Source organism: Oncorhynchus gorbuscha, linkage group LG20 (genome assembly GCF_021184085.1).
Source record: "Oncorhynchus gorbuscha isolate QuinsamMale2020 ecotype Even-year linkage group LG20, OgorEven_v1.0, whole genome shotgun sequence".
Classification (NCBI taxonomy): Eukaryota; Metazoa; Chordata; class Actinopteri; order Salmoniformes; family Salmonidae; genus Oncorhynchus; species Oncorhynchus gorbuscha.
This window is the reverse complement of record NC_060192.1, coordinates 19070198-19212140: the sequence shown is the minus strand read 5'-3', so window position 1 is coordinate 19212140 and position 141943 is coordinate 19070198. Positions and strand designations below refer to the sequence as shown.

At 43.9% G+C, this 141943-nt stretch overlaps 2 protein-coding genes and 1 pseudogene across 2 annotated transcripts; 1 reads left to right on the top strand and 2 right to left on the bottom strand.

Annotated features, from left to right (window-relative positions):
* Positions 1-32032: 32032 nt before the first annotated feature.
* Positions 32033-42078, bottom strand: LOC124007308 (annotated as a pseudogene).
* A 574-nt stretch (positions 42079-42652) lies between these two features.
* Positions 42653-57312, top strand: LOC124007307 (protein FAM78A-like). The gene is made up of 2 exons (XM_046317774.1): positions 42653-44597; positions 51784-57312. Exons 1-2 carry the CDS (start codon positions 44275-44277, stop codon positions 52307-52309), a joined length of 849 nt encoding a protein of 282 aa, XP_046173730.1. The 5' UTR covers positions 42653-44274; the 3' UTR covers positions 52310-57312.
* Positions 57313-76708: 19396 nt separating this feature from the next.
* Positions 76709-136861, bottom strand: LOC124006739 (nuclear pore complex protein Nup214-like). Its single transcript, XM_046316858.1, is given in 38 exon segments — positions 76709-77516; positions 79354-79387; positions 82132-82286; positions 85385-85556; positions 87081-87248; positions 89694-89874; positions 90147-90214; positions 96271-97048; positions 97050-97810; positions 98374-98423; positions 98554-98656; positions 98922-98994; positions 99588-99666; positions 119065-119173; positions 119904-120071; positions 120320-120616; positions 120707-120790; positions 120879-120961; positions 124422-124613; positions 124740-124846; positions 125069-125227; positions 125454-125603; positions 127472-127555; positions 127636-127718; positions 129762-129901; positions 130010-130195; positions 130198-130486; positions 130642-130800; positions 131844-131970; positions 132518-132584; positions 132769-132875; positions 133032-133135; positions 133274-133337; positions 133459-133529; positions 133649-133847; positions 134191-134345; positions 134499-134694; positions 136683-136861. Coding segments are annotated over 38 exon segments (6090 nt in total). The 5' UTR covers positions 136725-136861; the 3' UTR covers positions 76709-77470.
* Positions 136862-141943: the final 5082 nt, after the last annotated feature.

The following is a 141943-nucleotide window of genomic DNA, read 5'->3' as shown; positions in this document are numbered from 1 at the left end:
GCTTTTTGTGTCTCATAGTGTAGGAGCTTAGAATGTCCAATAGAGAGCGCACTTATCAAGACATTTGAAAAACTAGACAAGCATTTAAATGCCAAACCTTGTTTTGACTCACAGGCTTTGGCATTTGCCCACATGCACTCATCAATATTTTGTCATTAATGTATGAAGAAGGTGTTATTTCCTTTCCCTGCTCTGAGGGGTGAATTGATGTATTGGTCTCTAAGCAGAGATGAAGAGTTGAAGACAGAAACCCTTTTAGCACTGGGAGGGAATACTGGGGAGATGGAGAAAATACAGTTTTAGTCCCATAATATCAAAACCTATTCCATCATTAAAGTCACGTAAAAAATAACCAGAATTGTGTAATTTTAGACATTGACACTTTACCAATTATTGTTCCTGTTCAAATGAATACTGGACTCTGTATTAGGATTGGTGAAATCCACAGGTGTTTTACGTCCTGCTTGAATATGGCAGAAATGCTCTGAAAAAAAATGATTTCAGAATATGGTCAAGACAGAGGAAAACAGCTACTTCCTCTCTCAGTTACGGTAGGCAAGAAAGCCTATTGCACTGCTGCGTAAACATGTCTGATGATGAGTCAGAGGGGTGTTCAACTCCTTTCACTTCCCTTTTAGATGCAGTAAGTATGCCTACAGATATCAGGCTATAAGCGATGTCAATAAAGAAAGAGTCTTATTTTGGTGCAACAATGTGATGTAACTACACATTTCTAGATGTAACTCTGTCCATAAACTACCTTTTATTAAATAAATGAGTAATTAAATTAAATTAATGAAACATTCATTTTCAACTCATGAAATACTGACACAGTTATTGGGTTAGTCAATACTTTCATTATTGATGTAGGTTTTTATTGTAAACCGAACTGAAAGTACTTCTGGCTTATGCTTGTGTGTGTGTGTGTTTTGATGCAGTTAGTTTTGGGGTATAGGATATTAATAAAGTGCTGAGTCAGGGCTGGCCCACAGACTGACCAAAGGATACCTGACCACTATTGTTATCAGGGAGTGGGAGTAGACAGCTGCCTGGATACTAGTAGGAGACAAGGAAGGATAGGACAATGACAACACTGTGGAAGAGACTTGAAGTTACACACGAGAGCTGTTATGCAGGTGAGTGAGGACCCAAAAGCGATATAACGGAAACAGAGTCTTTTAATGTCCAAACAGGGAAAACATAATTCCTCAATCATTACAGGGGAAGTCCAAACAGGGAAAACACAAATCCTCTAGTTTAACAGGAGAGTCCCCCTTCTAGTTGTTGAGGAGAGTTGCAGGGCTAGCGGCAACAGACTGCAGGTCCCTTCGGGTAGGCGCGGGCCGTAGAGGATAGAGACACCTGCTCACACGTAGTATCTGATGACGAGGCAGAATACAACTGGACTGAACAAAAGCAAAGCAAACAGCAAACAGGAATCCGACAAGGACAGAAGCAGAAACAGAGAGAGAAATAGCGACTTAATCAGAGGGCAAAATAGGGGACAGGTGTGAAAGAGTAAACGAGGTCGTTGGGAGAATGAGGAACAGCTGGGAGCAGGAACGGAATGATAGAGAGAGAGAGAGAGAGAAAGAAACCTAATAAGACCAGCAGGGGGAAACGAAGAGAAGAGAAAGCACAGGGACAAGACATGACAATACAATACATGACAAGAGCCAAAGTTTTCCAGGTTAATCTGGCCCACTTGGTACCATATATTTCCAAGATAATGTATATTGTAGAGATTGATATCATTGTCCTTGGTTGGTCTGTCAGACACTGCCCCTCATTTTATGGCAGGCAGCAATCTAGTGGGGTGGGTTATCTTCATATAAAGTACTCTCTCTCTCCAGCTGTCAGAATTATCCGCCTCACTAACGTTACTGCCAGACAGCAACAGAACCCCCTGAAGGACACTCATATATCACTCATATATATATATATATATATATATCTACTGCCCTCCTCAGCCAGCTGCTTTTCACTGGGCCGTTTGAAGTGGATCTGTAGGAAATGCTTTGCATGTTATCAGTGGTGTAATTGCGTTGGCTCATTGTTGAATGATTACAGTTCTTCTCAATTGCTAAAACACAATTTCTGAAACCTTGCTCCATTTCCTGAAAACATTAAACACAAAACCTCATCTTCAAGCACTATTTACATAACCTCTGACTCCTCTCGCAAAAAGAAACATTCGTCTCAAAACAGTTTTACCTGTGTTCAAAATCAAACACTGCTGTCAAATCATAAACAAAGTGATCAAAATGATATACACTCCCAAGCAGTCAGTAAACAATACACCAAAAAATAGAAAACACATTGTTTTTAATCTAAAAAAATATTCATATTTTTCCGTCAATGTCTTTTGATGAACGAAAACATATTCTATCATAGTAGCTCAAAATTGATCAGAAATTACTACTCTGCTTTGCTCTTTGCAATTTAGTTTTTTGTTCTTCCTCCTCCTTGTACCCCCATTTTTACAGTACTGTACCCTGCATCTCACAAACTTGTCATTTACATTACATTTAAGTCATTTAGCAGACGCTCTTATCCAGAGCGACGCGACTTACAAATTGGTGCATTCACCTTATGACATCCAGTGGGACAGTCACTTAACAATAGTGCATCTAAAACTTAGGGGGGTGGGGTGAGAGGGATTACTTAACCTATCCTAGGTATTCCTTAAAGAGGTGGGGTTTCAGGTGTCTCCGGAAGGTGGTGATTGACTCCGCTGTCCTGGCGTCGTGAGGGAGTTTGTTCCACCATTGGGGGGCCAGGGCAGCGAACAGTTTTGACTGGGCTGAGCGGGAGCTGTACTTCCTCAGTGGTAGGGAGGCGAGCAGGCCAGAGGTGGATGAACGCAGTGCCCTTGTTTGGGTGTAGGGCCTGATCAGAGCCTGGAGGTACTGAGGTGCCGTTCCCCTCAAGCTCCGTAGGCAAGCACCATGGTCTTGTAGCGGATGCGAGCTTCAACTGGAAGCCAGTGGAGAGAACGGAGGAGCGGGGTGACGTGAGAGAACTTGGGAAGGTTGAACACCAGACGGGCTGCGGCGTTCTGGATGAGTTGAAGGGTTTAATGGCACAGGCAGGGAGCCCAGCCAACAGCGAGTTGCAGTAATCCAGACGGGAGATGACAAGTGCCTGGATTAGGACCTGCGCCGCTTCCTGTGTGAGGCAGGGTCGTACTCTGCGGATGTTGTAGAGCATGAACCTACAGGAACGGGCCACCGCCTTGATGTTAGTTGAGAACGACAGGGTGTTGTCCAGGATCACGCCAAGGTTCTTGGCGCTCTGGGAGGAGGACACAATGGAGTTGTCGACCGTGATGGCGAGATCATGGAACGGGCAGTCCTTCCCGGGAGGAAGAGCAGCTCCGTCTTGCCGAGGTTCAGCTTGAGGTGGTGATCCGTCATCCACACTGATATGTCTGCCAGACATGCAGAGATGCGATTCGCCACCTGGTCATCAGAAGGGGGAAAGGAGAAGATTAATTGTGTGTCGTCTGCATAGCAATGATAAGAGAGACCATGTGAGGTTATGACAGAGCCAAGTGACTTGGTGTATAGCGAGAATAGGAGAGGGCCAAGAACAGAGCCCTGGGGGACACCAGTGGTGAGAGCGCGTGGTGAGGAGACAGATTCTCGCCACGCCACCTGGTAGGAGCGACCTGTCAGGTAGGACGCAATCCAAGCGTGGGCCGCGCCGGGAGATGCCCAACTCGGAGAGGGTGGAGAGGAGGATCTGATGGTTCACAGTATCGAAGGCAGCCGATAGATCTAGAAGGATGAGAGCAGAGGAGAGAGAGTTAGCTTTAGCAGTGCGGAGCGCCTCCGTGATACAGAGGAGAGCAGTCTCAGTTGAATGACTAGTCTTGAAACCTGACTGATTTGGATCAAGAAGGTCATTCAGAGAGAGATAGCGGGAGAGCTGGCCAAGGACGGCACGTTCAAGAGTTTTGGAGAGAAAAGAAAGAAGGGATACTGGTCTGTAATTGTTGACATCGGAGGGATCGAGTGTAGGTTTTTTCAGAAGGGGTGCAACTCTCGCTCTCTTGAAGACGGAAGGGACGTAGCCAACGGTCAGGGATGAGATTAGGGATTGTCCTTTGTCTCTGTGATACTGTAATTCTTGTTCGTTGTTGATTTGAACCTGCAACCAGTCAAAATCTATTGAGCAGTCAGTACTGTTAATAAATGGAAAGCACAATGTTCAGGGCCATACAATTTGTCCATTGTACAGTATACAGCCTACAATGCACATATATCATAAATATCAAGTATACAATACTAAAAGGGACAAAAAGCAAAGGAGTAAACATGTGATCAATGTGCTTCTTCTTGTCTTTGGGCTGGGTCAGGCCAGAGCACTTTGTCGAAATCACAAGCAATATTGTCCCTCCTGAGGCAACGGGGGAAGAAGCGTCTTGTGTGCCGTATCCAGCCCTGACATGATTCCTCACCTATATCACCAAGGCTAAATCCATGGCTTGCAGAAGATTTACTCTGGTGTAGGGTTGTCTATCATACACTTTCCATCTCCAAGAGGAGAAAAACTCCTCAATCGGATTCAGGAAAGGCGAGTATGGAGGGAGGTACAAGTTCATAAACTGCCCATTGATGTTAAACCATTCCCTTACCTGAGCAGCTTGGTGGAAACTGACATTATCCCACACTATCACATAGGTGGGAATGGGATTCTCATTTAGCTCTTGACCCTGCTGCTCTTGAGCCTGCTGCTCAAATAAAATATCTTTTGGATTGGCAATAAATCTTAGAAGGTGCTGGGTGTTATATGCTCTGAGTGTAACATGGTGATGTAGAACACCATGGTTGCTGATAGCAGCACAGATTGTGATATTGCCACCTCGTTGACCAGGGACTTCAACAATGGCCCGCTGTCCAATCATGTTTCGGCCTCTCCTTCTCCTCTTTGTTAGATTGAAGCCTGCTTCATCGACAAATATGAACTCATGGGGTCTGTCCAAGGATTCCAAGTCAAATATTGTCTGTGTAGAAATACAATGTACTGTATGTAGGATTTTGTAAGTCGTACAGAGACTGTGCTATACTGTAGAGTACAATTAGGCTTCTGATTCACATACATTGTATGTACTGAAGAGTAATGTCATTCACATAGTATGTGTTAGTACTGTAGACCATCTGGATTACAGTAAATGTTTCTAAATGTACACTTACTTGCACATACTGAGCTTGCAGTTCTTTCACCCTTGGTGAGTTGCGCTCAGAAGGTACTCTGTATACTTGTTTCATTCGCATCCTGTTACGATGGAGGACACAGCCAATTGTGGAAATGCTCACACTGTCGATTCCCTGGAAGTGTGTGTTGTCTTGTATCACTCGTTCCTGGATTTCTCTGAGTCGTATTGCATTATCTTGAAGGACCATGCCAACTATAATGGCCTCTTGCTCCCAAGTGAATATAGCTGTCCTTCCACCTGCATGTGGCAGCCTTGCAATTCTACAAAAAGTAGTTGTGCAGTTACAAAACATATTCATGCAGTACAATACATACAGTGATTAACTTTACAAATGTCTATTGAAACTGCTGCCTATAGTGTAGTACAGAAAATTTGCAATTACAAAAATACAGTAGTATACTGTACCTGTTCTCTTCTCTGAATGTCCTTACGATGGTGGACACAGAACATTGGCTCAAATTGGGTTGCACTCTAAGTCTTGCTTCCCTCATTGTCAGTCCATGGACAAGAACGTGGTCTATAACTGTTGCTCGAATTTCATCAGATATTTCCACTCATTGTCTTCCTCTTCGTCCTCCTCTTCCTCTTTATTGCCCTCCTCCTCCTCGTCGCCCACCTCGCATATGCACTCGTCCTCGTTTGCTCTCTGAACTGGCTTATATTGGTTGTGTTTTTTCAGAACACGCGCCCAGGCATTGGTAACAAAAACAAATCATCTCTCAAATTATCTCCTTGTGATAGCGTTAGACAACTGTAACATAGGTATGTGAACATGAGCAATGTGAGAGAAAAAGATAACGAAATATAGCCGTGGGCAGCAATGAATGGGGTTCACAGGATGTCAGAAAGGATGCAAAATCAGTTGGATAACAAAGCAAGCGCTCTATCATTTAGGAATGATCTGCAATCAGTGAATGCATTACCATGTTTATCTCTCAATACCACAAGGATGACGCAAGTTAAGTTGAGTCTAGTTCTGTAGGCAGTGGTGATTTTAGCATGTAAATCTTGGTGGGGCAAAAAAAAAACTTTGGATGTGCAGGCCAGTAAAGCCACGACACAACACAACACTAAATAATACATTAATTGCACTATAACAGTGACAAATGAAGCTGTCCCAACAGCAGACTCCCAACATTTTACCACTGCTACACTTGGCTTTCAGCGGAGCCTTGTCTAGCAGCAAAACAGATCATTCAGCCTCATTTATTGCCTTTTTTGAAAAAACATGGATTTCATGTAATGGAAATACACAAAATAGTTCAATTTGGTGAAGTGAAATTTAAAAAATAACTTGTTTAAAAAAATTACAAAAAATAAAAAAAACTGAAAAGAGGTGGGTACATATGTATTCATCCCTTTGCTATGAAGCCCCTAAATAAGATCTGGTGCAACCAATTACCTTCATAAGTCACATAATTAGTAAAATAAAGTCCACCTGTGTGCTATCTAAGTGTCACATCATCTGTCACATTACAGTATATATACACCTGTTATGAAAGGCCCCAGAGTCTGCAACACCAATAAGCAAGGGGCACCATCAAGCAAGCAGCACTATGAAGACCAAGGAGCAATGTTGTGGAGAAGTTCAGGGTTGGGTTATAAAAACAATATCAGAAACTTTGAACATCCCACAAAGCAACATTTAAGCCATTATAAAAATATGGAAAGAATATGGCACCACAACAAATCTGCCAAAAGAGGGCTGCCCACCAAAACTCACGGAGCAGGCAAGGAGGGCATTAATCAGAGAGGCAACAAAGAGACCAAAGATAACTCTGAAGGAGCTGCAAAGATCCACAGCGGAGATTGGAGTATCTGTCCCTAGGACCACTTTAAGCCGTACACTCCACAGAGCTGGGCTTTAGAGTAGAGTTGCCAGAAAAAAAAGCCATTGTTTAAAGAAAAAAATAAGCAAACATGTTTGGTGTTCGCCAAAAAGCATGTGGGAGACTCCCCAACATATGGAAGAAGTTACTCTGGTCAGATGAGACTAAAATTGAGATTTTTGACCATCAAGGAAAATGCTATGTCTGGCACAAACCCAACACCTCTCATCACCCCAAGAACACCATCCAGCATCAGGCTGTGGGGATGTTTTTCATAGGCAGGGACTGGAAAACTGGTCAGAATTGAAGGAATGATGGATGCCGTTAAATACAGGGAAATTCTTGAGGGAAACCTGTTTCACTCTTCCAGAGATTTGAGACTGGGATGGAGATTCACCTTCCAGCAGGACAATGGCCCTAAGCATACTGCTAAAGCAACACTCAAGTGGTTTAAGGGGAAGCATTTAAATGTCTTGGAATGGCCAAGTCAAAGCCCAGACCTCAATCCAATTGAGAATCTGTGGTATGACTTAAAGATTGCTGTACACCAGCGGAACCCATCCAACTTGAAGGAGCTGGAGCAGTTTTGCCTTGAAGAATGGGTACAAATCCCAGTGGCTAGATGTGCCAAGCTTATAGAGACATACCCTAAGAGACTTGCAGCTGTAATTACTGCAAAAGGTGGCTCTACAAAGTATTGACTTTGGGGAGGTGAATAGTTATGCAAGCTCAAGTTTTCTTTTTTTTTGTATTATTTCTTGTTTTGTTTTACAAGGGAAAAAACATTTTGCATCTTCAAAGTGGTAGGCATGTTGTGTAAATAAAATGATACAAACCCCTTAAAAAAATCTATTTTAATTCCAGGTTGTAAGGCAACAAAATAGGAAAAATGCCAAAGGGGGTGAATATTTCCACAAGGCACTGTATGGCTGACTTGCTTGAACAAATGTGGTTTCTACTGACAATTGAGATTCCATAGTACAAACTATGGCATAAGGGGATGACAAGCGGATAAGAGGCAATCCGTAATTTCGATTAGGACATTAATGAGCGAGTGACGAACATAGTCAATAGAACTATTTGTTCAGCACCTTTGAAATGTACAGCGACAGAATTCAGAACATGGGCCGTTCATACAGTGTACTCCCTGTACACCAAGTCAGAACCATAGGATACATATAGGGAGCATATCAACAGTCAATGAAGGCGCTCACAATATTTGATTATTACATTTCTCTAAAACAGCTTATAGGCTACATGTGCACCACAAAGTTAGAACAGTAGGCGAAATTAAGAGGTGAAAATAGACCAAATTATTGGTGTGAGGCACATGAACGCCTTTTGGGTCTTTGCGTGTCAAAAAAGATACACGTCATATAACACTATTTGACGTGCTAAATAAGCTTTTAATTTGACATGTCAAATAACACAATTCTATTATAGAATCTTGTGTATGCTGAATTTACACATGAAAGCCAAGCGCCACCACTATCAAAGTTGTACAAAAGAAGTTGGCAAACAAGCAAACACCGGCCACGAACAATGTGTTTAACAATACCATGTTGGTGATAAAAAGACCAAATTATTAGGGTGAGGCACCCTAATTATATGGGCTAATAATAGCTTACTACACAACATACACTTATTATGACTTTCTTAGCTACAGTATACATAACTCCCTTGCATATTACATCATTTATGCAGCAGCATACAAAACATTTTTGGATTCACCTTGTGAAGGTGGTCCTTTGTGGGCAAATTTTGTCATCAAACTTTATCATCAAAGTCTGGCATTCTCTGGAATTATGTTGGGAACTCTGGAAAGAAAGCGCGCAGCCACTCCCTTGAATAGCAGGCTAACGTTAGTGGTTGCTTTGCAATGCTTGCAGTTAGCCACTGATTCCTTCCAAACGACTCATTGTTGAATTTGCGATTTCTAACTTGTTGTGTAATCTTTATGCCCAATGACCAATGAGCACCGATAAGTTTTCTCTATAATTTATCTTCATTATTTCTCTTCATATGACACGGATTAAAAATAATTTGCCAGTAGATTGTCGACTTGATTCATGATGATGACTGCTAGCTAAGACTTTGAAAGTAAGATGTTGACATCAGTCCAATCAAAGCTACTATACATATAACGTGATTTGACGTCATTTTATCTGTGGCCAAGGACCTTGAGCCTTCTTGGAAGGGCACTTGTAATATAACTCTATGGCAGGACCCAAAGGGCTGAGATTTTGCATGTCTACCCTTACTATGGACTTAAACCTGGCAATGACATGGTGTCCCTATGAGTGACAGAACACAATCACAGCGCAATGCTCCTATTTTATGCTGGCTCACCCCGCCACCACAGAAAACACTAAGCTAGGCTGAAACACCTGCATTTTGGAGCTGCCTTACTCAAGAAAACAAAAAAGAGACCATGTGTATATGTGGCTTTATTAACTCAATGATATATATTTTTTTAACATGTTTTGCAAATTGATATGTGACACGTATTAATACCAAAATAATATGCAAAACCGTCAAGCCCCTCCCAATTAAAAATATATATAACTATATATATTTATTTTTCTTGTTGCTAAAAATGTGGACCATGGTAGTTTGTTGGTGATGTGGACACCAAGGAACTTAACTCTCAACCCACTCCACTACAGCCCCGTCGATGTGAATGGGAGAGGGATCGGCCCTCCTTTTCCTGTCGTCCACGATGAGCTCGTTTGTCTTGCTCACGTTGACGGAGAGGTTGTTGTCCTGGCGCTACACTGCCAGGTCTTTGACCTCCTCACTATAGTCTGTCTCATCGTTGTCGGTGATCAGGCCTACCACTGTTGTGTCGTCAGCAAACTTAATGATGGTGTTGGAGTCGTGCTTGGTCACGCAGGCGTAGGTGAACAAGGAGTACAGGAGGAGACTAAGCACGCACCCCTGAGGGGCCCCAGATATGTTGTTGCCTACCCTTACCACGTGGGGGTGGCCCGTCAGGAAGTCCAGGGTCCAGTTGCGGAGGGAGGTGTTTAGTCCCAGTTTCATTAGCTTAGTGATGAGCTTTGTGGGCAATATGATGTTGAACGCTGAGCTGTAGTCAATGAACAGCATTCTCAGATAGGTGTTCCCTTTGTAGTCCATAATAGTTTGCAAGCCCTGCCACATCCGATGAGCATCAGAGCCGGTGTAGTAGGATTCAATCTTAGGCCTGTATTGATGTTTTTATTGTTTAATGGATTATCAGACGTCATTGCTTTAGTATCCTATGGTACCACTGGTGCCAATTACATCTATAGTGCCACCAACTGTTCTGGTGCAGCCATCTAAGGTTGCAGTGACTTTATATTCCCACAGATTCTAAGGATATACATAAATTTGACATGCAAAATTTCATGGCCCCGTCAGGTCCATCGGTTCAGTTCTTATAACCCTGATGTGATATGGGGACATCTAGTGGTGTAACGTGGCCGGTTTCGAATGCAGCAATGAATCATTCTCAAATTCATTAGAGACTAATTAATTAAGTCTATATACAAAATCTGGAGTCAATCTATTTTATGGTTCATAAGTCAGATGACATGTGGCCACCCATGACTCCAGTGCCATCATCAAGTTTCCTGATGACATGACGGTGGTAGGCCTGATCACCAGGGAGGAGGTCAGAGACCTTCCATTTTATAAATGAGGCCTCAGAGTACCATATACAGTTGAAGTCAGAAGTTTAAATACACCTTAGCCAAATACATTTAAACTCAGTTTTTCACAATCCTAGTAAACATTCCCTGTCTTAGATCAGTTAGGATCACCACTTTTTATTTTAAGCATGTGAAATGTCAGAATAATAGTAGAGAGAATGATTCAGTTCAGCTTTAATTTCCTTCATCACATTCCCAGTGGGTCAGAAGTTTACATACACTCAATTAGTATTTGGTAGTATTGCCTTTCAATTGTTTAACTTGGATCAAACGTTTCGAGTAGCCTTCCACAAGCTTCCCACAATAGGTTGGGTGCATTTTGGCCCATTCCCACTGACAGAGCAGGTGTAACTGAGTCAGGTTTCTAGGCCTCCTTGCTCGCAGACGCTTTATCAGTTCTGGTCACAAATTTTATATGGGATTGAGGTCAGGGCTTTGTGATGGCCACTCCAATACCTTGACTTTTTTGTCCATAAGCCATTTTGCCACAACTTTGGAAGTATGCTTGGGGTCATTGTCCATTTGGAAGACCCATTTGCGACCAAGCTTTAACTTCCTGACTGATGTCTTGAGATGGTGCTTCAATATATCCACATAATTTTCCTTCCTCATGATGCGTCTTTTTTTGTGAAGTGCACCAGTCCGTCCTGCAGCAAAGCACCGCCACAACATGATGCTGCCACCCCTGTGCTTCACGGTTGGGATGGTGTTCTTCAGCTTGCAAGGCTTCCCCTTTTCCTCCAAACATAACGATGGTCATTATGGCCAAACAGTTCTATTTTGGTTTCATCAGATCAGAGGATATTTCTCCAAAAAGTACGATCTTTGTCTCCATGTGCAGTTGCAAACCCTAGTCTGGCTTTTCTATCGCGGTTTTGGAGCAGTGGCTTCTTCCTTGCTGAGCGGCCTTTCAGGTTATGTCGATATATATTTTTGTGCCTGTTTCCTCCAGCATCTTCACAGGGTCCATGACTGTGGTTCTGGGATTTATTTGCACTTTTCGAACCAAACTACGTTCATCTCTAGGAGACGCATCTACTTCCTGAGCGGTATGATGGCTGCGTGGTCCCATGGTGTTTATGAATGCGTACTACTGTTTGCACAGATGAACGTGGTACCTTCAGGCGTTTGGAAATTGCTCCCAAGGATGAACCAGACTTGTGGAGGTCTACAATATTTTTTCCTGAAGTCTTGGCTTATTTCTTTTGATTTTCCCATGATGTCAAGCAAAGAGGCACTGAGTTTGAAGGTATGCCTTGAAATACATCCACAGGTACACCTCCAATTGACTCAAATGATGTCAATTAGCCTATCAGAAGCTTCTAAAGCCATGACATAATTTTCTGGAATTTTCCATGCTGTTTGAAGGCACAGTCATCTTAGTGTATGTAAACTTCTGACCCACTGGAATTGTGATACAGTGAATTATAAGTGAAATAATCTGTCTGTAAACAATTGTTGGGAAAAATTACTTGTGTCATGCACAAAGTAGATGTCCTAACCGACTTGCCAAAACTATAGTTTGTTAACAAGAAACTTGTGGAGTGGATGAAACATTTATTTTAATGACTCCAACCTAAGTGTATGTAAACTTCCGACTTCAACTGTACCAATATTCCAAAACATGTATCCAGTTTACAACAAGGCACTAAAGTAATACTGCCAAAACAGTGAGTCATGTATTGTCATGTCTTGTCCCTGTGCTTTCTCTTCTCTTCGTTTCCCCCTGCTGGTCGTATTAGGTTTCTTTCTCTCTCTCTATCTCTCTCTCTCTATCGTTCCGTTCCTGCTCCCAGCTGTTCCTCATTCTCCTAACGACCTCGTTTACTCTCTCACACCTGTCCCCTCTTTTGCCCTCTGATTAGGTCTCTATTTCTCTCTCTGTTTCTGCTTCTGTCCTTGTCGGATTCTTGTTTGCTTTGCCCTTGTTCCGTCCTGTTGTAATCTGCCTCTTCATCAGATACTGCGTGTGAGCAGGTGTCTCTATCCTCTACGGCCCGCGCCTACCCGAAGGGACCTGCAGTCTGTTGCCGCTAGCCCTGCAATTCTCCTCTACTACTAGAAGGGGGACTCTCCTGTAAAGATAGAGGATTTATGTTTTCCCTGTTTGGACATCTCCTGTAAAGATTGAGGATTTATGTTTTCCCTGTTTGGACATTAAAAGACTCTGTTTCTGTTATATCGCTTTTGGGTCCTCACTCACCTGCATAACAGAAGAATCCGACCAAGAATGGACCCAGCGACTTTGGATCCTCGCTATTCAGCCGTCGAGATCCAGGGAGCGATGCTAGGCAGACACGAGCAGGAATTGTCTGCTGCTCGACATGCCGTTGAGACCCTGGCCGCCCAAGTCTCCGACCTCTCAAAACATATTCACAATCTCCGTCTCGATCCACCAGCTACTTCCAGGGCTTCCGAGTCTCCGGAGCCCAGAATTAATAACCCACCGTGTTACTCTGGGCAGCCCACTGAATGCCGCTCGTTCCTCACCCAGTGTGATATTGTGTTCTCTCTCCAGCCCAACACATACTCCAGGGGTAGAGCTCGTATCGCCTACGTCATATCTCTCCTTACTGGACGGGCTCGTGAGTGGGGCACGGCAATCTGGGAGGAAGGGCTGAGTGTACTAACGAGTATCAGAACTTTAAAGAGGAGATGATACAGGTTTTTGATCGTTCAGTTTTTGGGAAAGAAGCTTCCAGGGCCCTGTCTTCCCTATGTCAAGGTAATCGATCCATAACGGATTACTCTATAGAGTTTCGCACTCTTGCTGCCTCCAGTGACTGGAACGAGCCGGCGTTGCTCGCTCGTTTTCTGGAGGGTCTCCACGAGGAGGTAAAGGATGAGATTCTCTCCCGGGAGGTTCCTTCCAGCGTGGATTCTTTGATTGAACTCGCTATTCGCATAGAACGACGGGTAGATCTTCGTCACCGAGCTTGTGGAAGAGAGCTCGCGTTATCCGTTTCCCCCCTCTCCGCATCACTACCATCTTCCTCCACTGGCTCAGGTGTTGAGCCCATGCAGCTGGGGGGTATTCGCATCTCGACTAAGGAGAGGGAACGGAGAATCACCAACCGCCTCTGTCTCTATTGCGGTTCCGCTGGTCATTTTGTCATTTCATGTCCAGGAAAAGCCAGAGCTCATCAGTAAGCGGAGGGCTACTGGTGAGCTCTACTACTCAGGTCTCTCCGTCAAGATCCTGTACTACCTTGTCGGTCCATCTACGCTGGACCGGTTTGGCAGCTTCCTGCAGTGCCTTGATAGACTCTGGGGCGGAGGGCTGTTTTATGGACGAAGCCTGGGCTCGGGAACATGACATTCCTCTCAGACAGTTAGGGGAGCCCACGGCCATGTTCGCCTTGGATGGTAGTCCTCTCCACAGGATTCAGTGTGAAGCGCTACCTTTAACCCTCACTGTCTCTGGAAATCATAGCAAAACCATTTATTTTTTGATTTTTCGTTCACCTTTTACACCTGTTGTTTTGGGTCATCCCTGGCTAGTGTGTCATAATCCTTCTATTAATTGGTCTAGTAATTCTATCCTCTCCTGGAACGTTTCTTGTCATGTGAAATGTTTAATGTCTGCTATCCCTCCTGTTTCTTCTGCCCCCTCTTCACAGGAGGAGCCTGGTGATTTGACAGGGGTGCCGGAGGAATATCATGATCTGCGCACGGTCTTCAGTCGGTCCAGGGCCAACTCCCTTCCTCCTCACCGGTCGTATGATTGTAGTATTGATCTCCTTCCGGGTACCACTCCCCCCCAGGGTAGACTATACTCTCTGTCGGCTCCCGAACGTAAGGCTCTCAAAGATTATTTGTCTGTTGCTCTCGACGCCGGTACCGTAGTTCCTTCTTCATCTCCCGCCAGAGCGGGGGGGTTTTTTGTTAAGAAAAAGGACGGTACCCTGCGCCCCTGCGTGGATTATCGAGGGCTGAATGACATAACGGTTAAGAATCGTTATCCGCTTCCCCTTATGTCTTCAGCCTTCGAGATCCTGCAGGGAGCCAGGTTTTTTACTAAGTTGGACCTTCGTAACGCTTACCATCTCGTGCGCATCAGGGAGGGGGACGAGTGGAAAACGGCGTTTAACACTCCGTTAGGGCACTTTGAATACCGGGTTCTGCCGTTCGGTCTCGCTAACGCTCCAGCTGTCTTTCAGGCATTAGTGAATGATGTACTGAGAGACATGCTGAACATCTTTGTTTTCGTTTACCTTGACGATATCCTGATTTTTTTTCACCGTCACTCCAGATTCATGTTCAGCACGTTCGACGTGTTCTCCAGCGCCTTTTAGAGAATTGTCTTTATGTGAAGGCTGAGAAGTGCGCTTTTCATGTCTCCTCCGTCACATTTCTCGGTTCTGTTATTTCCGCTGAAGGCATTCAGATGGATCCCGCTAAGGTCCATGCTGTCAGCGATTGGCCCGTCCCTAAGTCACGTGTCGAGCTACAGAGTTTTCTCGGTTTCGCGAATTTCTATCGTCGTTTCATTCGTAATTTCGGTCAGGTGGCAGATCCTCTCACAGCCCTTACTTCTGTCAAGACGTGCTTTAAGTGGTCCGTTTCCGCCCAGGGAGCTTTTGATCTCGTCAAGAAGCGTTTTACATCCGCTCCTATCCTTGTTACACCTGACGTCTCTAGACAGTTCATTGTCGAGGTTGACGCATCAGAGGTGGGCGTGGGAGCCATTCTGTCCCAGCGCTCCCATTCTGACGATAAGGTTCATCCTTGCGCATATTTTTCTCATCGCCTGTCGCCGTCGGAACGTAACTATGATGTGGGAAACCGCGAACTGCTCGCCATCCGCTTAGCCCTAGGCGAATGGCGACAGTGGTTGGAGGGGGCGACCGTTCCTTTTGTCGTTTGGACTGACCATAAGAACCTTGAGTACATCCATTCTGCCAAACGACTCAATGCGCGTCAGGCTCGTTGGGCGCTGTTTTTCGCTCGTTTCGAGTTCGTTATTTCTTATCGTCCGGGCTCTAAGAACACCAAGCCTGATGCTTTATCCCGTCTCTTCAGTTCTTCAATAGCCTCCACCGACCCCGAGGGGATTCTCCCTGAGGGGCGTGTTGTCGGGTTGACTGTCTGGGGAATTGAGAGGCAGGTAAAGCAAGCACTCACTCACACTCTGTCGCCGCGCGCTTGTCCTAGGAACCTTCTTTTCGTTCCCGTTTCTACTCGTCTGGCCGTTCTTCAGTGGGCTCACTCTGCCAAGTTAGCCGGCCACCCCGGCGTTCGGGGTACGCTTGCTTCTATTCGCCAGCGTTTTTGGTGGCCCACTCAGGAGCGTCCGGTAACTCCGGTAAGTACAGTAAGTCCGGTAACTCTCCTCCTGCCGGCCGTCTCAGACCGCTTTCCATTCCCTCTCGACCGTGGTCTCACATCGCCTTAGACTTTATTACTGGTCTGCCTTCGTCAGCGGGGAAGACTGTTATTCTAACGGTTGTCGATAGGTTCTCTAAGGCGGCTCATTTTATTCCCCTTGCTAAGCTTCCTTCTGCTAAAGAGACGGCACAAATCATCATTGAGAATGTGTTCAGAATTCATGGCCTTCCGTCAGACGCCGTTTCGGACAGGGGTCCGCAATTCACGTCTCAATTTTGGAGGGAGTTTTGTCGTTTGATTGGGGCTTCCGTCAGTCTCTCTTCCGGTTTTCATCCCCAGTCTAATGGTCAAGCAGAACGGGCCAATCAGACTATTGGTCGCATCTTACGCAGTCTTTCCTTTCGAAATCCTGCGTCTTGGGCAGAACAGCTTCCCTGGGCAGAATACGCTCACAACTCGCTTCCTTCGTCTGCGACCGGGCTATCTCCTTTTCAGAGTAGCCTCGGGTACCAGCCTCCTCTGTTCTCGTCCCAGCTCGCCGAGTCCAGCGTCCCCTCCGCTCAGGCTTTTGTCCAACGTTGTGAGCGCACCTGGAAGAGGGTCAGGTCTGCACTTTGCCGTTATAGGGCGCAGACTGTGAGAGCCGCTAATAAGCGTAGGACTAAGAGTCCTAGGTATTGTCGCGGTCAGAGAGTATGGCTCTCCACTCGTAACCTTCCCCTTATGACAGCTTCTCACAAATTGACCCCGCGGTTCATTGGTCCGTTACGTATTTCTCAGGTTGTTAATCCTGTCGCAGTGCGACTTCTTCTTCCGCGACATCTTCGTCGCGTCCACCCGGTCTTCCATGTCTCCTGTGTCAAGCCTTTTCTTTGCGCCCCCGTTCGTCTCCCCCCATCCTTGTCGAGGGCGCACCTATCTACAGGGTCCGGAAGATTATGGACATGCGTCCTCGGGGTCGTGGTCATCAGTACCTAGTGGATTGGGAGGAGTACGGTCCTGAGGAAAGGAGTTGGGTTCCATCTCAGGACGTGCTGGACCGTTCGCTGATCGATGATTTCCTCCGTTGCCGCCAGGTTTCCTCCTCGAGTGCGCTAGGAGGCGTTCGGTGAGTGGGGGGGTACTGTCATGTATTGTCATGTCTTGTCCCTGTGCTTTCTCTTCTCTTCGTTTCCCCCTGCTGGTCGTATTAGGTTTCTTTCTCTCTCTCTATCTCTCTCTCTCTCTATCGTTCCGTTCCTGCTCCCAGCTGTTCCTCATTCTCCTAACGACCTCGTTTACTCTCTCACACCTGTCCCATCTTGTGGTCCTTCTGTAGCTCAGTTGGTAGAGCATGGCGCTTGTAACGCCAGGGTAGTGGGTTCGATTCCCGGGATCACCCATACGTAGAATGTATACACACATGACTGTAAGTCGCTTTGGATAAAAGCGTCTGCTAAATGGCATATATTATATTATATATTTTGCCCTCTGATTAGGTCTCTATTTCTCTCTCTGTTTCTGCTTCTGTCCTTGTCGGATTCTTGTTTGCTTTGCCCTTGTTCCGTCCTGTTGTAATCTGCCTCTTCATCAGATACTGCGTGTGAGCAGGTGTCTCTATCCTCTACGGCCCGCACCTACCCGAAGGGACCTGCAGTCTGTTGCCGCTAGCCCTGCAATTCTCCTCTACTACTAGAAGGGGGACTCTCCTGTAAAGATAGAGGATTTATGTTTTCCCTGTTTGGACATCTCCTGTAAAGATTGAGGATTTATGTTTTCCCTGTTTGGACATTAAAAGACTCTGTTTCTGTTATATCGCTTTTGGGTCCTCACTCACCTGCATAACACAGTGTTGTAATACTGTAATATAAAATACAAAGGGGCAAATGTAATACAACACATTATTGAGAACCACTCTCCATATTTTCAAGCATACTGGTGGCTGCATTATGTTATGGGTATGTTTGAAATCGTTAAGGACTGGGGAGTTTTTCAGGATAAAAAATAAATGGAATGGAGCTAAGCACAGGCAAAATTGTAGAGGAAAAGCTGGTTCAGTCTACTTTCCACCAGATACTGGAGATTAATTAAACCTTCAACCTTTGGACAATAAGCTAAAACACAAAGCCAAATCTACAACCAATTTGACAGAGTTTGAAAATTGTAAAAAATAGTAACGGGTAAATATTGTACAATCCAGGTGTGCAAAGCTCTTAGAGATTTACCCAGAATGACTCACCGCTGTTATCACCGTGAATACTTATGTGAATGAGATATTTCTGTATTTCATTTTCAATTAGTTTGTAAACATTTCTAAAAACATGTTTTCACGTTGTCATTATGGGATATTGTGTGTAGATGGGTGAAAACAAAAGTTTAATTCATTTTAAATTCAGGCTGTAAAATGTGTGGAATAAGTCAAGGGGTATGATTACTTTCTGAAGGCACTGTAGGTAGGGATAAAGTGACTAAGCAACCGATAATAAACAGTAGCAGCAGCGTGATGAGTCAAAAGAGTTACTGACCTGTTTCACCCTCTAGTCTAGAAGCACTGTGATTATTATTTGACCCTGCTGGTCATCTATGAATGTTTGAACATCTTGAAGAACAATCTGGCCTTAAATGGCCATCCCTCAGAGCCTGGTTCCTCTCTAGGTTTCATCCTAGGTTCCCGCCTTTATAGGGAGTTTTTCCTAGCCACTGTACTTCTACATCTGTATTACTTGCTTTTTGAGGTTTTAGGCTGGTTTTAGGCTGGGTTTTACATCTGCTGATGTAAAAAGGGCTTTATAAATACATGTGATTAATTAGTGTAAAAAGGGTCAATGCAGATAGTCCAGGTAGCTATTGGTTAACCATCTATATGGTCCAAATCAGGATGATCCACACTTCTTTGAAAACATTTCTATCAATTTATTAACTTACAGGCAACAAATGATCTAATAAGTATGGTAGGAGACTATAACACAGCGTTAAGTGCCTCAATGTGTCATGTTTTGTCATTTATTATCTTGTCTTGTCCCTGTGCTTCCCATTCTATTCGTTTCCCTCTGCTGGTCTTATTAGGTTCTTTCCCTTTTTCTATCCCTCTCTCTCCCCCTCCCTCTCTCACTCTCTCGCTCTCTCTTCTCTCTATCGTTCCGTTCCTGCTCCCAGCTGTTCCTATTCCCCTAATCAATCATTTAGTCTTCCCACACCTGTTCCCGATCCTTTCCCCTGATTAGAGTCCCTATTTCTTCCTTTGTGTTCCGTTCCTGTCCTGTCGGTTCCTTGTCTAGAATTCACCGTGCTGTGTTTGTGTATCGCCATGTCGTGTCGTGTTTTCCTCAGATTCTGCGTGGTGAGCAGGTGTCTGAGTCTGTCTGGTTCAAGTGCCTTCCCGAGGCAACCTGCTGTTCACCTGCTGTTCAAGATCGAGTCTCCAGTTTGTCCTCGTCATTTCGAGTGAAAGTTGTGTTTTTTGTTTGTATTTACTTTACTGGATTAAAGACTCTGTTTTCGCCAAGTCGCTTTTGGGTCCTCTTTCACCTGCATGACAGAAGGAACCGACCAAGGAATGGACCCAGCGACTTCAGACGCTCGTTACACTGCCGTCGAGATCCAAGGAGCCATGCTCGGCAGACACGAGCAGGAATTGTCTGCTGCTCGCCATGCCGTGGAGAACCTGGCCGCTCAGGTTTCCGACCTCTCTGGACAGTTCCAGAGTCTACGTCTCGTGCCACCTGTTACTTCCTGGCCTGCCGAGCCTCCAGAACCTAGGGTTAATAACCCACCTTGCTACTCCGGGCAGCCCACTGAGTGCCGCTCCTTTCTCACGCAGTGTGAGATTGTGTTCTCTCTCCAACCCAACACATACTCTAGAGAGAGAGCTCGGGTTGCTTACGTCATTTCACTCCTTACTGGCCGGGCTCGAGAATGGGGCACAGCTATCTGGGAGGCAAGGGCTGATTGCTCTAACAAGTTCCAGAACTTTAAAGAGGAGATGATTCGGGTTTTTGACCGTTCAGTTTTTGGTAGGGAGGCTTCTAGGGCCCTGGCTTCCTTATGCCAAGGTGAACGGTCCATAACGGATTATTCTATTGAGTTTCGCACTCTTGCTGCCTCTAGTGAGTGGAACGAGCCGGCGCTGCTCGCTCGTTTTCTGGAGGGACTCCACGCAGTGGTTAAGGATGAGATTCTCTCCCGGGAGGTTCCTTCAGATGTGGACTCTTTGATTGCTCTCGCCATCCGCATAGAACGACGGGTAGATCTTCGTCACCGGGCTCGTGGAAGAGAGCTCGCATCAACGGTGTTTCCCTGCTCCGCATCGCAACCATCTCCCTCCTCTGGCTCAGAGTCTGAGCCCATGCAGCTGGGAGGGATTCGCATCTCGACTAAGGAGAGGGAACGGAGGATCACCAACCGCCTGTGCCTCTATTGCGGAGTTGCTGGACATTTTGTTAATTCATGTCCAGTAAAAGCCAGAGCTCATCTGTAAGCGGAGGGCTACAGGTGAGCGCAACTACTCAAGTCTCTCCATCAAGATCCTGTACTACTTTGTCGGTCCATCTACGCTGGACCGGTTCGGGTGCTACATGTAGTGCCTTGATAGACTCTGGGGCTGAGGGTTGTTTCATGGACGAAGCATGGGTTCGGAAACATGACATTCCTTTCAGAGAGTTAGAGAAGCCTACGCCCATGTTCGCCTTAGATGGTAGTCATCTTCCCAGTATCAGATTTGAGACACTACCTTTAACCCTCACAGTATCTGGTAACCACAGTGAGACTATTTCTTTTTTGATTTTTCGTTCACCGTTTACACCTGTTGTTTTGGGTCATCCCTGGCTAGTATGTCATAATCCTTCTATTAATTGGTCTAGTAATTCTATCCTATCCTGGAACGTTTCTTGTCATGTGAAGTGTTTAATGTCTGCCATCCCTCCCGTTTCTTCTGTCCCTACTTCTCAGGAGGAACCTGGCGATTTGACAGGAGTGCCGGAGGAATATCATGATCTGCGCACGGTCTTCAGTCGGTCCCGAGCCAACTCCCTTCCTCCTCACCGGTCGTATGATTGTAGTATTGATCTCCTTCCGGGGACCACTCCTCCTCGGGGTAGACTATACTCTCTGTCGGCTCCCGAACGTAAGGCTCTCGAGGATTATTTGTCTGTGTCTCTTGACGCCGGTACCATAGTGCCTTCTTCCTCTCCGGCCGGGGCGGGGTTCTTTTTGTTAAGAAGAAGGACGGTACTCTGCGCCCTGCGTGGATTATCGAGGGCTGAATGACATAACGGTTAAGAATCGTTATCCGCTTCCCCTTATGTCATCAGCCTTCGAGATTCTGCAGGGAGCCAGGTGCTTTACTAAGTTGGACCTTCGTAACGCTTACCATCTCGTGCGCATCAGAGAGGGGGACGAGTGGAAAACGGCGTTTAACACTCCGTTAGGGCATTTTGAGTACCGGGTTCTGCCGTTTGGTCTTGCCAATGCGCCAGCTGTTTTTCAGGCATTAGTTAATGATGTTCTGAGAGACATGCTGAACATCTTTGTTTTTGTCTATCTTGACGATATCCTGATTTTTTCTCCGTCACTCGAGATTCATGTTCAGCACGTTCGACGTGTTCTACAGCGCCTTTTAGAGAATTGTCTCTACGTAAAGTCTGAGAAGTGCTCTTTTCATGTCTCCTCCGTTACTTTTCTCGGTTCCGTTATTTCCGCTGAAGGCATTCAGATGGATTCCGCTAAGGTCCAAGCTGTCAGTGATTGGCCCGTTCCAAGGTCACGTGTCGAGTTGCAGCGCTTTTTAGGTTTCGCTAATTTCTATCGGCGTTTCATTCGTAATTTCGGTCAAGTTGCTGCCCCTCTCACAGCTCTTACTTCTGTCAAGACGTGTTTTAAGTGGTCCGGTTCCGCCCAGGGAGCTTTTGATCTTCTAAAAGAACGTTTTACGTCCGCTCCTATCCTCGTTACTCCTGACGTCACTAGACAATTCATTGTCGAGGTTGACGCTTCAGAGGTAGGCGTGGGAGCCATTCTATCCCAGCGCTTCCAGTCTGACGATAAGGTTCATCCTTGCGCTTATTTTTCTCATCGCCTGTCGCCATCTGAGCGCAACTATGATGTGGGTAACCGTGAACTGCTCGCCATCCGCTTAGCCCTAGGCGAATGGCGACAGTGGTTGGAGGGGGCGACCGTTCCTTTTGTCGTTTGGACAGACCATAAGAACCTTGAGTACATCCGTTCTGCCAAACGACTTAATGCCCGTCAAGCTCGTTGGGCGTTGTTTTTCGCTCATTTCGAGTTTGTGATTTCTTACCGTCCGGGTAGCAAGAACACCAAGCCTGATGCCTTATCCCGTCTGTTTAGTTCTTCTGTGGCTTCTACTGATCCCGAGGGATTCTTCCTTATGGGCGTGTTGTCGGGTTAACAGTCTGGGGAATTGAAAGACAGGTTAAGCAAGCACTCACGCACACTGCGTCGCCGCGCGCTTGTCCTAGTAACCTCCTTTTCGTTCCTGTTTCCACTCGTCTGGCTGTTCTTCAGTGGGCTCACTCTGCCAAGTTAGCTGGTCATCCCGGTGTTCGAGGCACTCTTGCGTCTATTCGCCAGCGCTTTTGGTGGCCGACTCAGGAGCGTGACACGCGCCGTTTCGTGGCTGCTTGTTCGGACTGCGCGCAGACTAAGTCGGGTAACTCTCCTCCTGCCGGTCGTCTCAGACCGCTCCCCATTCCTTCTCGACCATGGTCTCACATCGCCCTAGACTTCATTACCGGTCTGCCTTTGTCTGCGGGGAAGACTGTGATTCTTACGGTTGTCGATAGGTTCTCTAAGGCGGCACATTTCATTCCCCTCGCTAAACTTCCTTCCGCTAAGGAGACGGCACAAATCATTATCGAGAATGTATTCAGAATTCATGGCCTCCCGTTAGACGCCGTTTCAGACAGAGGCCCGCAATTCACGTCACAGTTTTGGAGGGAGTTCTGTCGTTTGATTGGTGCGTCCGTCAGTCTCTCTTCCGGGTTTCATCCCCAGTCTAACGGTCAAGCAGAGAGGGCCAATCAGACGATTGGTCGCATACTACGCAGCCTTTCTTTCAGAAACCCTGCGTCTTGGGCAGAACAGCTCCCCTGGGCAGAATACGCTCACAATTCGCTTCCTTCGTCTGCTACCGGGTTATCTCCGTTTCAGAGTAGTCTGGGTTACCAGCCTCCTCTGTTCTCATCCCAGCTTGCCGAGTCCAGCGTTCCCTCCGCTCAAGCGTTTGTCCAACGTTGTGAGCGCACCTGGAGGAGGGTGAGGTCTGCACTTTGCCGTTACAGGGCACAGACTGTGAGAGCCGCCAATAAACGCAGGATTAAGAGTCCAAGGTATTGTTGTGGCCAGAGAGTGTGGCTTTCCACTCGCAACCTTCCTCTTACGACAGCTTCTCGTAAGTTGACTCCGCGGTTCATTGGTCCGTTCCGTGTCTCCCAGGTCGTCAATCCTGTCGCTGTGCGACTGCTTCTTCCGCGACATCTTCGTCGCGTCCATCCTGTCTTCCATGTCTCCTGTGTTAAGCCCTTTCTTCGCACCCCCGTTCGTCTTCCCCCCCCCCCCGTCCTTGTCGAGAGCGCACCTATTTACAAGGTACATAAGATCATGGACATGCGTTCTCGGGACGGGGTCACCAATACTTAGTGGATTGGGAGGGTTACGGTCCTGAGGAGAGGAGTTGGGTTCCGTCTCGGGACGTGCTGGACCGTTCACTCATTGATGATTTCCTCCGTTGCCGCCAGGATTCCTCCTCGAGTGCGCCAGGAGGCGCTCGGTGAGTGGGGGGTACTGTCATGTTTTGTCATTTATTATCTTGTCTTGTCCCTGTGCTTCCCATTCTATTCGTTTCCCTCTGCTGGTCTTATTAGGTTCTTTCCCTTTTTCTATCCCTCTCTCTCCCCCTCCCTCTCTCACTCTCTCGCTCTCTCTTCTCTCTATCGTTCCGTTCCTGCTCCCAGCTGTTCCTATTCCCCTAATCAATCATTTAGTCTTCCCACACCTGTTCCCGATCCTTTCCCCTGATTAGAGTCCCTATTTCTTCCTTTGTGTTCCGTTCCTGTCCTGTCGGTTCCTTGTCTAGAATTCACCGTGCTGTGTTTGTGTATCGCCCTGTCGTGTCGTGTTTTCCTCAGATGCTGCGTGGTGAGCAGGTGTCTGAGTCTGTCTGGTTCAAGTGCCTTCCCGAGGCAACCTGCTGTTCACCTGCTGTTCAAGATCGAGTCTCCAGTTTGTCCTCGTCATTTCGAGTGAAAGTTGTGTTTTTTGTTTGTATTTACTTTACTGGATTAAAGACTCTGTTTTCGCCAAGTCGCTTTTGGGTCCTCTTTCACCTGCATGACACAATGAACCATTAAGGTAATCACTCTACAAACTATCATCACTGTGCCCTTAAGGAAATCACTCTACAAACTATCATCACCGTGCCCTCAAGGAAATCACAAATATTATGGACACATTAGAAATAGTGGATATTTGGAGACTAAAAAAAACCCAGACCTAGTGAGACATACATGGAGGAGACTTAATCAAGCTAGTCATCTTGACTACTTTCTTGTCTCGTTCTCTCTTGCATCAAAAGTCAAACAAGTTTTAATAGGAGACAGAATGAGATCGGATCGTCATCTAATTGGCATTTACATAACTCTTATAGATTTTCCAGTTGGACGGAGATATTGGAAATTTAATCAAAGTTTACTGGAGGACAACTTATTTTTTACTAAGACAAAATCATTTATAACTGACTTTTTCAAGTATAAGATTGGTTCAGCAAATCCCCTTATTGTTTGGGATACCTTTAAATGTACCTTCAGGGGTCATTCAATTCAATATTCATCAATCATAAAAAAAGCAGTTTCTGGCTAAAGAAATAAGACTAACAAGGGAAATCCATGAACTAACAGTACAGGTAGATAGCAATAAAAACTACAGAGATAGGGTCTCGAATGTTTGAGGGACAGCTATTGGGGAACTGTGGGGGGATCTTGGAGGGTTGGGCTTCACAAGAATGTGATCATGAAAAAGGAAACTATGACATATATTTTATATCACTATCATGCACACGCACCCTCGCACATAAGGATGGCTCTGTTGCGGAAAGACTGATACATGTTTGATAGTGTCTTGATGCTGTATTGTTTGTCCTTCATGTTCTAATATTTTAATGTTACCCCTTCCTTGTGTTTTTTTGTAATAAATAATAATAATAAATAAATAAACCCGGTGACTGATCTGGTAACTTCCTGTCTTATCTGCTTTAAGCTATGGTGATCCTCTGCCTCTAGAAAATGATTACAGTGCAGCATTAGAGACCACTATTTCTCTAAGAGTTGTGTTCATTACATAGTTTTTATTATGTGAGTCATGAGTCAAGAGATGACTGGAAACATTACATATAGCCTGCAGTCTGGGGATGGCACATGTTGAATGAAAGTGTCCTACCAAATAAGGATTGGAACAGTCCCCCATCTGAACTGTTCAGATTGGTCATCATCAGGGATACCTTCTAGGGGTTGGTGGCTATCAATGATCCCGGTCAACACGTCCACCAGCTCATCTGTCTCCAGTCTTACTGGGGTCCTGCACCAGTCTTGAAAGGCTCCCTACGAGCAACAGCGTTTGTCTTCTTTAAGTTGATTTTTGTTTTTCCACAGGACCTTAGAAAGACTAGACAATATAGAAATTATATCCGAGATTATGCATGATATCGTTTGTGTTACAGTTTTGTCACACAAATACATTTAGGCCCCACTGTGTTGTGCGAGACAATAAAAGTGCCATTTCAAACTGACCTTTTGTTTCCTTTTAATTCATTACAAATGATAGTCCGGGCATCCTTTTTTTGTTTTCTGTTGATGAGTCATGCTGTTCTAGATAATTGGTTGGTTTGACACAATTTACATCAAGATGGTTTTTTCAAAGTCACTGAAATTCTTTGAACGTTTCGTTTTGACCTCCGTCCATTGTTTGGTTTAGGTGACTTGTTCCAATTCCACACAATGTTTATGTATTAGTGTCCCATCGCTGTTCTTTTAAGAATCCTCAGGTCAGCACCAAGTACTTAACTGGTTAGTCCTTACTTCATTTAAGTAGAATTAGCCTCTTAAATTCAACTCTGTCTGGGAAACCCCCGGGAGACGTATCTGTCACACAGGCAGGCAAATACAAGCTATGTAGTGCAATGCTGTTTGCAATCCATCATGGATGCATGTATGAATAATATTGAATGTAAATAGGTGTAATAATATGTGACCTTTGGACAAGACAAAAGCAGAGGATGGAGGAATTATGATATGTACAGTGCCTTCAGAAAATATTCACATCCCCCTACAGTCAATTAAAAATCAATTCAACAAAAAAAATTCTCACCTATCTACACACAATGTCCCATAATGACAAAGTGACATTTTAGCAAATTTATTGAAAATTTAATACAGAAATATCTCATTACATAAGTCAACACATGTTAGAATCACATTTGGCAGCTATTACAACTGTGAGTCTTTCTGGGTAAGTCTCTACGAACTTGGCACATCTGGATTATAAAATATTTGCACATTATTCTTAAACAAATTATTCAAGCTCTAGCTGGTTGTTGATCATTGCGAGACAGTCATTTTCAAGTCTTGCCTTAGATTTTTAAGCCGATTTAGGATTTAAGTCCTAACTGTAACTTGGCCACTCAGGAACATTCAATGTCGTCTTGCTATGCAACTCCAGTGTATATTTGGCCTTGTGTTTTAGGTTATTGTCCTAATGAAAGGTGAATTTGTCTCCCAGTGTCTGTTGGAAAGCAGATTGAACCAGGTTTCCCTCTAGGATTTTTTATTTTTATCCTAAAAAACTCCATAGTCCTTGCCGATGCCAAGCATTGTCATGTTTTGTCTTATTTTGTCTTGTCATTTTGCTTTTCCCTCTGTTCGTTTTCCCCCTGCTGGTCTTTTTAGGTTCGTTCCCCTCTTTCTCTCTTCCTCCCTCTCTCTCTTCTCTCTATCGCTCCGTTCCTGCTCCCAGCTGTTCCTATTCCCCTAATCAATCATTTAGTCTTCCCACACCTGTTCCCTATCTTTCCCCCTGATTAGAGTCCCTATTTCTCCCCTTGTTTTCCGTTTCTGCCCTGTCGGATCCTTGTCTATTGTTCACCGTGCTGTGTCTGTGTATCGCCCTGTCGTGTCGTGTTTCCCTCAGATGCTGCGTGGTGAGCAGGTGTCTGAGTCTGCTACGTTCAAGTGCCTTCCCGAGGCAACCTGCAGTTCAAGATCGAGTCTCCAGTCTGTTCTCGTCATTACGAGTGGAAATTGTGCTTTATGATTGTATTTTTACTTTACTGGATTAAAGACTCTGTTTTCGCCAAGTCGCTTTTGGGTCCTCATTCACCTGCATAACAGAAGGATCCGACCAAGAATGGACCCAGCGACTATGGATTCTCTCTACTCTACTCTCGAGTTCCAGGGAGCGATGCTCGGCAGACACGAGCAGGAATTGTCTGCTGCTCGGCATGCCGTTGAGACCCTGGCCGCTCAGGTCTCCGACCTCTCAGGACAGTATCAGAGTCTTCGTCTCGTGTCACCAGCTACTTCCGGTTCTTCCGAGCCTCCGGAACCTAGGGTTAATAACCCACCATGTTATTCTGGGCAGCCCACTGAGTGCCGCTCCTTTCTCACCCAGTGTGATATAGTGTTCTCTCTCCAACCCAACACATACTCAAGAGAGAGAGCTCGGATTGCCTACGTCATATCACTCCTTACTGGTCGGGCTCGGCAGTGGGGCACAGCTATCTGGGAGGCAAGCGCTGAGTGTACTAACAATTATCTGAACTTTAAAGAGGAGATGATAAGGGTTTTTGATCGCTCAGTTTTTGGGAAAGAAGCTTCCTGGTCCCTGTCTTCCCTATGTCAAGGTAATCGATCCATAACGGATTACTCTATAGAGTTTCGCACTCTTGCTGCCTCCAGTAACTGGAACGAGCAGGCGTTGCTCGCTCGTTTTCTGGAGGGACTCCACGCTAAGGTTAAGGATGAGATTCTCTCTCGGGAGGTTCCATCCAGCGTGGATTCTTTGATTGAACTCGCTATTCGCATTGAACGACGGGTAGATCTTCGTCACCGAGCTCATAGAAGAGAGCTCGCGTTAACTGTGTCTCCCCTCTCTCCGACACTACCGTCTTTCCCCACTGACTCAGGTGTTGAGCCCATGCAGCTGGGGGTATTCACATCTTGACTAAGGAGAGGGAACGGAGAATCACCAACCGCCTCTGTCTCTATTGCGGTTCCGCTGGTCATTTTGTCATTTCATGTCCAGTTAAAGGCCAGAGCTCATCAGTAAGCGGAGGGCGACTGATAAGCGCTACTAGACGGTCCTCTCCGTCAAGTACATGTACTACCTTACCGGTCCATCTACGCTGGACCGGATCGGCAGCTTCCTGCAGTGCATTAATAGACTCTGGGGCAGAGGGCTGTTTTATGGACGAAGCCTGGGCGCGGGAACATGACATTCCTCTCAGACAGTTAGGGAGCCCACGGTCATGTTTGCCTTGGATGGTAGTCCTCTCCCCAGTATATTATATGAAACACTACCTTTAACCCTCACTGTATCTGGTAACCATAGTGAGACCATTTCTTTTTTGATTTTTTGTTCACCTTTTACACCTGTTGTTTTGGGTCATCCCTGGCTAGTGTGTCATAATCCTTCTTTTGATTGGTCTAGTAATTCTATCCTTTCCTGGAACGTTTCTTGTCATGTGACGTGTTTAATGTCTGCTATTTCTCCTGTTTGTTCTGTCCCCTCTTCTCAGGAGGAACCTGGTGATTTGACAGGAGTGCCGGAGGAATATCATGGTCTGCGCACGGTCTTCAGTCGGTCCAGAACCAACTCCCTTCCTCCTCACCGGTCGTATGATTGTTGTTCTGATCTCTTCAAGAAGCGTTTTGCATCCGCTTCTATCCTTGTTGCACCTGACGTCACTAAACAGTTTATTGTTGAGGTTGACGCGTCGGGGGTGGGCGTGGGAGCCATTCTGTCCCAGCGCTCCGATACTGACGATGGGGTCCACCCTTGTGCGTTTTTTCTCATCGCCTGTCACCGTCGGAACGTAACTATGATGTGGCTAACCGCGAACTGCTCGCCATCCGTTTAGCCCTAGGCAAATGGCGACAGTGGTTGGAGGGGGCGACCGTTCCTTTTGTCGTTTGGACTGACCAAAAGAACCTTGAGTACATCCGTTATGCCAAACGACTGAATGCGCGTCATGCTCGTTGGGCGTTTTTCGCTCGTTTCGAGTTCGTTATTTCTTATTGCCCGGGTACTAAGAACACCAAGCCTCATGCTTTATCCCGTCTCTTTAGTTCTTCTGTGGCTTCTACCGATCCCGAGGGGATCCTTCCTGTTGGGCGTGTTGTCGGGTTGACTGTCTGGGGAATTGAGAGACAGGTTAAGCAAGCACTCACGCACACTGCGTCGCCACGCGCTTGTCCTAGTAACCTTCTTTTCGTTCCTGTTTCTACTCGTCTGGCTGTTCTTCAGTGGGCTCACTCTGCCAAGTTAGCTGGCCATCCCGGCGTTCGGGGTACGCTTGCTTCTATTCGCCAGCGGTTTTGGTGGCCTACTCAGGAGCGTGACACACGCCGTTTCGTGGCTGCGTGTTCAGACTGCGCGCAGAAGAAGTCTGGTAATTTTTTTCTGCTTCTGCTCCTGGTCTTGCTGGGTCTCAGTCTGTTCCCTGCCATCGCATCTCTCCTGTTCTTGTTCCTGCCCTTGCTGTGTCTCAGTCTGTCCCTAGTTGTTACTCTCCTGGCCTGTTTGGTCCTGTTTGCTCTAAAGCTTTCAGTTCTCTACCCGTGTCTCATTTTTTTTTTTTTTTTTTTTAGAGTAGTACCCTAGTTTCCCTTTTTATCGTTTTTCGTTACGGTCCTGAGGAGAGGAGTTGGGTTCTTTCTCGGGACGTGCTGGACCGTTTGATCTATGATTTCCTCCGTTGCCGCCAGTGTTCCTCCTCGAGAGCGCCAGGAGGCGCTCGGTGAGTGGGGGGGTACTGTCATGTTTTGTCTTATTTTGTCTTGTCATTTTGCTTTTCCCTCTGTTCGTTTTCCCCCTGCTGGTCTTTTTAGGTTCGTTCCCCTCTTTCTCTCTTCCTCCCTCTCTCTCTTCTCTCTATCGCTCCGTTCCTGCTCCCAGCTGTTCCTATTCCCCTAATCAATCATTTAGTCTTCCCACACCTGTTCCCTATCTTTCCCCCTGATTAGAGTCCCTATTTCTCCCCTTGTTTTCCGTTTCTGCCCTGTCGGATCCTTGTCTATTGTTCACCGTGCTGTGTCTGTGTATCGCCCTGTCGTGTCGTGTTTCCCTCAGATGCTGCGTGGTGAGCAGGTGTCTGAGTCTGCTACGTTCAAGTGCCTTCCCGAGGCAACCTGCAGTTCAAGATCGAGTCTCCAGTCTGTTCTCGTCATTACGAGTGGAAATTGTGCTTTATGATTGTATTTTTACTTTACTGGATTAAAGACTCTGTTTTCGCCAAGTCGCTTTTGGGTCCTCATTCACCTGCATAACAAGCATACGCATAATATGATGCAGCCACCACCATGCTTGAAAATATGAAAAGTGGAATTCAGTAATGTGTTGTGTTGGATTTACCACAAACATAACACTTTGTATTTAGGGTACAACGTTAATTTCTTTGCAACATTTTTAGCAGTTTTACTTTAGTGCCTTATTGCAAACAGGATGCATGTTTTGGAATATTTTTTACTCTGTACATGCTTACTTCTTTTGACTCTGTCATTCAGGTTAGTATTGTGGAGTAAAAACAATGTTGTTGATCCATCCTCAGTCTTTTCCTATTACGGCCATTAAACTCTGTAATTCCTCAATAACTCAATTTCCTTCCTCTCCGGCAACTGAGTGAAGAAGGACCATGTATCTTTGTAGTGACTGGGTGTATTGATACACCATCCAAAGTGTAATGAATAACTTCACCGTGCCCAAAGGGATATTCAATATTTGCTTTTTATTTTTGACCCATCTACCAATAGTTGACCTTCTTTGAGAGGTATTAGAAAACCTCCTTGGCCTTTGTGGTCAAATCGGTGTTTACAATTCACTTCTTGACTGAGGGACCTTACATATCATTGTCTGTGTGGCTTAGAGAGATGAACACTATTATTGCACACAAAGTGAGTCCATGCAATTTATTATGTGTCTTGTTAAGCACATTTGTACTTATTTAGTGTGCCATAACAAAGGGGTTGAATACTTACTGACTCATGACATTTCAGCTTTTAATTTTGTATAAAAAAATAAAATGGAAAACATGATTCCACTTTGACATTATGGGGTATTGTGTGTATGCCAGTGAAATACGAATGTTATCAATTTGATGCAGGCTGTAACACAACAAAATGTGGGAAAACTCAAGCGGTGTGAATACTTTCTGAAGGCACCGTAAATGCCTTTTTCCCATCTGCTGAGACAGATTATCCCTCCTTTGTTCCCGTCCTTCTTCCCCGTAAAAGGGGAGACACATGCAACTTTGTGTGTGTGTGTGTGTGTGTGGTCAGCTGTGATACATGTATTTCAATAGGTTTGCCCTGAATAAATAAGGAAGCTGTTGTTTCAGCTTCATTACTGATGAGTAACTGCGGACAGTGAGGCATATTGATGGAGTGGAGTTATGTAAATCAATGGTTTTCAGGTGGTGGCTACCAATACCTTTTGTGGTCAATGAGTCCAAATACAGCCATTACTTGGGTTTAGCACATTGACATGTTCTTAAAAGCATCCACCACAATCAAAAAATGAATGTCACACGCACACACACACGCACAAACACACACACACGCACGCACGCACGCACGCACGCACGCACGCACGCACGCACACACACACACACACACACACACACACACACACACACACACACACACACACACACACACACACACACAGCAATATACCATAAGTCATGGCAAATGGTATATTTATGGGCATGAATAAACAACGCAGGAAAGACATACCACTTTTTCAGAAGTCCACATCTTATAAAGACTATCCAGCCATCTTCTTAATTTAGCAAATTAGGTTGGATAAATTCAAACACTGCATGAAAATATGACTTTCTTGTCATCCTTGTACAAAACAAAACATGCTGACTTGCACTAATGCAATATTAGATACACGCACGCACACACACACACACACACACACACACACACACACACACACACACACACACACACACACACACACACACACACACACACACACACACACACACACACACACACACACACACTCAATCTAAAAGCAAAAAGGCTACATCTTAAATAGTTTGGTTGCCAAGTCCATGGATGTCATAAGGTGAATGCACCAATTTGTAAGTCGCTCTGGATAAGAGCGTCTGCTAAATGACTTAAATGTAAATGTATAATATCACAACAACAAAAAACAACCAAAAGCCATAGCAGAAGTGAAATACATGAAATACATGAAGGCATACAGTAGGTAAAAAGCCTTTGATATTGGGTATAGTTCATGTTTTGTACATGACAGTGAACATTCCAGACTTTACCCAGCAAAGGTTTCCTCAGTGACTTTTACCCTCCCAAAGACATTACGTTTGACTCACAAAGGTACACACATAAGAAATCTTGCATGGAGGCATACAAACACACACACAGACATATTGTCATGCCCTGACCTTAGAGATCTTTTAATTCTCTATTTGGTTAGGTCAGGGTGTGACTAGGGTGGGCAATCTATGTTGTCTATTTCTTTGTTGGCCGGGTATGGTTCCCAATCAGAGGCAGCTGTCTATCGTTGTCTCTGATTGGGGATCATACTTAGGCAGACTTTTTTCCACCTTAGTTTGTGGGATCTTGTTTTTGTACTGTTGCTTTCCAGCCCTACAGAATTGTGCATTTAGTTTAGTATTTGTTGTTTTTTCAGTGTCATCAATAAAATAAATAGGTACGCCTACCACGCTGCACCTTGGTTTACTCCTTCCAACGACGAGCGTAACACATATGCACACACACAATCACCCATATACATACACATATATGTCACAGTATCAATGGTAACCCCAAGCCTGAGGTACTGTAGTTGACTTCACACAGACGTTTTTCAGTTACTCAGTGAGGCATGAAATCAGCACCATAAACTAACTGTGTCTATCTGCTTGATTAATGCTTAGATTGCAGCAGAGAAGGAAAACAATGTGGAATATACAATATACAGATCTATGATGAAACAGCTTGCCTTAAACTAATCAAAACTATCTTTTGAAACGTATTTGGATAGGATAAATATTTAACCTTGTAGCAAAATCCCTGATCTTCAAGACAAAAATCATGTTTTTGTTTAACACATACAGCACAATTCAAATACAGCAAAATCTATTCACATTTGGAGTCCAGTCCACCTGTTTCTCAAAAATATGTAGTTTAAACAAATGATAGTTTCCGGCAGAAAAATACAAACATAAACATAATTGAAAGGAAATCAAGATAAAGCCTATACGGAGGTCTAATGCAGCCTTTGACAGTAGGCCTTGATCAGGGAAAACTCAGATCACATCAGGAAGAACTCCTGGCCCTGTGTTCAGTAGAAGGAGCTCCAGCTGAGGGTCCCTATAGAGATGAGGGTTTGACAGGTGCTGGACGACAGCCATACTGTCTCCACCAGGCTGAAGTGCAGAAGGCCCAGGGCGAAGCCGCACGCCATGTCGGTCAGGTGGTGTCTACCCAACAGCACCCGGGACATGCCCACCAGGAAGGCCCAGAGCACCAGCAGGATGCGAAGAGGGACGGCCAGGACCAGGTGGGGAAGCAAGAACTTGGACACCATGGCGGCACGGCTGGCGTGGGCCGCTGGGAAGGAGTACACATCCATGACACAGTAGTCCAGGAATCCCGGACTCATCTCCCAGGGTCCTTTGCGTTTGATCAGCTTCTGGACTCCGGCCACTGTCATGATGTCAAGCAGGAGGGCTGAGGAGAGAAGATGTTGCATGAAACAGCCAAACTAAATAAATTAAGGTCAGTAAACCACAACACACAATATCTCCAGTCACAAACCCATGGAGACCAATTGGCTTATAGTTCATGTAATTGTTTCTATATCTGTTAAAGGGCAAAGCATCAGTAATGAAGCAATGAGGCAGGCCAGGCGGTACCCTAGCAATGACACAGTGGCTGGTAGCCCTTTCCTACAGTCAAATGACCTTGTGGCCTCATGGTGGAATGTTATTAATATTTTTCATAACTTCATAATTAATCAACTTTTTTTTTTTTTATCTGCAGAAAATCTGGTGTTTCTATGTCAAACAGTTTTGTTATATTTCAGTCTTCTGTGATGTACACTACCGGTCAAAAGTACTCATTCAAGAGTTTCTTTATTTTTACTATTTTCTAGTGAAGATGTCAAAACTATGAAATAACATATATGGAATAATGTAGTTGAGATTCTTCAAATAGCCACCCTTTGCCTTGATGACGGCTTTGCACACTCTTGGCATTCTCTACCAGCTTCATGGGGTAGCCAATTGGAATGCATTTCAATTAACAGGTGTGGCTTCTTAAAAGTTATTTGTGGAATTAATTTTTTGAGCCAATCGGTTTGAGCCAATCGGCTGTGTTGTGACAAGTTAGGGGCGTATACAGAAGATAATATAGACTTGGTCTTTTACCAAATATGGCTAAGGCAAGAACCGCTCAAATAAGCAAAAAGAAACGACAGTACATAATTACTTTAAGACATGAAGATCAGTCAATATGGAACATTTCAAGAATTTTGAAAGTTTGTTCAAGTGCGGTCGCAAAAACCATTAAGCGTTTTGATGAAACTGGCTCTCATGAGGACAGCCTCAGGAAAGGAAGCCCCAGAGTTACTTCTGCTGCAGAGGATAAGTTCATTAGAGTTACCAGCCTCAGAAATAGCAGCCCAAATAAATGCTTCACAAAGTTCAAGTAACAGACACATCTCAACATCAACTGTTCAGAAGAGACTGCGTGAATCAGGCCTTCATGGTAGAATTGCAAAGAACTGCAAAGAAACCACTACTAAAGGACACCAATAATAAGAAGATAATTGCTTGGGCCAAGAAACACGAGCAATGGACATTAGACTGGTGGAAATTTGTTCTTTGGTCTGGAGTCCAAATTTGAGTTTTTTGGTTCCAACCGCCGTGTCTTTGTGAGAAGCAGTGTGGGTGAACGAATGATCTCCGCATATGTATTTCTCACCGTAAAGCGCAAAGGAAGAGGTGTGATGGTGTGGGGGTGCTTTGCTGGTGACACTGTCTGTGATTTATTTAGAATTCAAGGCACACGTAACCAGCATGGCTACCACAGCATTCTGCAGTAATATGCCATCCCATCTGTTTTGTGCTTAGTGGGACTATCATTTGTTTTTCAACAGGACAATGACCAAACACACCTCCAGGCTATTTGACCAAGAAGGAGAGAGATGGAGTGCTGCATCAGATGATCTGGCCTCCACAATCCTCCGACCTCAACCAAATTGAGATGGTTTGGGATGAGTCGGACCGTAGAGTGAAGGAAAAGTAGCCAACAAGTGCTTAGCATACGTGGGAACTCCTTCAAGACTGTTTGAAAAGCACTCCAAGTGAAGCTGGTTGAGAGAATGCCAAGAGTGTGCAATGCTGTCATCAAGGCAAAGGGTGGATATTTGAAAAATCTCAAATATAAAATATATTTTGATTTTTTTGTCCATATGTGCTATTTAATAGTTTTGATGTCTTCACTATTATTCTACAATGTAGAAAATGTTCTAAATAAAGAAAAATCATTGAATGAATAGTTTTTCTAAAAGGTTTGACCGGTAGTGTATATAAACTCAAAATTGAATGCATTCCAACTCTATATCTGACATGTACAGGTGTCTTCTTCTTTGAAAGGCCATAACCATGTGTGTGAAGTGTATGTTTGTTTCAAAGTAGATTTGTTTCAGACTACCAAGAAACACTCTGTGTGACCCCTGATTTAGCCCACTTTAGTAAAAGGTTAAGAAGAGCCAAGAGTTTGTGGAAAAGGTGCGCATCGCTACATCCCCTCTCTCTTCCCTGTGTGTGATCAGAATGTATTAGCCTCTGTACTACGGCATCCCAATCGGCCACATTATCAGGCTAGCAGCCCAGTTACTCTCTAAATAGGTCTGGATGCTAGCACAAAACTGAGAGCACCTAGCTTATAGTTCAGCTTTGGCTTACTGTATGTGCACTTCGCTATCTGTGTAGTAATTTGATATGAGGCGACTGTCGCTGAGAGGTTTTGCAAGTGAAATACTGAGATGGAAACGTTTTCCACCTGAAACCTTTGTAATAAGAATGGAAAAGACTTGAATAATACAGATGTACAGTATAATAGACTTACTTATGATTGGGTGTGATAGATCGTTATTAATTATTTGGATATGACTAACCTAGAGTACTTGATCCCGTCCTAAAGTGTCTCCTTTTAGTAGCATCCAAACCTCTATGTGCGGCCCAAAATATCCCCACCATTCAGTTTGATTACCCAGCTTCCACCCCACCCTGTGGAACCTGTCAGGACTCAGGATTCAGACATTGATGACACCGTCTCCTTCCTGTACACCCACACACACACAACACCCTAGTTCTATTGTGAAGTAGACTTCTAGCAAATTAGAATTCACAGTGTTCAGAGACCATTAAGATTTGGGAGTTGGTGGAATGAAGGAGGTTGGAAGCATGGAATGAGAGAGGGAGAGATGTTGGAAATGAAGGAAGGAAAGATAGGAAGAAAGAAAGGAGTTAAGGATGAAAAAGGATGGAAGGATGAAAAAGGAAAGTTAGAGGAAATCGAAAGAAGGCAGAGAGAGGGGGTGGAATGGACAGCATGGAAGTGAGTATGAGGTACCTTTGGGTCAATCTGGGACAGTGGGGACACAGTGCTGAGCTGCCAATGAAAGTCAATGGTGCTCTGCCCCCTGATATAGCCCACCTCAGCACTACTGAAGGTGAGGGAGGAGGAGAGCCAAGCCACGGATTTCACCAGCCTAGAGTCAATGTTATCTATGATGCACTTCCAAGCTAAAAATATGTACACTACCGTTCAAAAGTTTGGGGTCACTTAGAAATGCCCTTGTTTTTGAAAGAAAAACAAGTGTTTTGTCCATTAAAATAACATAAAATTGATCAGAAATACAGTGTAGACATTGTTAATGTTGTAAATGACTATTGTAGCTAGAAATGGCTGATTTTTAATGGAATATCGACATAGGCGCACAGAGACCCATTATCAGCAACCATCCCTCCTGTGTTCCAATGGCACGTTGTGTTAGCTAATCCAAGTTTATCATTTTAAAAGGCTAATTGATCATTAGAAAACTCCTTTGCAATTATGTTAGCACAGCTGAAAACTGTTGTCCTGATTAAAGAAGCAATGCAACTGGCCTTCTTTAGACTAGTTGAGTATCTGAAGCATCAGCATTTGAGTTTGATTACAAGCTCAAAACGGCAAGAAACAAAGAACTTTCATCTCAAACTTGTGAGTCTATTCTTGTTCTGAGAAATGAAGGCTATTCCATGTGATAAATTGCCAAGAAACTGAAGACCTCGTACAACGCTGTGTACTACTCCCTTCACAGAACAATGCAAACTGGCTCTAACCAGAATAGAAAAGAGGAGTGGGAGACCCCGGTGCACACCTGAGCAAGAGGACAAGTACATTAGAGTGCCTAGTTTGAGAAACAGATGCCTTACAAGTCCTCAACTGGCAGCTTCATTAAATAGTACCCACAAAACACCAGTCTCAACGTCAAAAGTGAAGAGGCAACTCCAGGATGCTGGTCCTTCTAGGCAGAGTTGCAAAGAAAAAGCCATCTCAGACTGGGCAATAAGATGGGAAAAATAACACAGACACTGGACAGAGGAAGATTGGAAAAAAGTGTTATGGACAGACAAATCTAAGTTTGAGGTGTTCGGATCACAAAGAAGAACATTCGTGAGACGAGGAAAAAATGAAGATGCTGGAGGAGTGCTCGACGCCATCTGTCAAGCATGGTGGGGGTAATGTGGGGAGTTGAACAGTGTAAAAGGGATCTTGAAGAAGGAAGGCTATCACTCCCTGTGAGGTGAATTTATCAAACCTATCATGGTGAAAAAGGTGTTTTGTTGTTAGGAGCGCTCCTCAAACAATAGCATGCCATTTTTTCGCAGTAATAGCTACTGTAAATTGGACAGTGCAGTTAAATTAACAAGAATTTAAGCTTTCTGCCAATGTAAGACACTTATACAGTGGGGCAAAAAAGTATTTAGTCAGCCACCAATTGTGCAAGTTCTCCCACTTAAAAATATGAGAGAGAGGCCTGTAATTTTCATCAAAATGAAAAAAAAATCTGGAAAATCACATTGTAGGATTTTTAATGAATTTATTTGCAAATTATGGTGGAAAATAAGTATTTGGTCATTAACAAAAGTTTATCTCAATACTTTGTTATATAACCTTTGTTGGCAATGACAGAGGTCAAATGTTTTCTGTAAGTCTTCACAAGGTTTTCACACACTGTTGCTGGTATTTTGGCCCATTCCTCCATGCAGATCTCCTCTACAGCAGTGATGTTTTGGGGCTGTTGCTGGGCAACACGGACTTTCAACTCCCTTCAAAAAATTTCTATGGGGTTGAGATCTGGAGACTGGCTAGGCCACTCCAGGACCTTGAAATGTTTCTTACAAAGCCACTCCTTCGTTGCCCGGGTGGTGTGTTTGGGATCATTGTCATGCTGAAAGACCCGGCCACATTTAATCTTCAATGCCCTTGCTGATGGAAGGTTTTCACTCAAAATCTCACGATACATGGCCCCATTCATTCTTTCCTTTACACGGATCAGTCGTCCTGGTCCCTTTGCAGAAAAACAGCCCCAAAGCATGATGTTTCCACCCCCATGCTGCACAGTAGGTATGGTGTTCTTTGGATGCAAGTCAGCATTCTTTGTCCTCCAAACACGACGAGTTGAGTTTTTACCAAAAAGTTATATTTTGGTTTCATCTGACCATATGACATTCTCCCAATCTTCTTCTGGATCATCCAAATGCTCTCTAGCAAACTTCAGACGGGCCTGAACATGTACTGGCTTAAGCAGGGGGACACGTCTGGCACTGCAGGATTTGAGTCCCTGGCGGCGTAGTGTGTTACTGATGGTAGGCTTTTTTACTTTGGTCCCAGCTCTCTGCAGGTCATTCTCTAGGTCCCCCCGTGTGGTTCTGGGATTTTTGCTCACCGTTCTTGTGATCATTTTGACCCCACAGGGTGAGATCTTACGTGGAGCCCCAGATCGAGGGAGATTATCAGTGGTCTTGTATGTCTTCCATTTCCTAATAATTGCTCCCACCGTTGATTTATTCAAACCAAGCTGCTTACCTATTACAGATTCAGTCTTCCCAGCCTGGTGCAGGTCTACAATTTTGTTTCTGGTGTCCTTTGGTCTTGGCCATAGTGGAGATTGAAGTGTGACTGTTTGAGGTTGTGGACAGGTGTCTTTTATACTGATAACAAGTTCAAACAGGTGCTATTAATACAGGTAATGAGTGGAGGACAGAGGAGCTTCTTAAAGAAGAAGTTACAGGTCTGTGAGAGCCAGAAATCTTGCGTGTTTGTAGGTGACCAAATACTTATTTTCCACCATAATTTGCAAATAAATTCATTAAAAATCCTACAATGTGATTTTCTGTTTTTTTTTCCTCATTTTGTCTGTCATAGTTGAAGTGTACCTATGATGAAAATTACAGGCCTCTCATCTTTTTAAGTGGGAGAACTTGCACAATTGGTGGCTGACTAAATACTTTTTTGCCCCACTGTATGTACCGACATTTGTTGTTTCTCTAAAGTCTGTGATCTTGACAAAACGCGCTGCATGATTTACAACTGTCCCATTAACACACCAACACCAATCCATCATTTTCTGGAATTTTCCAAGCTGTTGAGAGGCACAGTCAATTTAGTGTATGTAAACTTCTGACTAACTGGAATTGTGATAGGGTGAATTATAAGTGAAATAATCTGTCTGTAAACAATTGTTGGAGAAATGACTTGTGACATGCACAAAGTAGATGTCCTAACTGACTTGCCAAAACTATAGTTTGTTAACAAGACATTTGTGGAGTGATCGAAAAACGAGTTTTAATGACTCCAACCTAAGTTTACTGTGTGTAAACTTCCCACTTCAACTGTAGGTTGATTCCATTAGCGCTAGTTATAGAAATCTGTTACATTCACATTACTATATCTAATGTAGGGAAAACACCTATTAAGGAAGTAAGGATAATCAAGTATATTTACTTAAATAAGGTACTTTGGAACATTATTATACTGTAGATGTTGTACCATCTGCCATAGTGGGGATAAGAAGTGCTATGCTTGACACTGATGATAATGACTTCACTGAGTCTTTTGATGTAGGCCCCTGGCTTGGTAAAATGTCTACTTATAGTTCTTTAGTCCAAAGTAAACTTGTGATATGTGGAGCCTAGCACCTGTTCTCCAGGCCTGCTTCTGTGCTGGGTGAAGGAGAGAGGGACCATGAAGGGATTTCCTAATTACCTGCTTCTGATCCTCTACCATGGGATGCTTTCAATTCTGGTGGACAATGACATATTTTAGTGAGAAGCATTAACAAGTTAACATTTCATGGCACAAATATTAGCCTATTGACATGGGTTATAGAGGCCTAATACAGGCCCTGGGATAAGGAAGTAGAGATGTGATCATATCAGTAGACTGCCTAGCCTATACCTATTAAAAATACATGCATTGATAGACACACTATAGCATAATAACAAAGCCATTAAATAAGAGCTGAATTATACATGTACAATTAAATAACTTGATTATTACACTTTGTTTTGGGTAGAGTGAGGAGTGCATTTACCAAGTAATAGATTGACCAAGACCTCTTGTTCCGCCAGCTTATTACTCCTTGTCAAACACACGATAGTGCCAATGGTCCACGTGATGCCGTGCCCCGTGAACGCAAGTAGGGTGACCATGGAACGAACCGTGCCCCAAGACGACGATGTATAGGCGCAGACCCCCAGGCGCTTGGACAGACAAATGTCAATGGCGAGGAGGGAGCTCATCGCTATCCCCTTGAAGGAAGGGTTCAGCTGGATTACAGTCCTCCTCTGGCAGTTTCGTGGGCTCTTTCCGATCCTTGTTGGCATTGTCAGTAGGTTCCTGCGGGTCGCACGGCAGGTTTACTTGGTGTTTGGGTTGACCAGGTCGCCTTGAGTTTCCCTGGCTCTCCGAGTTGCCGCCCCAAAGGGGCTGGTTCGGGGACATGAACTCGGGTCTGCTCAGGACGTTGTTCCGATCCCGCGTCCTGCACCTAGAACTCGGAATTGCGGGCATGTCGGGTTGGTCCCACTTCGCCTCCTTGATGAAAAAAAGTTACTGTACTAGGTTTCAGAAGGTCAATTTCTCGTTTTAACCACGAAGCCTAAATATCCAAAGCTAAGCCCTGTCGCCCTCTCCTTCCCCCAATGCGTCCCTACCAAATATATTTAGGCCGGTTGGAATACGCGCTGCCCATGCTGCTGTGTTAAGCCTACAACCGGATCCATGCAGGCACAAAGAGGCTTGACTGGCATCTGCCTGGACCAATCAAACGAGATACAATCTACAGTGAAACATTATCAGCTTTTAACATGTCATAAACTAAAATATACGACCATCAGCAACTAACATGGAATGGCATAATGTTTTGTTTTGATCCTGAACGGTAGAAACTAAATACACTGGTTTTACTTTGTCTGTTATGCTCAACGACAAAGACACGTTTTTGTTATCGTCTTACCAGGCCAATGTATAAGAATGGGCTATCGTTCAGATCCCTCTCGTTTGGAACACGATTGGAATTTGGAGAACGCGTCAATGAATTCTTAGTTAGACAGATTGACTTTAATAGTATCGGGGCTACAGTCTATCAAGGAACAAGCATCCATAGTCAGCTCGGCGAGTCATTCAGTATTTACAAAAGATGAGAGCTCTATTTTTCGATCGTCAGTCGTTTTCCGTGGACATGACGTAGCCTACGCACAATCCCAATTCCACCGCGCTCTTCTACGGACGCGCTCTTCCAGATGGGAGTTCTCCAAGGTGCTTAAATGGACAGCGACAGAGACGCTCTCAGCACGAACCAAAATAGAAGAAAGGAAAATAACAAACATTCAATTATGAAAACTTACTTTATCCTATAGAAAATAAAAGGGGTTTTCTCAGGATTATTCAAAGTAGGCCTACATTTAAATGTTTTATTTTGTTATTGAATATTCACCAATTTATATTTTTTAATTGGTCATTCATCCAAATTGATGTGAGCTATAGCCTATAGCCTATAACATCGCTCAAAAAATATTCAATTACATTCGGGCTATTCACTTCACTTTGACTGATAGAAGTAGGCCTATTATAGCCTGAATTATATGTCATTTAATAAATATAGCAAAAAAGCCCATCACTACATTTCCCAGAATGCTTGCAATGGCGAGGGGAAGTGTCGTCTGAAAGGTAGGCTACTTAAAAGGAGCTGCAGCTCAAGCCGCTGAAATAGACCGATACGGGAGGGTGAACCTGCTGTGGCCGCAATGGGACAAGCGCAGAGAAATTACAGTCTGTTCTGGAATTGGGACTAAATTATACCCAAAAGGACAGGGATCGAGGAGGGAGCCTGGTTGGGTTATCGGACATTCCATGATTAGAATTCAAATAGGTTTTTATTAGTTGATCTACAAGAAGATCGGGATCCAAACGGAGAGGGGAAAGTTGACCTGGTTGCCTTTGAATGTTGCGCGGTGTTCATTATAATAACCGACGATGAAATAACTGTACATTGAAATGTTACCACTACTGGACCTTGCAATTGATCGTAACAATAAAAGAGAAGGGAACCAACTGGGAAGATAACGGAATTACCACTCAAACCACGTGCGCACGCATATAGGGCAGTCCAATAAACTGTCTTGAGGGGACAAGTCAAAAAGACGGTCTTGCCTTACATTGTTCAAAAGTGTGGTGAACCTCTATTTTTTTTAAATAGAATATATTGGGTATATGCTACAACAGGCGTTTTGCAATGATACTACGTCCAATTGTTTCATTTTAAGCTAACCGTTTCACTTGCCCTATTGCCTTTTGCATTCCATGTCCAAAATGTTCGTCGACTTCGGGTACGGACAGCAATATTTATTCTTATCCCTCATATAATCCCTGTGCATAGAGTTGTTATAGGATTGCACGCCGGCTGTGTGTCTGTTGTAAGTGAAGACCTTCAGCAACTTATTCTAGATGGGTTATTTATTATGTACATGCACCTCATGAGGTGTGCACCTCATTTAGTCGTAACGTATTTTTGATGTGACATTGTTATAATTGTCGTAACACTGGGGTCAGTGAAAGGGGGCTTATTACTGTGGCATTAAGTGTTAATCGTTTATTGTTACATAATTAAGACGTTGCTCAATGCAAGCCGTTGCTGGCTGCAGACCTCTTATCCACACAAAAACATTTTTGGGGGACTAAAAACCTTTCACCAGTGACCGAACTGGTGGTTTATGGACAACAGAATGCGTATCCGAGGGAAATTTGATTTTACGCACACTCAGGAGGATAATGAAAGTGGAAATGAATAGGCTCACAGATGAGAGGCGCTGAGCTCCGCCAATATGACGTCGAAATGTTACGTTAGCAGTTTTTGTAAATTATGCGTCACAATTAGCTATTTCGTCTGCTTTATTAGATCACAAAGTAGGCCTAAATGTGAATATTTTCTGGTGTACATCTCCGATGGTCGCAAGTTGCCAGTGATCGCGGGCGACCTCAAGCTTCTTGTGGGGGTGAAACAGATCATACAGCACAGACATCTGAATAGGCACTTCTATTGATGGAGGAAGCTTCAAGACACGGAAAAGAAAGTTGCATCGGCCCTTTTTTTGGTGATGTGAGCGGATCGCTAACGAAAAGCAGCAGTTCTATTATTGTGTAAAACTACATTTTTCCTCATAGTGTTGGAATACAGAACTGGTTGCAAAATGCATGGCTTTTATGAACATGTCAGCAAAGTGATAGTCTAGTCATTCTCAACGGAGAACAGTGGAGTGGCCATTTGCCAGTGCCACCCTTTTTCGTTTTTTTTTGTATTTTTTAACTATTGAAAATATGGATACAATTGTGAATTAGTTGCTGTTTCCATGCGTCTTTCTCCTCCAGATCTCAGGACGTTGTTGTGGACTGTGTTGCTATTTAATGCAATGGGCTGTATCCAGAGTATCAGGTGTAAGCCCAAGTGTTTCCGTGAAAGTATCATCGTTCTCGAGGTGAACTCCTCCATCGACTCCAATCCAACCAGCATCGACGAGTCATCCAACGTGGTTCTGCGCTATCGAACACCGCACTTCCGAGCCTCTGCTCGAGTATTAGTGCCGCAGGTGGCCGGTAAAGAGACGTGGACTGTTGGCTGGATTCAAGCATGCAACCACATGGAGTTCTACAACAAATATGGAACCAAAGGGATGTGAGTATCAACCTAATCTCAACTCGCATTTACAAGGGAACGTAAACAATCATGTGAAATGCAGGTCTAGGTCTACTTCAAGCTCACCAACGGTGCAGGTGATGGGACTAGGCTACTTAGGGCTACAGTTTGACCAGGTGCAGAGGCAATCACATTTGAGTAGACTAAAACCGAATATAAATAACCCTGAATTAAAATTCCAGACCATACCTGCCATCCGTAATCTACTTCATTTTTCATATTCACCTCTCAATGGCGCTGGGGCTTTGACACCTCCAAGATAGTTTTGGAGATTGGAGGGCTAACTTCAGAACGTCAACAGTCTACTGTACCTCGATGCTGGAACACACTTGCGTCATGATGATTTCAGGAGAAAAGTTCGAGAAAAGTTAGTGGAAATTAGGAAAGGCAGAAAAGCCAAGGCACATTTTTATTCATATTGCAAATCCATGCTTTTGTGAAATCAAATCAATTATTAGATTGAAAAAATCAAACCATCAAGACTTTACAAAAATCCACTTTTATATCCCATGTCCATGGGGATAAACCTTATGTCCCTATATCATTCAAAACCTCAAACGTTAATAGGTAACTTTAGCCTTTTTGATAGATATGTAATACATACACGAGTGTACAAAACATTAAGAACATCTTTTTTAATATTGAGTTGGTGTTGGAATATTTGCTTGCTTCCATTTAGCCACAAGAGCAGTTGTGAGGTCGAGCACTGACGTTGGGCAATTAGGCCTGGTTCGCAGTCCCAATTCATACCAAAGGTGTTTGATGAGGTTGAGGTCAGGGCTCTTTGCAGGCCAGTCAAGCTCTTCCACACTGATCTCGGCAAACCATTTCTGTATGGACCTCGCTTTGTGCACAGGGGCATTATCATGCTGAAACAGGAAATGGCCTTCTATAAACTGTTGCCACAAAATTGGAAAGAATCGTCTAGAATGTCATTGTATGCTGTAGCGTTAAGATTTCCCTTCACTGGAACTAAGGGGCCTAATGCGAATCAACAGCCCCAGACCATTATTCCTCCTCCATCAAACTCTACTGTTGGCACTATGCATTCGGGCAGGTACTAATCTCCTGGCATCCGCCAAACCCAGAATCATCTGTTTGCATATATAGTGTATCAATTCACTGTCTCTGGTGCATAGAGAGGTGATAGTGTCCTTGAAGATGCAGTACACTTTAGCACTGTTGGATTCTATAGCGCGGTGGTGGGCAAGGACTGAGTCCACCATTTTCTCTAAAACCAAGGCTTTCATAAACACTCTGTTAAATTAATCCATTCAAGCTGGGTTTCATTGTTAGGTAGGCTACTGGAGTCAACAGAAGCTGTATGGTATGAGAAATCACATTATTTTCCAAATATTACGAAATGAGTTAAAGTGAGCTCAGGCAGTTCGCTCAAATTGACTTCCCCCTGTCTATTGATAGATGTCTGTGACTTACACACATTCAGTTCGTCCCACATCCTGTGGCAGGGGACCATAAGTTGACGTATAGTGCCTTCAGAAAGTATTTATACCTATTGACTTATTTCACATTTTGTTGTGTTACAGGCTGAATTCAAAATGGATTCTTCTTTTTATTCCTCGCACTTCTACACACAATACCCCGTAATGACAAAGTGAAAATATGTTTTTGGACATTTTTTCAAATGTTTGGGATATTAAATACAGAAATATCTAATTTACATAAGTATTCACACCCCTGAGTAAGTACATACCTTTGGCAGCGATTACAGCTGTCGAATCAATGTTTGAAATTCACTGCGCGACTGAGGGACCTTACAGACAAGTGTATGAGTGGGTAACAGAGATGAGGCAGTCATTCAAAAATCATGCTAAACACTATTATTGCACACAGAGTGAGGCCATGCAACTTATGTGACTTGTTAAGCAAATGTTTACTCCTGAACTTATTTAGGCTTGTCCTATAACAAAGGGGTTGAATACTTAATGACTCAATACATTTCAGGTGTTCATTTTTTGTTCATTTGTAAACATTTCTAAAAACATAATTCCACTATGACATTATGGGGTATTGTGTGTAGGCCAGTTACACACAACATCTCAGTTTAATCCATTTTATATTTAGGCTGTAACACAACAGAATGTGGAAAAAGTCAAGGGGTGTCAGAGTCCTTTAAGAACAGTGGGTTTGGAGTCAGGCGCAGAGGGTTCGAATAAATGTACATTTTATTACCAGGAAGAAACGGTCACGCCAAAAACACAAGGCGCATCAACTGGCGCATACACAGGACCCAAAATGTCCGGAAAAATAAAATACAATCCAACATCCACAAACTCACAGAATAACAATCCCGCACAAACCTAGGCGGGCCTAACAGGCTTAAATCGACAAAATCAAGAAACACAATAAGGAACAGGTGCAACTAATAAGACCAAACAAACAGAAAAGGAAAAAGGGATCAGCGGCGGATAGTAGACCGGCGACGACCGCCAAGCACTGCCCAAACAGGGAGGGGAGCCACCTTCGGTGGGAGTCGTAACAAGGGGTGTGAATTTTTATTTTATTTATTTAACCAGGCAAGCCAGTTAAGAACAAATTCTTATTGATAATGACGGCCTAACCCGGCCAAATCCGGACGACGCTGGGCCAATTGTATGCCGCCCTATGAGACTCCCAATCACAGCCGGATGTGATGCAGCCTGGATACAAACCAGGGACTGCAGTGACGCCTCTTGCACAGAGTTGCAGTGCCTTAGACCGCTGCACCATCGGAAGTGAATACTTTCTGAAGGCACTGTATATCCAGAATGCAGAGGGTTTATCTACAACCGTTGCAGCATGGGATGTTTCGGGTCTGCATGTCAAAGATTACACACACTGTCCCAATATTACAATCCCCAACATAACCTCCTCCCCTTGTCCTAGTCTGGCTATGTCAAATAAAATTTTATTAGTCACATGTGCCGAATACAACAGGTGTAGGTAGACCTTACAGTGAAATGCTTACTTACGAGCCCCTAACCAACAATGCAGTTAAAAAAATACGGATAAGAATAAGAGATAAAAGTAACAAGTAATTAAAGAGCAGCAGTAAAATAACAATAGCGAGACTATATACAGGGAGGTACTGATACAGAGTCAATGTGCAGGGGCACTGGTTAGTTGAGGTAGTATGTACAGTTGAAGTCGGAAGTTTACATCCACTTAGGTTGGAGTCATTAAAACTCGTTTTTCAACCACTCCACAAATGTCTTGTTATTATCAAACTACAGTTTTGAGAAGTCGGTTAGGACATCTACTTTGTGCATGACACGAGTAATTTTTCCAACAATTGTTTACAGACAGATTATTTCACTTATAATTCACTGTATCACAATTCCAGTTGGTCAGAAGTTTACATACACTAAGTTGACTATGCCTTTAAACAGCTTGGAAAATTCCAGAAAATGATGTCATGGCCTTAGAAGCTTCTGATAGGCTAATTGACATCATTTAAGTCATTTGGAGGTGTACCTGTGGATGTATTTCAAGGCCTACCTTCAAACTCAGTGCCTCTTTGCTTGACATCATGGGAACATCAAAAGAAATTATCCAAGACCTCAGAAACAATTGTAAACCTCCACAAGTCTGGTTCATCCTTCGGAACAATTTCCAAATGCCTGAAGGTACCACGTTCATCTGTACAAACAATAGTACGGAAGTATAAACACCATGGGACCACGCAGCCGTCATAAACCTCAGGAAGGAGACCCGTTCTGTCTCCTACAGATGAACGTACTGTGGTGTCAAAAAAGGACCTTGTGAAGATGTTGGAGGAAACAGGTACAAAAGTATCTTTATCCACAGTAAAACGAGTCCTATATCGACCTAACCTGAAAGGCCGCTCAGCAAGGAAGAAGCCACTGCTCCAAAACCGCAATAAAAAAGCCAGACTACAGTTTGCAACTGCACATGGGGACAAAGATCATACTTTTTGGAGAAATATCCTCTGGTCTGATGAAACAAAAATAGAACTGTTTGGCCATAATGACCATCGTTATCTTTGGAGGAAAAAGGGGGAGGCTTGTAAGCTGAAGAACACTATCCCAACCGTGAAGCACAGGGGTGGCAGCTTCATGTTGTGGGGTGCTTTGCTGCAGGAGGGACTGGTGCACTTCACAAAATAGATTGCATCATGAGGGAGGAAAATTATGTGGATATATTGAAGCAACATCTCAAGACATCAGTCAGAAAGTTAAAGCTTGGTCGCAAATGGGTTTTCCAAATGGACAATGACCCCAAGCATACTTCCAAAGTTGTGGCAAAATGGCTTAAGGACAACAAAGTCAAGGTATTGGAGTGGCCATCACAAAGCCCTGACCTCAATCCTATAGAAAATGTGTGGGCAGAACTGAAAAAGCATGTGCAAGCAAAGGAGGTCTACAAACCTGACTCAGTTACACCAGCTCTGTCAGGAGGAATGGGCCACAATTCACCCAACTTATTGTGGAAGGCTACCTGAAACGTTTGACCCATGTTAAACAATTTAAAGGCAATGCTACCAAGTACTAATTGAGTGTATGTAAACTTCTGACCCACTGGGAATGTGATGAAAGAAATAAAAGCTGAAATAAATCATTCTCTCTACTATTATTCTGACATGGCACATTCTTTAAAATAAAGCGGTGATGTCAGGAATTGTGATAAACTGAGTTTAGATGTATTTGGCTACGGTGTATGTAAACCTCCGACTTCAACTGTAGATGGTGAACACATTTTAGGTGGTTATGTAGGTAGATTTATTAAAGTGACTATGCATAGATGACAGCAGAGAGTAGCAGTGGGGTAAAGGTGGGGGGGGCAATGCAAATAGTCTGGGTAGCCATTTGATTAGATGTTGTGTCTTAAGTCTTAGCTTGGGGGTAGAAGCTGTTTAGAAGCCTCTTGGAGGTGCTCCGGTAGCACTTGCCATGTGGTAGCAGAGAGAACAATCTAGGACCAGGGTGGCTGGAGTCTTTGAGAATGTTCAGGGCCTTCCTCTGACTCCGCCTGGTGTAGAGGTCCTGGATGGCAGGATGCTTGGCCCCAGTGATGTACTGGGCCGTTCGCACTACCCTCTGTAGTGCCTTGCGGTTGGAGGCCGAGCAGTCGCCATACAAGGTAGTGATGCAACCAGTCAGGATGCTCTTGATTTTGCAGCTGTAGAACCTTTTGAGGATCTGAGGACCCATGCCAAATATTTTCAGTGTCCTGAGGGGAAATAGGTTTTGTTGTGCCCTCTTACAAATAAGAGTACCAGGGCATTCTTCTATTGAACCCCAAACCAGCAGAAATGTGTCGCTTAGATGAAATAGGAGAGGCACATTTACTTAGGCCATTGATTTGCCCAGAATAGAGGATGTGTGCAGTATTTGTGCCATATGAGGTGATAGCTGCTGAGATGTGTGTTTGTGTGTGTGTGTTAATCTCTCACACTGGGCCTAAAGAGCTACTGAATGGAAAAAACTAAATAAAACAAATAAAATTATGCTGTGTGGAGATTAGAGAGACGTCCCTCAGCTCTGCAAACGAAACATAATATGAAAAGAGAATAGAGAGGATAGTGAGCGAGAGAGAGATGAAACTGGTATTAACAGGTCCTTCACTCTCTCTCAGAGCAGCTATCCTCCCAGATGGCACAAATACACATCTGTTGGGTTCTTCCTATCTATTTCAATAGAGCACCTCCCATGGTTTTGAATACAGTACTGAAAATAGAATAGTACTATAATAAAATACAGTCTATTAAGAGTAGGTAGATCCTGTAGTATCGTTAGGCCTCCAATAGAGGGAGAAAGAAAAAGCCAAATGTTCTTGCTCTGGGGCATGTTCTGTTCTCATGAAACCATGTGTTATCAAGATAAAAATATGGGGGGGGGGGTGCTTTGTTGGCCATTGTCTGTAGTAGTTGGCCCTTCACAGTGAAATTGATGTTACAATTTGGCTCCTGTCAGAGATATATTTATAGATGTAAAGATTGTTCAAGTTGTTTTGGAGCCAGATCGATAGAGAGGATAGTGATTTGTAGCGACAAGAATGGACATGGATAACACACACACACACACACACACACACACACACACACACACACACACACACACACACACACACACACACACACACACACACACACACACACACACACACACACACACACACACACACACACACACACACACACACACACACACACACACGGGGGCTTGCCTAAAGATCACAATCTAGAACCTCTTTGAATAAATAAATAAATCAAATTGATTTATAAAGCCCTTTTAACATCAGCAGTTGTCACAAAGTGCTTATACAGAAACTGAACCAATGTCCATGCAGACCTGTCATGTGACTGGTGATCACCCTGTTATCTACAGCAGTTCTGCTGATCCTCCACTTCTGGGAGAAAGGTAATTTTCTTCCTGCCGACGGGGCGGACAGGATTGTTTATTAGGTGGCTCTGTCCCACAATTTCACCCGCTACATCTCAATACTACAAAATTCACTGTCACTTAATTCACTAAGATCTAAATTAAGGGTGGACGAAGCAAAGCAATCCCGATAGGCTTAGGACATATCACTTTCACCTATCCTGTGTTGACAGATCATTTGGTCAGTGAGAAATGAGAAAAGGAAGCCATTTGAGATCATTGACATGCATCTACAGTGACTTACTACACAGGAGTGGGTTAGACAGGCGGGGAGGCTGTTAACAATGGGAACCTGGGATGTGCTGTGATTGTGCTGCCCTGATTCTCAATAACAAACCCACTCAGCCAGGCTGTTTGAGCCTCTCAGGGAGATAGTCTCCACCTTTATCCTCCAGCCATTATTTAACAGTGGGTACGAGCCTATTACGATTGACACATCTCTCAAACAAGTTTTGTCAGGAAAGCAGTAACCAAATGCAGAGAGATTCCCACGTGTAAAACAAGTCTCCCCTTCTTGTTTCCACTTCCAGGTTAAAGGAATACTTTTTCCAAAATTCACATTAAAAAAGTGCTCTAAAATTGAGTTCCGTTGACAGTTCACACCATCTGTTGTGTAGATTTAGCTATATATACACACAAGGATAATTCAATCCCATATGAATGTGAGTTATTGGCACCATCTTTGATTTTGCCGTGAACTTTAAACCTCACTCTGTTTTTTAACCTTCCGGGTTAAATATAACTACCTGCTTTTCCATTTCCAGGTCGAGCTGGGAACTCCCTGACCTGCGGGATGGCAAGATCCAGGCCATCAGCGACTCGGATGGCGTCAACTACCCTTGGTATGGCAACACCACGGAAACGTGCACCATTGTGGGCCCCACCAAGAAGGACACCAAGTTCACGGTCAGCATGAACGACAACTTCTACCCCAGCGTTACGTGGGGAGTTCCTGTGAGCGACAGCAACATGCCGCAGCTCAGCAGCATCCGCCGCGACCAGAGCTTCACCACCTGGCTGGTGGCCATCAATCAGGCCACGTCCGAGACCCTGGTGCTGCAGACCATCCGCTGGAGGATGCAGCTCCACATCGAGGTGGACCCTGACAAGCCTCTGGGCCAGAGGGCCACGCTGCGTGAGCCCGTGGCCCAGGAGCAGCCCCACATCCTGGGCAAGAATGAACCTATCCCCCCCAACGCCATGGTCAAGCCCAATGCCAACGACGCTCAGGTGCTCATGTGGCGGCCAAAGACCGGGGAAGCCGTCGTGGTCATCCCACCCAAATACTGACTGACCTCTGGAGGTTATAAACGCTCTTTCTCTTCTCCCACTACCTAAACCTCACTTTTCCTTTCTTCTCTTTTTTATCTACTTTCCTTTTCCTTTCTTCTCCTTTTAACCTTCCCTCAAGCTCCTTGCCTCTATTTGCCTCTACGTTTCCAATCTCTTCTCTCGCTTTTTGTAAAAATTGAGCGAGAGAGGGAGAGAAAGTGAAACAAGGACAAGAGCAGCTTGGAGAAAGAGGACACTCGTTGCCTATAAGTGGGAGCTGGAGCAGACTTTAAAAACAGGAATGAACAAACTGCAACCATTCTACCTTCAATTGGGGTCGGTTTTCACTGTGCTAGATGAAGTCATTGCAAAAAAATACCCACAGAAACTTTGCATTTTTTGTTGCATTTTGGGGATTGTAATTGGGGAGGGTTGGGGAGTGTCTGTTGGTGGAACAAATAACATAGTATTCATGTTCGTGTTTATGTACATGGTACATGCACAAAGTTGTGTTTTTATTTATGGTCTTGGAGAGAGTGCACTTTTTGTGAATAAGCACTCTTCTGTGCTCTACATGAGGGATAGTGAATAGGAACCACATCTGGGAGTCGTGTAGTTTTAGTATTATTATAATTTTTTTAAACATGCGAGACATTCAATCCATGCTGCCTTAAGTTTACATCGCTTTTAACTTTGAGCCTTTAATCATGTGCAGTGCAATATTCCTTGACATGTCTTGTCTCTTCTTCCATCCAGATGGTTGGTGCTGTTGTGTGTGGGTTTAAGGAATGGAACAGTGACAACAGAGTGCAAATGATTAGACCCCTGTTTTTATGGGTCTAATAGGGAACACACGGCATTTAAATAGTTGAAATATATGACCTTTTCATGTGGTATGTACACAACCAGTCACGGTGGTTTCATCTGATTGTCAAACAAATCTCTTCAAAAAGTAGGCTACCTGCACATGTTCGTCCACACCAAAATAATTCCAGCATCCCAAACACTCATTTGATATATGGAAAGAGGCATCTGTTACAAAACACCAAAAAGTGTCATGACATTCAGCAATTGTCATTTTTGTAGAAATATTTACCAATGTAGCGGGACAAATAGTATTTTAAACAAATAGGAGAATGGTTCAATTAGCATTATTTACGGGGTTACAGAGAACCAAATTGGGTCCTAATACTGCTAGAACTCTTTACTCCCACAGAACATACAGAGAAAATGAATTCAAACAAACCCTTTCACAATGCCAGTATGCTCATCTCATCAATGCAAACGCACATGTTATGTTTGGCAGTGTAAAAGATTGTCTGACAACATTCAAACCCATTGAGACCCATTCAGCTGACATTCAGAGAGACAGCAAGGGTTGTCAACAACCTCCCTTTACAGAGAGAATACTGTCTTTCATCATGTTATCTTTTATTTGATTTATCACCACTCCCTCCATTTCAGGGCCCCTGCCACTGTAAAGTGTTTGTCACACACACCTCCCTCGCCCCATCCATCCATCCATCCATCCATCCATCCATCCATCCATCCATCCATCCATCCATCCCTCTGCCTTTCTTCTCCTCTCTACAGCTGTCAGAAGAGAGGGGTAAGCTAGCACCTAATCAATATCGGAATTAATAAGCAATCGCAGCAAGCAGTAGCCAGGTGAAATGACTGTGTTTCAAATCTAGGGGCAATAAGAAAGCAGTCCTCCATGCAATGCTATTGGAGATAAATAATCTTGGCTTTCGGGTCCCTGTATGTGGGGTGGCTCTGCAGAGGTTAACTGGATGTATCCCACTTCCCTCCCTCTCTATTCTCTCTCCTTGTCCTCTCCGCTCCCCTCACCCTCTCTCCACTTCTGATGTTCGTCCCCATTTACCCTGTCCCCACTTCCCTCCCTCTCTATTCTCTCTCCTTGTCCTCTCCGCTCCCCTCACCCTCTCTCCACTTCTGATGTTCGTCCCCATTTACCCTGTCCCCACTTTCTCCTCTCTCTGCTCCCCTCGATCCATCTCTCTATTTCCTCCATCCCTCCTCTCTTCACCCTCTCCTCTGTCTTCCTTGTGTGGAGGAAGGGCAGGCAGGCTCAGCCTGGCATATAGAAGACCCACTTGAGGGGTAGCCACCGGTGTAGAAATGTGGTGCTTTTTTCCCCTCCTCTCCCAGGGATAACGCACAGAGCCCCGGCTAGCTAAATACCTCCATAAATGGGACAATGTCTAGTCATTCATTTATCTGTGGGAACGGCAGCTTTACCCCGGGCTGAAATCTCTCTCATGGAGGAGGGAGGGGGGGGGGGTGTGGTAGAGGGATGACTGTGGGGCAGAATTTGGCATCAGGCTTTTTTATCTTCTTATAACATCATCAACGACAACAACGAGCTAAGAAAAAAGGAACAGGGACCGATGTTTGTGTTTTGTAACACCCGGGTCAAGCTGCCATTTTGAAGTGGTTGAGAAAACAGCATCTCTACTTTTGCCACTGATGGTATTGTTTTAGTATAGATGCTATGCCATTGTGGTTGTGATATTTTTTGGAGGCAAAGCTTTCTTGGTAGAGTAATATTACCATCAAATGCCACCAACAACTGGCCAAAAATGTGTTGAGTCACCATTGTTTCCTTCGTTATTTTAGCCTACCTCGTGGTTTGGTTTATTTAAAATTACTCAAATCTGTTGACGTCTCAACCAAATATCGACCTTAATTTGACATCTTTGCCCGATGAGAAAAGACAGAGCAGCCAAGTGTGTAGCAGCTGAACATAATTAAAAAAGAGACAGGGTTAGGAAACTAGATAGACTGATAGCCTCGCCAAGTGAGATCTTCAGTATGATAGCTATGATACAGTATGTATACTGCAGCTCTCTCTTGTTATAATTACATTTTGGACCCGCATAATAGCCTAATCAGATGGCCCTCGTTGCCCTTCGTCAGCTCTGTGAGATAGCCCCTGCTCTGGACTCAATCATCTGGGCTGAGGGAGGAGGGGACTGGTGGGTGGAAGTGCTGCCATTATTATATCTGCTGTGAAATACCGAGCCCCCTTCAGATACACTGTGTTTGGCTGTGCCAAGGGTGGCTGGAGTGATATATGATGGGCTCTTAGGGCTAGAGGGCAAAGGTCAGTGTTAGAAGGGGTGGGGCACACACACAGTTGTCATAAGACAGCAGGGACAGAGGCCCCCGGGGACGGTCTCTCCTTGCATCCTATCGGATCGTCACAACATCACACTGGGACTGAGTGTGAACAGCGATTATTGGCCTCCAGCAAAACACACACACGAGAGGGAGGTCACAGAGGAGACGATTGCCTCAATGTGTCTCTGAGTCTGACCGTGTTGTTATGTGCTATTGATGAGGCCATCTCATAATGTACAAGTGCTTCCTGGAAACACACCTCTAACCGAGTTCTGTTTTTAAAAATTGACATTTACGTAAACGTTCTTATGAGATTACGATGCCATCATTGAATGAGTGAAATTTATTGACTTCATGTTTCTCCTTCTGGGGTTGTGCCACTGGGTAGAACCTTCCTTTCCTAAACCCACAACTCCTAGTTGAAGGCTACCACCTTTTCTATGGATCTTTATGTAAAAGAGTCCTGTAAACAGTCCAGCAACTCTTCAGAGACCAGCAGAAAAGATGTAGCTTTAGTTCAACCAATAACAGGCCCAAGCTCACTCTCAGGATTGCCCATCATTATTTCCTATCCTTTGCTATTGGCTTACCCCATGTAAAAAAAAGAGTTGATTGGATATTCCATTTGTCTGTCCATCTTACCCTTCACTCCCTTCACCTCTGACTAAGTTTTCAGTAGAGTAGCCCCATGGCTAACTGTAGCAGATTATACACAATAGGCTATGTATTTCTAATTTCTTTGGGTTTGTTGGTTTCTCTTCTGAAAAATGCTCTAATATATTTCACAGCACTGAAACAAAAATACAATATTTTCTTGTTGTGCTTTGTCATTGACACTGATACTCGATACTTGAAAATGGAACAGTACTGGCAAATATTTAAAACCGTGAATATGCACAATGATTTAAAACATGACTGAAAATTAAGAGTGGTATTTTTCATGAATTAAAAAAAATTGCAAATGTTATTTGTTCCCTGGCATCTGTCTCCTAAAGTGTTGTGATGGGAGAATATGCACCCTGTGACATGGTGATTCTATCTACAAAAGCACCGTGCCAAGATGCTTCACACACAACACCCTAGCTTTTATCAACTCTGATACCATGTCATACATTATGAAGGAAAAGAGTTGGTGACACTTATTTGAAAGTCTGCTTATAAACTATTTCTTAACCATAATCAATAGTCAAATATCCATTAGTCAACTTTGGAATACATAATATACCATCTATTAACATTAGTAAATACAGTCATTTTCTTGTTATTTTTTCACTAAGGCAGACTTGGTTTAGAGTTTGAGAGTATTAATTAAACTGCCTATTGAAGACCAGAGGCATACGTCCTTCCCCTCTGCTCTGGCCCTGCTAAGATGAATTTCCCGGCTTTGATCAGAATGACAGAGCTTTAATGGGCAATTACCACTGTATGTATTTGACTAATTAGGCTATTCACCCCAATCTAGTGTTATACTTGTTAACCTTTTGACGCATATGATCATGTATTTGTGATCATTGTTGAGTGGTTCCTGCAGCGAACGATCTCAAATATGTGATTGGAACAGTAGCAACATAACGTATGACGCAACAAACGCGGCTAAATAGCATTGATTTCTAAACATCATCTAAATATTATTTTTTGTACTGATGGAAAATAAAGGTCTTCAACTGTATTACTCAATTTGACCTTTTATTGTAAAAGATAAAAGCGAACTTCATCATCCAAGCATCACACGGAACACATCCACAGCCAAACTCATTCCATAACACAGTCTAAATAGTTTAGCCACTTAGTTTAGCCACTTTTCAGCATATTACAAATTGTCAATGTACTTGTTACAGTGTATACAAGATCAGGAGCACGTGACTTGACAAGTTGTTTTCAGTTTTGACCAATCACAAAGCAAATAAAACACAGATCATCACCCAAAACCATTTTAGTTTTTTTGGGGGGACAAATGTATCGTGGGGGGATATGATGCAGGAAATATTACTATGATGGGGGATTTATCATGAAATGGGGAGCAAACACAAGAGAAGTTTATACGCTAAATAAAAATAAAACCCCTGGAAAGGGGCTGGCAACTCTGAAGTACCAAAGTTACAATCTGATGCCGCGTTCAAAACAACTGGGAACTGGGAAATCTCAGACTTCCGAGTGTTCAAGACAACTAGGTAAAATCGTTTTGAATGGTCATCCAACTCGGGACCTCGTCTGGCCCCGCGGCTTTGTGAATGTTGACCTGTTTAATGTTCTTGCTCACATCTGTTACGGAGAGCGTGATCACACAGTCGTCCGGAACAGCTGGTACACTCATGCATGCTTCAGTGTTGCTTGCCTCAAAGCGAGCATAAAAAGGCATTTAGAGGTGGTAGGCTTGGTAGGCTTGCATCACTAGGCAGCTTGTGGATGGGTTTCCCTTTATAGACCGTAATAGCATCAGGACCGGTGTAGTAGGATTCAATCTTACACCATTATTGACGCTTGGCCTGTTTGATGGTTCGTCTGAGGGCGTAGCGGAATTTCTTATAAGCGTCCGGATTAGTGTCCCCCTCCTTGAAGACATTACCACCATGACAGAGCCTTAAGAAAGAAATGTATTGCGTACAACAGAAATGATTGTATCAGCTCTATACATGACATTTCTCTCTGCAATATTTTAAACATTGTACTCCAGTGCTATGAGTAAGGCTGCGGTATAGTATAACAAATTACATAATTGAATTATTTGAGTAATGGGGCACAATTTTGAGCCAGACTGATTATCAGGACATGTACACAATGCATGTGCGGACCAACTGGAAAATGTCTTCAATTACATTTTAAACCTCTCCCTGACCGAGTCTGTAATACCTACATGTTTCAAACAGACCACCATAGTCCCTGTGCCCAAGAAAGTGAAGGTAACCTGCCGAAATGATTACCGCCCTGTAACACTCACGTCGGTAGCCATGAAGAGCTTTGAAAGGCTGGTCATCGCTCACATCAACACCATCATCCCGGAAACACTAGACCCACTCCAACTTGCATACCGCCCCAACAGATGACGCAATCTCAATCGCACTCCTTTCCCACCTGGACAAAAGGAACACCTATGTGAGAATGCTGTTAATTGACAACAGTCCAGTGTTCAACACCATAGTGCCCACAAAGCTCATCACTAAACTAAGGACCCTGGGACTAAACACCTCCCTCTGTAACTGGATCCTGAACTTCCTGACGGGCCACCCCCCAGGTGCTAAGGCAACATTATATCTGCCACGCTGACAAGAGAAGACAGAAGGAGCTGATTGTGAACTACAGGAAAAGGCGGGCCGAACAGGTCCCCATTAACATCGACGGGGCTGTAGTGGAGTGGGCCGAGGGTTTCCACATCATCAACAAACTATCATGGTCCAAACACACAAAGACAGTCGTGAATTATTATGTTTAATTTATTTAACTCGGCAAGTCATTTAAGAACAAATTCTTAAGCATTTCACAGTTGCAAGCATTTACTGTTGCGCCACCCTGACTAAGTGGGTGTGTCAGGCATATGTGAGTCAAGGAGAGTCAAACGGAGTGTAGAATGGAGTCTTTTAATAATGTCATAGTAACATGCTCCATAACACTAAACAGGAAAAGAACAATAACAAATATGGGTACGAAGACCCGTGGCGCACCTATACAACAAACAACACAACACTGACAATAAACAATCTCTGACAAAGGCATGAGCGGAAACAGGGTTAAATACACAACAGGTAATGATGGGATTGAAAACAGGTGTGTGGGAAGACAAGACAAAACCAATGGAAAATGAAAAATGGATCAATGATGGCTAGAAGACCGGTGACGTCGAACGCCGAGCACCGCCCGAACAAGGAGAGGCAACGACTTCAGGAGAAGTCGTGACAGGGTTGTCTATGCAAGGATACAAGGACCACATATCATGTGTCTGCTGTTTTTATGTCTCCTCCTCTAAACTGCCGATTCAGAGTAAAATCAGAGCCCAACACCACGAATGTAGTTTGAGGAGTTAGTAAGGTAACTTTGGTCAACTCAGAGATCAACTTGGAATAACCAGTACCACGAAAGTACCCCTTCAACTCATCCAGAATGCCGCAGCCCGTCTGGTGTTCAACCTTCCCAAGTTCTCTCACGTCACCCCACTCCTCCGTTCTCTCCACTGGCTTCCAGTTGAAGCTCGCATCCGCTACAAGACCATGGTGCTTGCCTACGGAGCTGTGAGGGGAACGGCACCTCAGTACCTCCAGGCTCTGATCAGGCCCTACACCCAAACAAGGGCACTGCGTTCATCCACCTCTGGCCTGCTCGCCTCCCTACCACTGAGGAAGTACAGCTCCCACTCAGCCCAGTCAAAACTGTTCTCTGCTCTGGCCCCCCAATGGTGGAACAAACTCCCTCACGACGCCAGGACAGCGGAGTCAATCACCACCTTCCGGAGACACCTGAAACCCCACCTCTTTAAGGAATACCTAGGATAGGATAAGTAATCCCTCTCACCCCCCCTTTAAGATTTAGATGCACTATTGTAAAGTGACTGTTCCACTGGATGTCATAAGGTGAATGCAGCAATTTGTAAGTCGCTCTGGATAAGAGCGTCTGCTAAATGACTTAAATGTAAATGTAAGTGGCTCACCTTTTAGCCAGATAAATTGCTATGGCAACGAATGATTCAGATCTAACCTGCTCCGGGGCTGGATAACTCAGGACTAACTCCGTTTATTCTGATGAAGTGTCTGAGCCCCGAGTTGAGGACCAATGAAATCAGATTGCCTCCCTCTCGCAAAGATTGCATCATCATCCACCTCATTTGGGGACGACAACTGATTAACTATTTTAATATTAAATGTATGTGTGTGCTAAAATATAATGTTAAAATACCTTTTACATTACACATTCAGTAATGGCAAATGCATTTGAAACTTCATGCACAGTAAAACTTTTGTATGACTTAATACAATTATTTTAATCGATAGGAGTAGAAAAGAGGTGCTTGTGCATTGATAACCACACCCAAACACACCAAAGAAATCAAATACAGACGGCACTTCTAAAAGCCTATTTCACACCACAGCCCGCTGAATTTGCAACATCTTTTGTCTTTCATTTTGATTTCGGCACAAATGAAAACATGGCACTGAATTGCCCATCGATTGATGTTTTAGCATTGTCTCAATGAAGAGTTTGGCATTTGAATAGCCACGTGCGACATGCACATGCAGTTGCAAGCCTGTTAGTTAGCTGTAGGAGGAGAGCAATATCCACTGTCATTGTGGGATGAAGCCTTAGCTGGAATGGGAAGCTAACTGAATCTTTAGAAAACCTGAGAAGATCTAGCTTGTGTCGTCGCATACCCCCCAGGTGTATAGACACCTCAATGACTCATTTGCTTATAGTGTCAAGGGAAAGAACCCTGTATGCATCAGGGCCCCTTATGGCCAGGGGTTGGACACCTTGCTGTACATAGGACACACATTGCTGAACATGACTTATTTTGATCTCCTCAGTTCTGATGATGTAAGCCTTGTACAAACAAGAGGGGGGCGGGTGGGGTGGAAAGAGTGATAGAATAGGGGAGGATGAGCGAGGGAGAGATGGTCAAGGAGAGAGTGCGAGAGAGAGCAAGAGAGAGAGAGAGAAAAAGGGAAAGAGGGGATTGGCAGGTTATTAATGATGCTGCTCGGGCATTGGGCCTGGTGAGTGCCTCTGCCACAGGGGAGCAATAAATCAATGAACTGATGTGCATGGGCTGTGAAATACCTCTTAAAAACACCACTACTGTACAGAGAGACAGACACAGAGTGAGAGAGAGAAAGCGACAGAGAGACAAGGATAAACCTGAGGGATAGATACAAAGATAAATATAGAGAGAGATTGATAGAGAGCAGTATAATCTGGGAAGAGAGATGTGTAAGCACAGAGATGGGAACACAGTGGTGATGATAACCTCTGACATCATCATCAACATCCAAAGCCATGACAGCGACAAGCCTGTGCTATGACCCGAAACCTCCATTACACCACCTCTACAGCACTTTCTTTAAGTGGGAGGGACAAGAACTGCTGCTACATCCAGAAGAATAAAACAGACGTGTATTTGTGGCACTATAGAGTAGTCTTTAGAGTTGTCCCGGATACATTTGAATCCTTATTATGCCTAGAGGAAATATCTTTACGTTTCACACATCTATGTGTCAGTTGGAGGGAGAGAAATCGTAAAAGACATCACCCATCTTGGGTTGATAGTGATGATTTTGTGACTCGACTTCAAGACCAATGCCTCTGTTAAAATGACCAGAATGAGATCATCAACCAACATGGAAAAGCTTACTTGATTGATCTGAACCTTCCTCATGTGTGTGCACATGTGTTAGAGAGTATGTCTGCCAAGCCTCCATCAAGGAGCAACCAGCAGTCCAGACTGATTGAAATATCACATCAAGCAGACCAGCCTTGGGGCTTATGGTATTAGAGGGAGAGGTGACATTTAGATTGGATCCCAAGGCTGCTCCTCTGAGATATCTTGACAAACTGTATGAAAAGGGCAGGCAAATAGAATCACAGCCACCACACCGTCAGCTAGTTTTCAGACATTCCAAAAGTATGTCTTCTGAAGATTGGGGGCTCTATAGTTTTGCTAAAGTCGTGTGTTCGTGAATTATGAATTACATTTGTATAGAATAGCTTATGTTATACATGTTTAATTGACATGTGCATATTTCTACACTGCTTTAATATAACCACACAGCACAAGTGATATAAAGGCATGTACTATATAGTATGGTGTGTGAACCTCAATGGATTCAATCAGGGCAGGATAATCAGTCATTTCATCCAATGGCAGCTCCTTTCTCTCTTCAGCAACTACCTTCTTTTAGCCATTAGTAGTGAATGATTGACAGCCCATGGTTGTGTGGATTCAATCATTTCCTCTCTGGGTGATAAAGTAAATAACTGAAACAGTAATGATGGATCTTCTTTGATTGAAGCCAAGTCCATGCGACTGACTGGCTGGTGCTTTTGAAGCAGGGGTGGAGTGTGCTGTACCGTCTGCTGCGGTGAGCAGAATATCAACTCCCCCACTGGCCCAGCTGTAAACAACCTTTAAGGGAGACAGTCACTCCATCGCTCTAACCTGTTCTTTCTCTTCCTTTTCATCCCTTCTTTCCATCTCGCAGATCTTTTTTCCCCCCAACTCCAGGTCTCTCCCTTTTTGGGAATAGCCATTCCTTTCTCCTACTGTATGAATGAAAATATTCACTGCTCTGATCGTACAACCATTTGTTCCCCCCAGTAGACAATAAGAATGTCTACGTATATAAACAAGTGGGTAGACAATTTGGAGGCGCTATTGACTCTAAAATGCTAAATTATCACGATAAAGTGGAAGTAAAGGTAGACAGACATTAAGCAAGACAAATAGCTGCTATCTCCCCACCTATGCATTGTCTGTAAGTCCCTCTCCCCTTGCACTTGCACTACTGGGCTCTCTGCCTAACTGTCACAGTGCTGCCAGCGTGGTGTGGGGCATGACTAGTGGCACGGAACATGGACTCATACGTGTGTCAATCAAAAGTGCACCCTGTGTCCCCCATGGAGAGAGAGAGGAGCGCTGGGATGGAACGGTCCGCTCTGGGAGGCACCAATCAAATGTCGGATACTGGCTGTGGCCATTCCACTGGGAGTGGAGTGGGGATGCGCGTCACATGACAGACAGAAAGGAATAGATGTGGCTAACTAGACAGACACACAGGGGAAATGACAACAGAGAGATATATTGTGTGTGTATACAGCGCAGATTCCCATAGGGACATAGAATGCATGTTCAAACTCATAGTGTATGTCTAAGAATCATAGTGCTAACCTACAGAAATACACCCTGAAGTACAAACACAAACAAACAAAACACAGGTTTGTAACATAACACACTGGCAACTAGAATCAAAGTCTCACAGTGGTGTACACAGATCCAGTGTTTCTCAAGTGCTGTACATACAAAGACAAATTGAATTCGGTGGCACAGAAATACTCATTCAAAAAAAGCATTGAGAATGAAATACTGTGTGTACTCTGCGGGTATCTTTGGTTTAATTTTCAGCCCTATGTCAAAAAGATTCTAAAAGCACACCTTCCAGTCCTTTTGAATTGTATTGATAAAATAGCATATCATCCCAGTATACATGGAAGAGGTTGGAGTTTAGAATAAGCTTTCCAATACCTAGGAGAAAATCCATGATCTTTTCCTATGGCTCAGGGACTCACTGTGGAGCACACTGTGGAGGATGACACTTGGCTACAATTGGATCTTCCAGCATGACAATAACCCCAAGCACTAATCAAAATCCACAAAGAAATGGTTTATCGACCACAAAAATCAACATTTTGCAAAGGCCATCTCAGTCTCCGGACTTGAACCCCATTGTAAAACTGTGGTTTGAATTGAAGAAGGCAGTCCAAACAGATGAAGGATATGTATGGAGGAACGGTCTATCCATCCAAACATGTTCTCGAATCTCAAAAAAACATTTTAGAAAACGGCTCGGTGTCATTGTCCTCACAAGGGGAGGGTGTTAGAGTATTGAAAACAGGGGTGCCAATCATTTTGACCCCTATCTTATTTTTGTATTATATTTATCTGAGTAATTATGTTAGTATAAAATAATATAAATTGTATACATTTTTAGCATACAATATAGCTCAGTATTTGTATTATTTATTTTTAAACAGTCTTTTTTTGCTTATCATTATCAAGGGTACCAATAATTATTGACCTGATTGTATGTATACATCAATTGATGTAGTCATTAGTGTCTAGTTAAACCGGGGGTGGTTTTTCAATTGGAGGGTCCTTCCACGAAATAGGTTCCTTTTGCATCCTTTTGATATTTTGTGGACCAATATTGAATTTTAAAACATGTAACTGCCAAAATAATAATAAACACCAACATACAGAGCATTCGGAAAGTATTCAGACCCCTTGATTTCCCCCCACATTTTGTTACGTTACAGCCTTATTATAAAATGGATTAAATCGTTTTTTCCCCCTCATCAATCTACACACAATACCCCATAATGACAAAGCAAAAACAGATTTAGAAATGTTTGCAAATGTATTAAAAATAAAGGAAATATCACATTTACATAAGTATTTAGATCCTTTACGCAGTACTTTGTTGAAGTACAGATGGCAGCGATTACAGCCTTGAGTCTTCTTTGGTATGACGCTACAGATCCGTTGGACGGGGAGAGTCGCTGCACAGCTAGGTGAACGTTCCAATAAGACAGTGATTATGAGCACACAGCCAAGACAACGCAGGAGTGAACCCGATCGAACATCTCTGGAGAGTCCTGAAAATAGCTGTGCAGCAATTCTCCCCATTAAACCTGACAGAGCTTGAGTGGATCTGCAGAGAAGAACGCGAGAAACTCCCCAAATACAGGTGTGCCAAGCTTGTGGCGTCTCACCCAAGAAGACTCGACGCTGTAATCGCTGCCAAAGGTGCTTCAACAAAGTTCTGAGTAAAAGGGTCTGAATATTTATGTTAATGTGATATTATTTTTAATAAATGAGCAAAAAAAATAAAAAACACGTTTTGCTTTGTCATTATGGGTTATTGTGTGTAGATTGATGAGGGGAAAGAAACAATTTAAAACATTTTAGAATAAGGCAAATGTAACAAAATGTATAACAAGTTAAGGGGTCTGAATAATTTCCGAAGGCACTGTATGTGATGGGATGTATAGACATTATGGACAGTATGTGGAAAGAATATGTAGTATATATGAATAATACAAAAGGATAGAATAGTAAATGTACAGCAATAGTTGAATAGGATGGTCTTATCTAGAATACAGTATATACACATATGAAATAGGTAAGTACTGTATGTAACAGTATGCACATTATACAAGTCACCAGTGTTCCATAATAAGGAATTTGAAAGGATTTATACTTTTACTTTTGATACTTATGTATATTTTAACAATTACATTTACTTTTGATACTTAAGTATATTTACAACCAAACACATTTAGACACGTACTCAAGCAGTATTTTACTTGGTGACTTTCACTTGAGTCAGTTTGTATGGTCAAATCAAATTGTATTTGTCACATACACATGGTTAGCAGATGTTAATGCAAGTGTAGCGAAATGCTTGTGCTTCTAGTTCCAACCATGCAGTAATATCTAACAAGTAATATAACAACCCCCAACAACTACCTAATACACACCAATCTAAAGGCGTGAATGAGAATATGTACATGTAAAGTATCTTTCCTTTTACACTTGGCTACTTTTTCCACCACTGGGATCATAGCTTTCAACTGGATTCACCTGGTCAGTCTAAGAGAATCACCTGCCAGTGAGAGAATCAGGTGTTTTATACCTGTTAACAACTTGAATTATTTAAGCTTTTTTGTAATGGTGCTAAAATGAATGACATGCTGTGTAATGGGTGCAAAAACAGTTCCTTGGAAAAAGATAGATCTGTGTAGAAAACCTGGCTGCGACCTTCATGTCTACATTATGTAACAGATTGATCGATGCTTCGTGGGCAGATTAGAGTTGACAGAGTGCAGCTGGGGGAAACGGCATGGGTAACAGAGAAAAAGTAGATGTGGTGAAAGGCCAGTTTGACTAATGATACTACAATACTGTGTGTCAAATAAATCACAACGCCCATGCAGAATTCAATTCACTCAGCATAATTTGCAAGACTCACTGTTACAACCAATACAAACACAGTAAAAGTAATTTTGAAGCATAATATACTTAACCAATGCAATTTATTTATGAGAGGTTGCATCTGAGATCAGTTGCTTCAACACTGCTTTCAAATTCACCAACGCTTCCTTACAGATTACTGAGGAAAATAGGCTTGTGCAAGGGATCCTCTCCTGTCAGAGTTTTAAGCTGACACTGTCAGTCCTGCACCCACACACTGCCATTAATAAAACATGTGGCCGCTTCCTCTCATTTCACCCAGATCTTCCAATCCCCCACAGTTTATCATCCAACAGGGATTACACGCAATGGGGACCGAGGTAAAGAATGACAGGATTAAGAATGGTGGGGGGGGGGGCACCACTGCCGACTGGCATCTGTGTGTGACAGAACAAGGAGTGCCCCATTGAAACAATATACTTTCCATGGTCAGAATGAGTTGTGTAGAGTGCACGTTCGCATCCAGTTGCATGTGCCTTGCAATAGTACCAGCATATTAACAAAACGTTCTGCACATTGAACCTAGATTACATTTCTCCAGGCCATTATACGGTGCACACCTACAAAACATTTTTACTGCACTCCAAGTGTGGGTCTAATCGGCGTGCACTTCAAATTCCACATGCCCGTTTCATGTGTAACACCTTACAACATCCACAACAACCGTGTTGCCTGGTCACGAACATGTTCCCTACTATTCCCATGCTAAAGCAAGGCAGCTGATCGACAGGCAAGACTTGTGAATAAATTGGACCCTATTTTTCTAATGGTAAAGAATGAATGATCACCAGAAGCAGTTAAAGGTCTGCCTCTACAGTGATACAGTTAATAATTCTGCTATAGATTTGCTGGAACAGGAAGGGAAGCTTTGAGAAGGAATTAAACTCAAATGAGATGTATTCATATTGCTGTGGTTCTTATGCAACAATTCAGACCGTGAGGTGTGACTGTATCTTCAACAAGCAAGGTTTGACATGAAGTATTAAATATTCACTGCGCTGGAATTTTACGTGACTAATTTCTCAACCACCACTATTGATTTTGATATCAATATGTATATTGTGTCTTCAGAAAGTATTCAGACCCCTAGACTTGTTCCACATTTTGGTAGGTTACATTCTTATTCTAAAATTGATTATTTTTAAAGCTTTTTTTCTCATCAATCTACCTACACACAATACCCCATAATGACAAAGCAAAACCAGGATTATTTTGTTGTTGCTAATTTAAAAATCAGGCTGTAAATATTTGTTCATGGTGAAGGGAATTTAATCACAACTCTGCTATTTTTGGATAAACTCCTATTATGGTGTCCTGGTAAGGTCAATAATGTGCTACTGTTTCTGAAAACTGCAAGGGTCCAGTGTATTTCTTGTCTGGCTACCCACACTCCTTGTTCAGGTCAAACACTACACCATATGCCCACGGACGTTAGTTTCTTCTCTGCAATGAGTCTGCATCTGAGTACTTCCTTCACCGAATAGGAACACATTTGGGGCAGTCTGATTGGTCCAGAAACCTATGGGTTGGGCCAGAGCCAGAACACACGTGAGTAAAGCGGTGGTTTGAAAGTTCGTCATTGGCTTTCATACTCTGATTGGTTAGAGACAGTACAATTGCTGATTAATTCTTGTACAACGCCTCGTCACCACAAACAACTTCAATGATGGCTGTCTTAGACTAAAGTATGTAGTGAACGACAGAACAGCGGACAAATTTAGTGTGAGGTGTCAGGCTAGTGTTTTTCAGCATAATCCCTCACAATATTGTAAAGGTACAGTAAAGCATGACTGCCACAAACATCAAGTTTGAGTTTAATTAGGCTCTTTTCCTGTGATGAAAAATATTATATATAATATATATATATATATAATTTTTTTATGGATACTGTAGACCAAGCTTACATAATAAACATATTGTGGGCCAAAATAACAGATCTCCCTCCCTCCAAAATTAAAACAGCGTAGATTCTTTATTGTAGTCCAGGCCATCTTGGTCTGTAAAAGCACAGAAACATCAGTGTTAGACACGACATGGCTGCACAGGCCTCCATTACATTTACATTTACATTTAAGTCATTTAGCAGACGCTCTTATCCAGAGCGACTACTGTAGCAGGTTTGTTCTCAACTTGAAAACACACCATTTAGTTTCCTCCTGGATTAGGGGACCTCACTGGATCATCTGAAAGAAACAACTTCTTTTTAGGTTATTCGTGTTTAAAGACCATTTCCTACTTGATAAGCTAATACCCAAACAATGAAAGTGGGGGGGCACCATTAACTGTGACACCAACCAAGGGATGAGTTAAATAATTGGATGAAATAAGAGGGGGACTAATGGGCTAAGGCTAATATTAGTGGGCTAAGGGGCTAGTGGGCTAAGGCTAATATTTTGTTATCACATGGGATGCATTCAGCAGCTGAACTCACAGCAAGCAGTCTAAACCCATGGATATATAAACCTACACATTGAGGACTATATTATCAGACGGGAGTATAAAGAGAGAGAAGGTTGTTTTTACAGTAAAGAGTGTTTCCACTCCGGGCATGAATACCTAGCCTCCGCTAACAGCGCAAAGACCGAGAGCCTCTTAAATAACAATAGCGGCCTTCTCCCGGTATCAGTGATGAGCGTGGACACTAATTGTAATTCATTTCATTTACGATGTCTGCCTGCGGCACTCTTATCTCGTCTGAGGTAAATCTATACATCCACACAGAAACACTGACAGCACACAGCCTAAGATAGGGAAGGTTATTTCCTCTCTCCTCAGTTAGTATATTGTGGCTCCATCAGATAACTGGCTGGCTGATGTGATGTTAAAGTCAGGGTCGCATGGCTGATTTCACTGGCGCGCCCTCACACAGACGGCAATCAGATACAAAATGTCTGCATGTAATTACTGTAAAAGCCCTAGAGGGGCACACAGACTGATTCCTGCACCCTTACTGTCCAATCAGACAAGGCAATACAGACTGGGAGTAGGGTCAACTATCTATCTATCTATCTATCTATCTATCTATCTATCTATCTATCTATCTATCTATCTATCTATCTATCTATCTATCTATCTATCTATCTATCTATCTATCTATCTATCTATCTATCTATCTATCTATCTATCTATCTATCACACACACACACAGAGAGCGAGCAGTATTTCAAAACCTCTGACCACGTGAAGGGAACATTGGCTACATGCACTTGGCATGACATGGTATTGTTGGGATAGCACTGGGCAGCTGGGAGATGGAGCACACACACACACACACATCTAACTACACCTCTAATGCCACTGTATCTCAGGCAATAAGAACGCAATCACTGTTTGATGTGCGAATTTGCAAACCTCTCACTGATCTTGAATTTGGAGTCTCCGGTGTGCTCTCGCTTGCTTGCGTCCCATTACATAATACAATAAGCTGCCAGCCACAAAGCTAGACCACAGTGATTACTGACTACACTCTCCAAATCAGACTTTAAAACATCTGTTTACCTCTCTCCCTGTCCAATCTGTGTGGTGGGGAGAAAGGGATATTTTTACCAAGGTTATCAAACGCTACCCTCACTGGCACCCATGCCTCTGTTGCTAACTGGGGATTTGAAGACATTTACATTACATTACATTTAAGTAATTTAGCAGACGCTCTTATCCAGAGCGACTTACAAATTGGTGCATTCACCTTATGACATCCAGTGGAACAGCCACTTTACAATAGTGCATCTAAATATTTTAAGGGGGAGGGGGTGAGAAGGATTACTTTATCCTATCCTAGGTATTCCTTAAAGAGGTGGGGTTTCAGGTGTCTCCGGAAGGTGGTGATTGACTCCGCTGTCCTGGCGTCGTGAGGGAGTTTGTTCCACCATTGGGGAGCCAGAGCAGCGAACAGTTTTGACTGGGCTGAGCGGGAACTGTACTTCCTTAGTGGTAGGGAGGCGAGCAGGCCAGAGGTGGATGAACGTAGTGCCCTTATTTGGGTGTAGGGCCTGATCAGAGCCTGGAGGTACTGAGGTGCCGTTCCCCTCACAGCTCCGTAGGCAAGCACCATGGTCTTGTAGCGGATGCGAGCTTCAACTGGAAGCCAGTGGAGAGAGCGGAGGAGCGGGGTGACGTGAGAGAACTTGGGAAGGTTGAACACTAGACGGGCTGCGGCGTTCTGGATGAGTTGTAGGGGTTTAATGGCACAGGCAGGGAGCCCAGCCAACAGCGAGTTGCAGTAATCCAGACGGGAGATGACAAGTGCCTGGATTAGGACCTGCGCCGCTTCCTGTGTGAGGCAGGGTCGTACTCTGCGGATGTTGTAGAGCATGAACCTACAGGAACGGGCCACCGCCTTGATGTTAGTTGAGAACGACAGGGTGTTGTCCAGGATCACGCCAAGGTTCTTAGCACTCTGGGAGGAGGACACAATGGAGTTGTCAACCGTGATGGCGAGATCATGGAACGGGCAGTCCTTCCCGGGAGGAAGAGCAGCTCCGTCTTGCCGAAGTTCAGCTTGAGGTGGTGATCCGTCATCCACACTGATATGTCTGCCAGACATGCAGAGATGCGATTCGCCACCTGGTCATCAGAAGGGGGAAAGGAGAAGATTAATTGTGTGTCGTCTGCATAGCAATGATAGGAGAGACCATGTGAGGTTATGACAGAGCCAAGTGACTTGGTGTATAGCGAGAATAGGAGAGGGCCTAGAACAGAGTCCTGGGGGACACCAGTGGTGAGAGCGCGTGGTGAGGAGACAGATTCTCGCCACGCCACCTGGTAGGAGCGACCTGTCAGGTAGGACACAATCCAAGCGTGGGCCGCGCCGGAGATGCCCAACTCGGAGAGGGTGGAGAGGAGGATCTGATGGTTCACAGTATCGAAGGCAGCCGATAGGTCTAGAAGGATGAGAGCAGAGGAGAGAGAGTTAGCTTTAGCGGTGCGGAGCGCCTCCGTGATACAGAGAAGAGCAGTCTCAGTTGAATAACTAGTCTTGAAACCTGACTGATTTGGATCAAGAAGGTCATTCTGAGAGAGATAGCGGGAGAGCTGACCAAGGACGGCACGTTCAAGAGTTTTGGAGAGAAAAGAAAGAAGGGATACTGGTCTGTAGTTGTTGACATCAGAGGGATCGAGTGTAGGTTTTTTCAGAAGGGGTGCAACTCTCGCTCTCTTGAAGACGGAAGGGACATAGCCAGCGGTCAGGGATAAGTTGATGAGCGAGGTGAGATAAGGGAGAAGGTCTCCGGAAATGGTCTGGAGAAGAGAGGAGGGGATAGGGTCGAGCGGGCAGGTTGTTGGGCGGCCGGCCGTCACAAGACGCGAGATTTCATCTGGAGAGAGGGGAGAAAGAGGTCAGAGCACAGGGTAGGGCAGTGTGAGCAGAACCAGCGATGTCGTTTGACTTAGCAAACGAGGATCGGATGTCGTCGACCTTCTTTTCAAAATGGTTGACGAAGTCATCTGCAGAGAGGGAGGAGGGGGGGAGGGGGAGGAGGATTCAGGAGGGAGGAGAAGGTGGCAAAGTGCTTCCTAGGGTTAGAGGCAGATGCTTGGAATTTAGAGTGGTAGAAAGTGGCTTTAGCAGCAGAGACAGAGGAGGAAAATGTAGAGAGGAGGGAGTGAAAGGATGCCAGGTCCGCAATCAAAGACAATCAAATCCAATTCTCCTAGGATGAACGAGTTGAAAAGCAAGAAAGCTCTATTAGCCAGTGACAACAGGCGACCAAACCTTCAATTTAAAGCCAATAACTTTCCCATAACATAAAAGTGGCATAAATCTGATGAAAAAACAGGACAGGTACCATACCTCTAAAAGCTAGCTACATACAGTTGAAGTCGGAAGTTTACATACACCTTAACTAAATACATTTAAACTCAGTTTTTCACAATTCCTCACATTTACAATTCCTGACAATTAATGTTTTAGGATCGCCACTTTATTTTAAGAATGTGAAATGTCAGAATAAGAGGAGAGAATGATTTTATTTCAGCCTTTATTTCTTTCATCACATTCCCAATGGGTCAGAAGTTCAAATACACTCAATTAGTATTTGGTAGCATTGCCTTTAAATTGTTTTACTTGAGTCAAACATTTCAGGTATCGTTCCACAAATTGGGTGAATTTTGGCCCATTCCTTCTGACAGAGCTAGTGTAACTGAGTCAGGTTTGGAGGCCTCCTTGCTCGCAGATGCTTTTTCAGTTCTGCCCACAAATTTTCTATAGGATTGAGGTCAGGGCTTTGTGATGGCCACTCCAATACCTCGACTTTGTTGCCATTTGTTGCCATTTTGCCACAACTTTGGAAGTATGCTTGGGGTCACTGTCCACTTGGAAGACCCATTTGCAACCAAGCTTAAACTTCCTGACTGATGTCTTGAGATGTTGCTTCCATATATCTACATAATTTTCCTTCCTCATGATGCCATCTAGTTTGTGAAGTACACCAGTCCCTCCTGCAGCAAATCCCCACCACAACATGATGCTGCCACCCCGTACTTCACGGTTGGGATGGTGTTCTTCGGCTTGCAAGCCTCCCCTTTTTGCTCCAAACGATCTATTCTATTCTATTTTTGTTTCATCAGACCAGAGGACATTTCTCCAAAATGTATGATATTTGTCCCCACGTGCAGTTGCAAACCCTAGTCTGGCTTTTTATGGCGGTTTTGGAGCAGTGGCTTCTTCCTTGCTGAGCGGCCTTTCAGGTTAGGTCGATATAGGACTCGTTTTACTGTGGATATAGATACTTTGTACTTGTTTCCTCCAGCATCTTCACAAGGTCCTTTGCTGTTGTTCTGGGATTGATTTGCACTTTTCACACCAAAGTATGTTCATCTCTAGGAGACAGAACACATCTCCTTCCTGAGCGGAATGACGGCTGCGTGGTCCCATGGTGTTTATACTTGCGTACTATTGTTTGTACAGATGAACGTGGTACCTTCAGGCGTTTGGAAATTGCTCCCAAGGATGAACCAGACTTGAAGAAGTCTACAATTGTTTTTCTGAGGTTTTGGCTGATTTCTTTTGATTTTCAAATGATGTCAAGCAAAGAGGCACTGAGTTTGAAGGTAGGCCTTGAAATACATCCACAGGTACACCTCCAATCGACTCAAATGATGTCAATTAGCCTATCAGAAGCTTCTAAAGCCATGACATAATTTTCTGGAATTTTCCAAGCTGTTTAAAAGCACAGTCAACTTAGTGTATGTAAACTTCTGACCCACTGGAATTGTGATACAGGGAATTAAAAGTGAAATAATCTGTCTGTAAACAATTGTTGGAAAAATTACTTGTGTCATGCACAATGTAGATGTCCTAACCGACTTGCCAAAACTATAGTTTGTTAACAAGAAATTTGTGGAGTGATTGAAAAATGAGTTCTAATGACTCCAACCGAAGTGTATGTAAGCTTACGACTTTAACTGTAGGTCTCTGGGTACATCAACATAGGTTGACCCCCCCAGAAATCAGCTCCGCATCCAACACTGGGTAGGCTTATTGCATTCCACACTCTGCCGGCTTGTAGACAAGCCAGCGAGCAGAAAAGGCTGGACCGATGAAGCAGCGAGAGTGTGAACAATGCCAATCATCCCTCTGTAAAAAGAGGGAGAGAGAAACCGACCGAGTGGTTGTTTTTATCTGAATTCCTCAAAAACAGCTGCTGTCCCCACGGGTGCTTGTATGACTGCTATACTCTCCCGCTCTCTGTCAGAGCAACGACAGAGGGAGAGAAAAGGACGAGAGAGAAGGCAGTGCTGCACTCTGGGAGTTGTCATTGTTGAGCACCACAGGACACGGAGTACGTATCAGCGTAGACTGTTCTTGATCTGTTCAAATAAGTCAATTGTGGGAAGGAGAGTGGATAATGTGCTGAAGCACGTATAGCAAAATGTATAATAAATTGCCAAGTGAGATATTGAAACGGATCAGATATTCCACATACGTATACCTATGACTGACATTTCACACACCACACAAACACACCTCACCTTGGGTAATAACAGCAAAACATACAGTTAAAAGTGTAGACACACCTACTCATTCAAAAGTTTTTCTTTATCTTTACTATTTGTAGAATAATAGTGAAGATATCAAAACAAATATGGAATCATGTAGTAAGAATAAGTGGTAAACAAATCAAAATATATTTTAGATTCTTCAAAGTAGCCACCCTTTGCCTTGACAGTTTTGCACACTCATGGCATTCTCTGAACCAGCTTCACCTGGAATGCTTTTCCAACAATTTTGAAGGAGATCCCAAATATGCTGAGCACTTGTTGGCTGCTTTTCCTTCAATTTGTGGTCCAACTCATCCCAAACCATCTCACTTGGGTTGAGGTTGGGTGACTGTGGAGGCCAGGTCATCTGATGCAGCACTCCATCACTCTCTTTCTTGGTCAAATAACCCTTACACAGCCTGGAGGTGTGTCGGGTCATTGTCCAGTTGAAATGCTGTGGTAGCCATGCTGGTTAAGTGTGACTTTAAATTGTAAATAAATCAGACAGTGTCCCCAGCAAAGCAACCCCACACCATCACACTTCCTCTTCCATGCTTCACGGTGGAAACCACACATGCGGAGATCATCCGTTCACCTACTCTGCGTCTCACAAAGACCAGGCGGCTGGAACCAAAAATCTCGGTCTCATGTCCATTCCTCGTGTTTCTTGGCCAGAGCAAGTCTTCTTCTTATTGGTGTCCTTTAGTAGTGGCATCTTTGCAGAAATTCAATCATGAAGGCCTGATTCACGCAGTCTCCTCTGAACAGTTGATGTTGAGAAGTGTCTGTTACTTGAACTCTGTGAAGCATTTATTTGGGCTGCAATTTCTGAGGCTGGTAACTCTAATGAACCTATCCTCTGAAGCAGAGATAACTCTGGGTCTTCCTTTCCTGTCGCGGGCTTCATGAGAGCCAGTTTCATCATAGCGCTTGTTGGTTTTTGCGGATGCACTTGAACAAACTTTCAAAGTTCTTTAAATGTTCGACTGACTTTCATGTCTTAAAGTAATGATGGACTGTCACTTCTCTTTGATTTGTTCTTGCCGTAATATGGACTTGGTCTTTTACCAAATATAACCATCTTCTGTATACTACCTTGTCATAACATAACTGACTGCCTCAAACACACTAAGGAAAGAAAATCCACAAATGAACTCTTAACAAGGCACACCTGTTAATTGAAATGCATTCCAGGTGACTACCTCATGAAGCTGGTTGAGAGAATGTCAAGAGTGTGCAAAGCTATCATCAAGGCAAATGCTGGCTACTTTGAAGAATCTCAAATATATTTTGATTTGTTTAACACTTTTTTGGTTAATATATGTTTCCATGTGTTATTTCATAGTTTTGATGTCTTCACCATTATTCTACAATGTAGAAAATTGTCAAAATAAAACAAAACACTGGAATGAGTAGGTGTCTCCAAACTTGACTGGTACTGTACATTAGTATGAAAGATAAGCGGTAGAAAACATCCATAAGTCCAATACAAATGTAACTACCTCCCTCTCGTCTTGCCTACCTCTGATACCACTGACTGTTATCCATCTCTAATATTATCTGCCCTGGACACAGTGTGTGTGACCAATCATATCCTAGCAAACAGGGGAGGATAAATTAAACTGTTACAGTGGGAAGCTAGGACTCTAGGTCACATGTTGTGACTGCAACATTCCCCAATCACTTGAGTGTCCCGGCTTGCAACATTCCCCCCATTGCCAGGCCCGCCAGAGTTAAGGGGACAGAGCGACGGTGACATTCTCAATTGCGGTGACCATGGATGGCATTCTGGTGACAGCCACAAAGACCAGATACCACTACAAAACACTAGCACCCCTCTTTTCACTATACACTCATTCCTGCAATGTCTTAGGCTTACATCCAAATGTCTAATACTTAATAAGGGCCAGTGAATTCCTCCACATCCACCTGCCTGGAGCTCCCTTACCTTACTTATGCTGCATTCAATTACTTAATTTTTCACCAGCTAATGCCAGAGACAACCCTCTTCAGCAGCTCTTCTCTGATTCAAATACTCTTAATCCAAGGTTGATGAATTAATTACATCAATTAAATACATCAACTTACATGATACTGCCACAAATTTGCAATAAATTTTACAATAGACAGTAAAGTATTTAGTCCAAAGACATCTAATTGTTAAACAGCAAGCTAATCATATATTAAATATTCTGTTTAATAAGCAGACAGACAGACTCCAGAGTGGCGCAGCAGTCTAAGGCACTGCATCGCAGTGCTAGAGGCATCACTACAGACTCTGGATTGATTCCGGGCTGTATCACAACAGGCCATGATCGGGAGTCCCATAGGGTGGGGCACAATTGGCCCAGTGTCGTTCGGGTTAGGGGAGGATGTGGCCGCGGTAGGCCGTCATTGTAAATAAGAATTTGTTCTTAACTGACTTGCCTAGTTAAATAAAAAAAATAAAAAACAGACACAAAGGCAATAGGAAAATAGCCAGAGGCTGTCATCATTAAAACAACAAAAGGCAATCAATTAGTGCTCATTTTCAGTGAGTTGTCAAAAAAAGAGACTACATTAAATACAGATTCGAGAATTGCCAAGTTTATTTCCCATTTTCCATGTATAAAATATACATATTTATAGGAATGGGGGTACAGTAGGCATTATAAAAAGCAAAATATTTTCTCATATTTGCAGTTCATTGTACGCAATCAAGAGTTGATACTTCTATCAAAGACCTGCCGAAGTCTTGCCTGGAGTCAGTAAATTATGAATTATTGTTGCGGAGGATGGTATTTCCTACTCCATTTAGTGAGACAAGACATGTTTGAGAAACATTAAGAACTTGATTCTTATCAGAACTACTAAAGCTTGGAATATAAGATATCTTAAAACTTCAATTGACAGTTTAAAACTTTCCCAGATTCAAAATATGTGAGAACGAGGCTCAATTATGAACTGCAGAATTATTTTATAGAGGAAAACAAAGTTCATATGGATGAACAAATCTATTATAGCGTTACAGCCAACTGTTCTGATTTGAAAAACACACACAAAATGTAAATTCACTCATCCAAATACACATTCCACATGGTAGTCACCACTGATGTACTTGACGTAAGACTATTACGATGGTCTATGAGATCAGTCTACATACTTTACAACTAGTTTGGACTATCTCACCTCAACCCCCCTTCCTTCCACCCCCAACCTGCGCACCCTTCCTCCCCCTTCTCCCTTTAGGTGTCGTCTACTCAAAGAGCTTGATTGCAGAGAGCAGTGTTGCTGGTCACACACACCAGGGGTGCACTCGCCCGGGGGCGGGGGGGGGACAACAAAAACTAGCTTCTCCAACCCGGACCGGCTCCAAACGTTTGAGAAGATGATCTGAAGAAAAAAAAAAACAATGAACACAGAAACAAAACAAAAAAAACTAAATTCTGCTTGGAAAGTTAGCTACCTTATTATGTGATGGTTTGGACTTTTCCCCCTAGGCCCTGCCTTGCCCTGACTGATGATTATGAGGAATACTACTGCTGTCTGACAGTACTGTGAGGGATGTACGTACTGTATACACAGGGACATACAACATATATGAGGAGGGAGTCCTGGAGGGCACACGATACATATCAAAACATAGCACACTAAAAAGGGAAGATGAAGGCGTAAATGGATGGGTGGAACAGAGAAGGAGAGAGAGGGTTGAGATAGGTGGGCGAGGGGGAGAACTGAGGGAAGTGGAGAGAAGTAGGAATGGGAATAGAAGGAGGAAGAGTGATGAGAGGAACTTGAGATATGTCCAGGTGGTTAGAGTCATACTAGGATGCAGCTACATGAAGAGTGGCGTCAGTTTCTATGGGACAGAGGGGGGAATTAAATTAATTTGACTTAAGAACTACATATAGCTGCCGTTATGTACTGTAAATTCTGTCTACATGAAAACACTGCCTCATGAAAATGTATTCAGAATGACATCAAGACTTATTTTTAAAAAAAAAAACGCAATGCTTGCTTGTGTCAGAGTATTAATATAAACCATGTTTCCTTTAAGCATATACATTCTAGTTTCATCAAATGAAACTAAAACATACACAGAGGACCCACCTGAGAGCATTTGGCAGCATTTTGCTCCCATCAACAATTATAAAATGGGTACGATGAGGGGATGAGGAAGAAGAGAGGAGCGAGTGAGAAGGAAGAAGGGGGGGATGAGGGGGGGAGCAAGGTCAGAAATGGGGGTGTTAAAGGAGGGACGAGGAAGAGAAAGCAAGCAATAGAAGACAAGAACAGAGAGAAGAGGAGGGAGAGGGTGAAGCGGAACAGAGGGAGACAGAGGAGCTTATCTAACAGCGTGTGAATGACTGAGCGGGGCCGTGTTGCCACACTCTCCTGAGCACTTCAGATCGCATTCCACTGCAATGCACCCTGGGGGATACACAAGGGCCATGTGACACAGCAGCACAATGAGAGGAGGCATGAGAGAGTGGGAGGAGGAAAAGGAGGGCAGAGACAAAAGGAGAGGGAGGAAGCAGGAGGGGAAAGAGAAAGAGGGAGGGAGGAGGCAGGAGGGGAAGAGGGAGGAGGCAGGAGGGGAAGAGGGAGGAGGCAAGAGGGGAAGAGGGAGGAAGGGAGAGAGAGTGAGAAGCAGGAAGGGAGAGAGAGGGGGAGGGAGAGAGAGAGCGGGAGGGAGGGAGGAGGCAGGATGGGAGAGAGAGGGAGGGAGGAGGCAGGATGGGAGAGAGAGAGGGAGGGAGGGAGGAGACAGGATGGGAGAGAGGGCAGAGATAAAGGAGGGATGAGACAGGAGATAAAGAAAGGAGGGAGAAAGGGAAGAGGTAGGGGGAAAAGGAGAGCAAAGAGGGGGAAGCGGCTCGAGTAGGCGAGTGTCTGGGGTGAGGCCTCGAGGGTGAGGAGATCAGTGGTGTTAGAGATGAGAATGGTGAGGGTTGAATAAGGTACAGGAAAGACAAAGGGGGGAAGGAGGGATGATATATTAGGGCATCTTGTTATGAATTCGTGCTGCCCATCAGATTCTTATAAGTGGGCTGTGGTCACACTTTTCCTTCACACGCTACTGCCAAAGACACAAGCGAGTGCGTATAGGGAGGGTTCAAACACTCAACATACAAATGTATACACTCAAGCAAAGACACTCATGAACACAACAAATGTGAACAGACACCAAACACCCATCCACACGCACACAAAGATGAGTGATACTTACTGATTCGATCCAAAACCGCCAGTAGACCCAAAGCCTGCAACAAAAAAATAGACACAGAAAAACAAAACACACTTAATTTAGATCAAACTCTTTTTGCCCCAGGGGCACTGAAAAATTGTTAGATTTCCTTGTTGTCAAAATGTGCAATTTTGGGGGGGGTATTTTCAGTGCTCTGACTGTCTAGCTTTCATTTCAGTGATTATTAGCCAGCTGGACACAGTCAAGAAACTGTATGAATGTAGGTTCAGTATCATTTCTACAGTTTCAATTTGGTTTTAGTCATTTTACGTTTTATTGAGTTGCCTGCCACCCCCGATTTGTTTAACACCTTCGATCTAGATAGAATTATCAGTAGATACTATTTAAAATGACTCTGTAAAATGTTGACTGAATAACACCGAGAGAAACCTGGGTGAGTTACTACTACTTCCAGAGCCAGTCAACCACTTGGGTGCCAACACAAACCATAATAATGTGATTGCTTATCTAGTTCCTCTAGACCTAACAGGATTTGAAATAGGCCCTAATCTATGAATTTCACATGATTGGAATACAGATACACATCTGTTGGTCACAGATACAGTACAAGTCAAAGGTTTAGACACACCTACTCATTCAATGATTTATATTTTAAATATGTTCCACATTGTAGAATAATAGTGAAGACATAAAAACTATGAATTAACACATATGTACTCATCAAAAAACAAATCAAAATATATTTTAGATTTTTCAAAGCAGCCACCCTTTGCCTTGACAGCATTGCACACTCTTGGCATTCACTCAACCAGCTTCATGAGGAAGTCGCCTAGAATGCATTTCAATTAACAGGTGTACCTTGTTAAAAGTTAATTTGTGGAATTTCTTTCCTTCTTAATGCGTTTGAGCCATTAAGCCGTTGTGACAAGGTAGGGGTGGTATACAGAAGATAGCACTATTTGGTAAAATACCATGTCCATATTATGGCAACAACAGCTCAAATAAGGAAAGAGAAACGACCGTTCATCATTCTCGTAAGACATGAAGGTCATTCCATTCGGAACATTTCAAGAACTTTGAAAGTTTCTTCAAGTGCGGTCACAAAAACCATCAAGCGCTATGACGAAACTGCCTCTCATGAGGACCGCCACAGGAAAGGAAGACCCAGAGTTACCTCTGCTGCAGAGGATAAGTTCATTAGAGTTACCAGCCTCAGAAATTGCTGCCCAAATAAATGCTTCACAGAGTTCAAGTAACAGACACTTCTCAACATCAACTGTTCAGAGGAGACTGCGTGAATCAGGCCTTCATGGTCGAATTGCTGCAAAGATACCACTAAAGGACACCAATAAGAAGTAGAGACTTGCTTGGGCCAAGAAACACGAGGAATTGACATTAGACCGGTGGAAATCTGTCCTTTGGTCTGATGAGTCCAACTGAGATTTTTGGTTCCAACCGCTGTGTCTTTATGAGACGCAGAGTAGGTGAACGGATGATCTCCGCATGTGTAGTTCCCACGTGAAGCATGGAGGAGGAAGTGTGATGGTATGGGGGTGCTTTGTTGGTGACACGGTTTGTGATTGATTTAGAATTCAAAAGGTACACTTAACCAGCATGGCTACCACAGTGTTCTGCAGCAATTACCATCCCATCTGGTTAAATCTGAGTGGGACTATCATTTGTTTTTCAACAGGACAATGACCCAAAACACACCTCCAGGCTGTGTAAGGGCTATTTGATTAAGAAGGAGAGTGATGGTAGTGCCGCTGGTACTCTACCTTACAAAAAAATGGGCCTCATAACAGGCCTCAGGATCTCATCACGGTACCTCTGCATTTAAATTGCAACCGATAAAATGCAATTGTGTTCGTTGTCCGTAGATTATGCCTGCCCATGCGATAACTCCACCATGGGGCATTCTGTTCACAACATTGACATCAGCAAACCGCTCACCCACACAAAACTATACACGTGGTCCGCGGTTGTGAGGCCGGTTGGATGTACTGACAAATTCTCTAAAACAACGTTGGAGGCAGCTTATGGTAGAGAATTCTCTGGAAACAGTTCTCGTGGACATTCCTGCAGTCAGCATTCCAAATGCACGCTCCCTCAAAACGTGAGACATCTGTGCACATTTTAGAGTGGCCTTTTATTGCCCCTGCACCTGTGTAATGATTATGCTGTTTAATCATCTTCTTGAACATTTCTGGCTCATGAAACATGGGACCAACATTTTACATGTTGCATTTAAATTTTCGTTCAGTGTAAGATGCTGAAAGAGTTCTTCCCACCCTCCTCTTCCCATCTTGAGAAAACTGCCATATACAAACAAAAAAGATAACTTGCATGGGGGCATGTGACCGCAGTAGGAATGTGTGTTAATAGGAAGCCACTTGTGGGATTCCACCATCCCCACGGCTAGCCTAGCCTAGAATGAACCTAGGGCTGCATCTTGTGGCCCTGTTGTACTGCACAGCAGACAGAGTGCTGGGGATAGCATTAGCCACTAGGCATTAAAAAAACAGTGGCTTTACTTCAGGGGAATAGGGGAAGGGACTAACTGGCAAAGCTTCAAACAAGGACCTTGTTCCGTATTAGCGTGGCTGGGGGAGTGGGGAGGAGACTGCAGGGGCAGAAATGACTACACTGGGGGTTGGATTCCTTTCATACAGTTTAGTCACAAGAATAGGGAGGGAAGAGAAATGGTCAATTAAGGCTTGGGGTGCATCTGGATAATCTGGAGCAGTGTTCCCATGCAATGATCTGAAAGAACTGAACGGGTGAGATATTACTACTCACCTCCTCCTCCCTGCTGTCCGAACCCAGAGAAGCCACTGGGCTGAGGAGCTCCGAACCCTGACCCCTGCTGCTGCTGGGCCAGGTTACCAAATGATGGGGCACTCTGGTTGGCCAGAGCACCAAATGACAGTGTGCTTTGTTGAGTGGAAGCAAAGCTGTGAAGGAAGAGAAATGCACATAAAAGATTAAAAACATTAAAAGACTGAATATTCAATATTACAGTCTAACAATAGCCTAATAAACATTTCATGGAAATGTGTTGAATAACCATTGCTACATTTGATTTCTTACGTTATTGAGGCACTGGTCCGTTTACATCAACTTTATAATTAATACTCTGTCAGTCCTGAGACCATACAGTCAGAGGACGAATTACTCTGCTCTGTGCTCCTTAACTCCCTCTCCCTCCAGTCTGTAGACTGTTTAGTACAGCTAGTCTAGCACACTACCCCAGTCACTCTACTCTGTTCCCATTACCATTCTAAGCCAGAGAGGAGAGGTAACCTAAAATAAGCAGAGGAACAGCCTCGCCTGGAATAATATCAGAGCCCATTACATCAAAGCATATTGCAATAAGCCTTGATTTAAATGACAATGGAATAAGTCGCTAATGCTCCCACAGCTCTTCCCCTACTGATCTGGGATCTGTGTGTGGAAGCTACGACAGTTAGGGAGCAGAGTTTGTTTGATGTTTTATTGAGTTTAAATGTAGTAGAACAGTGTGAGGGGAAGTTACTTCTGACAGAGGCTTCAGGTGCCCTGAGCGAGACAGACAAGACCAGTGCCAGTCACACAACCAAACCAGGATTATTTGACTAGTCATCAAACATCAGCAGAGAGATGAGGGGATGAGGACGAGTAAAGGAGAGACATACTATACTATGTGCATATGTAATAAGTGTGTTGCAGTAGTCAGAGGAGACAGAGAGAGAGGGGAAGAGGAAAAATAGACAGACGAATAAAGACATGAAAGAAGAGAGCAAGAATATAGAGGGATAGTGAGAGAGGGGTAGAGAATAGTCCGGGCCGTCCAGCCAGCTCAGTTGCTCTGCTGGTTTTAATCTTGGAGGCAGCATGGGTAGACCCCCTGACAAAAATAAAGGCTGACCTCTGACCCTAATACAGGAGACAATCTTTTTCTGCTCAGCCCGCCCACCTCTACCGCCCTTGGGTCAATCGCCTCATCACTAGGTACGGCAAACTGCTAAATTGAGGAGCCACTTTAAAAAGATAGGGAGGGTGACATTTACTGGTTGTAGGGAGTCATGAAATACTATATCATCGAAACTATCTTTCAAGAAATATTTAATATATAACAAAACCAGGACCGGCATTCGTAAACAACTTTATCAATATTTCTCATTGTAAACAAGACGACGAGGTGATAACAAGTGAGAGACGGCAAAAATAATTACCTCACGAGTCGTGACATAATAACACATTTAAAAAATAATAATAAGTGTGACTGAATGGAGGAAGGGAATGAATGAAAACACCAAGCCACTTGGCCTGCTGCCATCTGACAGCCCAATAGGATGAAACCCTGACAACTTAAATAGAGAAAGGAGTGAGAGAATGGGAGAAGAATAAGAAAAACAGAGAGATGAGTTCACGCACGGCAAGGCTAGCTCCCATCTCCCTGCAGCCAACAGGACCCGAGGCAGAGGGTGTAAAGCGTGTGTGTGTGTATAGAGTGTGTGGTAGAGAATTGAGGGGTGGGGGTTTAGTTGGCAATTCCCTCTAGAAGACCTGTGCCTAATACAACAACCCCAGGGGGAGAGAGAGAGGGAGGCTAGAGAGAAGGGGGGAACTAGCACATCTTAATCTGCTGGCAGTATGACCTCAGAGTGGGATTATCTGGAATAATCTAGCTCTACATGCCTCTGTGGTTTGGGGCTTGGCAGAGGTGCCCAATGCCTCAGCAGGCCTGCACATGCCAGGGGGCTGCTCCAGGGGGAGAGGGAGCTGAGCGGGAGGGGATGAAGGAATAATCCCATTTTCTCCCATAATTGTACAATGAGGGTTGAGGTCAAATTCAGAGCAAAGGTTGACTCTGCAAGAGGTCTGGGTGGTTATAGCTGACTGGTTTACATCCCCTGATGTATAGTGATAAACAAATACCAGAAATACTTAAATACTTGATGTAAATGCAGTAAGTAAATCTTCAATACTCATCTACTGTGGACTTTTCTAAATTAAATGTCAAGCTCATTAACGTGTGCCAGTGTAGCCGAACAGGGTTTAGGGTATTATGCCCAAGTTGAGAAAGGAGGTTGGGGGTTAGCAAGGTATTATTTACTTATCAGGGAGTGTTGGTGACAAAATCCATGTGTTAATATGAAAACAGTGGCTAGAAGGTGTCAGCGTGCTCTCAGTTGGAATGGCTAAAGCCCCTCGTCCCTATATTGCTTTCCTTTAATTTGTCAACCTTAATCATATTTTTTATTTATTTAACCTTTATTTAACTAGGGAAGACAGTTAAGAACAAATTCATATGTACAATTATGGCCTAGGAACAGTGGGTTAACTGCCTTGATCAGGGGCAGAATGAGAGATTTTTACCTTGTCAGCTCGGGGATTCGAACTAGCAACCTTTCAGTTACTGGCCAACGCTCTATCCCCTAGGCTACCTGCCGCCCCTGGGCTACCTGCCGCCCCTGGGCTACCTGCCGCCCCTGGGCTACCTGCCGCCCCTGGGCTACCTGCCGCCCCTGGGCTACCTGCCGCCCATAGGCTACCTGCCGCCCATAGGCTACCTGCCGCCCATAGGCTACCTGCCGCCCATAGGCTACCTGCCGCCCATAGGCTACCTGCCGCCCATAGGCTACCTGCCGCCCATAGGCTACCTGCCGCCCATAGGCTACCTGCCGCCCATAGGCTACCTGACGCCCATAGGCTACCTGACGCCCATAGGCTACCTGACGCCCATAGGCTACCTGACGCCCATAGGCTACCTGACGCCCATAGGCTACCTGCCGCCCATAGGCTACCTGCCGCCCATAGGCTACCTGCCGCCCATAGGCTACCTGCCGCCCATAGGCTACCTGCCGCCCCTATATATAATATACATAAGAAAACCAAGACAATAACCAATATACAGCAATAAACGCATAAAAACTTTGCAAGACATTCTACAGCCTTTATGGTCAGTATTATCAAGAATGTTGAGATCTTCTACACTGTCATTTTAGAACAATACAAAACATCTCACTCTGCATATCCAATAAATGTCTAAGAGGGGTGTCTCTCTTACCCGAATCCTCCCACGTTGGCGGCTGCCGTGCCCTCTCCAAACACCTTGCTGGCTGAGGAGCCCATGGGACTGCTGAAGGACGGGGCCGAGCCAAATGCTGCTGACCCCCCAAACGCTGGGGAGCCCCCGAAAGCAGGGGGGCTACCGAACACAGGGGCGCTCCCAAAACCACCTGAAGGGGTACAGATAGAGGGGTGTGAGGAAGAGTAAGTTGGCTGACTTTGATTTGATAACAATACGCGAGCAGGACGGTTACATGAATAAAGCTGACACGTGTATATGAGCAATATTCTTGAATTCGTTGAGATGGGCGGGCAGGACAGAATGTCTCAGGGGACACTTACCACAGTCTAATACTAACCATACATAAGTAAATACTTCAAAAATAGAAGCAAACACAGGCAATGTTTATATTCTTCCGCAACTTTGATGGATGTGTATGTCACACCTGCTGTTGCCCTGAAACGAACAGGCCCAACATGATTAATAAAGTTTTTATTGTATTATTGCCTGCTCTACCACACCTCCATTTCTGTTCAGGGACAACAGTTTTCTCACTCATGGATAAATGGACATGGATAACACACACACACACACACACACCATTGCGGCTATGAGGGCTTGATGGGAATCAATTTCCAACAACACACTCTTTGGGATGAAAAGAGAGTCATAAACAGAGGGGATCACTGAAATGACAAGCCTGGTTACAAGCACGGCCCAGTGAATAATTGATTGGGTTAATGTAATGGGATTACATTCCTTGGACCCTGGCCAGTGATAGTAGCTATAGAAGTGACAGCAGTACCAAAAAGACACAGGTTCCGTATTAATAAAGCGTCTCAGAGTAAGTGCTAATCTATGATCAGGTAATGAATAAGAGGGATGACCTGATCCTTGATCAGCACTCCTATTCTTAGATGCTTTGTGAAAATGACCAGAAGAGTTTAGGGGTAGATGTTACCACTATATAGCTAGCTGAGTAAAATGCCAAGACAAAACTAGTGGTGCTAACATTTGGGGAACGCTATGACCCTAATTTCTAAGATATGCTATATTATTTGCTAAATTGAGGAAATATAACTGCGTTGACTAAATTCTTTAGCCAAGTAGACACCAAGACTGTTCATTAGCTCGGAAAGATGCTACATTGTGGAATGTAGCCTAACCATGATCCACTAGTGTTGTACTGGCAGAGAGAGAGAGAGATCATGTGACTGTAGCTGTAACTCAGATGATAAAGGAGTACAGAGTGAGTCTCTCCTTGGGGAGCAAGCAGTGGCGGCAGCTGAGGTTGCAGGGAGTGGATCTGCTGCTGCCACAGGGCCAAAGAGGAAGTGATGCGTGTGTGGAGTGTTCATCCACAACCACCTGTCTTTCTCTCTGACCCTCACACATCACAGAGCCGCCCGCCGCATCAACACCCCGAGGCGGACAGGACAACATCAGAGACGGAGCCAAGAATGTAAATGGCTGTTACTATTACAGTCAAAGAGACTAGAGGGGATAGTGATGGGGAATGCGTTCAAAGGGTAGAAGGTATTGTAAAGAGACCACGGTTAAGAGACCAGGGTTATTTGTAACATTGTTGGATAACACTTTTGAACATATACAGTACATCACCATGGGCACAAAAGTCTGGAGTTGACAGAGCTGGGTGACTTGTCACTTGTTTTGGGGTGAGGGTGTAGCCTACTTGTTTGTTTGGTGGGGGTGGAGAAGGAGCCGAACCCCTGAGCGGCCACGCTCCCCCCTCCCGTGCTGAAGGTTCCACTGGCAGTCTGCTCCCCCCCCCCGAATATTGACGCTGGGGAGCCAAAGCCAAAGGTTTTGGCCCCGCTGTTCCCAAACAGGGTAGTTCCTCCTGTAGGACAAACAGAGGTTAACATTGGATTTATAGCAGTGCTAAACTGAAATAGGTGCCTGTACTCATTTTGAGTGCTGGGACTGTTCATATTTAGGTGCAATAGTTTTGAGCTAATATTCTGTAAGGAGGTGCAGGAACTCAAGCAGCAGAACATTTGAAGGGCCGGTACTCAGTTCCAGTTAAATATAAGTTAAGTCAACAGCCTTAGTGTTTCCAATAGATAGAGAGGAAAACAAGAGTTTCTACACAAAAGTAAACCAACCATGTGTTTCCCATAAGAGTTCAAATGAACCCAAAAGATTTCTAGACAGAACGCCACTAAGCTAAGCATCCTGCCTAAGAAATGCTATAGGAAACAATTCACAGCTTCACAGAGCTCTCTTTCCTGCCCATGATTCCTCACTCAGACACATCCATTTCAAAATCCTAATCATGCGAGGAAAATCAGCCGCCTAACTTCTTTCTCTTTCTCTCCATCCATCTCCCTCCAAGCTCATTAGATGTTCATCTCTAGAACGATGCGGTGGAATATTGTTTGGGGGTGTCATGAGAACAACACACTTTCCGGTTGACCCAGGTCTCCCTCTGTCTTTTGATCTTCACAGTGCAGTGCGTCTCACTTTTAAATGGCTGGGAAGTCGGCCTCTTCATCTGACCTGGGATCAGCTGCAACCTCACAGCCCACTGGTCACTTTCTGTTCCGACTGCACTGGCAGATGTGGCCCCCATGTCAACGCTGCCAATGTTTCAATACTCATGTAAATCTTTCCTCTCTTTTCGAGAGATACACTGGAGAACATCTCTCCAGTGTATCTCTCTCAAAAAGGAGAGGAAAGATTTACATGAGTATTGAAACATTGGCAGCCTAATTTCCGATCGTTAAAATCTAGTTTTCGAATTAAGGTTTCCTGCTCATGTTCATTTCACACATCTTTTCCAAGTCCCAGACATCATATATCAAATCAGCATAGAGTCCAGACTCTTTTCTAGGAGCCATTTTCATACTTTTTTTTTGCACAATGCTTTCACCATAATGGTAATACTGAGCATGGAAAGTACTTGTGTGTAAATGACACGCAACACTGAAATCTTGTTTGAGATGCAATTTAGCACTTCACGCTTCAACAATTTGCAACATAGTAACTTGAAAGCAAACAACGTGAGAGAAAATAAAATAAATCACCTTTCAAATCAAAATGGATTCTCCTGTGGCTGGGTGGTTACATAGACAAGTTACCTGACTACCAGATAAAGGGGGTCACTTTTCATCATAGAGACAAGGAGGGAGGAAATGGATATGTGGCTAAATGGTATTAGGTGTGTGTGGAAGACATTGGGATGGACACTTGATGTATTACGCAGCATGGCACAACGCCTACTGTCAGTTAAGAGCTACTCAAGGAAAATAGTCATTTGCAGTGCTCTTCCTAAAGGTGATTGTGTCCAAGAAACAATGGAATTGAGGAATTTGACTAAAAGCTAATGGTCTGCATGCAGCAAAGACATGGGTGAAAATGTGGGTTAGAATATGTTCAGGGAAAATGTAATAAAAAGCCATACGAGTGCCATTGCATGACTTATCTCATAAGAATCAAAGCCGTGGGCAAACAAGCGATATACTATCACATAGTCCCTATGAAATGGGTCATACATATTCACATAGCCATAATCAGAATACTGCACCATTTCAATTCGGAACAAAAGAGGGCATAGGAGGACAGAATGGGGGTGGCTCAAGTGGATATTTCTACTCATCAAACCTACATGTACAGTACCACAGTGAAATATAGCTTGGAAGAAAAGCAGACTAATGATTTCATTAACATTGTTTAACACAAATGAATCACGTACCACCTCAAGGTCTCAAAAGGTTGAGAAAATATTAACGTATTTGCATTCATCTACAGAACAAACATGGATGAGTCGATGCAGTTTATGTGCATTAGAGGAATAAGAAAACAAGAGATACAAACCTATTTGCTATGGAAAACTATGCCAGTCTGTTGAGCAGTAACATATGACCGGAGCTATAGAGGATGGTTGTGTTGTGTTGACTCATGTTGTGTCATAGAAAGGACAGCACAGATACATACGCTGTCAGTGCCTCCAGCAGCAACAGGCTAAATCACTGCTCTGCTTATGAGATTAAGACTCACAGCATAATGCTGGAGAAAATCAATTTACGTGAGGCTGTGTTTAGAAACAAAAAATATGATTATATTCGCTACCTCCCCCCACATGAAAACATCGGTCTTGATAACATTAATGCAAAAGTATTGGAGCTATGAATTTATTGCAGTGGACTTCGTCATCCTTTTTCAAGAGGGATGTCAATCAAAGGGTTCCCCCCTGCTGATGATAACTGCACCCGTCCGTCTTAAAATTGAACAGGAAGTTTAAATCTAAGATCAGTCATCCTTTCTGCTACAACCCTTCTCCCACCTGTCTGGTTGGGCTGTCCGAAGCCCCCGGTGGCAGCGGCAGTGCCGAAAGGGTTCTTGTTGGCGGCGTCCTCACTGGGTTTGCCCCCCAGGCCACTGAAGAAGCCTCCCCCTGCCTGCTGGGAGGCTGCAGCCGGGGCAGAGCCAGATCCAAACAGACCCCCACCGCTGGATGGCTGCTGCTGGGTAGGATAGGGGAGTGGTGCACAGCCACGGTCACAACAAGGTCACAATGATCAGTGTTGGTTATGCAGTAATAAGTACATATGAGCCTCCCTGATGAGTTCTCTCCATGATTCTTACCCAAATGCAATAATACATCTCATGTGTATGTGAGTGGTGCGGCGTGTGCACATTTGAAGAGGGGCATTTGGGAGTCTTTCCCTGAAGTGTTACATATCAAAATGGTAGGATGGTTGTCTATTTTGTACACACTGTCAAATGTGAATGTTACCTGTCCAAAGACACTCCCAGTACTGGACTGTTGACCGAACACTGAGGTAGTGGAGGAGTTTCCGAAAGCTGGGAGGGAAGAGGACAGAAAATAATAAGTAGCACATAAAATACATTAAGCAGGCTCTGTACAATACAACCATGCAAACTATCACAATTTGTCCTTTAGACGTACAGTCATTTAAGGTTAGCGATGATGACAGTGGTAGGACGTCAGAACTGTGTGTGTGTGTGTGTGTGTGTGTGTGTGTGTGTGTGTGTGTGTGTGTGTGTGTGTGTGTGTGTGTGTGTGTGTGTGTGTGTGTGTGTGTGTGTGTGTGTGTGTACGCTGATAGTGCAGTCGTTTTATGGATGGTCTCGTTCCAGCAGCATTAGACTTTTGCGACAGAACTATTTTCTTTGCAGGTTATAGATGACTGAGGGGGGAAGACAGTGGAGCAGAAAAAGACAAATCCCCACATTTATCTCTGACACAATGTCACCATGTACACTGGATATGTATGCAGTGTGATAAGCCCTCTGACAAACTCTAGATGGATGTGTACATGCTGTGTGTGTGGCAGAGCGTAAGCTGTGTGTGTGTGTGGGTGTGCCTGCGCGTGTGAGAAAGAAAGGCATACTGGCTGGTGGATAGGTGGATATCTTCCACCAGTCAACTCCACATTTCCCTTTTATTCCACTTCCATTTTGCCTGGGCCTCTACTCGTTTTCCCTTTAAATTGGTGGCTTTTAGAAAGCGGGCTGTACGACTGTCTATTAAATCCCTCATGCCGAGAGTCAACTCCCCTATAATAAATCAGGCGGAACATGAAATGTTATTCTCTCAGAGTATGGGGGACAGGTCTACAAATTAATGCTGGGACTGCCTTTAGTCTGGACCTGGGACTTGGCAATGACTCATTCATTCATGACACCCACCGTATCATTTACTGTGGCTTAAATTAGTCCATGTGGTGACTTTGTTTGTGAACAAGTTTAGGGCGTAGATGAAATGCTTCTGACTGTGTATGCTAATTTTCTATAAAAGAAACAGTAGGGCTGACTCCATTTAGTCGACTGGTCGATTGTTTGGTTGATAGGCTGTTGGTCGATCGAGAATATTTTAGTTACATTTTTGTTGTTACAACTGCGCATTGCACATGTCTTGACTGACGCCTGTCTGAGTGGACTAATCCATTGTGGAGAACGCGGGGATGGCACACCGGTATCACCAGCAGTACATGTACTGTTAATTCCCATCATTTATCATCTACAATGTTTGTTTGGTTACAGTAATTTCTGTTAATGCATTCAATATAGGCGTTCAATATTACAATATTTTACAGTTCTCATTGTCGGAGTGGACACGTTGTTTGCAGAACGCACAACCTAGGTTACACTTGTGAGAAACAGGTTTTGGTTTATTTCATTCCATTTACGAGTTGTCCATTTATTCATTGTGTTTCATATGGAGGGCTCCTGTCAATGTTGAGTAAGGACACGTACCTGATTACACAGAAGTAGGCCTTGGCTACCTGGCCTGGGGGCAAACATAGGCTTATAAATGTGCCCATTTGGGGATCTGATAGTATTTCTGATTTAACTCACCACCACTACTGAGCTTTGGAGCATCTAAGGAATTTTTTCTTCACCGCAAACGGCAAGTAAACTCAGTCTGTTTTTACATCCATTGAGAATGCCAATAGTTCCTCAATGTAGCCTATTTGAAAAATCTTTCCAGCTCTCTCCCATTCGAAAAAGTGGGGGGAAAATGTCATGCTCCGAACCGGTGGAAACGTCTTAAAATAGGCATACCTGATTACTTATCCCTTAAACAAATAGACTACAGCTGTGTCTGTCTGAAGCTCACTGGCCCGGGAAACTGAGGGTCCTTAATATTTTATACAATGTTGCAAGTTTGTTAGTGCAAGCTTCAGGCTGGACCAAGTTGATAGTTGATACTATTTTTGAAGGTCCTTGCAGACAAGCCATGATTAGCCAATGTAATTTATTTTTTAATCAGGATATTTTCTACCTGCAGGCTGCAATAGCAATAGAAGATACTTTTAGATTTGTATAATTTTCATTTAGATATCATTTTTATTAATCACATGACAACTATTTTGAGATACGAATACTTTATTATGAAATAAATTGAACTGTTCCACAAGAATGTGCATATGAAAATCCTAACTGGCTACACAGATTGGTAGAAATGGTAAGATAAATTGGCACTCCAAATGGAAAAAGGTTACCGACCACTGGTTGTAGCCTATTACCGGCAACTTCTAGAGCGTAGTGGCAGACTCTGCGAAGGCTAGCAGCAGAGGGAGGAGATGATTCGGGAACATATTTTTTTATTTTGGTTAAGCTATCTTGATCTCTGGCTCCCTCAAGACATTTGTGTGTTAAGTATTTAATCACAGTGGGCTTAAAGCATCAGACAAGCTCAGTAGCCTACATATTTAGTTGATTTTATCACATCACATAAGGTGTGTCTATATATGGTGTGTCTATATTCACCCCCCCCTCTCTCCCCGGGGACAGCCCTAAGGAACAGTGAACATTAATGTTTATTAACGAATACATTCACGAATGTTCCTGTGCAGTTTGCGGACGAGCACGTGCAACAAAATCAAATGTAACAGCAGCCCTTTTGCTAGTTCACATAGCTATGCTGACAATATACTGCCTGAAATAACTAGCCAGCTGTGAAGGGGACAGAAATAATACATGGGAATGCATAACACATATCCAGACTCAATAGGAATTCTAGGGCCATTTATAGTGTAACACCTGTTGCTGTCCTGGCGTTGCTAGCTAGTTGGCTATTGTAGCTATAAGACTGGCTGCTGTCACCTCAGACCTGCACAAAGACATTTAGAAACAAACATGACCCTGGCTATTAACACTCCCTTAGATACCCCTAACTGCCCTCTCTACCAAACTGCTAATAGAGTTAAGAGAAATCACCCCTAGGCTTACAGAGCAAAGCCAAAGTCTCTCCGATTTCTTCCATGTCTATGGTGTAAAATGGAGCTTTCTTATTAGACAAGTTCAGGCAGTTCCTCCTCTGTTTCAATACAGATTTAATGTAGTCTGGTCTTTGGTTATACCATCTTAATCCAGCTCTGTTAAGAGCGACATCGACCAGGCGTGCTCTGACGCAGCGTAAGTAGGCCTTAATTCATGTTTAACCTGCTGTGGGGCTCCGCGCATAAATGACGGGCCAAGGGCTGCTCTCCTCACATATTGCCAATCTAATACAGTAAAGACCGACAGTGGTACAGACCATGCGCACAAGTGAGCTCAATTGACCCCCATCACAACCTCCTCCGTTTCAGATTTCCTGTTCACCTCATTACTTTGACAGCGTGGCTTTGAAGTGTAAGCCTATCTCCACTATTAGTACATGCATATGGCCAGACAGACACATTGTCACTATGATATAACAGAATGCCTATCTGGGTGGGAACACAGAGCCCTAGGACAGTCAGAACCGAGACATTGCTTCAGTAACTGCGGAGTTGTTGTGACACACACAGACAGGTCAACTGTCTTCCCGCGGCCCAGCACCTCTTAGCACGGGTGGGAATTCAGAGAATCACTGGGAAGAGGGCAACTCCAGGCCCAACATCACTTCACCACCCAAATCATTTTTTAACGTGGTGCCATAATAATGGCTTAATTAAAGTGGAACTGACAGTGTTTTAACTACTTTGCAATTATGAAACAGAATCGTGACAATACCAGTAGCGCGAACATTTTAAACAGTAACTCTCGGTTCTTTAAAAACCTGCAGTATGTACATTTTGTCTATATTTTGGAAAATAAATAAATGTGATTCTGGATATAAACAATGTTTGTTTCCAAAATTAGGGCTGTTTTCTAAAGAAGTTAAATTTGCATTGTTTTTGTTTTCCTTGTCACGATACTAACGACTATCGAAATACTGGTATCATCCCGGCAATAAGTACAGTGTTTACCTTATACTTGGGTTTACAGGGTCACGGTAGAGCTTACCCCTAGAAGTAAAGATCAGGGATCAGCTAACCACCATCCTCAACCCTAACCAGATCGGTAACAGGTGAAACAAAACTGACCACCCTATACCAGTGGTCAATGCCAACTTCCTCCAGCATAGTGGTTTAGAGAGGCCTATGACCCATGGAGGAGTATGGTCTGCCAGCCAATACCAGCAGATCCTAACAGGCCCTGATGGATGAATGGGATTGGACTGGATAAGACCATCAGAGAGTAGTGGCCTTCTCTCTAAGCTCCATTATCCTAATGGCGTGATAAATACCCATCCTAATGATGCTGCTCAGTCCCACAGAGGGAAAACAACTACATTCATTTAAGCACTTTGGCAGCAGCTCTGACTGGATGAGTAACTGAGGTAACTGCCTTTATCAGGATGCCCCATTGCTTCGTTCCCTAGATACTGCGCCTTCGGAAAGTATTCAGACACCTTGACTTTTTCCATATTATGTTACATTACAGCCTTATTCTAAAATGGCAATAAAAATTCCTCAAATCAATCAAAAATACAGCATAATGACAAAGCGAAAACAGGTTATTAGAAATGTTTGCATATTTATTAAAAATAATAAACAGAAATACCTTATTTACGTAAGTATTCAGCCTTTGCTATGACACTCGAAATTGAGCTCAGTTGCATCCTGTTTCCATTGATCATCCTTGAGATGTTTCTACAACTTGGGAGTCCACCTGTGGTAAATCTATTGATTGAACATGATCTGGAAAGGCACACACACCTGTCTATATAAGGTCCCACAGTTGACAGTGCATGCCCATGAGGTTGAATAAATTGTCCGTAGAGCTCAGAGACAGGATTGTGTCGATGCACAGATCTGGGGAAGGGTACCAAAAACATTACTGCAGGATTGAAGGTTCCCAATAACACAGTGGCCTCCATCATTTTTAAATGGAAGATGATTGGAACCACCAAGACTCTTCCTAGAGCTGGCCGCCCAGCCAAACTGAGCTGGCCGCCCAGCCAAACGGAGCAATCGGGGGGGAAGGGCCTTGGTCAGGGAGGTGACCAAGAACCTGATGGCCACTCTGACAGAGCTCAAAACTCTGTGTCCTTCCAGAAGGACAACCATCTCTGCAGCACTCCACCAATCAGGCCTTTATGGTAGTGGCCAGACAGAAGCCACTCCTCAGTAAAAGGCACATGACAGCCCGCTTGGAGTTTGCCAAAAAGGGACTTATATCACACAGCCAAGACCATGCAGGAGTGGCTTCGGAACAAGACTCTGAATGTCCTCGAGTGGCCCAGCCAGACCCCGGACTTGAACCCAATCTAACATCTCTGGAGAGACCTGAAAATAGCTGTGCAGCGACGCTCCCCATGCAACATGACAGTGCTTGAGATGATCTGCAGAGAAGAATGGGGGAAACTGCCCAAACAGGTGTGCCATGCTTGTAGCATCATACCCAAGAAGACTCGATGCTGTAATCTCTGTCAAAGGTGATTCAACAAAGTAGAGTAAAGGGTCTGAATACTTACGTAAATGTGATTACATTTGAATTGAAAAACTAAGCCAAAATTTAGAAAACCTTGTTTTCACTTTGTCCTTACGGGGTATTGTGTGTAGATTGATGAGGAAACATCCACATTTAATAAATTTTAGAACAAGGCTGTAACTTCAAATGTGGAAAAAAAATGTGTGCTCTGAAAACTTTGCGAAGGCGCTGTATGCTGCAATTATATAGGTCAACATACCATGGCTGAAATAATACCAGCCTAGTAGTCCTAAATATGGATTTTGGAGATCAATCAAAACCAAATAGAATCTGGTAATCCAATCCATAAGCATTTAAGGTATCATCTGATTCCTAGAGATTGTACATCCAGTCAATAAGAAAGACAGGTTGGCAGCTTGAGTGGCCGTCTGTGTAAATGCTAGAGGCTTAAAACAACTTAATAGTGTCATGGTGATGTCTAAGGGACGCTCTTCCAATAAGACCACTGTCCTGAGCTGTCTGCCACATATAAAATATATAACATTACATTGACGATTCATTTCCAGGTTTTGTGATATGGAATGCAGAGGCCTAACAGCTACTTCGTATTAGTGCATTTTCACAAACATGTGACATATCACAGATACACTCACCTGCAGGTTGTCCAAAGCTGAAGCCAGTAGAAGATGTGGTGGTTGTGTTGCTTCCAAACATAGAGCCTTGTCCAAACCCAGCACTCTGCTGCCCGAAGGTCGGGGTTGCGCTCGGCTGCCCAAACAGGCCCGTGCCCGTACTGCTGGCCGTACTGGCGCTGGGGGAGCCAAAGGAAAAACTGCTGGCATTGCTGGCACTGGGGGCTCCAAACAGACCACCTCCACTAGCAGCGGTACTAGCAGCTGCAGCAGTGGTGGCCGCTGCAGGCTGTCCAAATCCAGGGCTGGCCCCGAACGCAGACTGGCCAAAACCGAAGCCACCGGCTGCGCTAGGAACAGGTTCGCCGAACCCACCAACTGTCTGCCCAAATACAGGTTTTCCAAAGCCAGCCCCTGCACCTGCAGGTGGAGCACCAAAGCCAGTGGAACTAAAGCCGCCGGCAGTCACTGGAGCAGGCTGTCCGAAAACTGTGCCTGTGGCCGGGGCTGCGGTGTTGGAGTCAGTAGGGGTGGTGGTGGTGGCAGCAGGGGCTGCGGTGTTTATGACCGTCGTGAGAATGGTGACAGCTATAGTGGTGCTATCTGTGGTGATGGCAGGTGGCTGGGTGAAGATGGAGCCAGGTTTGTCAGAGCTGGGGACCGGGTAGGCTGGTGGTGGGGCCTCCGGGGTAGGGGTGATAGTGGGTGGTGATGCCTCGGGGGCAGGGTCTGGGTTAGTGCTGGGGGCTGCCTGGGCTGGTGGGGTGGTAGAGGCAGGGGGGACAGGGGTGGTGGAGGCAATGGGGGAGCTGGGGAGGGGGTGAGGCAGGGGAAGTTGTGGCCTTTTCAGGGATGGTAGGGGTAGGGACTGAGGACACTGGGGAGGTAGTAACCTCAGGCTCAGCAACAGGGGGGCTGACAGAGGGGCTGGGCTGTGAGGGAACAGGCTCTGGGGATGGAGTAGGGTCTGATAAGGGGGTGGGGGCTTTGGGGGGCTCTTCCTCCAAGGTGGGGGAAGGGGAAGAGAGGGGTGCAGCTAGGAGGCTGCTGAAGGATGTGGCTGTTGACGTGGAGAACGCAGGCTTGGTGATCGACAAGGCTGCCAGATCGGGAGGCTTGAATGCAGTCTTGGATAAGTCTGTCACGGTAGAATCCGCCTCACCAAATGCAGCCTCAGCTGGCTTTCCTTGCTGGAGGGTCGACCCGAAGCTAAACTGGGCCGTGCCCGTACCTAAACCTAGCCCCATTCCATTGTCCGGCTGGCCAAAGCTAAACGCGGCCGCTGAGGGCTTCTCTTCATCCCCCTGACCCACACGTAGACCCGAGAAACTCCCCAGGGTCTCTCCTCCTACCACCTTGGGTGCCTGGGGCTCCACTCTGAAGGTAGGGGTGGGCCTCACAGGCTCCCCTGACATGCTGGGAGGAGGGGAGCTGGTGCTCCCCAGGGTGGGGGAAGTTGATTTTGGGATGAAGGAGAAGGGTTCCTCTCCGGCAGAAGAGCTGAACATCATCTTGCCGGTGGCGCCAGCGCTGCCAAAGAAGAATTTACTGGCGTCCTTCACTGGGAGGAAGAAACATGGACAGCAGATTTACAAACTATGCCAGACATTGAACACTTTGAACAAATAGATTTAATACATGACTACCGCAAAACTTCAATCAAACGCTGAGTCTCAAATAGCCGCCTATCCTTTTTAATAGTCGGGCAACCGCACACATTTAAGTAAATACCCGCTGTTTAAAATAAATGGCGGGTCTAAATTAATTGCTTACGAGGTTTAATGTTTTATTTGATAATTGATTTAAATTAAGTAAGTGAATGCTGGAATTAAACAATTAACTATGCAAATGAGCAAAAGCTGTGTGCATTAAAGAAATAGACATCTGGCTCAAAAAGAAATGGGAATACCTAGTCAGTTGTACAACTGAATGCATTCAACTTAAATGTGTCTTCCGCCTGTCTCTAATGCGCCTGTCTTTAGTCATTTAAGAAAATAAACACCCGGGATATTAATTGAAGTTACTGTAATTCATTGATATGGCATTCAATGAACTATAGCACTGACTTTACTGTCTAAAAACACCAATGAGTCGCATATATGGCTGTATATTTGAGAGAGGTACCTGGTGGAGCTCCTTGGGACACAGAGGAGAAACTGAAGGCCCCGGCAGACCTGTCCGAAACATCATAAAGTATGAGAAAACACGGTCAGCCAGAGCTAAAAAAAAAAACATTCCTATTTTCTGATCAAGAAGGTCTGACATGAAGTTTCCCTCTCTGACCCCTGACCCCCAGTGACTCACGCTGTGGTAAAGGAGGAGAAGGCTTTGCTGCTCTGCTCCCCTAGTGACGGGGCTGAGCTGGAGGAGGCCAGGGAAACTAGGGCGTCAGGTTTAGGGGGTCCGCCTGGGAGAGAGGGACAGGAGGAGATGACATTAAAATAAGCATGACAAAAGAGTTAACACACCTTATACAAAGAGCTAATAAAATATGTAATATAATGAATGTAATCAAATGGATGTAATGTATGAATGGTTTCAACCAGAAATTGTGTAGATTTGTAGTATATAAAGACCCCTGAAAAAAATATTACCTGGGAAAAGGTGGAAGGCATTTTCCAACATGTCTTGATATGATGAGCATCTAAAACATCTTATCTTTATGTACTTACCAAACACAAAACCCTGGGGGGAAGCTGAGCGGATACTCTCAGCAGACACCTTCAGTATGCCTTGAGTAGAATTCTGAGGAGAAAAACAACAGAAGAAAAGTTTATACATCTCTCATTCCCATGGCTTCAAGAATAACTACACAAAGTAAGAGGGTGTTTTAAAGAACCTAACAATCAATGTTCATGTTTATCTTAAGTCAAAGCTAAATGTAATTTAGTTAATCTCACTACTCAGACTTTGGAGTCTGTTTCTTGCAAAACAGTGTTTTAGTGTTCGTATACGCAGTGCTTTCTGTGAGTGTTTCTGTGTGTAGGTTTATGAGTCATGCATCCCATCAACTTGAACCTGGTTCGGACTGAGGTGTGATGTGCGAGAGAGTTCCCCTGTATGAATCCGTTCCCACCCAGTCGCCACTTTTATCACTCCTCCGCCGGCACATGGGAGAAACCTGGGACATTTCACAGCCCTGTCATAATGACTTTCCACTCTATCCTATAACATCGCAGGCCAGCGGTCAGCCAAGTACACTGGAACTCCAGGAACTACACGGAGGTGCTGAGTTCTTAGAGATGGGGTGTACAGATTTTCAGTCTCTGATAGCGGAAAGCACACAGATGAAACGCCTTGACAGTTGGGAGGATGTTAGATGTACTCTTCATACTCACTCGTTTGGCCTGGTTGGTGTTGGCTACCGTCGCCAAAACCTGCTGAACAACCTGACCAACAGGGGCTGGGACTGACGAGCTGAAAGAGAGAGAGAGAGGGGAAAGAAAATAATTGAGCAAAGACCTGGATTTACACATGACATCAAATTTTAAATGTTGCCTAATTTCTCTTCACCACACTCATCAGGATTTGCTTTCTGAAAGTAAGTGAATGCAAGTCAGTCATGAGGAGACATGCACATATCTACAAATGAGGTATGATAACAATTCATGCCACGTTGATTAATTGGGGTGTGCGCGCATTAGAACTTTGTATCAGTCTATTATTTACTGCCCCATCTGAAAATACGTGGCATAATCCAGGGCTAATGTCGTCCCAGATAAAAGCCAGGGCCATGCACAATATCTACAGTAGTGAATAGAACACAGAAAACAAAAGCCATGGTGAACTGCACTGCCTCACTAATTATTCTCCAGCATCAACCCTATAACTACTGCCACAGACAGACCATAGCCAACTGAACCATACTGACGTGGATAGACATTACAGGCCCAGTGTTGTGACTGAGAGACTGACTGGCTGGGGAGTGCATCTCTAAAATAAGCCCCCTATCTGACGGTTTGGCTGGGGTGGACTCGTTATTGTGAGCAGGGCTAATTTGGAAAATGGCCCCAGGGGGAGTCCTGCCTAAAATGTATTCAACCTCAACACAACAGTGGAACGAGGCCTGGCCCAGCAGAAAGTGAGAGAGTTTCTGCATTAATTACATAATCTCAGAGCGATAGAGTTGGCGAGAAAGAGAGAGAGGAAAGGGGTGGAAATCAGGGCTGAGCGATTAGTGGTTTTTGAGGTCTGTTTGGTTCGATTATTCAAAAATAAATCACCGTTAGAGATTCATTATTTTTCTTGAACATTAAATGCATTATGAAATAATGACAAAAATTATAAGAGCTTTTTAATGGAAATTACAAAGCCAAAAATATTGAATATTCAATTGCCAAAACATTGAAAATGTTCCACAGCGAGAAAATAACCAAATATTTCAGTCGTGTATATTACTAGTTTAATTTGATGACTTTAAATTGCTTAAATTCATCATCTCATCTCTGCTTAGGCAGTAGCAGCCAGCCAACCAACCAACCATCTAATGTTCTCTGTTCTCCCCATAATGTACAGTCTTTAATCAACCTATTTAGCTAGGCTAGCCTGCCTAAATATGTTGCAGAGCTGTCTGATTAAATAATTTAACTAGTAAATAAGACATACTTTCACGAACTCTCTATCCCTTTCTCTCATTGTGTACAATCCTCTCTCATGCGGTGGCTTATGCAGTCTGTGTGTATCTAACTTAAAGTAGCAGGCGTAAAAGTGTATCATAGACGGAGAAGAACAGGCACAATGGATTATGGTCATTGTAGACAAGTACCATGTTTCTGCGCTGAACTAGGTTGAATATTTGCTTACTGAAAACTACAACTTCCTTCAGCCCAGTGTCCCATATAGTTCTAGACTTCAACTCTCTTGTGGATGATTTGATTTCCCTCTGGAGAAACGGTGTGAATGAACCGACATCGGGCAATTACTTGTTTAATAACCCCCACAAAATAATGACAATTTGGTTAATCGATCAGCACTAGCGTAGATGGAAAGAGAAAGATTTTGGGAGAAGGCAGAGAGAAAATGAAAGACAGTGAGCGACTGGGAGAGAGAGATGGGAGAACCAAAGATGAGGGAGGGAGGGGACAGAGGGAGCTGTTTGATTGAGAGAATGGGAGAGGCTGAAAAAAAAAGTGATAAAAAAGGGAGATTGGAGCAGTGAGTGCTGTGAGGGATGAAAGAGGGGGAGAGACAGTTGGGAGAGGAGAGAAATGAGAGGAGAGATGCACTCAGATTGTTAGCCTATGCTGGCAGTGAATCAGATGCGATGGAGGCAGTGACCCGCTATCTAGCTGGGGTCTATTTATCTCGGCTGAGGGCCACATACACAAACCAGGGCTGATGGCTCGTGTGATGGACTCACCTCGACTGTGCCATGACTCTACATCAGATATACTGTATATCAGCCTGACTAGGGGCATAGCTCATCTCCCGCTCTAGTGGAGATATGCCAGGGTTGTGAAATGGAATGTGAATGCTTTATTACTATGAAATTATTGACAGGTCACCAAATAGTTACAATTATAACTAAGGTTAATTTACAATTCTGAAGGTAATTATGTTCTTAAAATGACAAGGCAATGCAAGACGGTAGATATTTTACCAAAAATACCAGCAATGAATGTGCAGGATGAATGAATAATGGATATTGTGATGGCAAAATGATGTACTAATGTGATAAGCTACAGAATCAGAGTCAGACAGGGAATGGGGATTAGAGGGCCTAAGATCAAACAAACAGTTATTCTTTATATTTCAGAATGAAACAAGGCAGGCAGGGATTATAGGAGAAATATAGATAGTAATGATAAAAGTAACAGATACAGGTGACACACACATTCAAAGCAGGGAAAAGATAGGTGAGATCGAGCTGGTTACTCATTCAAGGGTTATTCTTTATTTTACTATTTTCTACATTGTAGAATAATAGAAGACATCAAAACTATGAAATAAAACAAACAAAACATCAACAAATCAAAATATATTTAATATTCTTCAAAGTAGACACCCTTTACGTTGACAAGCTTTGCACACTCATAGCATTCTCTCAACCAGCTTCACCTGGAATGCTTTTCCAACAGTCTTGAAGGAGTTCCCACATATGCTGAGCACTTGTTGGCTGTTTTCCCTTGACACTGCAGTCCAACTCATCCCAAACCATCTCAATTGGGTTGAGGTCGGGAGATTGTGGAGGTCAGGTCATCTGATGCTGCATTTCCTCCCTCTCCTTGGTCAAATAGCCCTTAGAGCCTGGAGGTGTGTTGGGTCATTGTCCTGTTGAAAAACAAATGATCGTCCCACTAAGCACAAACCAGATGGGATGGCGTATCACTGCAGAATACTGTGGTAGCCATGCTGGTTAAGTGTGCCTTGAATTCTAAATAAATCATGACATTCATGACACCAGCAAAGCACCCCCACTCCGCCTTGCTTTACGGTGGGTACCACACATTCAGAGATCATCTGTTGACCTACTCTGCGTCTCACAAAAACAGAGCGGTTGGAACCAAAAATCTCAAATCAGACCAAAGGACAGATTTCCACCGATGCAATGTCCATTGCTCGTGTTTCTTGGCCCAAGCAAGTCTCTTCTTATTATTATTGGTGTCCTTAAGTAGTGGTTTCTTTGCAGCAATTCGATTATGAAGGCCTGATTCACGCAGTCTCCTCTGAATAGTTGATGTTGAGATGTCTCTGTTACTTGAAATCTGAAGCATTTGTTTGGGCTGCAATTTCTGAGGCTGGTAACTCTAATGAACTTATCCTCTGCAGCAGAAGTAACTCTGGGGCTTCCTTTCCTGTGGCGGTCTTCATGAGAGCCAGTTATCATAGCGCAATGGTTTTCGCAACTGCACTTGAACAAACTTTCAAAGTTCTTGAAATGTTCCGGATTGACTGACCTTCATGTCTTAAAGTAATGATGGACTGTCAATTCTCTTTCCTTATTTGAGCAGTTCTTGCCATAAAACGGACTTGGTCTTTTACCAAATAGTGCCATCTTCTGTATACCACCCCATACCTTGTCACAACACAACTGATTGGTTCAAATGTATTAAGGAAAGAAATTCCACCAATTAACTTTTAACAAGGCAACTGTTATCGAAATGCATTCCAGGTGACTACCTCATGAAGCTGATTGAGAGAATGCCAAGAGTGTGCAAAGCTGTCATCAAGGCAAAGGGTGGCCACTGAAGAATCTTTTTTGGTTACTACATGATTCCACGTGTTATTTCATAGTTGGTCATCACTATTATTCTACAACAAAAATAAAGAAAAACCCTTGAATGAGTAGGTGTGTCCGAACTTGACTGGTACTGTATATCTGTCTGGAACCAATGACTTCCGAGGACATTGGCAGGCAGTCCAAAACAAAGCATTTCAATAGTCCAGAGAATTCTTGGGGTGTCCTTGGACTGTTTTGTAGTTCATAATAGTAACCATATGGCTGGTCGCCGTCCAAACGCAACGGTCCTTATTCTGAGAGCCCATATGAGTTTGAGTCAATAATAATCTATTATGTTAGCCTGAAACAGGTGCGTAATCTGTAAATCCTTATTGTGAATTAAGCCTATGAAGTTGTTCCTTATGATTAGACCCACGCTGTATGTCTCCTTTGTTTAGTTTTAGGATTATTAGAATAATCGCTTGCCTCTATCCTTAGTTTAGCCTAGTTGAATATATCCCTCCTCCCAGATTAGGAGCCAAGGCAGTCGTGCATGATTCATACTATAGTCACCATTTCTTTGACAATTCTATTGTTGGATTCTATTGCATTGTGTAACCTATGGACTTGGACAAATCATATTATTCTGATATTGGAATTTGGTGGACATGGTGTTGAGCCCTTTGGACAAGGCGTACTTTAAGGTAGTGTTTTAATTAACAGTGATGATTGAATTAGCCTAGCTTTTCTGCTAAATATAGTGCCTTTGAGTTGAGTTACTGTTTTTGGAAAACATATCTAATTAGGCTGTCCAGTATCTAACTGGTAGCCTACGATTATTGAATTCCTGCTAGTAATAGAGTAAGGTCTGATCAACCTAACTACCGTTTTTATTTTTCTGATAGTGAGTTCAAGGGGAGCTGCCATACTCCCTCAAAGACTACAGCAGACTTTAATTACAGTTGAATAATTGTAATTTTGACCCTTGTAGTAGGTGATAAGCTATATCTTTTGGTACCCTTCTCTTTTAATTAGGTGTCCAATTTAGTTTTATCCAGGTAATATTCAGTGTCCACTGGTATTGCTAATGATTTTCTGATAGTTAATGAGGCTGCTCAACCTCCATTGACAATACTAGTGCAACTTGACCGTGAGCCATAATTTTGATTTGAGACTTACGTTAGGTGACAACCTATAACTGTTGTCTGAAAGTGCCCTGCTCTTTGAGTTAGGCGTACTATTTTTGTTTGCGTGACCACGTTAGCATTGCTAGTAATCAAAGCCTATACATTACAGGGTACACAACCTGAACCAGTCATGATTTATATGTGTATTTCCCAGAGCCAACAAGCTCTTTATATGTACATGCAACTCTTGCAGGAGGATAGTCTCTCAACATGCAATACACTGCTCCAGGTAGTCCATTGGCCACACATGACACAAGATGCCCCTAAAGAGGCAAAAGCTGCCTAGTTTGTTCCCAATTTCAACCAGTCCCACCCACTTTGCAAAGCAACTCAAAGAGTTCCAGGGGGGTGACCATTTTAATGCCCCAGGGTTAACCAAACCCCATACGGTCTTCCTCGTTCTGTAAGCCAGGCACTCCCAGGTCGATATACTATTTAGCGTTTATCTGAATGCACATTAGTTACTTTTGGTTATCCATAAACAATTGTCTTGGTTGTGTATTCTAATCTTTGTGGTAAAGCTCTATAGTGTATAGTCCTCGTAGTAAACTTGAAGTCATACTTTTACACCATTAGAATTTGTGTGTGGGATTAGCACTCCTGTGTCAATTGTATTATACGTCAGGTTATAGACCCGATGAACAAGGTATTGGGACTTCAAAAACCTACTCCCAACTGACTTGAATTTTACACGGTATTTCTTTCAACATTTTTGACTAGAGTACCAGTCAAAAGTCTGGACACACCTACTCATTCAAGGGTTTTTCTTTATTTTTACTATTTTGTACATTGTAAAAATAATAGTGAAGACTAATCATGTAGTAAAAAAAAAAAGTGTTAAACAACTCAAAATATATTTGAGATTCTTCAAAGTAGCCACCCTTTTCCTTGATGACAGCTTTGCACACGTATGGCATTCTCTCAACCAGCTTCATGAGGAATGCTATTCCACCCATCTTTTCCCTGCTTTGAATGTGTGTGTAACCTGTATCTGTTACTTTTATCATTATCTATATTTCTCCTATAATCCCTGCCTGCCTTGTTTCATTCTGAAATATAAAGAATAACTGTTTGTTTGATCTTAGGCCCTCTAATCCCCATTCCCTGTCTGACTCTGATTCTGAAGCTTATCACATTAGTACATCATTTTGCCATCACATCATCCTGTACATTCATTGCTTTACCCTGGTTATTTTGAAATACATTATTTATTTTGTAAAATATCTACTGTCTCCGAGAATGCATTGCCTTGTCATTTTAAGAACTAAATTGCCTTCAGAATTCCATGTTAACTGAAGTTGCATTGTAACTATTTAGAGAGAGACGCAGAGACAGAGAAGAGCAGGTGGCAGAGCTGGGGATGATCACTCAGCTCATCAGCCGCTTTCCTCATGGCCGTCTCAGTGCTGCATCAGTATGAGCACCACGTCACCCTGGGGAGCCCGCATGGATCAATAGACACACAAGCAAAGGACTGTGTGTGTGTGTGTCTGTGGAGGAAATAGCCTAAGCACTAAACAAGACAGACACACTGAACAGGCTTGACAGATATGCAATCTAAACGCTAATAGATCCTGGATCATCCGCTATAGACGCATAGCCAGTGAGGTTACAGACAGAGGAGGATGTGTAGTGTAAAGTGACAGCTGTGACAACTTCTGACAAAGTTTAATCACATGGTGATGAGTTTGAACTGTGGGGTGCCAATGCTGTCATCTTGAAGCCCACACTCACTCAAGCATGCCCAAGTCAGGCCAAGAAAAGCCAGTGAAATCCTATTGCCAACAGGGTCCCTTCCAGGGATAAGCTCTCTCATCAGGCAGTGCGAAATATACTGGTAACTAGAGGTCGGCCGATTATGATTTTTCAACACCGATACCGATTATTGGAGGGCCAAAAAAGGCCGATAGAGATTAGTCGGCCGATTGTTTTTATTTATTTGTAATAATGACAATTACAACAATTCTGAATGAACACTTATTTTAACTTAATATAATACATCATAAGTGGCTGTTCCACTGGATGTCATAAGGTGAATGCACCAATTTGTAAGTCGCTCTGGATAAGAGCGTCTGCTAAATGACTTAAATGTAAATGTAATCATGAAAATCAATTTAGCCTCAAATAAATAATGAAACATGTTCAATTTGGTTTAAATAATGCAAAAACAAAAGTGTTGGAGAAGAAAGTAAAAGTGCAATATGTGCCATGTAAGAAAGCTACCGTTTAAGTTCCTTGCTCAGAACATATGAAAGCTGGTGGTTCCTTTAATCATGAGTCTTCAATATTCCCAGGTAAGAAGTTTTAGGTTGTAGTTATTATAGGAATTATAGGACTATTTCTCTCTATACCATTTGTATTTCATATACCTTTGACTATTGGATGTTCTTATAGCCACTTTACTATTGCCAGTGTAACAGTACAGCTTCCTTCCCTCTCCTCGCTCCTACCTGGGCTCGAACCAGGAACATATCGACAACAGCCACCAGAGAAGTGACACAATTTCACCTGGTTAATATTGCCTGCTAACCCGGATTTATTTTAGCTAAATATGCAGGTTTAAAAATATATACTTCTGTGTATTGATTTTAAGAAAGGCATTGATGTTTATGGTTAGGTACATGTTGGGAGTAACGACAGTCCTTTTTCGCAAATGCGCACCGCATCGATTATATGCAACGCAAGGACACGCTAGATAAACCAGTAATAATCATCAACCATGTGTAGTTAACTAGTGAATATGATTGATTGTTTTTTATAATATAAGGTTAATGCTAGCTAGTGGTTAGAGCATTGGGCAAGATTGAATCCCCGAGCTGACAAGGTAAAAATCTATCGTTCTGCCCCTGAATAAGACAGTTAACCACTGTACCTAGGCCGTCATTGAAAATAAGAATGTGTTCTAAACTGACTTGTCTAGTTAAATAAAAAGGTGTAAAAAATATATATACATGAAAAAAATATATATTATTATTATTATTATTTTTTTAAATCGGCCAAATCGGTATCGAAAAATAACGATTTCCGATTGTTATGAAAACTTGAAATCGGCCCAAATTAATCGGTCATTCCGAATAATCGGTCGAACTCTAATGGTAACTAACTCAAGATCTGTCACTGGTGTCATTTTCAATGGGAGCAAATCAAGCATAGTGCGCAGAACAAGCAAGGTGGTGGGCATTGCCAAGCACAAGCTAGCGAGATCACATTGGTGCGTTTTAGCATATTTCCATTATCCAATAACTCAATTCACCCATACACTCCTAAACAAAACCATTTTTTTTAAACTTTGGCAATGGGTCAAGTCTACAAAACATGGTGCACTCTTCTTAATAGATTCTAGTTTTGGGAACAGAAACCTGAATTGAGATTGAATGTTTCAGCAATGAGAATATTAGCGGAAAGTCAGCCAAGTTTCATCGATTTCCATCTTCTCTCACTTCACATCACTAGACTAAACAGGTGTTTCAGATTTCTACATCCTGTCAGACATTTGGCTCCTTCTTCCATCTGTGGCAGTACGGTGCACTGGAACACGAGTAGATAAGTAGTTAACCAACAGTGAAGCATGCAATAATTCAGAATTACTCCAAGCACGGTAAGGATTAGATAGGTGTAAGCAAAATGGCGATGGCAGGTTTTTATTGGAGACTCCTCCATTTTGCTTACACCCAACTAATTATTTCAGATCTGCAAAGGCGGCGGCTATGAGTTGTTTCTCCATGCTACAACACATCCATAGTTAAAAACATGTCAGTTTGGTGAGCAGCACCTGGGTGTTGACCGCTCCCCCTGCGGCTTGCCTTGGGTCAGCCACACCCACTGAATAATTCAGTGTCTCTCCATCAAAGTTGCATGGGCAGGCCTTAGCAGTGCATTAACTCAGATGAGAGAGAGCTCTGCTGTCGCCTGCTCTTTCCTAGGTGCTATAAGTCAAGCAGACACACGCGTCAGCTGTTCATTCCCAGGAAATATTAATAAACACTTTTTACAGTTATTCATTTTTTTAAATGTACCTTTATTTAACTAGGAAAGTCAGCTATGAACAAATGATTATGTACAATGACAGGGGAACTGCTGCCTTGTTCAGGGGCAGAACGACAGATTTTTACCTTGTCAGCTCGGGGATTTGATCCAGCAACCTTTCGGTGCTCTAACCACTAGGCTACCTGCCGCCCCATGACAGTCTTCATCCATAACAGTCGGTTACAAGGTAACTGAGCCAGCCCTACACACGCACGCACATAGCGTAACCTGGCACCAACAGACATACACATTTACCATCACTGGCTATGAATCAGCCCAGGTTTACAAGTCAACCGGCTTTGACACTGCCAGCCAGGCTAGGCCAGGCACCAGTGACCACCCAACTCCAGTGTAATGTTCCTGCTGTTAATTGGAACATAGTACACTGTAACTCTATCACACAGGCACTGAAGCTTGAAATTAAAAGACCACCCACGGATAAAATGAAATGAATTAATCAAAGTAAATCTTAATAGGAAGGATAGGAAGCTACAGCTGGCTATATGCTTGGAGGTGCTCTGCTCAAAAGACCATGACTGGCATGTTTAAGTAAGATACATTTTGTCAGTCGTGTGTGTGTGTGTGTGTGTGTGTGTGTGTGTGTGTGTGTGTGTGTGTGTGTGTGTGTGTGTGTGTGTGTGTGTGTGTGTGTGTGTGTGTGTGTGTGTGTGTGTGTGTGTGTGTGTGTGTGTGTGAGAGTAAGTAAAAGGGCATGAGATGACAGATGTAGTAACAAGAAAGAGAAATACAGGAAAGGAATGGGAGAGCAGAGGACAGAGGAGAGAGAGAGGTTGTGTGAGAGAAAACACTATTACTGCTGCGGTTAGGTTTTCCCCCATACACCAAATCCCATTCTCCGTCCGGACGTTGGCACGCCATCAAGTGAAAGGTCACAGTGGCTCTTGGCATCTGGCTGGCAGCAGCAGCTCTGATAATCTATACTATGTCCCCAGTTACACACCGTAGCTGGGGCAGGACAACACCACTACTGCAGTAAAGACAGGACAGGCTGGGGACATGGGATTAGTAAATGGCTGTTCCAGCGTACAGCTCTTCTGGGAAGTAATAGCCTACTTATAGGTGAATATTAGTCATGGGTGATGTAGCTTGATGCGGTGGTGAAAAATAGGGAGCAGGGTCAAAGTAAGAGACAAAGAAGATCTCCCTAGACAAGGATGATGGTTAATGTGCATTTGACAGTCTTAAATGTAATCAAAATGTAAGGAGTAGTCTGAATAAATCAATTTATTCAAACTATTTCATTCCCAAATACCAGTTACTGTCTACAAAGAATAGAACATTTGTGGGTTTATTCGTTATCTACACTTCAGAAGCATAAAATGCACTTTCAACTGCTCCTTCCCTCAAGAACAATTATTATGAAAACAGAAACTGCTGACAGTACAAATTGAAGGTCCTCCTCCGCCCTCCAGTCTGAATGTGCTGTGACATTGGGGAGTGACATTCTCTCTCTGTCATTATGACAACAGGGACACAGGCCTGTACTAGGGCTGGGAATTGCCAGGGGCTTCAAGAGATTACAATACTTAAGTGCAGATACGATATGTACTGCGATTCTATATGTAATGTGATTCGATAGTGATTTTTTTTATTGCGATTCAATGTTCCAAACATATTGCTCACCGTATGTCTGCTACAGAGGGACAAGCGAGAGCATGAGGAAACGAGTTTTGATCAGTCATGGAAATAAAAGTGCTGAAAGCAAATTTCCCCCAATTTAAAAAGATGGAGAACAACACTATGAAGGAAAAATACTGGAGTTTTGGTGCAGGTACAACTAACATAAAAATAATATTGCGATATCAAAACGATACATCATCAAAAATAATATCCCGATATGTAACTATTTATCCCCCATCACTAGCCTGCACCAGCTACCAACATCTGTCCATTCTGTCCAACCTTGCACCGCTCAGTCCCTCTGGCATTGACAAATGACATGCACAGCTGTCATCAACAGCCATTTATATCAGCAATTGCAGTGACACAAGAGGTCAAAAATTGAGCACACTCACACAAGCGTGACGGGAGTCTGTGTGTGCATCCAATGTATGTACTTTTTGGGAAGTGTGCGTATGTGTGTGTGACCTCAAAGCTCTAATACACATCTCATATTATTGAGCAACGTTAAGTCTTTGATTAGCAGCGTTCCATCTGACTCTAAGTCACAAGGTCAGGATGTCAACCATCTAACCGTCACTCTAGGCTCTAAAGGCGCCCGCATAGTAGGTTCGGTTTGATCTTAGCAGAAGGCGACACAAACGTCTGTTCCTCCAATACTCCCTTTAAAAGAAAAGGTGTGTGCCTGAACAGCCTAAAGAAACCTGACGAACGCAAAAAGTCTGAACACTTCCATAATTTGTGTGCAAACTGTTTCCACTGGGAAGCATGTGACAGGCTTATGGTTGGTAGAAATCTAGGACTGTTGTATGAATGCTTCTCTAAGCATGTTTGGAGGGTCTTGATCTTGCCAATCCAACCTTAAAAACAGCTGGTTACATGCTCTGGAACTTTGGTGACTACTGACAATTGTTTTTAAACCTCCCGCTTTGGGCTGAATGTGTCAATGTGTACTTCATACAGTGGGGCAAAAAAGCATTTAGTCTGCCACCAATTGTGCAAGTTCTCCCACTTAAAAAGATGAGGCCTGTAATTTTCATCATAGGTACACTTCAACTATGACAGACAAATGAGAAAATAAAACCAGAAAATCACATTGTAGGATTTTTTATGAATTTATTTGCAAATTATGGTGGAAAAATAAGTATTTGGTCAACTACAAACAAGCAAGATTTCTGGCTCTCACAGACCTGTAACTTCTTATTTAAGAGGCTCCTCTGTCCTCCTGTCACGACTTCTGCAGAAGTTTGTTGTTTGTTGTATAGGTGCGCGACGGGTCTTCGTACCCATATTTTGTTTATTGTTCTTTTCCTGTTTAGTGTTATGTATGGAGCATGTTACTAGGACATTATTAAAAAAAGACTCCATTTTACACTCCGTTTGACTCTCCTGCGCCTGACTTCCCTGCCACCTATACACATATGCCTGACAGAATCTCTGACCATACAATATGAAGTCAGCAGGAGAGGACAATATGCCCATGGAGCTGGAGGACCGCGTTCAGAAAAAAGCGAGGGAGCTTGACGTTATCAGCTCCGTCATGGATCACATTGTCATGAAAATGGATCGCTGGGAGAGACGGAGTTTCTCCAGCGCCACCACCACCACAACCGGAATCTTCCTTGAACGTTTTGTCCTCTTCGGAATCGAAGATCCGGCTGCCAGGGTTTCCTCCTTAAGCTGAACTTATATCTAGCCACGGCCTCCCCAGTACCATCTGACCGTGAGAAGAGTTATGCCCTCGTCTCATGCCTCACCGGGAAAGCCCTGGAATGGGCCAGCGCTGCGTGTAGAAGGGAGGATGCGGCATTGGACCATTGAGGAGTTCACCCGCCAATTCCGGATAGTATTCGATCATCCACCTGAAGGCAAAGCAGCGGGGGAGCTCCTCTATCATCTGAGGCAGGAGACGAGGAGTGCACAGGAGTTTGCTTTGGAGTTTAGGACCTTGGCTGCCGGCGCTGGATGGAGCGACAGGGCCCTGATCGACCATTACCGTTGTAGTCTACGCGAGGACGTCCGTCGGGAGCTGGCCTGTAGAGACACCACCCTCACCTTCGACTAGCTGGTGGACATGTCCATCAAGCTGGACAACATGCTGGCTACTCGTGGACGTCTAGATCGGGGTCTGGTTGTTCCATCCTCCCTCACCCTCTCTCCCGAACCTATGGAATTGGGAGGGATGGTGCGCAGGGAGACCGGAGGGGGTTCTCGCTCGAGCACCATTCATGGTCGCAGAGGACACACTGCTGGTCGGTGCCGGGTTGGTTCCTCTGGGAATAGAGAAGGCAGGCAGGGCATTCTGGCATCACCCCAGGTGAGTAGGCACCATTCTCATCCAGAGCCCTCTGCTGCACTAATGTTTGTCTCAGTCTCTTTTCCTGATTTTTCAATGCATTCCCAGTATAAGGCGCTAGTAGATTCAGGTGCGGCTGGGAATTTCATTAATAAAAGTCTAGCTCATAGTTTAGGGATCCCTATTGTTCCTGTGGATATGGCTTTCCCCATTCATGCCTTAGATAGTCGACCATTAGGGTCAGGGTTTATCAGGGAGGTAACCGCACCTTTGTGTATGATAACGCAGGAGGGTCACAAGGAGAAGATTAGTCTTTTCCTTATTGATTCTCCTGCATATTCTGTGGTGCTAGGCCTACCCTGGTTAGCTTGCCATAACCCCACTGTTTCTTGGCCACAGAGGGCTCTCACGGGGTGGTCGCAAGAATGCTCAGGTAGGCGTTTAGGGGTTTCCGTTGGTGCTAATACGGTGGAAAGTCCAGACCAGGTCTCCACCGTGCGCATTCCCCCCGAATATGCCGATTTGGCTCTCGCCTTCTGTAAAAAGAAGGCGACTCAATTACCACCTCATCGACGGGGGGATTGTGCGATAGATCTCCCGGTAGACGCTGCATATCCCAAGAGTCACGTGTATCCCCTGTCGCAAGCGGAGACTGAGGATATGGAGACATATGTCTCTGAATCCCTGCATCAGGGGTTCATTCGGCCATCCATTTCACCCATCTCTTCAAGTTTATTTTTTTTTAAAGAAAAAGGATGGCGTGCATTGATTATCGAGGTCTTAACAAAATCACAGTGAAATATAGTTACCCGATACCTCTAATCAATACGGTTATTGAGTTAATGCACGGGGCAAGTTTTTTCACAAAATTGGATCTCAGGAGTGCGTACAATCTGGTGCGTATTCGGAAGGATGATGAGTGGAAGACGGCATTTAGCACCACCTCAGGTCATTATGAGTACCTTGTCATGCCATATGGGTTGATGAATGCTCCATCAGTTTTCCAATCATTTGTAGATGAGATCTTCAGGGATCTGCACGTGCAGGGTGTAGTGGTGTATATCGATGATATTCTGATATACTCTGCTACACGCGCCGAGCATATGTCCCTGGTGCGCAGGGTGCTTGGTCGCCTGTTGGAGCATGATCTATATGTCAAGGCTGAGAAATACTTGTTCTTCCAACAATCCATCTCCTTCCTAGGGCATCGGATTTCCACTTCAAGAGTGGAGATGGAGAGCGACCGCATTACAGCCGTGCGTAATTGGCCGACTCCAACCACGGTAAAGGAGTTGCAGCGTTTTTTGGGGTTTGCCAATTACTACCGGAGGTTTATCCGGGGTTTTGGTCAGGTGGCAGCTCCCATTACCTTACTGCTAAAGGGGGGCCCGGTGCGCTTGCGGTGGTCGGCTGAGGCAAACAGGGCTTTTGAGCACCTGAAGACTCTGTTTACCTCGGTGCCTGTGCTGGCTCATCCGGATCACTCTTTGCCATCCATAGTGGAGGTGGACGCATCCGAAGCTGGGATAGGAGCAGTGCTCTCTCAGCGTTCGGGTGCGCCACTGAAGCTTCACCCCTGTGCTTTCTTTTCGAAGAAGCTCAGCCCGGCGGAGCGAAACTATGATGTGGGGAACCGAGAGCTGTTAGCTGTCCTAGAAGCCTTGAAGGTGTGGAGGGATTGGCTTGAGGGGGCTAAACTCCCTTTTCTCATCTGGACTGACCACCGCAATCTGGAGTACATCCGGCAGGCGAAGATATTGAATCCTCGCCAGGCAAGGTGGGCCATGTTTTTCACTCGTTTTGTGTTTACTCTTTCTTACAGACCAGGCTCCCAGAACGTTAAGGCAGACGCATTGTCTCGGCTGTATGACACAGAGGAGCGATCCATGGATCCCACTCCCATACTCCCAGCTTCGTGTCTGGTGGCGCCTGTAGTGTGGGAGCTGGACGCGGACATTGAGCGGGCATCACGTGCAGAGCCCTCTCCCCCTGAATGTCCAGCTGGTCGTCTGTACGTTCTGTCTGCTGTCCGCGACCGATTGATCTATTGGGCTCACACGTCACCCTCCTCTGGTCATCCTGGGATAGGTCGGACGAAGCGCCGTCTTGAAGGGAGGTACTGGTGGCCCACTTTAGCTAAGGACGTGAGGATTTATGTTTCTTCCTGCTCGGTGTGCGCCCAGTACAAGGCTCCTAGACACCTGCCCAGAGGTAAGCTACAACCTCTACCCGTTCCTCAACGGCCGTGGTCGCACCTGTCGGTGGATTTTTTGACTGATCTTCCACCTTCACAGGGTTACACCACGATCCTGGTCGTTGTGGATCGGTTTTCAAAGTCCTGTCGTCTCCTCCCTTTGCCCGGTCTCCCTACGGCCTTACAAACTGCAGAGGCCCTATTTACACACGTTTTCCGGCACTATGGGGTGCCTGAGGATATAGTGTCTGATCGGGATCCCCAGTTCACATCAAGGGTTTGGAAGGCGTTCATGGAGCGTCTGGGGATCTCGGTTAGTCTTACCTCAGGTTTTCACCCCGAGAGTAATGGGCAGGTGGAGAGAGTTAACCAGGATGTGGGTAGGTTTCTGCGGTCTTCTTGCCAGGATCGGCCGGGGGAGTGGGCGAAGTTCGTGCCCTGGGCAGAGATGGCTCAGAACTCGTTACGTCACTCCTCCACTAACCTTACTCCTTTTCAATGTGTATTAGGGTATCAGCCGGTTCTGGCTCCTTGGCATCAGAGCCAGACCGAGGCCCCTGCGGTGGACAATTGGTTTCGGCATGCTGAGGAAACCTGGGAGGCAGCCCACGTCCACCTTCAGCGTGCCATAAGGCTTCAGAAAATTGGCGAAGACCGTCACCGCAGTGTGGCCCCAGTGTTCACACCAGGGGACAGGGTCTGGCTCTCGACCCGAAACCTGCCCCTCCGCCTGCTCTGCCGGAAGCTGGGTCCGCGGTTTGTGGGGCCGTTTAAAGTCCTCAGGAAAGTGAACGAGGTATGTTATAGGTTACAACTGCCCACTAATTACTGTATTAACCCCTCGTTCCATGTGTCTCTCCTCAGGCCGATGGTGGCTGGCCCGCTCCAGGAGGCTGAAGTGCGTGATGTTCCTCCTCTAGACATCGAGGGGGTTCCGGCGTACTCTGTTCGATCCATTTTGGATTCGAGACGTCGGGCGAGGGGCCTTCAGTACCTCGTGGACTGGGAGGGGTACGGGCCGGAGGAGAGATGCTGGGTTCCCCGAGGCCGGTGTCGACGCGCCCGAAGTCGTTGCCTCTCCTTGTTCAGGCGGTGCTCAGCGTTCGACGTCGCCGGTCTTCTAGCCATCATTGATCCATTTTTCATTTTCCATTGTTTTTGTCTTGTCTTCCCACACACCTGTTTTCAATCCCATTCATTACCTGTTGTGTATTTAACCCTCTGTTTCCCCTCATGTCTTTGTCAGAGATTGTTTATTTGTCAGTGTAGTGTTGTATAGGTGCGCGACGGGTCTTCGTACCCATATTTTGTTTATTGTTCTTTTCCTGTTTAGTGTTATGGAGCATGTTACTAGGACATTATTAAAAGACTCCATTTTACACTCCGTTTGACTCTCCTGGGCCTGACTTCCCTGCCACCTATACACATATGCCTGACACCTCCACTCGTTACCTGTATTAATGGCACCTGTTTGAACTTGTTATCAGTATAAATACACCTGTCCACAACCTCAAACAGTCATACTCCAAACTCCACTATGGCCAAGACCAAATAGCTGTCAAAGGACACCAGAAACAAAATTGTAGACGTGCACTAGGCTGGGAAGACTGAATCTGCAATAGGTAAGCAGCTTGGTTTGAAGAAATCAACTGTGGGAGCAATTATCAGGAAATGGAAGACATACAAGACCACTGATAATCTCCCTTGATCTGGGGCTCCACGCAAGATCTCACCCAGTGGGGTCAAAATGATCACAATAACGGTGAACAAAAATCCCAGAACCACACGGGGGACCTAGTGAATGACCTGCAGAGAGCTGGGACCAAAGTAACAAAGCCTACCATCAGTAACACGCTACGCCGCCAGGGACTCAAATCCTGCAGTGCCAGACGTGTCCCCCTGCTTAAGCCAGTACATGTCCAGGCCCGTCTGAAGTTTGCTAGAGAGCATTTGGATGATCCAGAAGAAGACTGGGAGAATGTAATATGGTCAGATGAAACCAAAATATAACTTTTTGGTAAAAACTCAACTCGTCGTGTTTGGAGGACAAAGAATGCTGAGTTGCATCCATGGGGGTGGAAACATCATGCTTTGGGGCTGTTTTTCTGCAAAGGGACCAGGACGACTGATCCGTGTAAAGGAAAGAATGAATGGAGCCATGTATCTTGAGTGAAAACCTCCCACCAGCAAGGGCATTGAAGATGAAACGTGGCTGGGTCTTTCAGTATGACAATGATCCCAAACACACCGCCCGGGCAACGAAGGAGTGGCTTCGTAAGAAGCATTTCAAGGTCCTGGAGTGGCCTAGCCAGTCTCCAGATCTCAACCCCATAGAAAATCTTTGGAGGGAGTTGAAAGTCCATGTTGCCCAGCAACAGCCCCAAAACATCACTACTCTGGAGGATATCTGCATGGAGGAATGGGCCAAAATACCAGCAACAGTGTGTGAAAGACTTACAGAAAACATTTGACCTCTTACAACAAAGGGTATATAACAAAGTATTCAGATAAACTTTTGTTATTGACCAAATACTTATTTTCCACCATAATTTGCAAATAAATTCATAAAAAAATCCTACAATGTGATTTTCTGGATTTTTTCTTCTCATTTTGTCTGTCATAGTTGAAGTGTACCTATGATGAAAATTAAAGGCCTCTCATATTTTTAAGTGGGAGAACGTGCACAATTGGTGGCTGACTAAATACTTTCTTGCCCCACTATATATGCATAATCTATGAGCAGTACTACTGTGTTACCTCAATTAGCCACAAAATTCAGTTTGAAAGTTACTTTTTCTGGAAACCTATGTGCCATTTTCCCTGGGCCAGCTCCCTAGCAATTCGATTTATAGCCAATGAACTTCAGCCCCTCGCTATTTGAGTGACAGATAGCAAGATGCACACACAGCAGAACTACTGGCTAAAAAGTATACAAAAGTACCAGAGAATCTCTAATGCTTAGTCTCTAGACATATTCACATAAAAATACTTGATGTCTTTTTGTGTGTGTTGATCTTAAGGGTTCAATATCATGCTTTAGTCTATACACCAATGCCCTTCACATATACCCCATTAGCGTTACAACCTGGGTGTCCTACGGTTGTTTATTTCACCCATGCGTTTTATGATTGCTCAATTCTGTGTGCATTTGTGCTCTCAGATTAATTGATCAGTTTATTGCTGGTCATCTTTTCCTGATAAGGGAGACGAGGGGCGAGGTTTTAAATGTCAGACCTAACACAGAGAGAGAGAGAGAAGAGAGGAGAGAGAGAAAGAATGGCAGTGCTGTGCCTTGTGCTGTTGTGGCCCCCAGCATATGGACTAGAGGCCTGGGATATGCCAGCTGTGATGGAACTCACACAAAAGATCCCAAACCACACATATTGTACATGGGTGTATGCAGGTACACGCATAGACAAACGGCATAGGCTAGTACACCCCCCCCCCCGGAACGTAAACTCACAACACGCAAACACTTTCACACACATACTTTATATCATGGTCCATTGCCCACGTGTATGCCCATCCCCCACATACACAGCCCCCCCCATGCAGCGCCAGTCTAGTGCTGTGACCGTCTATGTGCTGGATCAGGGGAAATATTTCACAGTATGTTTTGTGTACTGTATATGGCACACTCGCTCACCACGTTCTTTTCATTGCCCGTATTTGTATGTGGCTGTATCTTTCTGCCTCAGCGAGTCACTGTAAACATGCCTCACCAAGCTAAAATAACGATTCTCTCCCTCTACCGTGACCTCATTTTAAAGCCTGGGCAATCGGAAGACCCTGCATCGCTCAAACTAAAAAAAATACACGTTATGCTTATTAGACTAAGGAAGACGTATTTCTGTGACTTGAGTTGTTTAAAAGAGAAATAGATTCACTGTGGCAGACCCTAAGGGACTCTGTGAGGGACACAGCACTGTCAGCAGAGCCAACACTGCAGTGCACAGGACTTTAACTTAGACAAACAGAAACACACACAAGAAAGCTGATGTGTACAGTATTTATGTGAACTGTAGGTTCTGTGTACAGTAATGGTGAGTCAGATTGGAATCATGCAATTATTGTAATATTGTAGTGGTATGAGATAGGAATCCTTCAGCCGTGCTCCTAATCACGAGAAATGTATTTACTTTGTCACATTTCTTATTTACATATATATTTTTTTTTAAATATAAATGTCTTATCTATGTGCATATATTTTATGTTTTGGAAACTGCAATCAGAAAAGGTGCCTAGCATTGTTGAAAGTAGGCTCCAGGTAAAGCCCTGATGAAGAGGGATGGTAATAAAGATGAAGACTTACTTCATCACATTGGATACAGGCAGTGGCGGTCCTTTGTCCTTGAGCTCCTGGACGTTGACCACCTGGGGAATGGTCTTCAGGGTAGACTCTGCCAGAGAGGAACTGACCACTGGTTGTCCACAAAGGAGAAAAATCAAATGATCATCATCATCATTATACAAAAGTGATAAAATACATGCAAAACCATGTTGCTATTCTTGCAAAGGATGCAAACATTTTACTCAAACTATTATATTAATCTGACTATCCACAATAATAGCATAATTGTGTGCATCTAACAGTACTAAATGTCACGTTATGTTGGGTTACTGACACACAGACGTATACTACCATGAATAGGCCTAATTGATTAAAAGTAATGTTTAGATAATTGAATTTGTTGACTGAAGTTTTATCAACCATAATTCTGCATCGTAAAACCATGGGGTTGTCAGTTCACCAGTGATCCTGGTCTTTGTCTCCCCATGGTGTCAGAGTATGAATATGGCATGAAGACAGATGGTGAGCAGAAAAGCTTTACCGGTCACTAAAGCTCTGCTGGTCAATACATTGGATTGTCAAACTGTTTTCAGTGTAGCGAGACCACCAATGAAAGCTTATTCCCAGATTGAAAAATGAACAAACTAGCAAGTTATATTACTGAGGTTAAAAGAGCATAATATGGTCGAACAATACGGAAACAGGTCCCATGTCCTGTGCGGAGCAGAAAATGAAACATTGATAGATTCTTTACTAGGTAAATGCAACGTTGTATGGGAGTTACAGTGACAGAAACACAGTCACAAAGACATTACACTTTCCATTATTTGCAACCTCTACAAAAGTCAAGCCCCGCCTACCTGTTTTCTGATTAGCCATTTGCCTGAGGAAAGCAGCTTTAGCAGCAGCCTGTTGGGCAGGGAGGGGGACGGGTGTGGCCTTCTCAGTGGGAGGGGCTCCGTGCTTCACCGTCTTAGTGGCTAGTGCCGTGCTGTCCGCACCTCCCATGTTGATCTTATTGGTTGGAACTAGAAAAATCGGTAAAGATGTTAGTACATTTGATAACTTACTGTACAACAGACCAGCTCTCTGAAAACCACATTGAACAGCACATTGTCATATGGTTGGCTGTCCACTCTCTGTCCTGATGGTTGTTACTAGAAGATAAAACATGCAATACAAACTACATAGTACAACAGCAAAGTTTTAGAACCTCTTGTTATCTGACCAACCTGGTTAAATAAAGGTAAACTAAAAAGTCAATGGAGTTTCCTACCTGTGCTTAGGATGGGGCTGAGTCCCAAGCCCATGCCCAGGCCCTGGTGCACCTTGCTGAAAGGAGTGGACTGGATGGCACCAAACCCTGGGGCTATGGAAGGGGTGCGTACCACCGTGGGGTGGCGGGGCATAGAGGTGGGCAGCACGGGGAGGGGGGCAGGCTCGGGCTCCGGTTCCTCCTCAAAACAGTGGGAGTAGTCTGGGTCAAGGGCCTGAGACAGGGAGGAAGTGGAGCTCACATCGTCCAAATCCTCGTAGTAATTGGGAGAGAGGAAGGCCGAGCGGAACAGGTTGGCTGGGGTAAAAGATGGAACCATTCAGGAGAAGTACATTCCACACATTACTTACACTACACTGCTCACTATGTTCTGTGTGTTGGGAGTACCTGGAGCGGTGGAGCGGACTGGTGGTGTCTGCCTCTTGGAGAGGAAGTTACGCAATTGAGACTGCTTCACTGGAGACATCTTGGCTGAAGAAGTGGGAAGAATCATAATACATTTACATCACTCAAGAACAATAGTTAACACAGTTGAGACACGGGTTGGAAAGCACTTTACCTGAAGATTTTAAGGTCTTAGGAATGGTGTCTAGACTGGCTTTCAGGAGTGCATCTCTCAAACTCTCCAGCTCGTTGTCCAAACTATTAAACACAAAAGTATTTTTTTATTTCAGTTGAGAACAAATTCTCATTTACAACTACGACCTGGCCAAGATAAAGCAAAACAATGCGACAAAAACAACAGTTACACATGGGATAAACAAACGTACAGTCAATAACACAATAGAAACATCTGTGTAAATGAAGTAAAGAGGTAAGGAAATAAATAGGCCAATAGTGGCGAAGTAATTACAATTGATCAATTTACACTGGAGTGATATATGTGCAGATGAGGATGTGCAAGTAGAAATACTGGTGTGCAAAAGAGCAGAAAAACAAAAACAAATATGGGGATGAGGTATGTAGTTGGTTGGATGGGCTATTTACAGATGGGCTGTGTACAGCTGCAGCGATCGGTAAGCTGCTCTGACAGCTAACACTTAAAGTTAGTGAGGGAGATATAAGTCTCAAACTTCAGTGATTTTTGCAATTCGTTCCAGTCATTGGCAGCAGAGAACTGGAAGGAAAGGCGGCCAAAGTAGGTGTTGGCTTTGGGGATGACCAGTGAAATATACCTGCTGGACCGTGTGCTACGGGTGGGTGCTGCTATTGTGACCAGTGAGCTGAGATAAGGCGGGGCTTTACCTAGCAAAGACTTATAAATGACCTGGAGCCAGTGGGTTTGGCGACGAATATGTAGTGAGGACCAGCCAATGAGAGCATACAGGTCGCAGTGGTGGGTAGTATATGGGGCTTTGGGGACAAAACGGATGGCACTGTGATAAACTGCATCAAATTTGCTGAGTAGAGTGTTGGAGGCTATTTTGTAAATGACATCGCCAAAGTCAAGGATCGGTAGAATAGTCAGTTTTACGAGGGTATGTTTTAGAGGTCGACCGATTACGATTTTCCAACGCCGATCCCGATTATTGGAGAACCAAAAAAAGACTATACAGATTACTCGGCCGATTTGTTTTATTTATTTGTTGTAATTGTCATTATTACAATACTGAATGAACAGTTATTTTTAACTTAATATAATACATAAATAAAATCAGTTTAGCCTCAAATAAATAATGAAATATGTTCAATTTGGTTTAAATAATGCAAAAACAAAGTGTTGGGGAAGAAAGTAAAAGTGCAATATGTGCCATGTAAGAAAGCTAACGTTTAAGTTCCTTGCTCAGAACATACAGTGCCTTGCGAAAGTATTCGGCCCCCTTGAACTTTGCACTGTGATAGTGTCAGAGGTCCGTTAAAAGCGCAGAGAGCATCATGAAGAACAAGGAACACACCAGGTAGGTCCGAGATACTGTTGTGAAGAAGTTTAAAGACGGATTTGGATACAAAAAGATTTCCCAATCTTTAAACATCCCAAGGAGCACTGTGCAAGCGATAATATTGAAATGGAAGGAGTATCAGACCACTGCAAATCTACCAAGAACTGGCCGTCCTTCTAAACTTTCAGCTCATACAAGGAGAAGACTGATCAGAGATGCAGCCAAGAGGACCATGATCACTCTGGATGAACTGCAGAGATCTACAGCTGAGGTGGGAGACTCTGTCCATAGGACAACAATCAGTCGTATATTGCACAAATCTGGCCTTTATGGAAGAGTGGCAAGAAGAAAGTCATTTCTTAAAGATATCCATAAAAAGTGTCGTTTAAAGTTTGCCACAAGCCACCTGGGAGACACACCAAACATGTGGAAGAAGGTGCTCTGGTCAGATGAAACCAAAATTGAACATTTTGGCAACAATGCAAAATGTTATGTTTGGCGTAAAAGCAACACCCTGAACACACCATCCCCACTGTCAAACATGGTGGTGGCAGCATCATGGTTTGGGCTGCTTTTCTTCAGCAGGGACAGGGAAGATGGTTCAAATTGATGGGAAGATGGATGGAGCCAAATACAGGACCATTCTGGAAGAAAACCTGATGGAGTCTGCAAAAGACCTGAGACTGGGACGGAGATTTGTCTTCCAACAAGACAATGATCCAAAACATAAATCTACAATGGAATGGTTCAAAAATAAACATATCCAGGTGTTAGAATGGCCAAGTCAAAGTCCAGACCTGAATCCAATCGAGAATCTGTGGAAAGAACTGAAAACTGCTGTTCACAAATGCTCTCCATCCAACCTCACTGAGCTCGAGCTGTTTTGCAAGGAGGAATGGGAGAAAATGTCAGTCTCTCGATGTGCAAAACTGATAGAGACATACCCCAAGCGACTTACAGCTGTAATCGCAGCAAATGGTGGCGCTACAAAGTATTAACTTAAGGGGGCTGAATAATTTTGCACGCCCAATTTTTCAGTCTTTGATATGTTAAAAAAAGTTTGAAATATCCAATAAATGTCATTCCACTTCATGATTGTGTCCCACTTGTTGTTGATTCTTCACAAAACAATACAGTTTTATATCTTTATGTTTGAAGCCTGAAATGTGGCAAAAGGTCGCAAAGTTCAAGGGGGCGAATACTTTCGCAAGGCACTGTACTTCTGTGTATTGATTTTAAGAAAGTCTTTGATGTTTATGGTTAGGTACAGTCGTGCAACGATTGTGCTTTTTTAGCAAATGCGCTTTTGTTAAATCATCCCCCGTTTGGCAAAGTTGGCTGTCTTTGTTCGGAAGAAATAGTCTTCACACAGTTCGCAACGAGCCAGGCGGTCCAAACTGCTGCATATACCCTGACTCCGTTGCAAGAGAAGTGACAAAGAAATTCATGTTAGCAAGCAATATTAACTAAATATGCAGGTTTAAAAATATATACTTGTGTATTGATTTTAAGAAAGGCATTAATGTTTAGGTACACGTTGGAGCAACGACAGTCCTTTTTTGCAAATGCCACCGCATCGATTATATGCAACGCAGGACACACTAGATAAACTAGTAATTTCATCAACCATGTGTAGTTAACTAGTGATTATGATTGATGGTTTTTTATAAGATAAGTTTAATGCTAGCTAGCAACTTACCTTGGCTTCTTACTGCATTCGGGTAAAAGGCAGGCTCCTCGCGGAGTGCAATGAAAGGCAGGTGGTTAGAGCGTTGGACTAGTTAACCGTAAGGTTGCAAGATTGAATCCTCGAGCTGACAAGGTAAAAATTTGTTGTGCTGACCCTGAACAAGGCAGTTAACCCACCGTTACTAGGCCGTCATTGAAAATAAGAATGTGTTCTTAGCTGACTTGCCTAGTTAAATAAAGGTGTAAAATATATATATATTTTTTTAAATCAGTGTCCAAAAATACCGATTTCCGATTGTTATGAAAACTTCCGATTCCGATTAATCGGTCAACCTCTAGTATGTTTGGCAGCATGAGGACTGAGTTCATGAGGACTGATAGCCTACTTCATTTTTAATCCACTGTGCATCATTATTTGCAACACACACATGCCCCAATGAACATTTGACATAAAAAAACTAAACAGACCAAAAACATCCTCGTGCTCCTACATATCTGGCCATTGTATTTCAGGCATACACCCTTGTACATACCCCTGTTCTGTGGGGGTGGCTGCAGCGGGCTGGGTGGGGCCAGGAGTACTCCAGGCTGCAGTCTTGTTGTAGAGCCGCAGGGCATGGAGGTCTTTGACCAGTGTGTCCAGTCTCTGCTTCTGCTGGTTGATGATGTCCAGGTTGTTGGCCAGGGCCGTGAACAGAGCCTCCCTTTCTGGGACAATCATGTGTCTGGGAGAGACAGGAGTCACAGAGGGAATTGGTTAGAAAGGAAACATTTAACATACAATGAATGATAATGAGGAAATTAATTACAGGTCAAAAATTAAAGTGCTCTATTTTATTTTTCTCACTCACTTCTGTTTCTTCTTCTTCTTCTCCAGATGTTTCTCCCACTCCAGGTCCAACACGTCATTCACATCCTCCACAGCAAACTTCACATACTGGTACAGCCTGCGGATCTCCTGGTTAAGGGGAAAAAACCACGAGGAAATTAACACCCAACAAAACAGTCTGCTGTACGAAAAACTGTTTAACATGGGTCATCTTGTTCAATAGTGTTTTGCCTTTGCCATTTCTAAAACATCCACTCTGAAGAATCATGGAAGTTCCCTTTACACACCCAACCATCCATCTCATCCTCCCATAATGTATAGAGCAATCATCCTCCTCCCCCCCAGGCTTACCTTGAGTTGGTCTTCACTGCGTGGGTCCAGTGGTTTCTTGTACAGCAGCTGCAGGTAGCCTCTGTCTCTGTTGAGCTCACTCATGGCCTTGGCATCCTCTGCACCGGCAAAGCCCTCCAGCATGGTGGTTTTCAGAGTGCTGATGTCCCCATGGAGAGACTGGGGAGAACAAGAACACACACATGGTCAGAGCCTATGAGGGATAGAAAGGGTTTTATGTCTTTAGGAGGTTGTAGTGTGTGTGGTACCAGTTTGTTGTGTGTTATTTTGAATTGGACACAACTGGATACATTAACAATGGCAACTTCACCAAGCTTAATGTCCTGATTCAGACTGGCTTTACCTCTCATTTTAACAATACAATCTAATCACATTCAGTTCGTACCTCAGTGGTTTCTTTTATCTCCAGGGTGAAGACGTGGAGGTCTTTAGACTCTTTCCTCAGCTCCTTCATCTCCTCTATGGTGCCCACTCTAAAGTCTGCCTTGTGGCTGCGCGCCTTCAGGTCAGCCAGCTCCTTCTGGAAATGGCCAATCTGAGAGGAACACAATCAGCATGAAGCTACCATGAGGACAATATACTTACTGTAAAATGATTGGAGCATGGTGCTGGAAATAGCAAAGTGGTGGGTTCGATTCCTTTGTGGGTTAACTACAGTGATTATGTGAGGTTATGACAACAAACAGCATTAAGTAATACAATTAGAAAGTAATTAAATAGCAGTAGTTTAAATCTGGAATCCTTACTTAGTGAAACAGCTACGCCCATTTGGAATATTATAACAACAAAGAAGTTACTTTAAACAACGGCCATCACTGCACACGCAACAGAACACCAGAATATACAGTACCAGTCAAGTTTGAACAAACCTACCGATTCAAGGGTTTTTATACATTTTTACTATTTTCTACATTGTAGAATAATAGTGAAGACATAAAACTATATAAGGCCATTCTACTGCCAGTGTTTGTCTATGGAGATTTTATACACCTGTCAGCAACGGGTGTGGCTGAAATAGCCAAATCCACTAATTTGAGATTAGTAGCCACCCTTTGCCTTGGTGACAGCTTTGCACACTCTTGGCATTCTCTCAACCAGCTTCATGAGGTAGTCACCTGGAATGCATTTCAATTAACAGGTGTGCCTTGCTAAAAGTTCATGTTCTTAATGCGTTTGAGCCAATCTGTTGTGTTATGACAAGGTAGGGGTAGTAGACAGAAGATAGCCCTGTTTGGTAAAAGACCAAGTCCATATTATTGCAAGAACAGATCAAATAAGCAAAGAGAAATGACAGTCCATTATTAAATGAAGGTCAGTCAATGTGGAAAACTTCAAGAACTTTCAAAGTTTCTTCAAGAGCAGTTGCAAAAACCATCAGGCGCTATGATGAAACTGTCTCTCATGAGGACCGCCACAGGAAAGGAAGACCCAGAGTTACCTCTGCTGCAGAATATAAGTTCATTAGAGTTACCAGCCTCAGATTGCAGCCCAAACAAATGCTTCAGAGTTCAAGTAAGAGACATCTCAACATCAACTATTCAGAGGAGACTGCGTGAATCAGGCCTTCATGGTCAAATTGCTGCAAAGAAACCACTACTAAAGGACACCAATAAGAAGAAGAGAATTGCTTGGGCCAAACAACACGAGCAATGGACATTAGACAAGTGCAAATCTGCCCTATGGTCTGATGAGATCAAATTGGAGATTTTTGGTTCTAACCACCGTGTCTTTATGAGACGCAGAGTAGGTAAACGGATGATCTCTGCATGTATGGTTCCCACCGCATTGAGGTGATGGTGCTTTGCTTTTGACACTGTCAGTGATTTTTTATAATTCAAGGCACACTTAACCAGCAAGGCTACCAAAGCAGTCTGCAGCAATACACCATCCCATCTGGTTTGTGCTTAGTGGGACATTTACCCGACCTCAACCCAACTGAGATGGTTTGGGATGAGAGACCGAGAAGTGAAGGAAAAGCAGCCGACAAGTGCTCAGCATATGTGGGAGCTCCTTCAAGACTGTTGGAAATACATTCCTCATGAAGCTGGTTGAGAGAATGCTAAGAGTGTGCAAAGCTGTCATCAACGCAAAGGGTGGCTACTTTGAAGAAACTAAAATATATTTTGATTTGTTTTTATGGGTTTTATTTCATAGTTTTGATGTCTTCACTATTATTCTACAATGTAGAAAATACTAAAAGTGAAGAAAAACTCTTGTATGAGTAGGTGTCCAAACTTTTGACTGGTACTGTATATATATTTTTAAATCACAATGCCGGACACTCCTCGCCTCTGTTTCATCAACCAAACAAAACAATAACAAAGACGCTGGGACAAACAGTTGTGCTGTTTCACGTGTGCAGATTACAGTTTTAAGAGAAAGACCATTAGATTAACCTGTTACCTCCTCCAGTATTCCAGCCATGACTGGGTCCGAGTCCTTCCTCTGCTGCAGCTGTCTCTCCAGGGCCTTCACACTCAGTGCTGCCTACAGGAGGGAACACAGACAGATTTTGTCTCTACTATTATGACCAGTAATAATACCCAAGAAGGCTGATGATTTAATACCTGTGGAGTGGGTGCACTTGCCTGGGTGGCTGGGGCAGGTTTTTGTGTAACCATGGGGGGTGTACTGGTTTGGACTGGGCGAACTGGGGATGAGACAGAAAAGATAAAGAATCACAAACCAAACTACAACATGACTGAATACAAACAGTGTAGCTATTCCCTCCGCGAGGCAATCAAACAAGCTAAGCGTCAGTATAGAGACAAAGTAGAGTCACTATTCAACGGCTCAGACACGAGAGGTATGTGGTAGGGTCTACAGTCAATCACGGACTACAAAAGAACCAGCGGGCCCGCTACCAAAACCAGCGGGCTCTCCTTCACTGCAGCCAACGCGAGTAAAACCCTCGCAAGGCTGCAGGCCCAGATGGCATCCCAAGCCACGTCCTCAGAGCATGAGCAGACCAGCTGGCTGGTGTGTTTACAGACATACTCAATCAATCCTTATCCCAGTCTGCTGTTCCCACATGCTTCAAGAGGGCCACCATTGTTCCTGTTCCCAGGAAAGCTAAGGTAACTGAGCTAAGTGACTACCGCCCCCTAGTACTCACTTCCATCACCATGAAGTGCTTTGAGAGACGAGTCAAGGACCATATCATCCCCACCCGACCTGACACCCTAGACCCACTCCAATTTGCTTACCACCCCAATAGGTCCACAGACAATGCAATCGCAATCACGCTGCCCTAACCCATCTGGACAAGAGGAATATCTATGTAAGAACGCTGTTCCTCGACTATAGCTCAGCATTTAACACCATAATACCCTACAAACTCGTCATTAAGCTCGAGACCCTGGGGCTCGACCCCGCCCTGTGCAATTGGGTCCTGGACTTCCTGACGGGCCGCCCCCAGGTGGTGAGGGTAAGTAACAACATCTCCACCCGCTGATCCTCAACACTGGGGCCCCACAAGGGTGCGTTCTCAGCCCTCTCCTGTACTCCCTGTTCACCCACGACTGCGTGGCCATGCACGCCTCCAACTCAATCATCAACTTTGCAGACGACACTATAGTGGTAGGCTTGATTACCAAAAACAACGAGACGGCCTACAGGGAGAAGGTGAGGGCCCTCTGAGTGTGGTGTCAGGAAAATAACCTCACACTCAATGTAAACAAAACAAAGGAGATGATCGTGGACTTCAGGAAACAGCAGTACAACAGCACTACTATCCACATCGACGGGACAGTAGTGGAGAGGGTGGAAAGTTATGTTCCTCGGGGTACACATCACGGACAAACTGAAATGGTCCACCCACACAGACAGCGTGGTGAAGAAGGCGCAACAGCACCTCTTCAACCTCAGGAGGCTGAAGAAATTCGGCTTGTCCCCAAAAACACTCAAACTTCTACAGATGCACAATCGAGAGCATCCTGTCGGGCTGTATCGCCACCTGGTACCGCAACTTCTCCGCCCATAACCGTAAGGCTCTCCAGAGGGTAGTGTGGTCTGCACAACGCATCACCGGGGGCAAACTACCTGCCCTCCAGGACAACAACCACCCGAGCCACTGCCTGTTCCCCCCGCGATCATCTAGAAGGTGAGGTCAGTACAGGTGCATCAAAGCGGGGACCGAGAGACTGAAAAACAGCTTCTACCTCAAGGCCATCAGACTGTTAAACAGCCATCACTAACATTGAGTGGCTGCTGCCAACATACTGACTCAACTCTAGCCATTCTAATAATGGAAAAATTGATGTAATAAATGTATCACTAGCCACTTTAAACAATGCCACTTTATATAATGTTTACATAGTCTACATTACTCATCTCATATGTATATACTGTATTCTATACCATCTAGTGCATCTTGCCTATGCCGTTCAGCCATCACTCATTCATATATTTTTATGTACATATTCTTATTCATTCCTTTACACTTGTGTGTATAAAGGTAGTTGTTGTGAAATTGTTAGGTTAGATTACTTGTTAGATATTACTGCATGGTCGGAACTAGAAGCACAAGCATTTCGCTACACTCGCATTAACATCTGCTTGTGTATGTGACAAATAACATTTGATTTGATTTGACAAATACACTAATGTTGGTATACAAATAAATAAATATTTTATCAAAGCCATTCATATAAATATGTATGAATAATGCTGTAAAGCTCATCATTCTCCTTACCTGGCATGGCTGTGGGCCTGGTGACAATGGGCAGCGGGGCGGGCTGGCTGGTGGGCTCAAAGAATGCAGGTTTGGGGGTGAAGGAGAAGGGTAGGGTGGCTGTAACTGCAGCTGGAGCAGGGGTCTCCACTGCCAGGAACCTGAGGAACAGAAACGTAAATATATCTAGCCAAGTCAGCCAGCTCGCATCTAAGAGATATGTGAACACAGTCAAATTTATTCAGCAAGTTATATCACTCTCCTCTCACCTGTCACTGAGGTTAATCTTCACAGCGGGAGTGGCTGGCTCGGGGGGTACCTCTGAAAACCGTGATAGGGGAGGCGGTGGCCAGGTGCTGGGGGGTGGGCGTCGGAGTGGGGGAGGGTTCTGGAGTAAATTCCACCACTGGAAGCTTGGGGGCACTGAAGGAGAAGGAGGAGGCTGCGGCGGGGGTATCAGTCAGAGGCTTGGAGGCGAAGGAGAAGCCAGCGGAGGTACCCGAGGCTGGGGCCGTGCTGAAGGCCGTGTAGCCCCCGAGGGACAAGGCGGGAGGAGCAGTGGAGGAGAAAGGGGGCATGGAGAATGAGAAGCCGGATGAGGAGACGGGAGCTGGGGCAGGGGCTGTGGTGGTGAACAGGGAGGCAGGGGGAGTCTGCGTGGGGGACGGGGGGGGGCGGAGAGGAGGGAACGACCCCAGGGTTGATGCGAGAGGGGTTGGGTAAGGGGGCGGGGGGGGCTGCAGAACCTGCAAAGCAGAGGAGAGCACTGCTTTTAGTGGGCCATATCAAAACACTATTATAAGTACTCCACAGTATGTTAGTAGTATAGGTATAGCAAGTATCTCCAGTGAGACATAAAATAAATACAACTATTTGTAAACATGAAAAAGTTCCTCCAGACCCGCAGGGGGCAGTCTCTCTCCGTCCAGAGCCAGGTTGGTGGGGGCAGCGACCAGCTGCTTGGCCCCAGGGTTAAGGTTGAGCAGTGAAAAGGGGCACAACACTCCGTCTGTAGACAGAAGCAGCAGAGTGGGCACCGGGGGAAGAGTCTTCTCATCGGCTGTAACGACAGTTGAGGTGATAGACATGTTAGAGGGCCAACGAGAAGCGCAGTACAACTATGGGTAGTCACAGAGAAACACACAGGCATAAACACACAGACTTCAATACAACAGCAAACCCACAGCCATTGAAAGGCACACAAACACCCACATGGTCAAACACACTAAAGCTCTCGAGGCAGATGCACACCCACACAAAGCTGAGATAAGTACAAGGACAGAGCATAGGAAGGGCTATATTTCTGTGTGAGTTAAGAGACCTTAAGGTCTTAATAAGAAACAAAGCCCCAAGTACCATCACTAAGGCCAGTGTGATGAGACAAATAATGAGTGTGTCTGAGACTGCTCTCTATAGAGAAAACAAAAGTTTGGAAAGCTCAAGGTAAACCTCATCAACATTCTCAGATATGCTTGTCTGGCTATGCTGTTTGTTGTAATTTAATTTGTCTGAGTCATTCTAATGAGCGTGGGCCTCACCATCTCTCCCTCGCTCTTTCTCTCCAATACAGCTGAGGTCTCACTTAGGTTTGATCAGAGTACAATCATTTCAAAATGCTGCACAAACGGCTGATTTGGTTTGCTGGTGGAGTCCTTTTGAGTGGGTAGCCCAGACAGCAACATCAGTGGTGCTATGTGACTGTCTGACTGCCTTAAACAGTAGATTCTGAGACAGTAGCTTATGAGCGTTGCCTACCAACTGCTACTGAGGAGATGAACGTTGCACAGTGCATTACAAAAAGTTTAACTATGCATCTAATTGAAGTGCAACATTCACTGATCCTGCCATGGTTGACCAACATATCAGCTGATTCCAAATGGTTCACCATCTTATTTTGCTTGAAGCTTCCAGTGTATTCTACATTCTCAGATCTGGGCGAACTGGACTGGTAACAATATGGCAGGTTGGCAGGAAGTGTCTGTCAAATAGCTTACTTTAAACATTTACAAATCCTAATGCAGGTCAAGGATCAAGTGACCAGTTTGGAATGGGGTCATAGAAGAATGTGGAAAGTTGGAAGAGGAGAGAGCAGCAACCACTCACTGATGTGGATCTCCTGCTGGCTGGTGTAGACGATGGCCAGGCCCAAAGGCAGTGTGTCGTCGTTATTCTGTGAAACGGGCAGCTCTCCCCTACTGGCATCCTCCAGCAGCCACAGCTCCCAGTTGGACTGAACAACACCACAACAGCACATGGCAGAGGTTACATGACATAGACACCCAGTTGCTTACTTGATCAACATCACTTGGCCTTTGGGAAGGGAAAGGCGATACCTAGTCAGTTGCACAACGGAATATATTAAACCGAAACGTGTCTTGCGCATTTAACCCAACCCCTCTTAATCAGATAGGTGCGGGGGCTATTTTAACCGACGTCCAAGTCATTGCGCCCGGGGAGTAGTTGTTGTTTGGGGTTAACGGCCTTACTCAAGGGCAGAACATCAGATTTTTCCACCTTGCCAGCTTGGGGATTCGAACCAGCAACTTTTCGGTTATGTCCCAACGCTCTTAGCCGCTAGGCTACATGCCACCCAGGCTTTGCTACTCTATAATAATTTATCAGAAGATACTGAGGTGATGTTTGCTTGTGGGAGGTACCTAATGGATCTGACTATGTGGTGTACAAAGACATCTGAAGTTGAGAAATCCACATTGACCTGCTACAGTTTCTAAGACCCAAGGTGAGAATCAAACCAATAGCGGGTCCCCAAATATTACCTTATCTTCTTGCTTGGCGATGACACTGACTTCAATGGAGGCTGCCGAGGCGGCAAGAACAACATCCCTGAAAAAAGGAGAAACAACGAGTATATGTGATTAACCAACCTCACGGTTGTTCCTCAAAACAGAACAGAGCTTATACCAACTAAGTACGCATACAAAAGCCACTTTCTACAAACAAGAGCTTTTTAGCTTTGGCAGTGTTCTGTACACAGGCAGGGCAGAATACAGAGTGGGCAGCGTCTCACCAGTCCTCTATGTGACTGAGGAAGTAGTGCAGCTGTCTCTCTGTGCAGGTGCCGTAGACGGGGTCGTTGAAGTTCAGGTACCTCTCCTCCCTCTTCTCGGTCTTTGTCTGTCAGATCAACATGTTAATTGTCAAAATGTCACAATCTATCAGGAAGGAAAACATTTGTCACTGCGTGAAATGAACCTTGTAATATTATAACAATTAAACACTGCAAAATGTTTTAATCATTCAGCTGTACGACAGAGCAGCGGTACTACTCACAGGGAGGGAGATCACCACCAGTTCAGGGGGTGTTTCTGGACAGCCATCGGCTGCTGCATACACCACGGCAAACACAAACGTACTCAGCCACTGCACATCAAGTACTGACAGAGAAAAGGCAACACAAAGAAAACATATCTGTGAGATTCAGGTTATTTGGCCAGAGAATAAAGGCACTGAAAATGTCTAAAAAGGCTAAGAGGTTTATTGCTTCAGGCCAGCAGGATCTGTGTCCAGTTTACCTTTGACAGGGTTGTCGGAGCTGTAGAAGCTTGGGCAAGGGATCACTTTCTTCTCCTGAAGCCCCTGTTCAGGAGAGCAGAGTCAGAGTCACACCAGGGCGTATACTACATCATACACACGGCACAGGAATAATGAGCGTGTCTACAAATACTGTACTATGCTGGAGTTGATGGGTCAGACTTACTGGAGTGTACTGACTGACTGTCGCATTCATTTTTCCTGCTGCCACTTGCTTTCCTTTGGGACTCCAGCATACTGTATGAAGAGAGAGGATGACAGAAATAGTGAGCAAAACTGTATAAATGTTCATCACATAAAAATGTAAATAATTTCAGCATGTAATCTTTAAAGTGATGACACACTGTCACACTCACCACAGGTGATTCCTTCGGTGGCGGGGAGCTGGGCCTGCACTGTGACGCTGTCTGTGACCTCAAGCACCATCATGCTGCCGTCAGACAGACAGGTGGCCAGCATGGACGCCTGCACCGGGTTCCATTTGAGGTCCTGCACAATTATGCCCAGACCGACTCCAGGTCGCAGAGTCACAAACGGCAACTTCTGTTGTCGGGCCTGGAGAAAGGGGACAGCCATAGAAGTGAGGGGATTAAGTTTGTGGGGAAAATACAGAATTGAAGAAGTGGTGGTGACTAGTCTTATTGTGCTTGTGGATGATATCAAAGCTTGGACTCTGAACTCTTTTTCACCATGACGAAACCGTATCACTTCACTCTGAAAAAAAGTGGTTTTCTAACACTGTCCCCCAAAGATGGACATATTGCCTCTTAAAAAAAGCAGGCTATAACAGATTCTAATGAAAAATGAAGAGAACACACATATTGCAGTAGGTACTAGAACATAAAGCGATCCATCTGCTCCATTAGCAGGTGGGGGTTGTTATGAGTCAGTTAATCACCTTGTTGATGAAGGTACGGACGTCGTAGAAGTCCAATGACAGGCCAGACTCCTCTGACATGCCGCTGACTGACAGGGTGAGCTCATCACTGCTGAGGCCCAGGTTGTGCACTGGCAACTCCACAGCAACATCAGCCAAGGCTGCTATCCCCTCAACTAAGGGAGAGAGAAAGGGGATAACAGAGAGAAGGGAGTAAGATGTAGAGAAAAGGGTAGAAATCAAGTCAAATTGGCAAAGGCAAGCCATTAACAGTCTTAGCTTAGCAAAAACTGTACAAGATTGAATGACACATTTAAGGACATTCTTACTTATTTCATTGGAGTTCCCATCAACTTTGTCTGCAGCTAGGATGTCCCGCGTGCGGTACACCTTGATCTTTTTGTCTAGTCCGACAAATGTCAGTCCGAATTTATTTGAGATGGCAAGTAGACTTGATCTATCCTTTGGCAGGTCATCAGGTGAATCAAATACTCGGGTTTTCTTCATTTGCCGGAACTGAAAATCCTGCATAAAACAATAATAAAATACTTAATGACCGTGATAGCACTGAAAGTCTTGTACTGCAGGCTACTGGTTTAAGACCTGTAAAGAACATTGACTATGTTAATAAACATATATTGTTGATAGGATGAGTTAGATTTGTAAATAAGTAAAAAAGGTAGTTAGTGGTGCTTTATTATAGTACTACTACCACCAATGTTGGGATAGCTAGTAGCTGAATGAATGCCTTCTGGGGAAAAATGCTCCTATTAATAGCAAAAACAAGATTCAGAGCACAATATTCATAAATCGCTAGAGTAGCAGTTTTAAGAGGTACATTTAAAGGAAAGGTCATCAGTAGTAGGTAACGTTTTATTTGACACCCACCATTATAACATTATGACAGTTATAACCATGTCATACCAGCAGACATAACACTGCCCTGACCCATATATTTACACCTGTTGTGACAAACTACCATTCAAAAGTTTGGGGTCACTTAGAAATGTCCTTGTTTTTTAAAGAAAGCACATTTTTGCCCATTAAAATGACATCAAATTGATAAGAAATACAGTGTAGACATTGTTAATGTGGTAAATGGCTATTGTAGCAGGAAACGGCTGATTTGTTGTGGAATATCTACATAGGCGTACTGAGGCCCATTATCAGCAACCATCTCTCCTGTGTTCCAATGGCACGTTCTGTTAGTTAATCCAAGACTCATTTTAAAAGGCTAATTGATCGTTAGAAAACCCTTTTGCAATTGTGTTTGCACAGCTGAAAACTGTTGTGCTGATTAAAGCAGCATTAAAACTGGCCTTCTTTAGACTAGTTGAGTACCTGGAGAATCAGCATTTGTGGGTTCGATTACAGGCTCAAAATGGCCAGAAACAAAGACTTTCTTCTGAAACTCGTCAGTCTATTCTTGTTCTGAGAATTGAAGGCTATTCCATGCGAGAAATTGCCAAGAAACTGAAGATCTCGTGAAAAGCTGTATACTACTCCCTTCACAGAACAGCGCAAACTGGCCCTAACCAGAATAGAATGAGGAGTGGGAGGAGAAGTACATTAGAGTGTCTAGTTTGAGAAACAGACGCATCACAAGTCCTCAACTGGCAGCTTCATTAAATAGTACTTGCAAAAACCAGTCTCAACGTCCACAGTGAAGAGGTTGACTCCGGGATGCTGGCCTTCTAGGCAGAGTTCCTCTGTACAGTGTCTGTTCTTTTGCCCATCTTAAATCTTTTATTTTTATTTGCCAGTCTGTGATATGGCTTTTTCTTTACCACTCTGCCTAGAAGGCCAAGATGATTTATCCATAAAGATGAAGTGGGTGAAGAACAAACCCATCTTTACATTGTTTAAGATAGAACTGAAACGATATTTTGAAATGGTCAGTAAATGTCAAAACAAAAAAAGTACATCAAATAAAACTGACAAATTGAAGATGTATTTAGACATGTAATACCCCTGTCTATGTAGCTAGGTTTATGCACCCTTGTCTGTATATTTCTGTTTTTTGTATGTGTGCTATTGTTCATTAAAAAAAATGTATATAACAAATAAACGTACAGTAGTTAGTAGCTAACTAACGTTACTTACTAAGTTACAGCTTAAGGTCAATGTTAGACATCCTATTGTACACAGCTAGCTAGGTAACGTTAGCTATCAAATGTTAATCCATAAAGTTACATTGCTTTTATGGAGACATATTGATGTTCGTGATGTTGTTAGCTACCTAGCGGAGTCTGGTTTAGCTAGTCATCTTTCACTAAAGTACATGCAAGCTTCTAACGTTAGCCAGTAACATTGTGGGGATTTTGCAGTAAGGAATAGCCCATACAGTACTTCAGTTGGAAGGTTATCCCCAGGCCGACACTAAAACGAGTTAACCCGTCTATGTTGCCTTTAGCTAACGTTATCCAGCTAGCTAACAAACCACTTGCTGCGCAAGTAAGCTATTGCCGCAACCTGAACCTAGCAAGCTACACTACGTACAATAATATGCCTACCTTCATTTCCCTTTCGGGAGGAGAGTCCGGGTCGTCACTCATGTTGAAATAACAGCAGGTATAATTGTTTTGGATACAGCCGAACTCTAAGAAATATACACGGGTTAACTTTTCGTTTCCACATGAAACGAAATCATACCGCGCTCGAATTTAGCGAAATACAATACGGAAGTGACACAAGCATTAGTTACAACGGTATTATGCCGCGTTCATGTATTAGTCGGAACTAGAAAACTCGGATATTTCCGATATGCTAATTGGTTGTAGTTTTACACGTCCCACTTTCAAAAACAGAAGCAAGTCAGCAATGTTGGAGTTTCCTAGTTCCAACTTGTCTTTGAACGCGGCATAATATAAGAACGCATTTTGTTTTTGTGATGAACAAGCTTTTATTTGTATTTTACATTGCTTAAACATACCTATTATTACATTGTTAACATTGTGTACATTGTGACTGAAATCATTTCAAATACTTTATCTGGGCTTGATTGAGTTTGACTGGCGTGAACTCCGGACTGACATTGTGTTTGTATACATTTCAGTAGGCTTACATTAAATAAGATGAGGACTGTAAGTGATTTATGGATGTGTAAGTACCTAGTGGCCCCCTTCACCCCAAAATCATTCCAAAATTCATTGTGTTTTCAATGGTGTCTATGGCAACCTTATGTCTTTTTTCTCCCACAAACAGAGCAAGAGGTCAGGCTTACAATTTACATTTAAGTCATTTAGCAGACGCTCTCATCCAAAGTGACTTACAGTAGTGAGTGCATACATTTTTCACAATATTTCATACTGGTCCTCGGTGGGAATCGAGAGACTATTCTCTGCCTCGTCAGCTTCATGATGTTTTCGAGGCTCCCCAGAGGATCCACATTAGTCACGTCTCTCACCCTTGCCAGCCTTCCTTCTGAGAAGCAGTCAGTCACCCGTTATAAGAAGGGGTATTCTACCAGCAGCACAAATTATGACATCACTCGTATGGTAATGAGGAATTCCTTTAAAAATATAAGCCTGAATTTCAAAACATTGCATGTGGACAACTCATTCATGTGGACAACTCATTCAAAAGATATTGAGGTTTAACCAATGGCCACTTTTATGGTGCCAACAAGAAAAGTCAATAAGTAATTTATGAAAACAATAAAACAATATATGGTTAACTTTTGGGGGGAATACAATATTGGGATGCAGAGACAACTTTTCTATCTGCCTCAGCTAAAGTGGGTTGGGAAATACTCTGTAGGGTCTCTACACGAACAAAATATGTTTCGTTTTGGAGGGGGACTGTATCCCACCGCCTGCTGATGGTTTTCACTCCACCCCCTCCATAGCCCCCTATGTAATACATTGTACATAGAATACATATTGGATTGTAGAGAGAAAACCTTTCTACCCGTATCATCTGAAGTCGGGTGGAAAATACTCAGTAACGTCTCTCCTAACCAAATATGTGTAACTTTGGAGGGGGACTGTGTTATAGACATATGCATTTAGTCTTGAATGTTATATTAATTCCAAAATAATAAATGCATGTACTGTTATTTTGATGAATATCAGTTGGGAAGACAAAACACCATAACACTTTTTCTTTTGCTTACCCTGCTCGCTTCCAGTGTGAAATCAAATGCCATTTCATACTAGACTTTCATGCACTCTTGCCTTGCCCCAATGGAGGTACCAAATACCTATTATTAGCAGTTGATTAGTCGAGAAGTCAACTGCTTCAAAAACACAATGTAAACAATGATGGTAATGGAAATGGATGCAACTTTACACATATAAACCAGCCCAAGGCCAGTCTTGACATGAACCAAAAATGCATCATGTCAATCACTTGGCTTGACAAAATAAAATATTTTTGAGGCAGTATGCTAGTAAAATCATGTTGATATATGTTTATATCACCCCAATTATGTACAGCCTTCTAACAATTTTCTTAAACCCACCTCTCCATCTCTCCAAATTGTAATTTCTTAGAAAAAGTTATTATTACTTAGACTTTGTATTGTCTTATTTAAAGAGCTTGGTTGTGTATGTGTGCCATTCAGAGGGTGAATGGGCAAGACAAAATATTTAAGTGCCTTTGAATAGGGTATGGTAGTAGGTGCCAGGCACACCAGCTTGTATCAAAAACTGCAACACTGCTGGTCAACATGGGCCAGCATCCCTGTGGATGCTTTCAACACCTTGTAAAGTCCATGTCCCAACAAATTAAGGCTGTTCTGAGGCCAAAAGGGGAGGGGGGGGGGGGTGCAACTCAATATTAAGAAGGTGATCCTAATGTTTGGTTTACTCAGTGTATTGCATTGCAGTGAATGTAGTGGGTGGAGTAAGGAGTGACAAGCACTCTGTTAAACCCATTACCCAGCACAATAGACAATGTATACTGAACAAACATATAAATGCAACATGTAAAGTGTTGGTCCCATGTTTCATGAGCTGAAATCAAATATTCCAGATATGTCCATACTGTATGCACAAAAACCTTATTTCTCTCAAATGTTGTGCACAAATTTGTTTACATCCCTGTTAGTGAGCATTTTTTCTTTGACAAGATAATCCATTCACCTGACAGGTGTGGCATATCAAGAAGCTGATTAAACTGCATGATCATTATACAGGTTCACCTTGTGCTGGAGACAATAAAAGGCCAAATAAAATAAAATGTTATTAGTCACATGCACCGAATACAACAGATGTAGACCTTACAGTGAAATTCTTAATTATGAGCCCCTAACCAACAGTGCAGTCTCTAAAATGTAAAGTTTTGTCACACAACACAATACCACAGATGTGTCAAGTTTTTAGGGAGTGTGCAATTGGCATGCTGACTGCAGGAATGTCCACCAGAGCTGTTGATGATGTGGCCTATTTAAAAAAAGAACAATGATAAACAGGGAATATAAAACAAGACGACAGAAGATATGGTGAAGTAAGGAGTTTTATTAAAAAGCAGACTTCTCAATGTTGCATTTGAAAGAAATCAGTTACTCTTGAACTACACAAATGTCAACCTCAACTAAAACTGATGGTGGAAGGAAAAAACATAACGAGGATGGAGATTTTGTATTCTTTATGCAACATCAAAAGTGTCATCTTGTGTTTGTCTTGTATATATTATTGATGCTTGAGTTAGAAAGCGCATACACATTTTAATCATCGTCATTTAAAATATAAAGCAGTCACAGAGTTCCATTAAAACCATTTTGCCAGGTTCCAACCCTAAGGAACCCAATCTCTAAGAGATCGACAAATGTCAAGTCACTTGTCCTATAGATTTGTCAAGTAGGCTAAGTTACCCCAAAGCGCTGCTCTAGGATCAGCTTAAGCTACCCTCATCCTGAACATGACATTTAGGAGTAAAAACACAGCAGGTCCTGGATCAGTACTTAAGTGGAACTTCTATCTAAAAACAATCAGGTTCTCAATCAAATCTACAGTAGCTGAGAGAGGTGCACTGAGAACCAATAAGTTGCCTTAAGCCAGTGTTTCCCAACTCCGGTCCTCGAGTACCCCTAACAGTACATCTTTTTGTTGTGGCCCTAGACAATCACACCTGATTCTACTTGTCAACTTATCATCAAACCTTTGAGAAGTTGAATCAGGTGTTTTGTCCGGGACTAAAACAAAACCGTGTGCTGTTAGGGCTACTCGAGGACCAGAGTTGGGAAACAGTGGCCCAGGTAATCCTGAGGGCTGGAGTTGGAACTGCCACGGGCCTCCACTCTGGAGTAAGTAGCACACATGGACCAATAGCAAAGCTGGAAGCAACAAGGCAGGAATTAGCAGGAGCCCAGCTATTGACGACAGATCTCCCATAGTGCACGTGGGTCCTCCCTGTTCTGATTGTCAGCGCTCTGAGCACATGGCTTTGAAGGTTGCTCCCAGAGACTTAAGTCTGTCGTCCAACCTTTTCTCTAATATTTTTTAAATTAAATGTATTTATTCTTTATTTTAATGGCATTATGTCCAAAGACAAACAAACAAACTTAGTGCAGTTATTTTCTTAGTCTGTCCATAGGTTCACATGCACATCCATTGCAATAGTCAGTCTTCCAATTCCTCAGAATTTACTGTAGTAAGCTGGGTGGGTTTATGCTAACAGTCAATAGGCTTTGTATTGGTAGACAAAACGGACACTCATTCATGGCCGTCTGCTTTGTCAGAAGCGACCATTGTAAAGAGCTTGATATAATTTAGAAGTAAAATGTGTCAAGATCATAGACTTCAATAAGGTAGGAATAATGGGTGTCTGGGTATCAGCATGCATTACAGACATTTAACAAAAAGCCCGTTGCTACTGAGGCTGACCCTATTTCAACATGTCGAAAATCCATATGAAAGGACTTGTAGTTACTGTATTTTAGAACCTCTCCTTTCAGGACTAAAAGCCAAACCAGGGGTACTGAGTTAGAGCTGTGTAGAAGTGTGTACTGTAGGAATTGGGTAACCGTATGCCACACAAAGCAGTTGGTTATGGGGAACACTTAACAGCTCAGATTACGGTGTGCAGACTGTTCACATTGCATTGCCAAAATGGTGGATTTAAACACCCACTCAGCACAATCCCATATTCTATCCTACTTATTGAATTCATAGGTTTTGTTGGACAAGCTGGACCAAAATGCGATGTCAGATTATCGCTGATTTCTGGTAGTCAATAGGCCTCTATTTGAAGAAATAGGAAAGTGCTACACTAACGTAAACATTGTAAATTATAGCATTGTATTATGTTACATATGGGACAGAACTTTATTTCCTCAGCCACCACAAAAAGAGCTCATTCTCTTTCGGTTAGCCACGACATTCTCTGAGCTTCACTCAGTTTTCTAGTGCAACATCATTTCATTTCCAACTTCACCCCCACAAAAAGACGTTAGGGCGAGAGCTAAGAGTACAGTTTGTGAGGGTGTTTTTTTGGGGGGCTTGGACAGAATCAGGTACAGAAGATGCAGAAAAGGCAGGCAGGAAGCGGATCAGATATAAACAAGTTGAAGCATTAAAAAAGGTAAATAAACAAAGTGAATGTACATAAGGGCTCCTATGGGTGAAAGTCTGTACTACTGTAGCCTACTCCATGGGTCATCTGAAGCTTTTCCACTCTTTGTGGACATTTATGGTGATAACTGTTTGAGTGTGTGATATATCTTGCAGATTGATCAAGTTCACATGTTATCCAGATGGTTTTGAAATAACAAAGTGACACCAATAACTAGATAACCTGCCACTCAAGCAGTATAGACCACTACTGACAAGTC

Excerpts from the sequence above, each read along its gene's own strand:
- LOC124007307 (XM_046317774.1), top strand. The coding sequence starts at position 44,275 with ATGCGTCTTTCTCCTCCAGATCTCAGGACGTTGTTGTGGACTGTGTTG. Across the intron at positions 44,598-51,783 it reads AAATATGGAACCAAAGGGAT|GTCGAGCTGGGAACTCCCTG; the intron begins GTGAGTATCAAC and ends TTCCATTTCCAG.